Here is a 128,174-nt window from a genome sequence, read left to right as displayed (position 1 = left end):
ATGTGCATGTCTTAAATATCAAAATTTCAGCATAAATAAACTCTACTTGGATTAAGTGGAGTATAATAAATGGATAAAATTTTGCATGATAGTTTATAAGAATAAATGCATGCATTAAATGACAAAATTTCATTGCATGGATAGTTTCTAAGAATAAATGCATGCCTTAAATGTCAAAATTTCAGCATAAATAAGCTCTACTTGGATTAAGTGGAGTATAAATGGATAAAATTTTGCATGATAGTTTATAAGAATAAATGCATGCTTTAAATGACAAAATTTCATTGCATGGATAGTTTATAAGAATATGTGCATGTCTTAAATATCAAAATTTCAGCATAAATAAACTCTACTTGGATTAAGTGGAGTATAAATGGATAAAATTTTGCATGATAGTTTATAAGAATAAATGCATGCATTAAATGACAGAATTCCATTGCATGGATAGTTTATAAGAATATGTGCATGTCTTAAATATCAAAATTTCAGCATAAATAAACTCTACTTGGATTAAGTGGAGTATAATAAATGGATAAAATTTTGCATGATAGTTTATAAGAATAAATGCATGCATTAAATGACAAAATTTCATTGCATGGATAGTTTCTAAGAATAAATGCATGCCTTAAATGTCAAAATTTCAGCATAAATAAACTCTACTTGGATTAAGTGGAGTATAAATGGATAAAATTTTGCATGATAGTTTATAAGAATAAATGCATGCATTAAATGACAGAATTCCATTGCATGGATAGTTTATAAGAATATGTGCATGTCTTAAATATCAAAATTTCAGCATAAATAAACTCTACTTGGATTAAGTGGAGTATAATAAATGGATAAAATTTTGCATGATAGTTTATAAGAATAAATGCATGCATTAAATGACAAAATTTCATTGCATGGATAGTTTCTAAGAATAAATGCATGCCTTAAATGTCAAAATTTCAGCATAAATAAGCTCTACTTGGATTAAGTGGAGTATAAATGGATAAAATTTTGCATGATAGTTTATAAGAATAAATGCATGCTTTAAATGACAAAATTTCATTGCATGGATAGTTTATAAGAATATGCGCATGTCTTAAATATCAAAATTTCAGCATAAATAAACTCTACTTGGATTAAGTGGAGTATAAATGGATAAAATTTTGCATGATAGTTTATAAGAATAAATGCATGCATTAAGTGACAAAATTTCATTGCATGGATAGTTTCTAAGAATAAATGCATGCCTTAAATGTCAAAATTTCAGCATAAATAAACTCTACTTGGATTAAGTGGAGTATAAATGGATAAAATTTTGCATGATAGTTTATAAGAATAAATGCATGCTTTAAATGACAAAATTTCAGCATAAATAAGCTCTACTTGGATTAAGTGGAGTATAAATGGATAAAATTTTGCATGATAGTTTATAAGAATAAATGCTTGCTTTAAATGACAAAATTTCATTGCATGGATAGTTTATAAGAATAAATGCATGCCTTAAATGTCAAAATTTCAGCATAAATAAACTCTACTTGGATTAAGTGGAGTATAAATGGATAAAATTTTGCATGATAGTTTATAAGAATAAATGCATGCATTAAATGACAGAATTCCATTGCATGGATAGTTTAAAAGAATATGTGCATGTCTTAAATATCAAAATTTCAGCATAAATAAACTCCACTTGGATTAAGTGGAGTATAAATGGATAAAATTTTGCATGATAGTTTATAAGAATAAATGCATGCATTAAATGACAAAATTTCATTGCATGGATAGTTTCTAAGAATAAATGCATGCCTTAAATATCAAAATTTCAGCATAAATAAACTCTACTTGGATTAAGTGGAATATAAATGGATAAAATTTTGCATGATAGTTTATAAGAATAAATGCATGCTGTAAATGACAAAATTTCAGCATAAATAAGCTCTACTTGGATTAAGTGGAGTATAAATGGATAAAATTTTGCATGATAGTTTATAAGAATAAATGCATGCATTAAATGACAAAATTTCATTGCAAGGGTAGTTTCTAAGAATAAATGCATGCCTTAAATATCAAAATTTCAGCATAAATAAACTCTACTTGGATTAAGTGGAATATAAATGGATAAAATTTTGCATGATAGTTTATAAGAATAAATGCATGCTTTAAATGACAAAATTTCAGCATAAATAAGCTCTACTTGGATTAAGTGGAGTATAAATGGATAAAATTTTGCATGATAGTTTATAAGAATAAATGCATGCATCAAATGACAGAATTCCATTGCATGGATAGTTTATAAGAATATGTGCATGTCTTAAATATCAAAATTTCAGTATAAATAAACTCTACTTGGATTAAGTGGAGTATAATAAATGGATAAAATTTTGCATGATAGTTTATAAGAATAAATGCATGCATTAAATGACAGAATTCCATTGCATGGATAGTTTATAAGAATATGTGCATGTCTTAAATATCAAAATTTCAGCATAAATAAACTCTACTTGGATTAAGTGGAGTATAAATGGATAAAATTTTGCATGATAGTTTATAAGAATAAATGCATGCATTAAATGACAGAATTCCATTGCATGGATAGTTTATAAGAATATGTGCATGTCTTAAATATCAAAATTTCAGCATAAATAAACTCTACTTGGATTAAGTGGAGTATAATAAATGGATAAAATTTTGCATGATAGTTTATAAGAATAAATGCATGCATTAAATGACAAAATTTCATTGCATGGATAGTTTCTAAGAATAAATGCATGCCTTAAATGTCAAAATTTCAGCATAAATAAGCTCTACTTGGATTAAGTGGAGTATAAATGGATAAAATTTTGCATGATAGTTTATAAGAATAAATGCATGCTTTAAATGACAAAATTTCATTGCATGGATAGTTTATAAGAATATGTGCATGTCTTAAATATCAAAATTTCAGCATAAATAAACTCTACTTGGATTAAGTGGAGTATAAATGGATAAAATTTTGCATGATAGTTTATAAGAATAAATGCATGCATTAAGTGACAAAATTTCATTGCATGGATAGTTTCTAAGAATAAATGCATGCCTTAAATGTCAAAATTTCAGCATAAATAAACTCTACTTGGATTAAGTGGAGTATAAATGGATAAAATTTTGCATGATAGTTTATAAGAATAAATGCCATTAAATGACAAAATTTCATTGCATGGATAGTTTCTAAGAATAAATGCATGCCTTAAATGTCAAAATTTCAGCATAAATAAACTCTACTTAGATTAAGTGGAGTATAAATGGATAAAATTTTGCATGATAGTTTATAAGAATAAATGCTTGCTTTAAATGACAGAATTCCATTGCATGGATAGTTTATAAGAATATGTGCATGTCTTAAATATCAAAATTTCAGCATAAGTAAACTCTACTTGGATTAAGTGGAGTATAAATGGATAAAATTTTGTATGATAGTTTATAAGAATAAATGCATGCATTAAATGACAAAATTTCATTGCATGGATAGTTTATAAGAATAAATGCATGCCTTAAATGTCAAAATTTCAGCATAAATAAACTCCACTTGGATTAAGTGGAGTATAAATGGATAAAATTTTGCATGATAGTTTATAAGAATAAATGCATGCATTAAATGACAGAATTCCATTGCATGGATAGTTTATAAGAATATGTGCATGTCTTAAATATCAAAATTTCTGCATAAATAAACTCTACTTGGATTAAGTGGAGTATAAATGGATAAAATTTTGCATGATAGTTTATAAGAATAAATGCATGCATTAAATGACAAAATTTCATTGCATGGATAGTTTATAAGAATAAATGCATGCCTTAAATGTCAAAATTTCAGCATAAATAAACTCCACTTGGATTAAATGGAGTATAAATGGATAAAATTTTGCATGATAGTTTATAAGAATAAATGCATGCATTAAATGACAGAATTCCATTGCATGGATAGTTTATAAGAATATGTACATGTCTTAAATATCAAAATTTCAGCATAAATAAACTCCACTTGGATTAAGTGGAGTATAAATGGATAAAATTTTGCATGATAGTTTATAAGAATAAATGCATGCATTAAATGACAAAGTTCATTGCATGGATAGTTTCTAAGAATAAATGCATGCCTTAAATGTCAAAATTTCAGCATAAATAAGCTCTACTTGGATTAAGTGGAGTATAAATGGATAAAATTTTGCATGATAGTTTATAAGAATAAATGCATGCATTAAATGACAGAATTCCATTGCATGGATAGTTTATAAGAATATGTGCATGTCTTAGATATCAAAATTTTAGCATAAATAAACTCTACTTGGATTAAGTGGAGTATAAATGGATAAAATTTTGCATGATAGTTTATAAGAATAAATGCATGCATTAAATGACAGAATTCCATTGCATGGATAGTTTATAAGAATATGTGCATGTCTAAAATATCAAAATTTTATCATAAATAAACTCTACTTGGATTAAGTGGAGTATAAATGGATAAAATTTTGCATGATAGTTTATAAGAATAAATGCATGCTTTAAATGACAAAATTTCAGCATAAATAAGCTCTACTTGGATTAAGTGGAGTATAAATGGATAAAATTTTGCATGATAGTTTATAAGAATAAATGCATGCATTAAATGACAAAATTTCATTGCATGGATAGTTTATAAGAATAAATGCATGCCTTAAATGTCAAAATGTCAGCATAAATAAACTCTACTTGGATTAAGTGGAGTATAAATGGATAAAATTTTGCATGATAGTTTATAAGAATAAATGCATGCATTAAATGACAAAATTTCATTGCATGGATAGTTTATAAGAATAAATGCATGCCTTAAATGTCAAAATTTCAGCATAAATAAGCTCTACTTGGATTAAGTGGAGTATAAATGGATAAAATTTTGCATGATAATTTATAAGAATAAATGCATGCATTAAATGTCAAAATTTCAGCTTAAATAAACTTTGCAAGAATAAGAATAGCATCGACGTTTTAGTAAGAATAAACGCATGGTATCATATTTGCTTTATCATATTTGGGTTTTTAAATGGTTCTTTCTCTGGTTAAAACATTGAGAGAAGAATTGTCAAGACCTGCTCACATCTGGACCATGTTGACCCACCAACCATTGGAAAGTCGATAAGGCAACAGGGAAAGAGCGTTAAAGATAATAATTCATAATTTTAATTATCAATGAAATGATGATATCTTCTTGTATCATCGTGTTTTGATTAATATATAAATATTTTTTTGAAAAATATATCTTTTATGATTTTTAGGAATGGTTTATTTTTTTTAATTGTCAAATCTAATCACACTTTCTTTTCAGCCCAAATAAATTAATTATTCAGTTGTGTTGAATGTTTATTTGGTAAGATTTTGAGGAATATTGTATTCATTTATATGTCTTTCCAATAATACTAATAAGGTCTTCTATTTCAGCTTAAATAGATAAAAGAAAATTTAGTTTGTTTTATTTTCATCACATTTATTGAACAAAATCCCTGGCCTATAAATTCCCTTTTAGTTCGTCATATTATTGACCAACAAATTCCCATTTAGTTCGTCATATTTAGACCAACAAATTCCCTTTTAGTTCGTCAAATTATTAACCAACAAATTCCTTTTTTGTTCGTCATATTATTGACCAACAAATATCCTTTTGTTTGTCAAATTATTGACCAACAAATTTTCTTTTTGTTCGTCAAATTATTGACCAACAAATTCCCTTTTGTTCGTCAAATTATTGACCAACAAATTCTCTTTTTGTTTGTCATATTATTGACCAACAAATTCCCTTTTTTTCATCATATTATTTACCAGCAAATTCCCTTTTTGTTCGTCAGATTATTGACAAACAAATTCTCTTTTTGTTCGTCATATTATTGACCAACAAATTCCTTTTTTGTTCGTCATATTATTGACCAACAAATTCCTTTTTTGTTCGTCATATTATTGACCAACAAATTCCCTTTTTGTTCGTCATATTATTGACCAACAAATTTCCTTTTTGTTCGTCATATTATTGACCAACAAATTCCCTTTTTGTTCGTCATATTATTGACCAACAAAATCTCTTTTGTTCGTCAAATTATTGGCCAACAAATTTCCCTTTTGTTCATTTTTTAATTATTTTTTTATTTGCAGGAATTCATAATAATTAATAATTTTAATTCATTTACAGATAATGGAGTATTTAGATTTTAGTAAATTGTAACTTAGTGTAGGGCTGCATTTACTCAGCGAGGATTAGTATTTTTGAATTGAATAGTTTTCGCCGTAAATGCAGCGACAAGCTCACCTTCAAATTACTAACCCAAAATTGTAATTTTAAATTGTAAGGCTTGTCATAGGATTTTCAAAATTGTACTTCTACTGCAGAGATACAATTCTGAATTATGTCCTATCTGATGACGCACGAAATGCAGAAACAAGCGGGAATAGAATATATTTATTTTCTATTTCCCTTGATTTACCATAAAGCCGAATATAATTTTGGGTATTTTACAATATTATATATTTAAAACTTTATTTATATTTATTAATATTAATATTTTTAATTGTAAGAATTATTAATGACTAGTTACAAGTTTGCTTACCTTCCTCCTCAACTTATCAGACGCCTCGTTGAAGTTGATAAAAATATTAATTGTCACTGCGAATCTTATTCAAATGCTTTTCAGTCATCAAAGATCCCAAAAGTGCAAAATCCCAAAATCACATATTTTCCCCTTCTCCTGTCCAAAACTGCAATTATAAGAAGAGCAATTGTATGGCGACGACGACACAAAATTACATAGCCTACTTGACCGACACGATTTGGCCCCATATTCTTCATTGTCAAATTGTAGAATATTTAATTAAAAGTGGTAATTAGCATTTTGTTGAATACATTTGGATAATCTTTTAAATTAATAAGTAGTATTGTTTTGTAAAATATTAATTAATTATATTAATAATATAATGTTATATTTGTTTATATTTAATTTGAATTATATTAGTAAAAATTATAATTTAATATATAAACTTAAATTTAAGAGTCCTTAGACAACAATAATTTAAAATTTTTGTATAATTCATAAAATCAATTCATTGGTTTTGAAAATTACTCTACCTGTCTCGACTATTTTAATTAAGTAAATCATTTATATGGCTTATTTAATTTTGAGTTTGATCTGGTGGTACTATTGTGTTTTTTTACTTTTATTTAATATTATTAGTTTGTATAATTTCTCCTTTTTCTTAAATAACTTTAAACCTTTGTGATATATTATTTTTAATAACAAAAATATCAACGACTGTGAATTTTGCTATTTATGTATTTATATATTAATTTCAAATTATGTATCAACAACAATGTTGCAATTCAGAAACCGAACTGTGCCGAATTTCGGACTCCCAAGGTGTCGAAAATAACCAGTTCACAAATAGTCGGTTTGTTAAATGTCTACACTGGTGGTGGCGTTATGGATTATGTCAGTATAATTGTAATTTGGGTTGCCTACATTTATCATAGCCTTATCCTTAAGATAAACACATGTTTTGACATAACCTGTTTACACGAAGAACCTAACAATAACAATCATTCAAAATTGTTACAAATATGACTGCCACAGTTAAAGGAAACGTATTAATTTATAAAGGAAGTAATTTCTTTAAACAAAGACTTATACTGTCTGTACTTAGTGGGAAATCGGTTAAAATAACGGATATTAGAGCCTTAGATGATGAACCTGGTTTACAAGAATTTGAAGTTAGTTTGATAAGGCTTTTGGACAAAATAACCAATGGTACTGTGGTAGAATTAAACGAAACTGGCACATCAGTGTTTTTTCAACCTGGACTTTTGCATGGCGGTACTGTAGAACATGATTGTTCTGTACAACGAGGAATTGGTTTGTACACAGTAGTATTTAGTTTTAAAATAATTTTAATAACCTTATAATTTTAGGGTATTACTTAGAAGCACTTTATATTTTGGGGTTGTTTTGTAAACAACCCCTCAACATTACTTTGAGAGGTGTTACAAGCAATAATATTGATCCTTCTGTGGATGTTATGAGAACATCCATGATGCAAACACTCAAAAGATTTGTGTTAGACGACGACGATTTAGATTTAAAAATAAAGAAAAGAGGTAATTTAATATTTGAATTAAAGTTTTTGTAAATAATTCATTCATTATGTTCCTAGGGATGAGACCTTTAGGAGGTGGTGAAGTAGTATTTAGATGTCCTGTAAGAAAACAAGTCCGTCCTATACAACAATTAGATGGTGGTATGGTTAAACGTATTAGAGGGACAGCTTATGCTTTAAGAGTTTCACCTGCCATGGCCAACAGAATAGTTGAATCTTCTAAAGGCGTGCTGTTAAACTTTTTACCAGATGTTTTCATAACTACAGATCAACTGAAAGGAAAACAGTCTGGTAAAAGTCCTGGTTTTGGAATTCATCTGGCAGCAGAGACTACAAATGGAGTCATTTATTCATCAGAACAAGTATGTATAAACCATTAGTTTACCTATTAATAGAACAATGTTATATATATTATTTTAGGTTTCAAATATAGCATCAGAAGGGGAAACATCTGTACCTGAAGATATTGGTGTGGCTGCTGCACACAGACTATTATATGAAATATATTTAGGTGGAGTTACTGATTCAACATCTCAAGCTTTAGCTATAGTTAATATGGCTTTGGGCCCAAAGGATGTATCAAAAATAGTAACAGGACCACTAACTAATTATACAATAGGTTTACTTAGGCATTTAAAAGAATTTTTTGGAGTGACGTTTAAAATAGAACCCTTTGAAGATGAAGAACAGCAAACTGGATCTGGTTCTGAAAAAGTACTTTTAACTTGTGTTGGAATTGGCTATACCAATATTAGCAAAAGAACAATTTAATTGTAAAATTGTATTTTATGTAAAATATTTTATAATAAAATTTTGTCTAAATTTTTTTGTTAATTTATTATTAAAATATTATTATGTGAGATAAGAGTAGTGTTTAATCTGGACATGCCCAATTCAAGTCATAAGTGAAATGTACTACGTTATAGAACAATAATTTATTTTTCAGTTTTAAGAATGTTTATAAAAAATATTTATTTTTAATATTACCAGTTTGGAAAATTATGTATTCATAATAAAATATGATTTAATTCCAAAAATTTTATATATATGATTAAAACCTTAATTTATTTATATTTATTATAAATCACCTATTAGTTGAGGAATATTCTGGGTATCTTTCTTAAATGGTGATATATATGATACTAAGGCTTTTGAATATATTTACTTTAAAAATACTTAAATAAAAAAAAAAATTTAAAAAACAATTTTATTTAAAAAATACTATATTTACAAGTACATTCTTAAAATTATCCTAATAAATCACAACATGCTGGACATGGCGAATACATCATACATAAATGATTTTTTAGTTGACGTAAAAGCGTTGGTTAATGCACAATGTATTTTTTACTTTTATATACTAATAAAAATGTATTCGATACTGAAGTCAAAACATTTTTTTAGAATTTAATTTTACTATTGTTCGTGACATCCTAAGCCCGCTGACCAATTGCAAATACCACCAATTGGGTCAAAACTCAAATTCTTCGGGCACGTGTATTCCCAGCCTAACACCCTACCATTTTCCATCTTCGCACAAGAAATGAATTTTTTGCATGAGACAGGATGAGGGAAGTTCCCTTGGTCCAAACATTCTATTACTCCGTTACTATGCAGAAGTACTTTGCTGTGTTCCGGTATTGTCCCCAATATTCCTACGTCATCATCATAGTAGTCATATTCAGATAAAGGCTTGAATGTGTTTGTGTTCGATGGACTGATCTTGTCAAATGCCTGGGGGCGTCGTTTCTTCACAACGTACCTCGGTGTGGTGACGGTCGACGGTGCCACAGTTGTCGATATTCTTTCTCGATTTCTCAACACGACTGAAACTCAACACAATGAACTACACTGGAGGGCATGATATTGTAAAATTGTTTGTTAAAAATGACCCTGATGGAAGCAACTGTTACTTTATGCTTTATGTTAATAGAAAGTTTTATTAAAAATCTCATTACTTACTTGTGCTTCTCTGCAATGAAACCGGCGTACTTGTATATCTTACAGGAGCTTTCGGTCTCTTGGTTGTTGTTGTTGTTTTACTTGGTGCTGGCGCTTGTTGTACATTATGAAGGGCAATCGCAATGTCTCCCAGTTCTGTGGTCTCACCACTGTTCACGTGTTCCTCCAGTGATTGCTGGTTACTTGATTCTATAGTTTGATCGGTGCTTTCGCTGGATGTTTTGCTTTGGGTCGTAGGTCTAGTCCTTATGGGTTTTCTCGACACGAATCTGAAGCGACTATTTATCTTTGGTGGCGAGGTCGTGGAGTCTAAAAGAAAAAATTAAATAATATCTTACCTGGGGCTTTAAAATTTCTTTTGTAGTGGATAATTTGAATTTGTAATATTACAACAAATATATAGAAGTCTGCCCCATAGTGGGAGACTTACTGTCTCTATTGTACATGATGTCTCTTTCAGGATTCAGATAGATCAATTTCTTCGTACTGTATAGTGTGACTTAAATCACGACATATGGATACCCATAATAACTTATTTAATTAATACTATATTAATATAAATGTATGTATAATCACTAAAAGTATAATTTATCTTTTAACAAGTTTAAATGACTATTAATCATAATAGCCACATTATAATATTTTATGTAACAACACTTGAACTGTATTACCATGTATTTTATGATTTTAAAAAAATATAACAACAAAACCAAAAATAAATACCCAATTTTAACTCTTATACAGTAGGAAAGGTGTTTGACTCGTCTGAATTTAGAGAGAGAGACATCATGCATGACAGAGACAGTAGAAGTCTGCCCCATATTGCGATACTTCTTGTCTCTGTTGTACATGATGTCTTTTTCAGGATTCAGATGGATCAAACTCTTTTCGTATTGTATATAAAAAGTAAAGTGAATTTAAAATTCTGACCGTATCTAGGAAATTCAATTTATCTACTTCAAGAGACACGTAGTGCAATAAAATTCATCATGATGTAATTTTTATTCTGTACACGACGGTAACAGGTGGAACAATAATATCCAGCTAGAATATTTCTATACTTATTTTTACATTAGATATAATGTTAAATATATAAATTTGAGTTTTATTAATATATAAATTGAACGGCTTATAATTTAATTTTTTATAAAAAAAAGTATATATTAGTCTATGACACATTTTACCAAGAAGTTGGTGTGACGACGTTATTTTCAAGACCTTGTCCTTTAATCTTTAATGTAAAAAATTTAAATAACAGTACATAATTGTTCTTTAATATATGCAAAAATGTGATTGTTGTGAATCATCTTATTTTCTTGTAAATGTTGGATTTATTCTTCGTTATATCTTTGATTTCTTATTTTAACATTAAAATTAAACTTTAAAATCAAGAAAATATAATAATTAATTTTCAGACGTATTGTTAAAAATTTTGAAGATAACTACATTTTATAATTTATTCATGAACAATATGGAGATTTGTTTATTTGTACAAAAAATAATCTCTTCCAATTACTCAAATATAATTTTAAAATGGTTAATTGTGTAAATAATAGATGTCAATTTCTCTAATTACTTAATAAGTTAACGAACTGTTAATTACATACAATGTTTAAATTATGACTATCTTGGTAAGACCAACAGGGAAACACTATTACGTTATGGTTTATTTAAAACAATTAAAAACAAGTTTAAACAGAATTATGCTTTCTAGGATTAAAGACTTTTATGTCATGTTTAATTTAGTTTTAGACTGTAGATTACAAAAGGAAATGTTAATATGTCATTCCCTCCAACTTAAAGCCTATGATAATGAGTGAAAATAATAATTATTAATAACTGCCTACATTATACAACATTCCTAATTAGACTCGCCTTAAAAATTTGCATTTTGAATAATTTTCTTGCGTGTGGAAAGGCCTACATGGAATTTTAAATTACCACTTGCAACGTACTTTCAGATTCGTTTAAGTGAGTTGGCCTTTATAAAAAAAGGAGGAAGGCGTTACGAAATCAGAAGATGCACATATTTGTATAGTTAGTTGTGTAATAAAATTATCTATATAATTAATTTAAAGATAGTTAGTCAGTTGTTCGTTCTAAATTTGAAACTAGTTATTCTGTGAATGTGGGACGGGTGTGCATTTTAAGCTTACACTTAAGATGTGGGTCACTAATGTTTAGCTAAATAAAATCAATGATTAGTAGAGATAATTATTAAAGTTACTAAAATAAAAATTCTATATTTGATTGAAGATTGGTTTAAAATGTCAAAAAGAAGTCTATTTTCTGATTGTTATTAATCATGGTAATTAAGTTCCAAAGAGAAATAACATTTCTGAATATTGATTTAAACTAAACCACTAAACCATTAAAAATACGATTAACAGGTAATTAAGAGTCAATTAAATAATTATGAGATTTGCTTCCACGGTGAAATTTCAATTGTAGAATCCTTATGACATTTAACAGAACGTAAGGAAGTACAACAGCCAATAGATTAGATGATGATGATGAAAGAGATAAATCGTGATATATGATGTTCAGCGAACACTTTCGATTTTTCACTTCCACCGCAGGCCTGCCTCGAAGGGGGGCAAACGTTGCGGTGGGGGTCCGTTGAGATTAAGCATGTCGCATCTTTAGTTTTATTTGTCTTCTGCAGACTTACCTTGACTTTCTAACGCCTTAGTGGTTTGCGGCTGTAGGTATTTTCTGCTGGCAGGTTTAGTCGGTCGCAGTGTCGTTACCTGTGTGAATGTTGTGGTCGGCGGAGGCCTTGTGCGCCTGTGAATTCCAACGCGGAATGGGCTCCTGGTCGTGGGCCTTTTTGTCTGAAAATAAGTGTGTTTCGTTAAATGCTGGGTGAATTATGTTCATCTTTTATGGGACTTTTAATTAAATTAAATTCAACTAAATGGAATCCCACGTAAAAATGTACAGTTTAATTAAATATTTTTTATTAAATAATTTGACAATTAATGTTTAAATGTTGTAGAAACAGGTAGGTATAAACTTTAAAATATATTTGTAATATATTTTTTTAAATAAAGTTTGGAAATTTGTTTAGTTTTATTTACATTCCTTTTTTAATTATTTATGAATAATTATTAATAAGATATGTCGACATTAAAATGCTATTAATTATCATTACTAATACTATCATTATTAATTTAATTTTTGTATTTCCTTTAGTGGAAAATTACGTTTTTGTTGAATTTCAATAACAATAAAACATTAATTTAATTTAAATTATTTTCTGTACCCAAAAATTATTAATAAATTAATTATGTAAAATTGTGTTATAGAAAATACGATGCAAATAAAATTTCTTTTTAAAAAGCTGAGTAAAATGAGTCATCACACTGAATGATATTCATAATCATAATATTTATATGACAAACTTTCAATGTCGAGACATTAATTAATCATTCAAACCAGTTTGCCTTTTAAATTATTTTCACAAAACACAAAATATCCACAATAGGAAGTTTAATATCTAATTGATTGATATTAAAGTCATTTTGAAATTAGACACTGTATACCTTTAGGTGAAACTTTCATATGAAATTTTATTAACCATTTTTACAGGTGTTAAAACCTGTTTGGCATTGTATTATCTGGACCAGAAAATTGATATTAAGTTACATTATGAAACTGTATATCCGTTTTTAAATATTCATTTCATGGAACACCAATTTTATGGATCCTTTCTTTATAAAACAATATTTTTTAAATGCTCCTGATATTCAAATATTAACAAACATTAAATAAAAACTAAATGGGATGGATAATTTTATTTAATTTATTATTCAAAAACATGTTTATGTGATTGTGATACACTTTTGTATTTAACATTTCTAATGACCATTAGATAATAGCTCTAGTGCATGTTTTTATTTAGTTTAGCCATGTATAAAGAACTAGTGAAAGGAAAATAGGTAATTATGTGTTTCTATAAAACCAAAAAATGTAACAGTAGAAAGTAATTACACACTGGAATTTATTGTTTCTTTTCTGGAATGTTTAATATATTTTGTAGTAAGAAATGACATGTTTTTAATTGTTATAATTGGGTTAGTATTTCTGTAAGTGTATAATAAAATAACTTTTAGAATTAAACAAATCTTTTGAAAGTTATCTCAAATTTCCTAACTTACCTGTCATGCCTTACATACTTCTTTTTTCTCTTTCTTTCTTTTAATAAACAAGATTAAAAATCTCAGTAAGATTTAATGGAAGAATAACTGTAGCAATAGGACAAGTGTTTGACCCGTCTGAACTTAGAGAGAGACTTCATGCATGACAAAGACAGTATAAGTCTGCCCCATAGTGGGAGACTTACTGTCTCTGTTGTACGTTATGTCTCTTTTAGGATTCAGATGGATCAAACTCTTTTCGTACTGTATATGTTTTACATTTAAGAGATGAATGATTATTAAGTTGTTATGTACAAGTAGAAATAAAAAAATATATATAATAAATTATTTTATTTCATTTTTAGGCTATGTTAATCTCAGAGGTGACTTTAAATGTAGAACATTATCTTCGGTGATCGAAGAAAAATCCGAATCTGTAGAAAATATTGGTTTAATAATTTTTCCAATACAACGTTTGTCTAATATTAGGCTAAACCTTATTTTAAAAATATTTCCTTATTTAATAGTATATATTAGGTTTATATGTGTTTATATATATATATATATATATATATTATATTCACCTTAAAAAGATGCAACAAAGAAGAAGAAGGTATTAACAATGATATATTTAATTATGTAATATCAAACGTGCTAATTACATATAGTCCAGTCATTAAAGGGAGTTCTAATCATTATAGGGAGTCCTCTTCGGAACTGGAGATACCCAGCTTTATAAACTGGTGGTATAAACTTATATTTTGAGACATGTTTTGGGGTGTCAAAATATAAGTTTATACATGTTTATAGCTGAGTACCTCGATTTCCAAGATATTCAACTAATTTGGACTAAGATGGCTGGATTAATCCAGTCATTATAGACAGTTCTTTTCTTAAATCGAGATATCCAGCTATAAACTGGTATAAACTTATATTTTGAGACAAATTTTAGGGTGTCAAAATATAAGTTTATACGAGTTTATAGCTGAGTACCTCGATTTCCAACATATTCACCGAATTTAAACTAAGATGACTGGACTGATAGTCGTGTAACAGAGTACCCACACCTGACACAAACGTGTTAGATAGGAAAAGAAAATACTAACATATTCAATATAATATATTTAAATTTAAATCAATTACAATAGAAAGAAAACACACTGGCCATTTTTAACAAAACAGTATATTGAAAAAAACCATTTATATGGCACACACAGAAAATAAAAGGAGATAAGTAAAGACAGTGCAAGTATTTTACAAAAGTGCATATTATTTACAACAAAATTTCACTCACATTCATATTTTAAATAAATCAATAATAATAACAAAATATTTACATACATAACATAATAATACTACAGTATAAATTATATCTATGACCTAATATTAAAAATGACTAAGAGTTCATGGTGTTATTAATTTAATATTTACTTTGGGCACCCCGGATTCAACATTGGTTACGAACGGTACGTTAGTTTTTTGTACTTTGTCTTCGTTTGCTAATTTTCGGGACATTTCAACTTTTATCGGTACAATTTTGATCGTATCTTTATTATCCCGGGGAGAGACTTCAACCACGTGAGCTTTCATTGTGACTTCCTCCACGTCCTGCTTGAGGACACGTATGGGTAGCAAAGGAGAGTCGTCACGCAAGCCCTTATTGGTGCGTGCACCTCCCTGCTCCAAAATCCTTACGTTCACAAATCTGGAATTCTGTGTTTCTAATAGTTCCTCGTTGGTATTGACCTGAATCAGATTTCCGTGGATGTTGTCTATATTACGGGGTGTGTCAGTTAGGAATAGACGTTCCAGTGATATTGTGGAAGCTTCAGTACTTAAGATTGGCCTGGGTGTTATAATATTTACTTGGGAGTTGCCATCAATAATTTCAGCTAAGCCCGGTTTAATTATCTCATTGGGGAAAGAATTTTTTGACTTATAATCGTGTACTTTACTTTCACCGTATAATTCGTATTTCCTGTCTTGTCTGTGATTCGATGGAATGCTATCTGTTAATAAAGTATCATTTGCCGATATTTCTTTGACAATAGCCAATTCAGGTATGATGTAAGTACCGCGAATATTAATTGTCACAGGTTGTTTCGAATTGTCATTGTTTGCGACTGTGGTAACCTCTTCAACATTTGGTAATAGGCTATCCGTAGTGTTGGGCAATTTTGAGTTGATTTCATTGTCAAAAGAATTCTCTTCTATAGTCTGAGTGACATTGTTCCCATCCACAATCTTAATAACGGTGACTCTGTTAATGGCACCAATTTTATCGACAACCGGTACTTTTTCTACCTTTGTTTGTTCTTGTAATGTGTGGTTCTTCAGTTTCGCCTCTTTAGCATACACTTTAATAATTCGATTTACTTCTATGAGTTTTTCGACTTTGCTTGATTCAACTGATTTATTGGAGGATTCAGTTGTTGTTTGGTTAATATCGTCTTCAGCTTCCGCAAAAATGTGATGCAAAGTCGTTAATGGTTCAGTAGTTTCGGATACAGACGGCTTGGTAATTGGTTCAGTTATTTGAGGAGCCAAAGTTACGAATTCCTCAGTAGAATTCATTACTTCGCTAAGTGTAGGTGTGGAAGATGGACCAACAAAAGGCGTGTTCATTGTTCTCTTTTTGGAAAACAGGTTTTTGTTCCTATTTTTAATGGCCTCTGTATCAATATCAATTAAACTTTCAGTCACTGGGGCCGTTGTGGTTTTTTGGAACACAACTCGTGGCTTGTTAACAACTTTTGTGGTTTTATTTGAGGGTTTTCCAAATGGAACATTTTGCACTTTTTTGGCAGTCACAGGACTATTTATAATTTTCGGCGTGGTTGGTCTATTAAATGTAAATGGTTTTGGTGAACTTACTTTATTATTTTTTACTTCTACTTTCTCTTCATCTTCATCGTCTTCTTCTTCCTCATCATCATACTCCTCATCTTCATCCTCATCATCATCACCACCATCATCATCAGATACCTCTTCCTTATGTGTATATCTAGGTTTAGCAGTAGTACTGTACTTATAAATAAATTTATTTATAGGTATAGCTGTAGTCGAACTTGGTCTTGCTTTTATGGAAGGTACTTTATTTACAGTTAATGTGTCAGTCTCAGAAGACAATCTTGATTTATTTCTTAAACTAAATCTATTTTGTCGCTTTGTAGTTGTTTCTAGTGTAGATTTGTTAAGTGATGTTCTTTTTGGTACATTGAATTTAGGACGAGAGTTGATTGGTCTCAAAGTACTTTTAGGTATGTAAGGTGTAGTGGACTGAGTCGTAGTTTCACTTGTAGTATTTAAAGTAGACTCAGTATCCACTACTGACTCAGTTGTTATAATTGATTCAGTAGAATCTTCTGTAGTATCTTGGACTTCTACTTGGACCGTCGTTATTTCATGTAAAACATTAATTTCTTCTGTAGTAATGTTTTCTTCTAAATTAGTATTGGTACCATTTTCTAATAAGGACTGTAATTCAGTTTCTTTTGTTGTACTATCAGTAATCTCTGATATAGAGTCTATCGTAGTTGTAGTTGGATTGAGTGTAGTACCATCTGTAATATTTTCAGATATGATGCTACTACTTGTTGTTATATCATTTATATTTGTTTCAGTACTTATTTCAGTACTTTCAACAGTTGTAGTTGATTTTTCAGAGTCTTGTATATTTTCAGTAGTTGTGACATTATCTAAATCAGTGGTGTTGTTACTTTCTTGTAAGTTATCTGTATTTACAGTGGTGTTTTCTATGTTTTCCACATTCTGGTTTTCTTGTGTAGTAGTACTTTTTACAGTACTTTGTGTAGAAGGTTCAGTGGAAACGCTAGACAACGTGGTAGATCTTGTGTAAAACTTGTATTTAGCCTTTGTAAACAACGGTAGACTTTCAGTTGTAGATGTTGTTTCGGTTCTTTTAAATGAAGGCCTCGGTTTAGTTCTATAATCCCGAGTGCTTGGTTTCACAATCTCTTTATTTTTATCAGTTTTTGCATTTAAATTTAATTTATTGGCTACAAATGAAGGTCTTTCTCCTTGTCTATGAAGCAAGGTATTCCTTAAGGTAGATGTTTCCACTAATGGAGCTAAAGGAGTAGTTTTCTTCTCGTCACCGTTCTCTTTATCATCATCTTCATCATCATCATATTCTTCATCATCTTCGTATTCGTCATCATCTTCTTCATTTTCGCTACGTGATTTAGTGTCAACTAACGATGTACTTACTTCACTAGTAACTTCCTTCTCCGAAACTGAACTGGGAGTTTTTGATACTCCAGTTAGTAAAGCATTTAATTTAGTTTTGGAAAGTAAACTGTTAGGGGAAGGAACAGGTCTTATTGAGGATGTTCTTTCAGTTGTAACTGGGTGTGTTCCACTTCGATTATCAGTTCTTAACTCTTCTTCCTCCTCATCATCATCATCATCCTCATATTCATCATCGTCATCTTCGGGGGTAGATGTGGTTGAACGTAAAGATGGTATCAAACCGTCACCTTTCTCTTCAGTTAATTGAGTTACGTATTTGTAACTTGGTGTAGTAGATGTTACAGTTGGCAAATTGTTTCTGGTTTGGGCTGGCCTATTAAAGCGTGAATTTGGTTTAAATCGGATTAAAGTGTCCGTTTCTTTTTCAGCATTCAAATTCGTTGAAACCTCCACAACTGTAGGTTCTTCAGTGGTAGGTCTGCCTCTTAAGATAAATTTGCGTTTTTTGTTTTCACTGCCTGTAGTAATTGATGGTGTTGTAGTGGTTGTAGTTGGTCTAAGTCTTCGAATAATTTTTCTTTTTATATTGGTCGTTGTATTTGAAATGGGGGAACGTTCAGAGACATTAAAATGTTGGGTGGTTGTTTCCAACAATAATGTGGGTTGGGTTGGTCTTAATTTCCTGATAATTTTTCTAGTGCGTATTATAATGGGCGGTTCTGAAGGCTTCACTGTTGTGGTACTAGTACCTAGAGTAATATCACTTGAAGTATCTTCAGTTGTTGTTGTTGTTGTTGTTGTTGTTGTCGATACTATTTCATCTAGATTCGAGTCTACATTACTGGTCTTTTCAACTATGTCAGATTTACCTTGCACTTTACTTTTGTAAATGCCCAATTTCCTAAATTCTTTGGCAGATAGACTGTTTACGTCACTGTTTTCTCTTATATTGGATTCGGATAACTTAATGTTTTCTTCCTCTTCAGTGCTTATGTCATCTGAATCGTCATTATCATCCGCTGTATTTTTAATGGAAGGTAATCTAATGGGCCTCTTATTTAAGATATCCTTGATTGAATTTTTTGGGAATAGATCAGAAGCCTCGTTACGCTTAAATCCTACAAATGCAGATTTACTCGACGTTTCTAATGATGAGAACTCTTTAATTTTGAAATCATTCTCGTTGTCAACGTCCAAAGAATTCACCGTTGTGGATCTAAATCTTCTGATGACTTTCCTCGTTTTGATATTTGATGGTGTGGAAGGAGTGTTTTCAATACTCTGACTTACTCCTCGGAGACGAGGTCTGGTTGCGTTCAGTTTCACATTTGAATCAGCCTCATCATCATTGCCAGCTGCTTTTGTGGAAATAATTCTTTTACCCTTACCAAATGTTGTGTTTTGTATGAATTTTCTTGCCAGAGGTAATGTCCTGGAACTAGTTTTTAAAATTTCTTCCTCTTCCTTTTCCTTTTCAGGTGGCGTTGAAGTCTCTATTGTGGTTTGTACTCTACCCCTTCCACGTCCTCGTTTGAATCCATTCTGACTTTTAAATCCTTTAAGTACTGACAAGTCGATGGCGGTTAAAGAGGACAAGTCAGCCAGTTCAGCTGGTCTGTAAGTCCTTTGTTCGGCCAATTCCTCATTAATATTTTTCTCCGTGGTTGAAAATCTTTTTCGGGACCTTACTTGAGAATTAACATCAGGTTCTTCGAATTCATTGTCTTCATTCTCCTCAACATTAACGTTTGCCTTACCACTTTCAATGTTAAATCGCGAATAACCCCGTCTTTTAAATTTAGAACTATTTATTGAACTCTCAGTAGTCGTTAAGCTATTATCATTCCTGCCAATACCGTTTTGTGCGAAGGATGGTTTTGTCCTTAATCGTAGTTTGAAATTTGATTCACTCACCTTTGACGTTTCTGTTGATGACTCAGTTTTTGATTTACTTGTTGTCGAAGTAGATCCTCTAATAGAGAAAGGTCGAGGTTCTAAAAGAGTAGGTGGAGTTCGTCTTGGAATTGTAGACGAAGAAATCGTTTCCGTTGTGGTTTCTGTGGAGCTTAAAATAGTTTCTGTGGGTGTTTCAATTGCGATAAGTTTTGTCGTTAAAATTGGACCCGTTGTATTGTCTGTAATCCCTTCTAATACGGTGGTGGGTTCCTCTTCTAAATTGGTTGATGTGGTGTAGGTTAAATCGCTTGGTGATGCTGTGGATAGTTCAACCCTAAAAGTAAAGCCGTTAGAAAGTTCTTTGACAAATTAACAAACTACACATACCCATTTTGAGATTCTGGGCTGCTTGGCAAACTTGTTGAAGATACTTGTGGAAGTAATCTAGAATTACAAAATTAGTAAAATAATATTTGCCTGATAAAAAAGTGTTACCTTGTAGTTATTTCCGTAATATCATTATCATTGTCATTAGATGACACGGTAGTACTATCTACTCCGATTCTAGAAAGAAAAAAAATAAGTATTTTGGACCATTAATATTTTAGGTCTTACTTTAAATTGATTTCGTTCTCCCTGTCTGCAGATATGGTTGATTGTGTTGTGGTACCACGTCTTCTTTGCAAAATAGCATCGTCTTCCTTAGCTGAAAGAGTTGTTGATCCTCGTCTAACGAAGTTATATCTGAAATAAACCCATTGGAAACTATCAATATAATTATTTTAATATTCACTCACTTTGAAGATATTTCAGTTCCTTCAATGGTTGCTGGGGTAGTGGTGCCTCTTTGAACAAGTTTATATTTTGAAGAAGCTTCATTGTCTTCACTAGGAGTGGTTGATCCACGAATAAGTTTGTCTCTGTAAGGACATCAATAATAATTATATCATCATTTAAATAATAATTTAATTACTTTGGTTCATCACTGATTCCAGATGAAGTAGTTGTACCCCGTTGTAAAGTCTTATATCTGTAAAATTTTAATTATAATATTAAAAAAACTATATAAATTATTTATTAAAATTAGTACCTCAAGCTGGTTAAGTTATTTTCTTCGGTAAAAGCAGTACCAGGTGTGGTAGTTTTATATCTGAAAATAATTATTAGTTATACAATACAACAACATAAATTTGGTGCTCCTTTTTACGTACCTTGAGTTATTTTCTTCTTCAGCAACTTCTTTGACAGTTTGAGATGATCCCCGTCTAATAGATTTGTACCTAAAAATAAAATCAGTGAGATTAAAACGTGCACTATTTTTACTTATAGAAAAGCTTAACCTACTTTGAATTATTGTTATCCTCTTCAGTTTCTTTTACTGATTGGGAGGGTTCTCGCCTAATAGACTTATACTTTGATGTAGACTCATCAGTTTCATCCACCTGTTTATTTACTGAACCTCTTCTTATTTCTTTGTATCTAAAAATATTCAATATGAATAAAACAGATTTTTAAATAAATTATTATTTACTTTGAGGTAACTGACTCCTCAGTCGTCGAAGTGTGCTGCCTTCTAATATTTACGTACTGAGGGGTAGACTTTTTATTAGTGTCATAACCATCATTGTCGTCGTCATCATCATCATCAGGTTCATTTTCATCTTCCCCAAGTATTTTATTTCTGTAAAATTCAATTAAATTCTAGAATTTGCCTTCGAGGATTTTTAAAAGAAATAATACCTATCATTCTCTTCAGTTGTGGTGCTAACTTTGGCTCTCCTTATATTTACGTATTCAGGAGTACTGTTCTTCTTAAAGTTGCGTATGGATTTCACCGTATCATCTGGTTTATCCTTAACATTTTCATCATCTTCTGAGTCACCTTCTTCATTCTCCTTATTAACTGTTGTTCTGTAATTATGAATATTATGTGTATTAGCAACAATTTTATATTTAACAAGGAATATTTTTACCTAAATCTGGATATTGTTGTGTATTGGGGTCTACCACGTTCTGTTTTGGAACTGGTTGATTTGCTGTCACTTGTTTTGGAAAGTCCATCAGTTTGTGAGCCCCTACTGTTTTTATTGGTAAATGAAAACCTAGAAAACAAAATTCATAAGAATATATTATTAATTATAGTAGTTAAAACTTACGTATTAGCTTTTGTGATCTTGTTTCTGCCATTTTGTCCTAAAACTCTGGCTACTAGACTTTTACTAATTGCTGACTGAGTTGTTGACTCATTGGTTCCAGTACTGCTTTGGGTGTCTCCCCGGAGTCGCTTTTCTAATTCCTCGATTCCTCCTGAAATATTCACATTCACAAACACATATTATTGTTTTATTAAGGTTGGTAAAAATAAATTTCAATAAGTACCTGCTTTTTTAATTAAATCAATCAATTCCTTGATGACTTTCGGGTCTTCAGAATCAATTTTCCTATCCTCTTCATAGTCCTCGTCATCATCGTATTCTTCATATTCATCCTGAAATAAAATCGATTTAATAAATTAGCAAATATAGCTGGAAGATTCTTACTTCTTCAACGGAAGCTTCTGTAGTTTTGAACGTAAACGTTGTTCGACTTGTGGCAGCGGTTATTTTAGGAGGAGCTCTTGTTGTTGAGAATAAGCTAGTCAACGTTGATTTTGATGTTGTTGACGAATCGGTTGTTTTCGTTGGTTCTGCTGCTGTTGTGCGCGATAATTTTTTGTTACACAGGACATTTTGAGTGTAATCACATGAGTCTGCTGCTTTATTGAAATATAAACCTGAATGAAAAAGAACGTGTCATTTCATATAAACTCATAAAAGGGTTAGAAAGTAGTACCTGCTGGACATGTAAATTGATGAGCCACAATGCCCGAATCACCCGCACCACTCAGACACCAGAAATACTTTTTACAGTCTTTGGGATGTGGGAAGAAGCCTTCATCTTCGCATTTGAATGCTGCAATCATATGTCATGAATATTTTAATCAATTATTAATAAATAAATATGTTTTAAAATTAATGCCAATTAATGTACGTTTATATAACAATGGTACGTCATTGTATGTATAAAAAGTGTGTACAATTATCATTATATAAATTATTTATAAACGTACCACCGCCCTGGTCTGGAGTTGAAGGTGGAGCGGGTGTGGTATAACTGGGTGTCACCACTTTCAAGCTACTGTAAGTTGATGTTGTTTCTTCGGTATTTTTGTGTTGTTTCCTCCTTGACTTTTGTCTGCTTCTATTCGTTTCCCTTGGAGCCTCTGGTTCTTTTGGTTTCACTCTAAAAATTTATTTTAATTAATATATAATAAATATGTGTGGGTAATATATTGATTACATTTGAGTATCAAGTTATGATGGCTTTCCGAAGCAATAATTTACAAAAAGTGAAATCAACATTGTTTAACTGATTATTTAATATTTATCGATTACCTGTTTCTCCTGCGGCTACCACCCGAAGTTGATACTTGATTGTCACTTTCATCTTTACTTGACACCTTCGTCCTCGTTCTAGTTTTCTGTTTAATGGGTTTTGAAGTTGGTGCAATGAGATTGTCGTCGGTGATTCTGTGTGGAATGAATTTTTAGAAATTTGATTCGTTTTGAAGAATAAACTCTTACCCGTAGGCGTTGAGGAGGGCCTCTTTGGCTGCTTCGATTAAAGGATACGGCTTGCCGTGACAGTTGCCTCTGAAGTCGTCGTTATCAATTGCCCAGAACATGATTCCTCCCAAATTGTTCTTGGCAACGTACTCAGCTTTTTTGCGACTAATTTTTTCGTCATCGTAGCCGACCCACTGATTGCCTTTGAAGGCGTAGGGGCCCATGGCGTCTTCGTCGGGTTGTACCACTTCCCAGTCTTCAGATTTAATGTAGTTGCAAATCTGGCATAACGAGGAAAATTAATTAAATACGATTAAAAATTAAGGTCACACTTACTTCATAATAAGCCAAGTAGCCGTTTTCTCTGGTGGCTTCACCCATATCTCCGGGGCCATCGGCGGGAGCACCGAGTTCGTTGGCATCTGGATTGTACAAAGTATAAGATCTTCCATATGTGGGTATTCCCAATACGAGTTTGTTTGAGTCAGCTCCCAACTCCAAGTAGTGTTTTATGGTGTGATCCTTGCAAAAATTAAATCATATTGTTTTATTAGGAGAATATTAACTAAGTAATGAAAAAACACAGCTAATTATAATATTGAATTTGATTAAAAATAAAAATCTTCGTATTTTCCAAGGTTTCAAAACAAAAGGAAAGAAAATATCAATTCCATTAATTATCTGCTTATTTATATATGACATTTAAAGTACTATAATTTAGATTTCAATCATAAAATAGTGCTTAGTTCAATTACAGTAATTGTTACATCATAATCTCCTTAACAAAAACTTAATTAATTAAAAAAACTAATAAAACTACTTACAATGTTTAAATCTGCATCATAATTATACTCCGAATCTTCTTCCAGACCATATAAAGGTGCATGATGATTCACTGCTGGTTCGAATGCTGAATGATAGTCATAACTTAAAATGTTCATCCAATCTAAATACCTAAAAATTATACATTCATTTTATAAATATTGCAGTAAATATTTAAATGTAATTAACAATTTAAATTAAATAAGGGTTAGGCAGTTGTGACAGTCAATCATGATAAGAGAAGTACACCTTGTAACATTTTATGTACCAATGATCTAATTAATTTAGCCAGATTAATTGTTAATTCGAACTCACTTTGTTAACTTGGGAACGTCATAACCTTTGTTTATGTATTCAATACCAGCTGGAACAGCCATGGTCAAAAGCAGTCTGGTCCTTCCAGTTTTTTCTGACTCACGTTCAAATTCTTCTCGTAATTCCTGCAAAAAAATAAATGTTGATCGTCGTAGTCATCAAAGTCAACTCAAATTTATGTATGAATGTATGTTGAATGTTCAGGACAATTAGTTTAACTTATATTACTTTTAACAATGATTAAAGATTAAGTGGTGAACCTACTTTGACTAATTGGGCATAGTTTTCCCTGTCGCGAGATTTGCCCCCATCTCTAAACGTGGGGTACTCCCAATCGAGATCGAGACCATCGAAGTGGTTTTGTCGTAAAAATTTTACTGTATTTTTAACTAGTTCCTTCCTTCTTTCGGAACTTGCTACCATGGGTGAAAACCTTGAAGACCCCTCATTCCATCCACCAATGGCCAAGAGGGTTTTTAAATTTTTGTTGTAAGTTTTCAAACCTGTGAATTTTGCGTATCCACCTGTAAAAATATTTTTTAATTAAATATACATGTAATATTTAATAAATATATATGTTATATAGTATTGGTAGAAAGTAAAGGAACTTTAAAAATATATAAATTGCTGACACACTGTATACAAACATATCGGTGAATATTTCTTGTATTAAAAATAATTCTGTTAGCTACAAATAAAAAACTAAATATTTGGCTGGGGAAACTTTTTACTAAATGTCATAAATCTTTACCAAATCCAGAATAATTTTTAGTATCATAGTATACACCAAAATAAAGTAAGTTAATATAATACCTCGTGGAAAAAATTTACTTTTCAAATTAAAATTACAGATTGTATCGTTCTTTCAATCCAATGAGAAAAAAAAAATCAATATCGTTCGATTGTAATGCATGTTTTACAACAATTTTCAAGATTTGGTGATGTGGAAGAAACAAATAAAACTGGACGACCAAGAAAAACCAACAGGTTTCAGTATAAACAAACTTTATCCTACTCCAAAAAAGATCCTTTCCTGAGTTCTAGCAAAATAAAAGGTCTACTTGAGATACAACTGGAATTAATGTTTCTTCAAGAACTGTAAGAGATAGGTTACTACAAGGGGGTCTTCATGCGAGAAGGCCAGACTAAAAAACCACTACTATCAGAGAAGAACAATCGAGCCAGAGTTGAGTTTATCAGGTCCCTTTTACACTGGACTTTAAATGATTGGAAACGAGCGGCTCTGGATTGATGAAATCAAGTTTAATTTGGTTAGTAGTGATGGGATTTTATATGTAAGGCGACCTATTCATGAAAAGTTTAACCCAAAGTTTAGCACACTCAGTGTTAAACACGGTGACAGGTCAGTAATGGTATGGGGCTGCTTTTGGGGATTTGAAGTGGGTCCTTCTCTTTGAATAGATCATTTTATGTATGAAGAAATATTGAGGAAGAACTTGGTACCCGAAGCACACTTCGAAATATTTGAAACACTGGCTTTTAAGGGAAGAAAATAATGTTATGAACTGGCCATATCAATTTCCCTATTTAAACTCCATTGGAAACTTATGGGAGACAGAGAGCAACAAAATAAGGTACAAAGCGTATAGTAATCAACAGGATTTATTCATGGTTCTGCAAGAGTCCTGGCAAAATATGGATACAAATATTATTTACCATCTGTTGCCTTCCATTTTAAAAAGGTGTCTGGAACTTATTCATAATAATAAGAATTTTTTAATATATTAGTGTAGAATTAATTAAAATACTAATTACAAATTATTTATAGTAATAAAACTGTAAAATAGCATAAGTTACTCTACTTTTTTCCAGTCCAAAATAAATAATTATCAATGACGTTCGTAAATCGGTGAGAAAAAATAAAGAGATCCATTTTTTTCAAATCTTGAATCAATGACATTTGGAAGAAATAAAATGGTACATGATGAGTAGTACATTATTATAAATAATAGATTATTTATGTATCTCAAAATTTAAGACGTTTAGCACACATTTTTTCTTTACATGAATCCAAGTCTAAACTAATTAAAAACTTTTCAAATAATAATTCTATATGATGCAACACAAGTTAAGTACATATATAAATAAAATGTACATATATAAATACCTAAATAACGTAAACTAATTTCGTATAGTTGTAGTAATAGGTAAATAATTATACATGCTGAAATATTTAGTGCATAAAAATTGTACTATTGATTGCTGAATTGACAATTAATTAAATAAAAAAGGAAATACAATTTTCTTTTAAATTGAATATCTGAACATTTGGAACATTCATGTTTTTCTTGGTGTAGGATATTATTCAGAACACCTATATAGGGTGAATCAAAACTATGAGATTTGATCTAGACGTTAGTTATGTATTTGACTTTCTACCAATATTGTATATTTGGTTGAAAGAAATATATAAAATTAATTTTATGGTATTACATATCTGTAGCTGTAGTTTGAAACAATATATGGTAATTCATTATATTTGTAATAGCATGCCAAATTTGGAAGACAACATATTAAAACATAAAAGTTACTTATATTTATGTTTTCTTTAATACAATTTATTTATTTTCTTGTTGCATATTTTTGAGTATTTATATATGCAACGCAATAAATTCTTGAATGCAATGTACTAATATGAATAAATCGTTAGTTAATTCGTGCAGTTATTTAACGGTAGATGCCTGCATATATTTCGACACAATAATTTTTATTTAAACAAATTAATTATATAACTGTGCATATGTAAATATTTAACAGTGTATTGCTTGTAAAAATTAATATGTATGTAATTATGGACATGCACAAGTGGTACTAACAACGATAACAATTATTTCCACTAATATTATACTACATTAATAAATGATAAAAGAAAAAAATGTAAAATCATGATGGCATCGATCGAGTCAATTTAACATTCGTTTATTTATTTCACTAACAGATCTAAAATCGATTAAATATTGGAAATAAGAGTAGAAGTCAATTAGTTAATGACTGAAACTTTCGATTTATCTTTTCATATCGTTAGTATATACAAAAATTCTTACGATGAAAGTCAAAGCCTGTTTTCATAACCTTCTAGACGTTTAAAAAGGAAACCTTGCAACGTGCAGTAAATATCAAATTCCATTGCATTGTAATGGTCTTTGAATTGCACACTAATTATTTCTCTATAAATTCTAGGTAATTACCGCCTTTTTGTCACAATATCTGTTTTTTGTTCTTTTTTTTTAATTTTAAAATTAAATGAATCTAAACTAAATATTATTAGTAAGTAAGAAATAAATGATATAAAATATGTAAATTTTTTTCAATTACATACATTGTTTTATTTTAAATATAACACTCAAGTTAAAAAATAAAATTATCAAATTAAATTCGTAAAATTTAAAATATAAAACTTAAAAAATTGACAATAACTAACTAAATTAATAAAATAGTAAATTGTCAAAATTACTTAAAAAATTAAATATAAAATATAAAAATAAATAAATAAATAAATAAAATTTTAATTTAATTTAATTTTTATTAATTAAAAATTATAAAAATTAAATAATAACATTGAAAATAGGCAATTAAAAAAATAAATTGTCAATTTACACGTATAAAATTAAAAAATTGAAAATATCCAATTAAATTAAAAATAAAAGATTAAAAAACTAAAAATTAAAATTGTTAATTAAATATACAAAACTTAAATATTTAAAAAATATAAAATAATTAAAATTATAAAAATTAAATAATAAAATTGAAAATATATAATTAAAAAAAAATTAAATTGTCAATTTACATGTATAAAATTAAATTTTATATTTTAAATTTTTGTCACAATTTCTTAAAACTAAAAAAATTTAAATGGTTTTTGTAATTTTAAAGCAGTTAACAGCAGATATTTGCAACATTATTAGTTTTGGGAACTTTTTTGTACTAACTAATTTTCTGTTAACGACCATAACTTCTCAGGCATTAATATTTAATGGATGATCAAAATTTTAATTATATTTTAATGTTATTTATTCAATATATTAAATTTAAATTTCGTTTCATGGTCAAAAGCAACAATAATGTCTTGACGCATAAATTCCTCCCACCTACTCATTGCTGCAAGTCTTCCTCCTGGTTTGGTGGGTGTTAAAGAAAATATATTGCTATTTATTTAATTTTTATTTTGTTTATTTGTTATATATGAGTAATAACTTTAAATAGGAAAAAGAGTTTAATCTCATTAATGATTATTCTTATTTTAGAATGTATGTTATTAAATCAAGGTAAAATTAAATTCTTCACTTTATCACTTGCGCAAGATCTCAAAACGTTTATTTAATAATAGTTAAAAATAGCAACAATTCGATAAATAAAACATTTGTTGAACATTGTAGAACAACAATATTTAGTAAAACTGGATTTTTCGAATTGCTGTCTCGCTTTCATTGCAGATTGCTTCAATTTAAATCTCGGAAGAAAGTGGAGGAGTGTTAATCCTGCACCAACAACCATCTGGCAAACGTTTTAATGACTTCATTCCTATTTTCGCATTCAAAAGTTTTACTTTTCCAAGACATTTGTAAACCAAATATAAATTAATTAATATACAAGTTAAAAATGTACTTACCCTTTTCAATATCTTGATATTTATCAAACGGTTTAAGAGTGTTTTCCTTTGTGAAACCACCAAATGCGTATATCAAGTGGGTGCACAAATAGGGGTTGATATTTTGGGGTCCAAATTTCGCCGTTCCTGGCCTATACACTGACCAGTTTGTGTAGTAACAAACAACACGTATATCCTTTGTATCTGGAAATAATCAAATTATTATTCTTAATGGATGTTGAAATTAATTATCCTTATTAAACAAATACATCAGGTTCAGTTATTGAACGGTTATTTAAGCGTTATGACACGGACAATCGGGTTAATGTTTGCGGAACTTTGACTATCTTGCATAAATATTACAATTAATTTTTTGCTCACAATTTCATTTATTTCCAAATGACTATTAAATTGGGCCAATTTTAATTAAATTTCTTAAGGATTCAAATTCCAATTTGTAATAAATCTTTTAACTGGATTTATTTATTTCCTAATGACAATTAAATTATTCCAAAGAATTTAAGAATAGAATTTCTTAAAGAATCAAATTCCAATTTATAATAATTATTTTAACTGGATTTATTTATTTTCTAATGACAATTAAATTGTTCCAATTTTAATAGAATTTCTTAAAGATTCAAATTCCAATTTATAATAAATCTTTTAACTGGATTTATTTATTTTCTAATGACAATTAAATTGTTACAATTTTAATAGAATTTCTTAAAGATTCAAATTCCAATTTAAAATAAATCTTTTAACTGGATTTTTTTATTAGGTTTATCTACTATATACAAAAATAAATTTTTGATTAAGAATAGACCATCGTAAATGACGTAAATGAAACTTAATTTTGTTACAAAGACTAAGAAATAATTGAAACTCAGATATCCATGAGAATTTTTAAACCATACTAGCAAGAATTAAATTCTGTCAAGGTTAACTTAAAAAGGTCACTTCTACGAATAACATTGTGTGCATTAACTTTTCATACAATTGAGATTCATAATTCAAATATCTAATTTTTTCCCACAGGATATGTGGTTGTAATAAAACTCATTGTAAAAACTACAAATAATTACAATTTAGTGTGTGGTAATTTTTTTTAACCGTCACTACATCATTTGGTAATATATTCGTTTGTTACAATTGTAAAATAAAATTAACACATGCTTAATTGTTATGTTATAAATTACATTATATTATTATGTACTGTATAATTAAAATTATTTTAATTATACTGTGGGCTCTTTAAATTGGATCAAAAATTTATTCGTTCACTAATTTTGAGTATACAGAGAGGGTGGAAGCTATTTTTAAGGCATGTGAGGCTGACTAAGTACAAATTGGAACAAAATGTAACTGTTTTTTTGTTTTAATTAATTTTCTTTCATTAATTTCCCAAAGAATTTGCTGATATTAGTTTTATTAATTGTTAAAAAGTCCTGTTTTTGAAGCAGATTTATTATTTGAACTTCAAATGGTTTTAATTACACTGTGAGTCCTTTAAATTGGATCAAAAATTTATTCGTTCACTAATTTTGAGTATGCAGAGAGGGTGGAAGCTATTTTTAAAGCATACCAATACTTACTTGTGAATGTAATCCATGTTGATAACGAAATTAATAGAAACAACCATCGACAAATGTCGGTCTGAAACAAAATATATTAATTAATTACACAAATACACACAAAATGTCATGAGCAAATAAAATATTAATAATAATTTTTATATTATCTATTAAAAAATTTGAAAATATATGAAATATTTGATTGAAAGAATAATTTTGAAACAATTAGGAATTAGGAACAATGTGAGGAAGTAAACAGTTAAAATACCAATCTAATATTAAAGGTCTGTGCAATGACTTAAATTACATAAGTGCAAAAAATTATAAGCGCCTGGAATTGCACAATTCAAACAATAACAATACACTTAAGAAAGTTCATTGTTTTGGAAGTTCACGAAATGCAAAACATTTTTCTGTTGCAAAACAAAATTTAAATTCAAACCTTGTATATCTTGTTTACCATTATGTCCAATGATCTGATAAATGAACACTCTTTTCTCATTCGACGAAGGAATATCAAAATAATAATGTCAATGCACTTACTTCAGATTTAGGTTTAGAATAGTCGTTAACTTTTACACCTCGGCAATTGTATTTGGCTGTTTTTGGAGAAACACAAGGTATTCAATTTATTTTATGAAAGTACGACGAAGATATTTTGAAAATATACTTTTCCAACTCATGTGAATCAAATTTAATAACAATTATTAGTTCTACTTTTTGCAATATAATCATGTGAACCTCGAGATAAACTTGTCCTGAGACAATGTTAATTCCTATTATTTTAATTCGAATATAATGGAGGCTAAACATTATTGTAAAATTAATAGTCTTATTTTTTGCTGAGAGAAAGTTTTAAATATTTATAAATCAAAGTGGAATATTCGAATTTCTCAAAAATTTTAATATTAAGTCGACTGGAGTATATCCATTTATTTATCAGTATAATTATTAAATATAAGTATATATTTTGTATTTATTTTATTAACCTTTATGAACGAAGTGTATACTCGAAAAATTTCATTCTACTGTTCATTTGTGTTCTATTTCGTTCACTTTCACTTTCGATGTTCATTATGAGATTAAAAATAAAATAATTATCATCAATAACTCACAGTATTGATTATATTCTTGTTTTTTTTTTAAGCAATTGAATCTGAGTAATAAGTAGGTTATAAGATCAATAGTTAAGTTTGCACAATGCTTTCAGGATGTTAATCATCTGCACAAGGTTGTTTTTCTGTTGAAATTTGACTTGCCGACTAATTGCTGCAGAATATCACATCCCGGCATTTATCGAAAACTAATTTTTATCATTAATTAATCGTTAATTTCACTTCGTTTTTTATTCATCCATTCATTCATCTCAATAACTAGAGGAGGAAGGAAAAAAATACGTTTGTGGGAAATGAAAGGTATCAATTTATTTCGTATTGCTAATCGTCAATAGTTTTTCGAGTTACTTTCTATTCCACTGACATAAGTCAGTTTAATAAATTATTTGATAATTTCCTCGTTTTAACATTAAAAACAAAAAGAAACCAGAAAATAATAACGTAAGTAAACCATTCTTTTAAATTGAATGAGGTTATTTTTTTAAGTTTATATTTTTATTGTTTAACAATTACTTAGTCAAACAATAAAAAAAATAAAGAGTAGAGCAACAAGTTTTATTACTACAAATAATTTGTAATTAGTATGATAATTAATTCTACACTAATATATTGTAAAATTCACATTATTATGAATAACTTCAAAAATGATACATCAGAAAAATGTATCTTGAGCTGTATACCAAATTTCATTAAAATATAGCATAATAGATCTTCTAAGAAAACGTTACCACTCTGTATTAAGCAATTTAAGACGTTTAGGACATACAGTATTGGCAGAAAGTAGGGCAACTTTTTTAAACTTCAAATATTTTTTGTCCCGGTTATTATGCTTAAAATGTATATTGAAAATTAACTTCCCTTTATAAATACAACAATTACATAGTTAAACAGTAAAAAAAATGAACTGTTTAATTTTACTGATGATTATTTGTTTTGAGCTGGCAAAAAGTGGAGCAACTTATGTCATTTAAAGTTTTATTACTACAAATAATGTGTATTTAGAATTTTAATTAACTCTATACTAATATATTCTAAAATTACCATTATTATGAATAACTTCCAAACACTTTTTTTAAATGGAAAGCAACAGACGGTCAATAATATTTGGATCCATATTTTGGCAGGACTCTTGCAGAACCATGAACAAATCTTGCTGATTAATATACTCTTTATGTCTTTTTTTGTTGTTCACTATCCACCATAAGTTTTCAATGAAGTTTAAATCAGGAAATTGAGATGGCCAGTTCATAACATTAATTTTTTCCCTTAAAAGCAACTGCTTCAAATATTTTGAAGTGTGCTTCAGGTCATTATCTTGTTAAAAATAAAGTTTTAGTGGTATATTTTTGTCTAAATACGGTACCATGTTGTTCCTCAATATTTCTTTATATATATAAAACAATCCATGATACCCTCTATTCAAAGGGGAGGACCCATTCCAAATCCTGAAAAGCAGTCCCATACCATTACCGACCTGTCGCCGTGTTTAACAGTGAGTATGGTCTGTAACTTTGGGTTAAACTTTTCATGAATAGGTCACCTTACATATAAGATCCCATCACTACTAACCAGATTAAACTTAATTTCATCACTCCAGATCGCTCGTTTCCAATCACTTAAAATCCAGTGTAAAATGGACCTGGTAAATTCAACTCTGGCTCATCTGTTCTTCTCTGATAGTAGTGGTTTTTTAGTCTGGCCTTCTCGCATGAAGACCCTCTTGTAGTAATCTATCTCTTACAGTTCTTGAAGAAACAGTGATTTCAAGTTGTGTCTCAAGTAGTCCTTTTATTTTGCTGGAACTCAGGAAAGGATCTTTTTTGGAGTAGAATAAAATTGGTTTATCCTGAAATTTATTGGTTTTTCTTGGTGGTTCAGTTTTATTTTTTCCTTCTGCATTACCAAATCTTGAATATTGTTGTAAAACACGTGTTACAATCGAGGGATATTGACTTTTCTCTCATCGAATTCAAAGAATGATAGAATCAGTGATTTTAATTTTTACTGTATTAACTTTATTTTATTTGGTGTATACTGTTAATCTAAAAATTATTATATTTGTAGAGATGAGTGACATTAAGTAAAAAGTTTCTCTACTTTTTGCCAGCCTAATATTTAGTTTTTTGATTTGTTGCTAACAGAAATATTTTTAATACAAGAAATATTCACCGATATGTTTGTATACAGTGTATTCATAATTAGTATAAATTATATTAGATTTGCATATACAGAGAAGTTCCTCTACTTTCTGCCAATACTGTACATGCACATAAATATACAGGTAATAGAGTATGATATGAAAATGAACGTATGTTTAAGAAACACATAAATATTTCCTTAATTTTATTTTATACAAAGAATCTTTAATTATTTGAGAGAAACATATATAAAATAATTGGTAATTAGTTTGATTCTCTTTTATAATTGTAATATCACATAAAACTGAAAATACGTATTTGAAAAACACATAAAATTAACAAAATCATCAATATTAAATTTATTGGAATTATTCTTTTGTACCGTTTGTGTTTGAATGTGTCTTATGAAAGAAATACATTTTTTTAATATTAGTACGCATCTCTTGTCTATTTATTTTTTTAAGGAAGAAAGCATTCTCACATATTCTAAACTGTAGCCTAAGGCCACTAAATTATTTGTATGCTTCCGATTAAAAGAAAGTGGATGAATAATACCTTCATGAAAGCGACATTACCGCAAATAGCTACACCTATATGACATTGCGTAAACTTATAGACATAGACAGCAACGGCCTTAACAAACGTATATTTTTTTACAAATTATGTAAAATTTTTATTGCACAAATTACCTAACAAATAAGTATAAATATTGTTATTATTACTAAATTTTTAGCCAAATATTTTTGGTCTTCAACATAAATATTTTCTATGTATTAATTATGTATATGTAATATACACAGATGATGATAAATAAAAGTGACATTGCACTTCACTTTCCATGAACTTTCTTCGCAACAGTTTTATTGTTTTCCATAATACCCTCGCATATTAATTCGTTTGCATAAATTACGAGCCCATTGTGAGCTCAAGTATTGGCATTAATTAGCACCAAGTCTGTGCACAATAATTTTGCTGGGAGTGACTCAAGGAATATAGAAAATTGATTATAATATTTGCAAATTACCGACCGGAATACAATCATGGGTAATATGAAAGTGCACGACGCACTGGCTGGCATTGGTTTTCTAGATGAAGCAATCGAATCGAAAGAAATATGTAATTGACAAACGGAATGATTATCGTCAAGTTTATGTTACATGTACGTAAGTGCGTTTTGATATCATATCCTGCAAATATTTCCTAATCGAATACGAGGAGTGATCGAAAAATTTACAGCACCATAAATAAAAAATTCTAAATAAAAATCAATTGTGATAATCAGCCAACAAATTTGAACAAAGTCTCACTTGTTAGTGTGGGAAGAATGAGAATGTGTTTATCGTGTTAGTTCCACGTCATGGATTTTATAATACTACTCGTAAACTGTGAGTTTCAAATAAGGTGGCGACCTGGAGACAATTTACAATTGCATGAGTGATTCAAAAATTGAGAAGCGTAGTCCAGGAGGATTCTGAACATGTGTTAAAATCAAAATTCTCACCTTTGTGAGGTGCCGCATGAAAGAAGAGATCTGAAAGTGGGTCAGTGACTTCATCATGATAAGATCTCATCTCAAATCATTCAGTAAACACTTATATTTAGCATAAAATACAATATTTGTAGACATGTTGTAAGCAATTTTAAATGGTGATCACTTCCAAATACAATATTTGTAGACATGTTGTAAGCAATTTTAAATGGTGATCACTTCCAAATTTGTTGTCAATTTAATTACCCCTTAGGAATGTTTAAAAATACCTTGTATATGTTATTAAATATACATGTGAAGCGCAAACTTTTAATTTTGTCTGCCTATTCAATAGCAAAATTGGGCATGGTCAGTAACAAGAGAAAGCGTTTGTATGAAACAAATTGTTCATGTATTCGATAGCATTCAATAGAATGTAATCTTCACAACCTAAATTCTTCTCGTTAATTAAATGAAAAGGATTTAACATTTAAGAAGATTTCAACTAATTACAAACTTAATTCTAGGATTCCATTTAAACATATTGTTGTTTCAATCTGCAGAAATTAGGCATTAATAATATTAAAGATATATTTATAATCAAGCTTATCCATAACGACAGCTTCCTTCATATCCTTCCTAATTTTTGGAAGAATCGTCGAATATTTTTTCAACTCGTGGAGCAAAAGAAGAAATTTTAAGATGAGTGGATTATAAGTGTATATATATTTATATATATTCAAAATGTTCATCCCTTAAATTCATTTGATAATATATATATATAAACAAATTTTATGCTACCCCAAAAAAGATCCAGCAAAACAAAAAGTCTTCTTGAGACACAACTTGGAATTAATGTTTCTTCAAGAACTGTAAGAGACAGATTACTACAAGGGGGTCTTCATGCGAGAAGGCCAGACTAAAAAACCACCACCATCAGAGAAGAACAGACGAGCCAGAGTTGAGTTTACCAGGTCCCTTTTACACTGTACTTTAAATGATTGGAAACGAGTGATCTGGAGTGATGAAATCAAGTTTAATCTAGTTAGTAGTGATGGGATTTTATATGTAAGGTGAACTATTCATGAAAAGTTTAACCCAAAGTTTACCAAACTCACTGTTAAACACGGCGACAGGTCAGTAATGATATGAGGCTGCTTTTCGGGATTTGGAATGGGTCCTCTCCTTAGAATAGAAGGTATCTTGGATCGTTTTATGTATAAAGAAATATTGAGGAACAACATGGTACCGTATTCAAATAAAAATATGCCACTAAAACTTTATTTTCAACTTGATAATGACCTGAAGCACACTTCAAAATATTTGAAGCAGTGACTCTTAAGGTAAAAATTAATGTTATGAACTGGCCATCTCGATTTCCCCATCTCAACTCGATTGAAAACTTATGGGAGATAGTGAACAACAAAATAAGACACAAAGAGTATTGTAATCAGTGAGATTTATGCACGGTTCTACAAAAGTCCTGGCAAAATATGAATCCAAATATTATTGACCATCTGTTGCTTTCCATTTAAAAAATGTGTTTGGAAGTTATTCATAATATTGAAAATTTTACAATATATTAGTGTAGAATTAATTAAAATACTTTTGCCAGCCCAAAACAAATAATCATCAATAAAATTAAACTTTTTATTTTTTTATTGTTTAACTATGTAATTGTTAAATTTATAAAGGGAAGTTAATTTTCAATATACATTTTTTTGAACATAATAACCATGTCAAAAATTATTTGAATTTTAAAAAAGTTACTCTACTTTCTGGCAATACTTTACCTAAAGACATTAACCTCTGGTTTCCTGTAAATAAAGTTTAAGGAATCTCCATCTGTGATTGATTAGTTGATCAATGCCAAGAAATCCTAGTAAATTAGGGATAATTCATATTAAATTTTTACGTTATCCTGTTCTAATTTTATATCCATATCATATATATGGAAGGATGTTTTTAACATCTTTTTTAACTTTGTTTTTTGATTTTTGTTACAAGGTTTTTTCGTTTATTTGTATTTAATAAATAAATTATAAATAATAAGTAAATAAATCTTTCATAAAAGAATAATCTAATAACCTCTCATATACACATATTTTACAACTTTTTTAAGAGTACTTTTTCAATAAATATTGATGAGTTTCAAACTAGATTAATATTAATTCTGATATAAATGTAAAGATTTCTATCTAATTTATAACCTTAGTCAACATAAGCTTAATAATCAACAAATTATAATATATTAATCGATTATAAACTTATAATCAATGTACTAAATTTACTTGGCAAACTAACTAAATTTTTTTCAATTATTAAAATACCTTCTTATTAATCTCTAACACCTAAACTATCTAAAAAATTCCAGGAATTACACAGGAGCAGTTTAAAAGGCACCATTAGATGGTGTTTAAACTAAAACAAAAAACTGTAAGGTTACGTAATTAGTCCTAGTTACGTTACGATGTACGTCCCAGACAAGTAAGGAATGCCGGGTTTCGTAACAATTAACCTGCTAGAGAAAGCGTTTCTAGAGGCAGGTGAACCATTATATTATATTTTATGTGTAGAACAGTTTATAAAATATGGATAATTAGATGACAAATTGTAAAATGTGCGGTAGGTTTAACAAATGTCAACAGTAATAGTATTATATTAAATTAATTATTCGCAATTAGACTGTGATATTTTAGATTTATTACTTAATGTTTGCGAAGAATTGTTTTATTTATTTTGGGAGTGGTTTGTTTAAATTTGGTTTTCCTTTTAAAAAATCAATATTTGAAAAGGTGCAGCCTAGAAAGTGAAGGTTATTTTAATTAATTATTGTATATTTTAATTTATTCTGAAGATTTCAAGTGTAATTATTAAAATGACCCACATATAAATCTAAATATCCAATCGTAAATAAAATGTTAGTTAGTGGTACATGATATCATTAACATTGGTTAGTTGGGTCGACAACGTTAATTAACATTATGCAAGATCCGATTATATTTTCTTATACATGTTCTAATTACTCTCATGAATGTTAATTTAACTGTGTTGACCAAAACGCGAAGGAAATACCACAGTTTCAGATTTAATTGAATTAAGTTATTCTATGTAACATACCAAAATTGATGATGATCAGAAAATAAGACATGATCATGATTAAAAGGTTTTTTACTGCTCATTATTTTGGTGAAACATCTAATTTTATAAGCAATATAAAAAAATACCAACTCATAGTAAAAATTAAGTGTTATTAATTGAATCATTTTAATCGGTTTTGCCATTGTTCTATGTTATCTTAAACAAACATACGTGGTATTTGTTTTAAATATTTAAATAGAGAAAGCGGAGAAAATAACTTTCACTGGCACACGTCTGAGATTCATCACCTACGTCTGCTAAAAGGGCGAACAAAGAAAAAACTGTTTGAATTTTTTTCTTCAATTTTAGACGTACATTTTGGCCTAAGTGAATGTGATCAGGAAGTCACACGTTCCCCGTACTTACGTCCACATTTCATCTCGTGTAATAACAAAATTGAATTCAATGATTAGTTACAATGGATGTGTGTGTGATGAATTGAAACTGAAAGTGGTCCTGTTCACAAGTTTACCTTCATCGTAAACTACAATATATTGTTGCATGGGGTTTCTCACATGCATAAGCACGCTTATGCGTGTCGTGTATGCTGACAAATAACACGTTTACATGCCGTAGGTTTGTCGTGTTATGTCACAGAGTAATACATATTAATATCATAATGCAGTAATGTAATAAAAATTATAAGATTCGTTTAAAAAACGATGCTTCTGTCAAGTTGGAATGTGACTTAGGTATTTATATTTTTGCTGACCTTTGCTGGTTTCACATCCTTGAATACTATTTGGAGTATTGGCAAAGGTCAAGTATACAATTGGCATTTGCAATAAACATTATTCAGTAAATTGTTATATTTTTCTTCTAGTTCATTATCTTTGAAGTAAAATCATACTGTAGGGTCTATAGGGGGCACATTTTTTATAAAAATTACAACAAAAGTATAAAGCAATATTTAGTAGATAAGAAAATAAATATATTAAATCATTATTCTGTCTATGGTGAATCAGAACTATGAGATCAAAGAATCAAAGAATTTTGTAAAGAATATTTCACAAATTTAAAAAATTTTAAATTTTATTAATTTTTATAAGGATCCTATGGCCCTTTAGGTCAGTTCAAAAGGTTTATTATGAACAAATAAATAAATAAATAAATTAAATAAAAACGACGCTTTAATATATTTTCTCACAAAACCAAATTCTTGATGCAAATCTCATAAATTTGATTTACCCTATATAACATAGTTGTTCTGAATAATGAATGTCTTACCAAGAAAAAACATGGATGTTTCAAATGTCCAAAAAAATGTATTATTTTTTTTAATTAATTGTGAATTCAGCAATCAATAGTACACTTTTCATGCACTAAATATTTCAGTATGTATAATTATTTACCTATTACTACAACTAGCTGACTTTATACGAAATTAGTTTACATTATTTAGGTATTTATATATGTACTTAACTTTGTGTTGCATCATATACAATTTTTATTTGAAAAGTTTTTAATTAGTTTAGTCTTGGGTTCATTTAAAGAAAAAATTTCATATGAACATATGTGTTAAATGTTTTGAATTTTGAGATACACAAATTATCTGTTATTTATAAAAAACATAGACCACTCATTTTCTGTTGTACAATAAACTTTTATTTCTTCCAGGTGTTATTGATTCAGGATTTGAAAAAAATGGGTCTCTTTATTTTTTCCCATCAATATACAAAAGTCATTGGAAAAGAAAATTAAAAAAACTGGTACATCAAAAAAATATATCTTGAGACCAAATTTCATTAAAATATCTTCAGCAGCATAATAGATCTTCTAAGAAAACATTGTCACTCTGTATTACAGAATTTAAGACGTTTAGGACATACAATGTTGGCAAAAAGTAGAGCAACTTTTTGAAAATTCAAATAATTTTTGTCCTGGTCATTACGTTTAAAAAATGTATATTGAAAATTAACTCCCTTTTATAAATTTAACAATTACATAGTTAAACAATAAAAAAATAAAGAGTTTAATTTTACTGATGATTATTTGTTTTGAGCTGGCAAAAAGTAGAGTAATTTATGCTATTTAAAGTTTTATTACTACAAATAATTTGTAATTAGTATTTTAATTAATTCTACACTAATATATTGTAAAATTCACATTATTATGAATAACTTCCAAACACCTTTTTTAAATGGAAAGCAACAAAAGGTCAATAATATTCGGATTCATATTTTGGCAGATCTCTTGCAGAATCGTGAATAAATCTTGCTGATTACTATACTCTTTGTGTCTTATTTTGTTGTTCACTATCTCCCATAAGTTTTCAATGGAGTTTAGATCGACAAATTGAGATGGCCAGTTCGTAACATTAAATTTTTCCCTTAAAAGCCACTGCTTCAAATATTTTGAAGTGTGCTTCGGGTCATTATCTTGTTGAAAATAAAGTTTTAGTGGCATATTTTTATCTGAATACGGTACCATGTTGTTTCTAAATATTTCTTTATACATAAAACGATCCAAGATACCCTCTATTCAAAGGAGAGGACCCATTCCAAATCCCGAAAAGCAGCCCCATACCATTACCGACCTGTCGCCGTGTTTAACAGTGAGTATGGTAAACTTTGGGTTAAACTTTTCATGAATAGGTCACCTTACATATAAAATCCCATCACTACTAACCAAATTAAACTTGATTTCATCACTTCAGATGGCTCGTTTCCAATCATTTAAAGTCCAGTATAAAAGGGACCTGGTAAACTCAACTCTGGCTCGACTATTCTTCTCTGATAATAGTGTTTTTTTAGTCTGGTCTTCTCTCATGGAGACCCCCTTGTAGTAATCTATCTCTTACAGTTCTTGAAGAAACATTAATTCCAAGTTGTGTCTCAAGTAGACCTTTTATTTTGCTAGAACTCAGGAAATGATCTTTTTTGGAGTAGGATAAAGTTTGTTTATATTGAAACCTGTTGGTTTTTCTTGGTCATCCAGTTTTATTTGTTCCTTCCACATCTCCAAGTCTTGAAAATTGTTGTAAAACATGCATTACAATCAAACGAAATTGATTTTTTTCTCATCGGATTGAAAGAACGATACAATCTGTAATTTTAATTTGAAAAGTAATTTCTTTCCACTAGGTATTATATTAACTTACTTTATTTTGGTGTATACTATGACACTAAAAATTATTGTCGATTTGGTAGAGATTTATGACATTTAATAAAAAATTTCCCCACTTTTTACCAGGCAAATATTTAGTTCTTTGATTTGTAGGTAACAGAATTATTTTTAATACAAGAAATATTCACCGATATGTTTGCATACAGTGTGTAAATTATATTAGTTATGCATATACAGGGCAGCAACAATTTATATATTTTTAAAGTGCTTATAATTCTTTTCTTTAAATGAACCCAACAATCTCTCTTAAATATTTTATCACACACCTTTTGGATTCGAAAATTTTTATATTTGCATATTGTAACACAGTTAAATACGTAAACCGTTGTGTGCAATGTATATTCATAAAAATTTCACTTTATGTCGGATGATCAAATTAAACCGACTGTTAGATAACAAGATAAACAGCAATTAAAAGCATCACATCCACCAACTTTAAATAAAACACAACGCAATATGTAAGTTCTTAATTACCACTTGGAACTTTCTTTCGTATTCTGCATTAATTATTTCGTCAAATTCTCGGTTTGGAACAACCACATTCCACGATGATGTTATGTAAGTCATTTATACATACAGAATTTTAATTGCTGCAATGGTACCGGTATGACTATTTCGGTTCGACAAATTTGCGACTCATTTATACTTTTCACTAAGATATGAATTAAAATTAGTGTTTTTTATATCGTTTTTTAAAATATTCCAACACACAGACATATTAATATAATTTATTAAACTCACGGTCTGAGATTTCACCTGTTGATGCCTTCAAATGTCCATTAAAAATGGGAATAACCTCAGTGTTTTCATGTGAATCACAATTTCACCGATTTTTTTACTGTGCTGACATTTAGAATTAAACGGAATTCGATCCGACTTTAAACGGAATATACAATATTCAAATGGTGAACTTGATGACGTTATCTCTTCTATAAATTGAACGCCAATACTAACCCAGTTATGAGCACAATACCGAAATGTGTATCCCATATAAGGAACATTTATGGTAAATATGAATAGTACCGTACAGACATTAGTCATTAAACGTTAACATCCTCTTTATTATCATAAAGACGTCCTTGATGGCAAGTGACTCTCGTAAAATAACGGACTAATCGTAGTATTCGCATACATGCATAATTTTTTGAACATGCCTTCAAGCCAATTTTTGCTTTCTTCCTGTGACACAGATTTGGTCACAACGTTATTAATACAGCTAGTTTATGTTCGTGCATTTAAACGGATCCTTACACATCCAAATTTCACGAAAAGAGAAAATTATCGACGACCTAACCATTTGCATATATTACAAAACTTTATGACAAACAGTAAATTACAATAATCGAAAGTATATGGGATGATATAATAAAAAAGGGAATGATAAGAAGCTTAAATTTATTTAAGGAACTATTCTGTAACAGAAAGAAGTGTGAGTAAAAATTGACAAATCCATCCAGTAAATTAATTGAACAAGTGATCGTATGGTTATTAAAGACACAAAGAATTAACATTTTATTATAACATTACTGTGCTTAAAATATATATAATAATATAACGTTTCCTGAAGATGCAAGTGGCTAATTAGTGAGAAAGTGGAAATAAATTTCGTTTCATGGAACAAATTAATTAAATTGTTATTAAAAGAGCAGTTTCATAAACACCTTATTATTATGTAAGGCACATTTCACAAATTTAAAAAATTTTGAATTTTTTATTTATTAATTTAATTTTAAATTTTAATAAATTTAATTAATCTTAAATTTTAAAATTTTAAATTAATAAATACAAAAATAAAAATATTAAGACATATTTCATAAATTTTTAAAATTTGAAATTTTGTAAGAAATATTTCACAAATTTAAAAAATTTTAAATTAATTTTTAATTAATTTTAATTGTTAATTAATTTTAAATTAATAAAAAAAATAAAAATATTAAGGCATATTTCACAAATTTTAAAAATTTAAAATTTTTTAAATTATAAATTTAAATTTATTCATTATAAATTTTGAATTTTTGTAAGGCATATTTCACAAATTTTAAATTCTATATATATTTTTTTATTTTTAAAATTTTAAATTTTAAAATTCAAATTTTTTAATTTTAAATTTTAAAATTTTAAATTTTCTAAGGCATATTTCAGAAATTTTAAATTATAAAATTTATTAATTATAAATTTTAAATTTTTGTAAGGCATATTTCACAAATTTTAAATTTTGTAAGGCATATTTCCCAAATTTTAAAAATTATAAAAATTAAAATTTTATTTTTCTTATTTTTAAAATTTTAAATTTTAAAATTCAAATTCATTATTACTATATTATTAAATTTTAATTTTAAATTTTAAATTTCGTAAGGCATATTTCACAAATTTTAAAATTTTTTAATTTTTTTATATTTATTTATTAAATTTAAAACTTTAAGTAAATGTCAAAAATTAGAAGAAAAAACCTTCAATGTCAAAGATGTAAAAAATCAAGAAGGAACTAACGATCAGAAGATGTAACACGGAATATTAACACTAAATTATAATATCAAGGTCGAAAGAAATTCTTTAAGCATGAAAACAAACGTAACCATGATCTTTAAAATATTTTAAAATACTATACTATAAATAAATATAATTTAAATAACGCATTCCCACTATTCTTCCTCAGTAATTTATAACTCATTGTTAAATACACAATTAATTAATACAGAGGCACAAATTCCACCATTGTTGGCCTTTCAAAAAAAGCCACTTCTTCTTTAAACCCAAAACAGTGATGAGTCTCAAAAGAATCATATTTTACATATTCCTACTAGACGAAATTGAGTGGCTGTCCTTGGTAAATCCGAGGCTTTTACTTTTTAGAGATTAAAGAATGCCGATTCTATAGAATGTTTATTTAATAAGGTCGCGGTTGACCAGTTTACATCTCGGTTTGCACTGAATGCAGTCAGGTAACAACGTACCTTCTTAAAATATTTTCAACGATATTAACCTCCCAGTTACGTAATTCTGCTTGGCTTTCTCGGTAGGCATTACTGCTGTGCACCGATCACTGCTTCCCTACGATGTGAAAAAGTAGATGGCGAGAGCCAATCCTTTCCAATTTTGTAACTATTCCCATTTTATCTTAAATTGGAAGAATATTTTATTTGCTAATTATCGGCACAGGTTGGTTTCTTTGGATTTGCAGATTTAAGCCATATAAGAAAGAAGTTTGTTTGACATTTAGAATAGAATGTAATCCTGACTCACGTGTACCATCATTTGGGTGCGTCTATAATGATAAATGGCTGTATAATTTATTATTATTTACTATTTAAAAGAAAAGTTTTAGATTATATTACTGTATATTATAATATAATAAAATATTCCTTTAATTTGAGGATAATAGAAATTCATTTAATAAAATTAGTGAATGTCTTCAGCCAAATACTGACTATTTCCTCTGTATAATTATAAAATAATTAAATGATTTTATATTTATCATTGGTGATTATAAAAAGCTACTTTCAATTACAAACAATGGACTTGTTAGTAAACAGTTTGGAATGTTGTCTGTATGTGGAATTAAGTAGGAGGTGGGCAAATTTTATGAAGTTTCAATGACCGCAAATGAGTGGGTGTTAAAAACGTTATCAAAAGTCTCTAAATCTTACAATCAAAAATAATTGGCATCATCTCTTTTCATATTCTTTACTCAGACTGTCTGTCAAACAATTGTCAACCTACATCACAATTATTTAATGAAATAATGCATGTTCTAAGGCTGTTCAGGATTAATTGTTCCTATAAGTCGTGTTTTACTCGTTGGATGAGTACTCCCAAAAATGTCGCCATCGAGAGCTTGCCCACAATGCAACAGCTCAAAGACAAACTGAGAAAAAGTATGGGAATGTCAATAGGGTACAAAACAACCCAGGAAGATAGGGCACACCTAAGTAAATACTTGCCAAAAGCCCAAGAAGATTTACCCTCCAGGGTCATGGACGACAGCTTCATAGCTGCCAAAATCCCACTAGCAAGTGATCCCGTTCTAAGCGAAAAATACATGGCGTTCGATGGATCAGTACGAATCGGACGCCTTTTGGAAGACATGGACATATTTGCCGTGATGATTGCCCATAAACACCTGTACGACCCCAAGTTGCCTCAGGACGTTCATTTCCCCCAGGTGCTCGTAACCGTGCTGGTGGACAAAATCGAAATTACCGACTACGTGACCAATCACCAGCACGACATAAAAATTTCTGGACACGTAAGTTGGGCCGGTAAGACTTCTCTGGAAATCGTCGTGTGGCTGGAGCAGGAAAACAATAATAAACTGGAACGCATAACCAAGGCTTTGTTTGTAATTGCCGCCAGGGACCCCACAAACACTAAGTCCACCTGGGTTAATAAATTGTTGGCGGGCAACGAGTATGAAAAGCAAATTTTGTCGGGCGGTGAGGACAGGAAAAACAAAAGGAAGCTATTACTGGACACCAGCGTGTCGAAAATGATCCCCACGCCTGAAGAACAAGAAATCATACATGACATACACAAGAAAAAATTAACCTTTGTGCCTGGCTCCCCGATGAAACGAAGGGACATGGATAAAACTACGTGGATGAGCGACAGTGTGATCTCCACACACATTTATTCCTTTCCGGAAGACAGGAACTTACACAACACAGTCTTTGGGGGCTTCTTAATGAGGCATGCCAGCGAAATAACGTCAGTTTTGTCTTACAAATATACTGGCCAGTATCCATCGTTGAGGATGATCAGTGACATTCGTTTTATTAAGCCCCTAACCATCGACACTTTGCCAGCCATACATGCTTTTGTAGTCTATACTCAGGAGAATTTTTTACATTTAATGGTTTACATACAGAAATACACTCCGGAAACTAAAACTTCCGACATTACGAACCGTTTTAATTTTACCTACACGGTCAAGTCGCCTGTAAGTCAAGTCATTCCCCTTACATATAACGAAGCTATGATGTATATCGATGGTAGAAGACATTTATTGGTAGATATATCACATTTAAAGCACACATAAATAATTCAGAGACCACCAATATTTGAATATTTCACATTTTTATTGGGCAATAACTTACTTGCATATTAATAATATATATAATTGTTAGTTAATAAAATTATTAAGAAAGTTAAAATGTACCTTTGACAAAACTCCTCTTAATATCGTTTGAACCAGACTCAATTAAGTTAAGTAGTTACTTTTCTAATTCATGAATCTTGTGTGTTAAGGTGTTTTAAAAACTATTTTATATAAAAGAATTAAAAGATATATTCAATAAGAGTATGTGTTTTAGTTATTTTGTCGAATCTGAAGGTTTTCATAATGTTTTGATAGAAACAATAATGTAATAATATTAATAAAATCAACTTTTAATATATTTAAAATTTTCTACAGGTTGCTGAACATTGTTTATTTATTTTGATGTAAATTTATGATTAAATGATTAACCAAGTCACTTATAAAATTAACAGAAAAAGTTATTAATAATAATACCTGAAATTTAACTAAACAAGAGGGGATTTTTATTGAAAGAACTTACCGGCATTTTTATTCTATCCTATCATTAAAATCACCACAACTCAAAAATAAGAACTGCACATATCACGTTGAAATCAACCAGAGTTAAACTTTCTATCAGCAACCACCGGCTGGAAGCCCCACCTCGCGTTAAGGTATTCTTCGTACGACAAAATAGGATGGCTGTCCGGAATATTAATTCCTGGCCGTCAAAACAGTGCCAGTCGAAAAGAAAAAAAAAATGAGTGTACGAGTCTCACAATTAGAATACGACTGACAAGCTCTTCGGCATTAAGAATGCTGAAACAGATGGGTTGGGTACGAAAGAAGGTGAAAGGTAAACCATTAGAGGGGATACCTGACTGGTATCCATGCTCGTTTAGCTTTGGCTCTTAGAAATTGTTAAAAATTGACATATCACGCTTTTGTTTTAAAGGTTTTAAAAATGGATTATAATAGTTGTGGAAACTGGAAAAAAATGTATCGGAAATTGCGTTGTTCTAGTTCAGGTTTCTAATCTGATTTCCACGCTGGGGAATAATTGAACACATATCAGGACAGGTGAATAAAATGGTTTCAGCTTAAATCTACTTGATGTACAATGTTTACATATTATATTATTTTTATGTTAGTTTTATTACTAATAACATAAATAACATCTTGTTTTCCAATTTGAACAATTTTTTTTATCAAAACTAATAATCATAATGTCATCGAGTTTATTTACTATAATATATTTATAATATACATTTAATTAAGAAGCAAAAATGTCTTACCATTAACTTTCAAAGCCTGAATTTCCTTCAGGCCATATTGGGGACGTTTAAATAGTAATATATTTGTTACAAGTGTGTAGCAAATAGTAGATACATTATTTATATTATTTTTTTAATTTAAAATCGTCATATCGAGAATAAAGAATAATTATATGATAACTTACAGTATTGACAGAAAGCAGAGCAACTTCAAATCATTTTTCTTCTGGTTATTCTGTTCAAAAAAATGTATATTGAATATTAACTTTCCTTTGTAAATTTAATAATTACATAGTTAAACAATAAAAAAAATAAAGAGTTTAGTTTTACTGATGATTACTTGTTTTAGACTGGTAAAAAGTGGAGCAACTTATGCTAATTAAAGATTTATTACTACAAATAATTTGTAATTAGTATTTTAATTAATTTTACACTAATATATTGTAAAATTCACATTATTATGAATAAATTCCCGACACCTTTTTTAAATGGAAAGAAACAGATGGTCTCTTGAAGAACCATGAATAAATCTTGCTGATTACTATACTCTTTGTGTCTTTTTTTTGTGGTTCACTATCTCCCATAAGTTTTCAATGGAGTTTAGATCCGGAAATTGACCTGGTAAGTTCATAACATTATTTTTTTCCCTTAAAAACCACCGTTTCAAATATTTTGAAGTGTGCTCGGGTCATTATCATGTTGAAAATAAAGTTTTAGTGGCATATTTTTATCTGAATACGGTACCATGTTGTTCCTCAATATTTCTTTACACATAAAACGATCCATGATACCCTCTATTCAAAGGAGAGGACCCATTCCAAATCCTGAAAAGCAGCCCCATATCATTACCGACCTGTTGCCGTGTTTAACAGTGAGTATGGTGAACTTTGGGTTAAACTTTTCATGAATAGGTCGCCTTACATATAAAATCCCATCACTACTAACCAGATTAAACTTAATTTCATCACTCCAGATTGCTCGTTTCCAGTCATTTAAAGTCCAGTGTAAAAGGGACCTGGTAACCTCAACTCTGACTCGTCTGTTCTTCTCTGATAGTAATGGTTTTTAAGTCTCGCCTTCTTGCATGAAGACCCCTTGTAGTAATCTATCTCTTACAGTTCTTGAAGAAACATTAATTCCAAGTTGAATCTCAAGTAGACCTTTTATTTTGCTAGAAATCAGGAAAGGATCTTTTTTGCAGTAGGATTAAATTTGTTTATTGATTTTTATTGGTCGAAAAGATTTCGACACAGTCGTACTGTGTAAGTTTTCTGTCGTCTTTAGTAAACAACACTTTACTTCTGTTATTGTAAATGAATAAGTATGAGCAAGTTGCATTAAATGTCATGGTCGACACACATAAATTTAATCGTGATAAACTGGCATACTTGCTGTGCATACCTTAAATTTTTCGCTCCAATGGCATTAATTTAAAAATTCTGTTTGTCATTTTAATAACATTTGTGATTTAGGTGAGAATTTTGGTTAAAGTATTTAAATTAAATTTATTATTAAATTGTATATAAAATTTCTAAATAATAGCTAAATAACTTAAGGCTACTAATGTAACATAAATGCTTTGTAATTGCTATAAACAGACTTGGTGTCTGTACTACAAGTGAAAGGGTTGTAAAATAATTACTTAATAACGACCGGTAACGTCTACATAAAAAGTTCATCTCATTTATATATTTAATACCACATTATGGCTTAAATTTCTCTTATAATTAGATAATAATTGAGACTTATATTACTCATACAAAAGTTCCTTTTTCCAACACAGCAGTTTATTAACTAAAATAATAAATATTAAGATAATAAAATAATGAATTAAGACTTACTCAACGAATAATGTCTACGGTCCTGTTTATTAAATGTTTAATATAATATGAAACAATTAGTTTCCGAGCATATTTATTTGAATATTAAAACATAATTTCTCTCTCTGACACATATCATTACTGTTCGTTTATTTCTAGGCAACCAACATTACGAACCTAACCTAACTTAATTTGAAAGAAAAAATCAAAAAACATATATGTGATGAACTTAAGGTAATGTTAAAGTAATAATTATGTTCATATGTAATGAATGAATTGAAGAAAATTTAATATTTTCTTTGGAATTACTGTAGTAGTACATGTTTTTTAATAAAGAACATACAAAAAGGAAAATTTAAAAGGTCAGTCAATCTTAATCATAAGTTTTTTTATAAAATTATAGAAAAATTAATTAAATAAACCAAAATTCAATCCATAATACGTAATTGAACGAAAATGTCTTTAGGAAATTTGTTGAAAGTAATTGAAATATTAATATAAATTGGAAACACTACTAATTATTAATAATTACTATTAACCTTAAATTAAATTGCTCCTATTCGCAGAATACAATGAATACTACGAAGTTTTTTGATATTTAATGGACAATTCGATTATTATTAAAAAGTCTTTTGAGCTTTTGATAATCATATATATAAAATTCACTATAAAAAATATATAAAGTTACAGCCTCAATTCAATTACTCATAAAAACTTACTAACATTCTGCCTGAAATCCTGTTTGTGATGCACCAAACTAAAATTGCAAGATTTATGAAGAGCTTTGTCTATTGAATAGATTCCAAAAGATAATGAGGTTTATTAGACATTAATTTTAACATTTAAGAAAGGAACTTTATGTTGATTGAAAGGAAGGAAATTCAATTTGTTGTCACTTCCTCTGCAGCAATTCAACCATTAATTATTTTGATGATCATCAGATGGTGGTTTAACATAGTAATTTAGTAATAATTTATTTTCATATGGGACTACTAAGCAAAAATTCAGAAAATAACACAAATAGTAGAAAATGATTTTTTCTACCCAAAATATAATCTACAATATTTAATTATTTTTTATGTAACAAATTAATAAATACATGCAGATATATTTCACAATTTTTACTGAATTTTATTTTATTATAAATTATAATAATAAAAAAATATTCGTTATGAAATGAATAAAAAAATTGTATTTATTAATTAATCGACAATTTTTGAACAGAAATTTAAAAATATATTATCTATAAATATTCGTATAATTAAATTAAGATGAACAAATCTTCCCAGCTATTTTATTGCATTGTTGTAGGGAACCAAAATTATTATTTGTACCGAAACAACCTCCATAAACAGCAGGTACACATTTCTGCAGTTTATTGTCCCATTTAAATACTTGTATGTAAGCTAGACAGGATATACCATTAGGCGATTCTTGTACATCCTTGATACAATCTGAAATAAAATGAATATTATAGTTAACGACAAACATTGTGTAGTCGTATTATTAATATATTAGTAGTAGAAAATGAAACATTCTATTTAATAATCACCTTCATTATTAATGTTACTGAGCCAATATTGACTTACCTCCTTTATTAAATTCACTTAAGCCACAAGCAAATAGACTACAAACAAATGCGAAGCTCAAAACAATTTTAACTGACAACATGATCACAATAAATCTTTACACTCAATTGAAAATTATACACACATGTATATACATATATATAAACCAATGAACGTGGACACGTTCCAAGGAAGTACCTAGAACTAAACTAAATTATCCTTGAATGCATCAATATAAAGAAAACTCGGGGATAACCCATCGAATTATAAATGTAAATCAATGGTCTTAATTAGATTTACCACATCAAAACTCATTCCATTGTTTCACTTCATCAAATACTACTGTTATACTATAATTGTGAGTCATGTATGTAATTTTATGTACTAAGGGAATGTAAAAAAAACATGTAATTCAGATTTTAACATTTTTAAATTATTATTTTAGTCATAACAATTAAGTTCTATTGTACACCTGACCAATTAAAATGAAGATTACTTAAATGTGTGTAGCCAAGGCTTTTTAACCCGGAAGCAAAGGACAAAACTTTTTATAAATGACTCGAATAAATGTTTGACTGTCCTGTATCTAGAGCTTATTGATGAATTATTTAAATGTCCAATGTTTTAAGAAAATAATAAGATGACACTCAATCATGGTGAATTGGAATCATTTACAATCTCATTGATCATCAAACAGTACAGAATATTCTGAACGTGATTCGTGAATGCAAGTTGACATTTTAGTACCCTTGGACGTTCCTAATTCTTGACAATTTTTCTCAAAATAGTCACGGTACTCATTTATCACAGTAGAACACTTTGTATTGTTTAAATTTCGTTTAAATAGCTATATTTGAAATAATCTGTTTTTAACATGTCAGATAACTTTTCACCAATCATAACACACACTGCATTTGGATGACCAGACGTTACAGTAGGAAAAACACTTGCATCAGCAATTCTTAAGTTTCTAATGCCAAATACTTTTAATTCATCATCAACAACGGCCCCCATTGGACAAGTACCTACAGGGTGAAATCCACTAATTGAATAATATCGGATAAGACAAGCTGTGTATTCCTCAGAACTATTTTTATATGCTTGGCATGGTTTTATGGGAGTATCAATTATACTGGCATTAATCTTTTTAAATGCTGGTGTTTGACTGTCCTGTATCTAGAGCTTATTGATGAATTATTTAAATGTCCAATGTTTTAAGAAAATAATAAGATGACACTCAATCATGGTGAATTGGAATCATTTACAATCTCATTGATCATCAAACAGTACAGAATATTCTGAACGTGATTCGTGAATGCAAGTTGACATTTTAGTACCCTTGGACGTTCCTAATTCTTGACAATTTTTCTCAAAATAGTCACGGTACTCATTTATCACAGTAGAACACTTTGTATTGTTTAAATTTCGTTTAAATAGGTATATCTGATATAAGTATTATTTACGATTCACGTTATGACTAATTATTAAAATTAATATTTACTAACATTAACTATTTATATCCTCTTGTTTATTTGTAGTTGTAAGGAACTAGTATTGTCACGGTGGATATTCATTTAACTTGACCATTCTGGTGAGGTAAATTCCCCACGTATGATTCAGTAAAAATCCAATTTTTTTTGTTAATTCTTGTATTTATATTACTACGCTAGCTATATTTGAAATAATCTGTTTTTAACATGTCAGATAACTTTTCACCAATCATAACACACACTGCATTTGGATGACCAGACGTTACAGTAGGAAAAACACTTGCATCAGCAATTCTTAAGTTTCTAATGCCAAATACTTTTAATTCATCATCAACAACGGCCCCCATTGGACAAGTACCTACAGGGTGAAATCCACTAATTGAATAATATCGGATAAGACAAGCTGTGTATTCCTCAGAACTATTTTTATATGCTTGGCATGGTTTTATGGGAGTATCAATTATACTGGCATTAATCTTTTTAAATGCTGGTGTATCCAATAATTTTTTAACAAACTGAACCCCTTCCACAAGCGTTTTAAGATCATTTTGGTCACTTAAGAGGTTGAAATCTATCATTGGGTAGTCATAAGGACTATTGCTTTTCAATTTAACCACTCCAGTAGATTTTGTATGCAAAGCCACTAAAGCTATGGTGAAGGACTGCAGATTCGAACTTGTTGAAGCAGTCAACAAGTCTTCTTTGTAGTCAAATTCTTCCAGTGGTACACCAGGAGTGGAGTTACCGGTATTGGGAGACAGTATTATTTCCAAATTAGGATACATGGGTACGCTTTCTGTTGAAGTTTGTACGTAAGCCACACATTCAGTCGGACCCCCCAAAGCTAAGTACCCATACCCTTTGAAATATTCCTTGATGAAGCTCGACATTGGAAGATATTCAGCTGATGCATTGTATGATATTGTCATGCTATATGATGCGTGTTCTCGCAAAGTTTCACCTACTGGCAAGTCGTTCACTAGAGGTACTTTAAGTTTATTTAGGTGTTCCGATGGACCAACGCCGGAATTCATCAAGATGTGCGGCGTTAAGATTGAACCAGCTGATATGATGGTTTCATATTTAGCATAGACTTTATAAATTTGACCGTAATGGACAAATTGTACTCCAACAGCTGTTTTAGACTCATTGGAGATCAAAATGTTGGTGACATAACTGTTGGTGGCTACAAACAAATTGGATCTATTTCTGGCGGGTTCTATAAAGGCATGGTAACCATCTTCACGTCGTCCACGTTTTGTGTTGGTCTGAGCTGGTGAGACACCATTGTTTTTACGACCATTGTAGTCAACTAGATCGTATCCCAAAGTACTGAAGGCTTTTAAAAAAGCCTTTCCTTCAGTACTACTGGGGTAGTGATATTCCACGTTTAAATTATTATTTTGTCCGTGATAATCTTGGTCGAATGGTGCCGAAGAGCTGGGATGAAAAGCTTCGGACTTTTTGAAATAAGGCAAAACTTCTTTGTACGACCACCCATTGTTGCCCAGTTGTGCCCATTTATCAAAATCTAATTTGGAACCACGGGAATAGACCAAACCATTTATTAATGTTGTGCCTCCAACACCTCGTCCTCTAGGACATGGACATGTTTCGTTTTTCATGGCTGTAACAATTTTTTTTAATTAGTATTGAGCATTGAGTTTGACAATGCTAATTATTATACTGATAATACTGCTAATTAAATTTTATGTTGGGTTTGTCCTTGGCTAATACAATATAATAATTATTTACTAATACATAATATTTTAAATAATTTAGGCAACCCATATTGATTTAAAATTTAGGACAAATTATTTTTTATGTTTCCAAAAATAATTAACTAATTAATCATATTATGTTCCATCTTAAATAATTACAGTAAGGATTTTTTGTTAATGTACTAACCTAAGCAAGCATTTTTTTGAGGGGTGCTCTTAAAACCCCAATTATATTTACTTTGATGTGTCACAAATTGCATTGCTGGTATATCTATAAATTGATTACCATAGGTTCCAGCTTCTAGTATTAATATATTCCAGTTTTTAATTTCACTCAGTCTGTTAGCTATAACTGTTCCACTACTTCCAGCTCCTACTATTATAAAATCGTATTTACCAATACCTAAAAAATAATCATTAATAATTTATAAAAATTATTTGATATTGACGTAAAACTCCACAGTTTAAACAATTGATTAATTATTAATTTTTACCTATAGAGTATTCTTATCTAATGATATAATATTATAAATTTTCATTTATTTTGACTAATATAAATATCATTAAATATTTAAATAATGTGTAGGGTTGTTGGGTGTTAAATAAAAATATATTGTAATACAATAAATTTTATTAATACCATATTTAATATATGTTAATAATATTCTAATATTAAATTCAATTGTATTTGTAATATTTGGAATCATTATGATGGTGATAAATATAAATTTTAGTAAAATGGTAATTATATGAACTGGATCAAATAATACTTACTTTTAATTGACGAATTGGTTGGTTTATATTGAGCAGCATTTTCAGGCAACTTATATGTGCTTGCACTTTGAACATTTTCTTTGATCAAGTTTTCGTAGTAATTTACTTTGGACTCTTTGGAAATTGCGTATGATCTTGTAACAACAAAAAAGATTATATAAAAAATAGCGGTGATCATGTTTTCCACTGACCACGTAAACCGACTAACTAGTACAGAAATCAAACCAGGAGTGGATAGATTTAAGGTCATTATTGTATTCTTATCTTAAAAACACCATTGTGTTATTGTTTTAGTGCTGTTTTAATGACTTTTTTTTAATTATTGTAGATATACAAAATGTGTGTGCCAAATAAATGGTATTTTTTCTTATAATAAGTGGATAATTTTAATTATTTTTTTTTACTTAGTTGTATTAGCAGTGTTATTAATTGGGTAGTATTCAAAAAAAGGAACATAAAAGCATGTATACTAATTTAAGTAGGAAATGTTCTACTATATTTTAAAAATAATTTTTATCTTACATTTTATCGAGTAAAGTAGTGCATTAAGAGGTCACGTGTCGCTAGATTTAGTGGGTAAATCCCCTATCTTAGAGGAAGAGGTATGTGAATTGTTCTTTTGATAATAACAATTACCTAATTGAGGATTTTACTAAAAAATACTAATTCTCTACATTTTAGCTTAGAAAAAAAAACGTGTAAAAACAAATAAAATAAACTATTTGTAAATGACAAGATATAGAAAAAACACATTTTCTATATTTTTCACACAAGAAGATGGACTAGCACCAAAAAAGGTTCATTTTAAAGAATGAGCTAGAAAGAAGTCAGAAATACAAAAATATTTAAAATCGAATGAATTAAGTAATAAAAAATATATATAAATAAGAATAAAAAACTTCAAACTCAAAAAAGTTTATAAAACACCCACACAATTTAAATGAATAATCTATTTAATTTTAATTATTAAACTAGACAATTGACGTCGATAATTATGGCATTGCCATTCTACAGCACCTCAATACTCTCAAATTATTATCTACTCGTATTTTGCAAGCAATCCCGGAACTACTTATCTTGTGTAAAATATTTTATTTTTTTTTTTTTCATTGCTCATTAATGAATAACGTAACCATATTAGTAAAATATCAGTGATATTAAATTTTATATTGTCTTTTTCCTTGACAAATACGTACTACAATCTTGAGTTTTTGTGATAAGCAGTCGTATAATGTTTATTAAAAAGTATTTTTACGCATCGTTTTAGCTAATTATTTTATTTATTTATGGTTGAAATATAGACAAGAATTATTTTTAAATTTAAATTATTGAGTTTACAATTAGCAAACCTTATTATAAATTATAATTTCAACTAACCATATATTAATATATTATTATAATTATTAAAAAATAAATTATTAAATATATAATATAGCATTTTATTTTTCAAAATATTTTGTAAATTTTCAATTATATTTTTACATCTTTTATTATTTATTTTTATAAAAAGTTAAAAAAATAGTAATTATTAAATAAACATATATATCTTTAATATTTAAATATTAATTTTTTTTTATTTGTTTTTCAAAAGATTTAGTAAATATTTGTTTTACATTCTCAAATTTTTAATATTTTATGTTTATAAAAAATTTAAATTTAATTTTTTTTAAATATTGAAATTTTTTATTTTTTTTTTTTTTTGTATATATTTTTGTTTTCAAATTTCACATTGTATATATTTTTTATTTCATTTTATTAAATTTTATTTAACTTTTTATGATATTTAAAAAAAATTAATAATTATAATTTTTTTTGAGAAGTTATTCTATTATTTAATTAAATTTTACTTAATATCTATAATATTTATAAAAAATTAAAAGAAATATTTTCAATTTTATATTTTTTATTAATCAGTTAATTAAATTTTACGATATTTATAAATATACTATATATTTAATTTTTAAGTAGTATTTTTTTTTTTAATTTTTCAAAAAATTTAATAAATATTTGTGTTACATTTTCAAATTTTTCATTATATATTTTTTTATTATTTAATTAAATTTAACTTAATATCAATCACTAAACACTAAACTAAAAATGATCTTAAAACTTAAGTACCATATGACCATTTGATCATTTGTCGATTTCAGAATGCCCTTTTTATTAAAATGTCTCTATGATAATAATCTATATGTCTTCATACAAATCAATAATATATAAAGTATAAATGGATTATTTTTATTTCAACATGTCACATATTTACAAATCTATATCTACATAGGGTACGTAAAAAATGCAAATACAGTTACTAAAGTGAACATCGTTTCCTGAAAAAAGTTTGAACTACAGTATACTCGTTATTGGACCATTCTGTACATAAAATCTATGGAATTAACACTTACGTTGATAAATATGTAGCTAGAATAGGAGTCATACTGCAAATCCCAACTGCACTTTGCCTCTGTGACTACTTCCCCCCAGTTTTGTGCAATTATTACTTGCACTGCATAACGGAAGCTTGTCAAATTCAAACCTATATCACACCATAAGTGAAAACAGATTAATATAACACAGTTATAGGAACATAAATATAGTACTTTTTAGTCTTTCATTGACGCCATTGGATATTGCTATGCACCAATCCCTAACTTTGTTGTTATCATAGACTTCTCCCACAAGTTGAGGAACCACCACGTCTTGAAGGATTGTCTTTACTTCACTTTGTTTAAATCTAAAATCGTATTAATAATTAAAACGGTTAGTCTCACTACAGTATTTTAACATACTTCCCACTTTCATCAGTCCATCTCTTTTTCGGAAATAACTGATTACTATTACAAATTTTTGACAATCGATGCATGTTCGATGTTCTTCACTTTTGACATTCAAATTTATTAAAATGACGTTCACAATTCAAGCTTACTTGATGCAAAATGTAATGAACTAGTATTGGCATTAGTTTTTAGCCCAATATGTCCAAATACATCGAGTAAATCCATTAAAATCCTCCCCCAGACATTATCTCAGCAGTGAATGAATAATATTTCATTACAGTTGTATTCTGTATAGACATTTTATGAGTACAAATCACTGAAAATAGTTTGATGTTTGTTTTAATATATCTTTACGGTTTTTATGGTATTTTTTGACCAATTAATGGCTTGTTAAATAGTAAAAGTATTCTTATTTAAACTCCGATAAAACTAATTACCATTATATTGTTACACTGACTTACATTTCATGGATATACTTATCACTTAGGTCGTTAACGAAAGTGGTGTCTATCCATTACTTAAATACTTTTAAGTCTTGTCGTGTAATCTGAAATATGTACTGTCCAATATGAAAATATATTTTATAAATAAAATTACTAATAAATTAAAGAAACAAAATATATAATTTATGTAACATAAATTTAAATATCTTAAATTCTAAAAAATATATTATGCTAAACTCGGCAAAATTCTTTTATTTTATCAAAATTCCTAAAGAAAGAAGTAAATTAGTGTCCATTAATTAGTAGAAATAAACAATATGCTTTTAGTTGCAATTATCGGTATCTATATAAGTGTGATTATAAAAATGTCTACTTTTAGTTCTTATTTAACATAATAACAAGTATATATACTATAATATTATTATAATATTTTAGAGTGATAAATGATAATGAGTGTGTCAAAAGTACTTACTGCTGCTCTATGTTTGATATTCAATCTAAATCAAGGTAAATTTAATTTAAAAATATGTTATAAAAATATAAACAATAAATTAAAATTGTAGGGCCCCCATTTTTTACATTCCAGAGAAACTTTTTTAGTTTATTTAGTAGTGATGGGGGGTTGTGTCCCCCAACTAGACAAAATGAAGTAAACTTTTATTTATATACAAGGTAGGTGGTAATGAATTAGAACAAGCAAAATATGTTAATTAATGAAGAATCATTTGATTAATAATTTTAGGTTTATAATTTTACATCTCATTGTATAAATTTTGTTTTTTATAATATATATTCTGTATGATCATCCTTCTAATATCCTTTCAATGGAACAAATCTATTGGTCTCAATAAAAAAACTATGTAATAAAATATCATATTGCCCATATAGTACCATACTAATGGCAAAATTTATTTTTATTGGCAGCGGCATGGTTTTTATTCCATGTCGATATCTTCAAGTATATTGAAAAATTTAGGAAGAGGGACTTGGAATATGAAATTATTTTTTCAGAAAAAATACATCAACACCCGAAGAGCTATTTCTTAATGAGACATCAGTTTTAAGCAAGTCACACTTTGATAATTCGAAACCAACAATTTTTTTCATCCATGGTTTCCTTGAGAGTTACACATCTCACGACTCTGTTGCCATGAAACGTAGTATGTCTATTTTTTACTATAAAGTAAATGATTAAACTTAAATTTATTAATATTTTAATATTTGTTACACAGTGATCAGGTATTTGCTCAAATATTAGTAGGTTACTTTAGTTGAAGAAAGTTGACCAGTGGGTAACAGCAACATTAAGATAATATAAATAAGTTTATGGTAAGAGTTCACCACGTAGTATATTAATTTTGCTAATTTAAGCACAACTTGAAAGGGCGGATTGCAATATGATCCTTATCAATGCACAAATATTATATGTTGGTAACATAGAAGCTGTTGGCAAATACATTGCGGAGTTCATCGACTTTTTAGTGTCTCAAGGAATGAAGCTTTCGAATGTGGAAGTGACCGGTATGAGCATAGGAGGCCAAACCTGTGGAATAGTCGGTAAAAATGTTAAAAGCGGCAAACTATCTAAAATCGTGGGTAAGATTGTGACTATACATAAGTATAAAATATAAAAATATACTTTTTACAGCTTTTGACCCTGCCGGAGCTTTATTTGACTTCTATACAGAAAGCAGAAGACTTGTTAAAAGTGATGCTGAATTAGTGATTGTGATTCACAGTGACCCATGGCTTAATGGTTACTACAAATCGTGTGGTCACGTGGACTTTTGGATAAATGGGAAACCTTTAATTCAACCCGGTTGTGATCCTGTTAACACTACGTCGAGGAAACCGGGAGATGTTCTTGAACTAGGTGTGCTATCCTTTATGAAATATCACTTTAATTATTTAACACTTTTTTGTTTCTGGACAGTCTTTTGCAATCACTTTTTGAGCTACAGAGTGGGAGCGTACTCAATCTTAAATCCGGAGGCTTTTTCTAGTAGAAAATGTGATTCATATGCGAATTACAAGTTAGGAAAATGTGATAATAATGATCTTCAATATGTTGGAGATCATGTTACTTCTTCGTAAGTATTAATTATATATAATATAATAATTTATATTAAACCATTTTCAACATTATTAAGTTAAAACTTGTCATATTGCTATCAACATAATTCAAAATTCAAGTAGAAACTTGATTGTTTTCACAAATATAATATGCTGGATGTTCCCAATTGGTCAATAGAAAAAGCTGGAAAAATTATTAATTACTTTCCATATTTTATAAGTAAGGTGTGGGAGATGTTATACCCAAAAATATACAGGGTACACGAAACGTGAAGTGAGATTTTGTTCAAAATTAATTAGAAAAGTAATTCAAGTCAAGTTATAATTATTACCAAAATTTCAAAACCTCTTCCTGTTCTCCATAAGCTTCAAATGGATAAATTAGGTCTTTCACCCTATGGTATATCATACAGCAAAAATATTTAATTTACTATGTTGATATGACACTTATAAGTTTTATATTGGGATTACAATAAGAATTATTTAAGGTAATTTTTGCAGAGCATCTGGTGATTATTATATATCAATTGGAAACGATATATATTCTAAATTGGCAGCAACTGGAATCCAATGATATATTAAGTAATTAAATAAAAATATGTCGTTTTATTAATAATATTATAAAAATGTGTTCCATATGTTATTTGAGACCAATGACATACACTGAGCCAACTTAGGATGGAAAAATCTTTCAATTAGTAAAAAATGATGGAAAACTATGTTCAAATACATTGGGAAATTAAAATTACTTAAAAATATATTAATAATTATACAACATGGAAAAGAACTTTTCTAAATTGTGTTTCTTAGTTTGTAACTATTCGACTGGGGTTGTATCAAAAATTAAAAATATATGTTCTCCTGTAAACGTTTATAATTAATCTTTGATTGCATCTCAGTTATTTTTAATATATTTATTAATAAATGTGTGACTGAATGAACACAGATAAGTCTTGTTGTTTGTAAGCTGCTTCCACGAACATCCTCTTATCTAATTCTATGCTTTCGTTACATAGTCTTTGGACTATCCTAAGACTCTATGGTCAACCATGTTTTCTCCAATAAGTGTATGTTGTAGGTGCATGACCTGTTGATATATGGATAAGAGGCTGTATAGTTTTTTATATGTGAATGGCATTTAATTTATGCAGTCGTTTAAATTGTTTGGCTAGCAGGATTAGCAGGATACTACTGGTTTCCCCAAATAAATACTGTTCTCAGGTTGTTATGCTTTACTTTTTTAATTAGGCATTTAAAACTAATTGGACAGAATGAACATGACTATTTTTCATTCATTTTTTCGGTAAATTGTTTTTACTGACCATTATTGTATTGGTCAGAGACCAACGTGAGATGCATGAACATAACAAATATATTTCAAGTTATCATATTTACCACATATATGTTATAAAAAAATACATAAAAAATCTAAAATCATTGTTTTGCTGATAGCAAATTATAAAATGTACTTTACTTAGGTAGAGAGATCAAAGATTAAATTTGATAACCTTGGTTGTGATACAGTCCCCCACAATAGTACTATATACTCTGCTCTGGCAAAAAGTTATTTGTGGTTTAGTATTCGTCTAGTTGATACTCTCACAATGTGGCCCCGATCCAGATTCCTGCTGTATAGAGAACGAATGTTATTTAACTTTTTTATTGCTAAGGTAATTATCGTTTTAATTTAGCAGAATGATTTTAGTCTGTTCACGATTGGTCCAATTTTGATCACTTTTATAGAAAATTTGCAGTTTTTTCAGACATCAAATTATTCGGCAAATGAGAGAGAAAAAAGGAACAAAAAATTGTTTTCCAATTATGGATTCTTAAATGAAACAAAATACTGCTTTACAATCTTTTTTTTGTCTATTCATAATTGGTCCAATTTTGGATCACTTTAATAAAAAATTTATAGTTTGTTTATACATCAAATATTTATTGATATTTGATGAATGAGAGGAAAAACTTGTTTTCCAATTATGGATTCTTAAATGAAACAAAATACTGCAATAGAACCTCTTTTTGTGAAAAATTTTCATAACATAAAATGATATATATGGATCAATAATAAATGAACAATAGTATCTAGTCTTTGGCATCGGGATTTTTCTTCAAAAATCCCTCCCGAATTGATTATCACCTGATAAAACGAATGATACACATAAAGTCACAATTGTAAACAAGTAAGATTTACATTAAATACCGTATTTTTTGTTGACTCATTTTCAACCAAAAAAAATCTTTCTTTGAAAAGATATGTAAACTGAACTGATCTTAAGGTTCCGGAGTAATTAGTTTTGAGTTACTCAAGACCAACTTTTTTATGGCTCCCTAACTAAAAAAATGAACTTAGTATTCATCATGATGATAAATCGTTTGCAATTTGTAAATGATTACATACATCTTTCTCAAAGATAAATATCATTACAACTACAATACATTAATTTCAGATATAGTTAATTGTTACGCAGTGATGGTAATTTTGAACACTTGATAATATTTTTTAGAATTCCTAATTGATTTTATTTCATTATTTTATCATATTAGAAGTCACGATATAAAAAATTATATTATATAAGTTATTATCATTAATTATTTTATACTTATAATAATTTTGAAATATTATAAATGTATATATATATATATATATATATATATATATATATATACAAAAAAAATAAACAACTTTTAATCTCTTAAAACAATTATTAAATGAGAATACAATTACATACAAATTATTTGTAAACTTACCAACTGTTTTATACAACATAATTGTATGTTAACATGCAAAAGTAAAATAAGTAAACAATATTAATGTATAAACCGTTGCGCAATATAACCACGTGAATAGATGCGTGGATAAAAATAAGCAGTTATATTTCCTATTCCGAATAATATATATAAAATAAAAAAGGAAGTAAGTAAGTACGAAAGCTCCACTATTTTTCAAGAAAATTAATATTGAATAATAATTCTGCAAGGTCATATTATAACAAAATATATAGTAGGAAAATCGTTTGTCCAGTCTGAATCTGGAGAGAGACATCAACAAGACAGCATGAGTCACCCTCGTAGTGGGAGACTTGCTATCTCTATCGTACGTGATGTCTCTCTCAAGATTCAGAATAGTTCTGTTGACCTGTCTTATCCATATACTATATATACCAATAATTTTAATATTTTTTAATACTATGAAGAAAGAAAATGAAGCCTGATATCACTGAATTGTATTTTAAATATTTTTTAGCTTTTGGCCTATTTTAACATTTGGAAAACTTCATATGTTCATACCACAAAACTAGGAAAAGTCAAGGGCACTGTAGAATATGCCGAAAATGGATCGAAATACTACAGTTTTCAAGGCATACCCTATGGAAAACCCATGCTTGGTGAAAATCGATTCAAGGTAACTAACTACCCCATCACATCAAGTTATAATTACAACTTCTTTGGTCTAGACATCTGAAGCAGCAGGACCATGGACGGGGACACTGGACGCCACAAAAACAGGAAAAAAAAGCATTCAAAGCCACATGGTGTCCAAAAAATTAGATGGTGACGAGGATTGTCTCAACTTAAACATATACACCCCGGAGGTAAAAATATTAAAAAAGTTATTATGAATATTTTGCAAGTAATTTTAGGTTCCACCGGACAGTAAAAATCTTAGGCCGGTTATGGTGTACATTCATGGCGGCGCTTTCCTTAACGGTTCCAATGACAAAATGATGTACGGTCCGGATCATCTTATAAACGAAGATGTCGTTTTGGTGGCGATCAACTACCGTTTGGGTTTGTTGGGATTTTTGGCTTTTGAAGATCCGTCTTTGGGAGTGACGGGCAATATGGGGTTTAAGGATATGGTGCTGGCTTTAAAGTGGGTTCGAGTTAACATTAAGGATTATAATGGTGATCCCGACAACGTTACGATTTTTGGCGAAAGCGCCGGATCTGTAGCCGTGCATTTGTTGATGTTATCACCTTTATCGAAAGGTTTGTTTCACAAAGTTATTGCACAGAGTGGAAGTGTTTTGAATGGGTGGAGCCGATGTGAAACAGATGTTGCACAACAAGCTGCATCAGCAATTGGCTTTCAATCTACCAGTAATAAGGAAATACTTGATTATTTTAGGACAATTCCTGTAGACAAGCTTTGGGCAGCTCAACGAGCACTTGAAAAAGTAAGGAATTGAAACGTAACTTATACATATACAGCTATAAGTAATATTTATTTACAGTGTGATAAATTTTCATGTGTGGACCGTTTTTGTGGATGGACAATTGAACCACCATCTAACACAGCATTCCTAACAAAATCACCAATTGATCTCATTACATCTGGCGAATACAATCGAGTTCCTATAATGATGGGCTTTACGAATTGTGAAGGTATGTTATATGAAGGAGTTGTGTCTGAAAAGAATAAACCAGTCTATTGGGAAAAACCTGAAGTTAATGTGCCCACTCAATTAGAATTGGACAATGATTCGGCTGTAAAAAAGACTGTAGGTGAAAAAATCGTTAAATTTTATTTAGGAGAGGGTCCCTATAATAAAGAGAATAGTACCAATTCCTTATATGACGTAAGTTATGACTGCATATGGATATTTTACTTGAAAGTATGTCTTAAAAATATTTACAATTGTTAATTGCAGTTACTGACTGACAATTGTTTCTCCTGGGGGATTTACCAGGCAGTGAGACATCATGCCAATCAATTGCCAAACTCTGTTTATCTGTACAGATTTTCTTTAGACACCAAATTAAACTTCTACAAGCACTTAACGAAAATTACAAGTCCAGGTATATCTATAGTTAAAATACCTATAAAGTTAAAAACTACATCTTTTAATTTAGGTACTTCCCATGCTGATGATTTGGCTTATTTATTTAACATGTCTTTATCATTGGGTGTATCCAGACATTCCCTAGAAGACATAGCAAGAAAAAGAACTTGTCGATTATGGGCGAACTTTGCTAAATTCGGTAATCCTACCCCTAAGAATGACGATCTGTTAGACAAATTGTGGTTGCCGGTCACCAAAGACATTGTTAATTTTTACGAGATTTCCGAAGATCCTCATGGTGATGAAAACCCTTGGCCTGAAAGGATGAACTTTTGGAATGGAATATACAGTATGAATGAAAACACAGCCAAATTGTTAAAATAATTATTTAAAAACAAACAAATTTGTTGAAAACTAGGTCTTCATGCAGTATTAAAAACTTGTTGTGTTATATAATTTAGTTTTATCAATAACCTAGCTCAGACTCTATTAATTATCGAATTTACTATGTCTATATTCCTCCAAATTTATTGAGGCTAGTTAAGATTTAAAAGTTTCCCCTTGTGCCATCTGCAGACAGAAGAAAGATGAGCCATCAAATCGAATCAAATAAAATTTTGATTATGGAAATATCCTTCGTAGAGTGCTTACTACACGAAATATTTAATTTTGTTTAAAAAAACTCCCTGTATTAATAACGTTTCAGTCGAAAATTTAATTAAAAACTTTAAAAATAAATTAATTAGTAGTTAAATACTTTGACTTTGACTTTTTTGAGTAGAACCGTCACTGTTTCAATGTTTAGAAAACGAATTTTACTTTTAAGTTTGATGGTCTAAATAATGCTTTACAGATAATTATTGTTTATGCAATTCTTATTAATATATGATTATTATTATAATGAAAAGAAATTAACAAATGTATACGACCTTAGGCAACATATATCAATACATATGTAGGTACGTCTTTTGATGAATAGCATTTTCATTATCAATGCTCTTAACGATAAAATTCAAAATTAAGTAGATATTTATATTTTTTGAGGAATATTTGAAATTGATAAGAAAGATAAGGGCATTTCCATACGAAAGTAAATAGAAATATTCAGAAAAAGTGAAAGGATTAGCTTAGCTAATATTTTAGTAATTATGTCTGTGCATATTTTAAGAAGGTAAACAAACTTAAATCACGTCACATAGATACTCATAATTAACCTATTTATTATATTAATATATATGTATGTATATTCACTAAAAGTATAATTTATCTTTAAAAAAAGTTTAAATGACTATTAATCATAATAGCCACATTATAATATTACCTGTATTAACATGTATTTTATGGATAGAAAAAAATAGAACAACAAAACCAAAAATAAATACCCAGTTTTAACTCTTATACAGTAGGAAAAGCGTTTGAGCCGTCTGAATTTAGAGAGAGACATCATGCATGACTGAGACAGTTAAAGTCTGTCCAATAGTGGGAGTACGTACTGTCTCTATTGTACATTTCTTTCAGTATTCAGATGGATCAAACTCTTTTCGTACTGTGTAGTGGGACTGCGATAACCCATTAACTGCGTACAATACAAATGCATAAAAATGGTTAAAATGTATGAATGAAAAAATCGATTCCAAATGGAAATATGTTCGAATAATGCATAGATTAAAAAAATCGATTATATTTTTTATTCTAACTAAAAATTAACCATAAAACAACAACTTTTTTGTATACATTACCTTATCATTTGTTTAATTACTGTTTTTTTTTTAAATTTAAATTTTTAAAAATACCTGAATGACGACAATCAGTTTGTAATGTTTTATAAGTACATTATTTACAATACTCAGTAAATAAAAATGCCTTACCATTTCATAATTGATTGATGGGTAAATAACTACATAATTTTTAATTCTATAACAATAACAAAATACCTGAATATTAATTATTTTTAACAAGTTTGCGTTGTTAACTCGGTTTATAATTTATACACACTGGTTTTGCAATTTTGTTGCACATGTTTAAACTTTCAAAATTGTTTCTTGATGGTTCACATCCACTATAAAAGTCTTCACGACACTTTCCTTGTTTAACGTCCCATCTGTAAACAATTTTAATTTGTGCACAACGCCATAAACTTGTTGCAGTTGACTTTAGGCAATCTAAAATTTATTTTGATACCATTAAAAACATGAATACTAATAAAGGCATGATAAATACACCAGTTTTCAAATTATCTAAAAAACTAAATCATTTATTGATTAATTTTGTTATATAAAAACTGTTTTCAAATTTACCTAAAGCTCAAATCAAAGAAACTGTAGTTACAGGACTATGATCAAAATTTAATTATATCGTTCCAAACTAGTGTCACTGTTACATAATAATAAATAAAGTACTAACCTTCAATTAAAAATTTATTCTGTCGTTGAACGATATCACAATGCACATCAAAAAATAAAAAATATAATATTAAAAATAACTTTTTACTCATTTTGTTAGTTTGCTTAGTTGTAGTTTCATACGTAAACACACTTTTAATGAAGAATGTTTTGGCATTAAGCAGATAAAATTTATATATAAATATAAATATTATACAGATATGTTTCAAGGAGAATATTAAATAATTTCTAGTAACAAATACTAATGATATATATGTTATACTATTGATTAACTTGTTTTTCCCAATTTAATGAAACATTGATTGAAAATTAATAATTATACAAGAATAGAACAATAAGACTCATTACATTTGTTAGAAATTAATTTAAGTAAACTTAATAACATTATAAGGGTACTGTTTTTCTTTTAAGTTTATATTAATGACATTTTTGTATTATGTGTAGAACCCATCCAGATACAAAAGATATAAAAGATGTGGACCACCTATTCAGCAACATTCGAAGGTTTATATAAAATGATTCAATAATTTATTTTTTGTGGTAAAGACAATGTTGTTTAGTTCAATTTAGTAGTGCAAAAATGACTGATAAAATGAAATATCCACAATCCAAAAGGACATAAAGAACGATTAGATTTGAACCAGGAAATACAAGTGATTGTTGCTGATGATACTGGCATGGAAATATTAAGCAATCCAAGCCTAATTTCTATAGCAGAAATAGTGGGAGCCACTACAAATATAACTTGTCTATTAGGACGTTAAACTTTTTAATAAATTAACTTAAGAGGACCCACTTAATTACAAGAGTATTTGCATAGTGATGGTCTGAATGGTTTTAGTTGAATTGAGTTAGGTGAGTTAGATACTAAATTGTAAATTGTACTAAAACTTTAATTATTTAATTTTAATTGAAATCAAGTTTTAGTTTAGTCACAAATACCTTTAATATGTAGGTAATAAAGAGACTAGAAACGTAAGAACATTTAGATATTAATTAACAAATGCACAGATACGATATCTATGTTAATTTTATATGTATGTATATAAAGCATGTAAATAATTGTTAAACAGTATACTTATTAACTTTTTAATAGCTGGTTTCAGTTTATCACCTATAATACCCCATAATGCACACACCAGTACTGTACTTGATAATACTTTTCATAGCAACAGGTCACTGTATAGATCCTAAATTAATTAAGTATTACGAAGATCTTATAAACAACGAAACCGAAAAGGCAAAGAACTATAAATTAGATGTAGATGCAAGGAGATATCAATGTTACAATAATTTGAAGACAGAACGTAAGTAGATATTGTTCTTGAGTTTTGTGTGTCATAAAAATAATTTATTATAGTTTTTGGTACTTATGACTTCATTGTCATTGGGGCTGGATCTTCTGGTAGTGTTGTTGCAAACCGTCTGTCGGAAATTGGTGATTGGAAGGTTTTACTGCTGGAGGCAGGAGGATACCAGAATAATTTCACGGACATTCCGGTTATGACCACCATTTCCACGTTCAGCGACTATAACTGGGGCTTTGGGAGTGTTCCTCAAAAGAATGTTTGCCAAGGTAGGTATTTTTTTCTTAACCAGCAAACAAAATAATTGGTTTATATTGTTTAAGGAATGGTTAACAATGTTTGTCCCTATCCCAGAGGCAGAGCTTTAGGGGGATCGACAGTAATAAACGGGTTGGCATACTCACGAGGTATAGCGAAGGGCTTTGACGCCCTAGCTTTGTTGGGAAATCCGGGTTGGGCTTATAATGATGTGATTCCTCATTTTCTTAAATCAGAAAACATAGAACTTCGTGACCCAAAGGCTGTACTTAATTATGATTACCACAGTGTTGGTGGCCCACTTAATGTTGAATATCACATACCAGGAAGTAGAGAATTAGATGATTTTTTAAAAGCAAATGTTGAACTGGGATACAATGTTACTGATATTAACAGTCCTATAGATGCAGGTGTCTCGAGGGCTCCGGTGAATACACTACGTGGGAAGAGGTTTAGTGGCTATAATGCTTATATTGAGCCTGTTGAGACTCGGAGAAATTTGAAAATATCACCACACAGTTACGTGACCAAAATAATTATTGATGATACGAAAAAAGTGGTTGGGGTTCAGTTCACCAACAAGGGTATTACATATATAGCGAATGTAACTAAGGAAGTCATCGTGTCAGCAGGAACCATTGGTTCCCCACATATTTTAATGTTGAGTGGTATTGGCCCCAAAGAACATCTACAGAGCAAAGGGATTAAAGTGATTCAAGACTTACCAGTGGGTAAGGGATTAAAAGACCACGTAGGAATTGGTATATTTTTCTCCACAAGTTACCCCATTGAAACCAAATCTCTTAAAGAATACATAAATGAATATTTGGTGGGCATAGGAGGTTTAGCTGCTCCGGGTCCCAACAACGCCTTTGGATTCTATCAAACTCCTGTTGAAAAAACTCCAAATTATCCAGACCTTGAAATTATTTTAGTCCCAAATTATGGTAATGTTACAGCTGACTTTTCTAAGAGAAGCTTAAATTTGAAAGACGATACGTTAAACGCCTACATACCAAAGGCTGGCAAAAGGATAATAAGGATAGACGTATTTGGATTACATACACGGTCCACCGGAAACATCTCATTAAATACCAGTAACCCATTTGATTATCCTTTGATCGATCCTCAGTGCCTCACTGACAAGGAGAACATTGACTTAGATACAATGTACGAAGGCATCAAAATGGTGTTAAAATTAATGGAAACGGAAGCAATGAAAAGAATTAACACACAACTTCAGTTACCTTCATTGCCTGCGTGTAATAAATACACCCCTTTGTCAAAGGATTTCTGGATTTGTGTTATCAAACAAATTGGTCACCCCGTGAATCATCCCATTGGAAGTTGTCAGATGGGTCGACGTAATGAAACAAGCTCAGTTGTAGATGGTAATTTAAGGGTTCATGGTATTCAAAATTTAAGGGTGGCTGACGCAAGTATTTTTCCTATTGCACTTACTGGACACCCAAACGGACCATGTGTAATGGTGGGAGAAAAGGCTTCTGATATAATAAAACGTTACCACGGAAAATTATGAATTGTGATAAAAATAAATGAATTAGCGTATTACATGCACGTGTTTACTCCAACTTTTAAAAAAATATAAAGTTAATGCCTAATATTGACAATCTATTGTCATTTTCTAGCTGATCATCATCATCATCATCACCAATCATCATCATCTTCATTAAAACAGACAAGGGAGGTGTGAACAATGAAGGGCAACAGTTTGATATTAATAGTTATTGAAAAGAGTTGGACAACTCAAACCACAAGAAGGGACACTAGGTTGAAAATTATAAATCATTTATTATAAAAAAATTACGGGGACTATTTAAAATTTTAAAAGATCATAACACAAGATCTGTACTATCAGAGATGAAAAATGAGCTAGGTATAAACTAAGATAACAATTTATGTATGCATAGGCTAAATTAAATGATAAAATAAACCGTAGTGAGATGTATGACGTATACCACTAAGTACCAATTTGAAAATCTATTTTGACTAAAGTATAACATAATTTATAAATCCCAAAATGGCTATTACCTAATGTTACTTATTCTTAAATAATATCAAATGCATAATACATGAACATTAAACAAATTAATGTACTGAAAGAATGATTCAACAGGAATCAAATCAGAATATAATTATTCACATAAATATTAAAACTTTTGTGACGAAACTATTACGCATTTCGCAATTTTGATTTCACTTACATCATAATAAATGATGAATAAAATCACATTTCCTTACGTACTTACTTGTACAAAGGTTTTCAAATTTTTATTTTTATATTATAAATACTGATGAAAGATTTTATATAAAAATTTATTGTTATAAAATTATGTTAATAATAATAACGCAGAATAAATAAATTTACTGTGAAAATAACGACCAAAAAACTAATTGTAGTAAGCATAAAAGAATAATTTAATATGAACATACATACAATCTAGTAGGTAATCATTACATCTCAGTTTTACTGTTAAAATAATACTCTCAATAAATTTTAATTATTTTTACTTATCAAACATATATAGTACTAATTATATAAAAATACTGATAATTCGTGATCAAATTTTAATTACAAAACATATATAATTGTATGAAGTTAAGTCATAGTAAATATATTTAACTAAAATTTTCTAAATTAAATCTATTAATATGAGAGTTTTACATTGAAAAATAACAAAACCGAGTATAAACAAATTTAATTACAGTCGTTTTATCTTTCTGTTGTTGCTGATGTTTTAACAAAATAATGCATTTAATTAATTGTATGTTTTTTATTATAAAATTAAACCCCTATTAGTTACAAAGTGAAATATAGTTTTTAATGTTTAAAAGAGTTTAAGTGTCATATTATAACTTTAATTATCTATTTAAAATAATTATAGATTAACTTCCTACAATTATATTATTGAAGGGCCATTCTGTAAAAAGTTTTTGAAGACATTAGAATATCTAATATTATATAAATCATTATATGTTTGCTCCAATCACTCCAATTATGTTCAATGAAAATGATACTAGATTATATTTTATATTCAAATAATTATAAACTTCATTTTAAATTCACAAAATCAGTCAATGTCACTAGTGTATTATCTTCATAATAGACAATACAGCTATGGTATGGACAGTACCTTAATAACCAACAGTAGTCGTTGTTATCCTAAAATAAAGGGTCATAAAAATAAATACAATTCCAACAAAAATTCATTATTAAGACAAATATGCCCTTATTTGAAGAATATGTTATTATTAAGTTAATATTTACAACCACATTAATTTAAAATAATTGGAAATTACCAAAGGTCACATATACTGAATGAATATATTATAATTACATTTATTTAATACATGATAAAAAATTAATAAAAACCAAATTAAATCATTGTAAAAATATTGTATAGTTATTTTAATACAACAAATAATTTTACATGTATAATACTAATTTGGTTGGATTCTAAACTAAATATTTAGTATCAGGAATTAGCACTATATATCTTGACTATAAGAATCAAGGGTATGACAAATTCTAATATAGAATTAGCATATTTTAAAGTGACCACAATAAATACAGTACTTACATTATAAAATTTAATTATCATAATCTTCATCAATGCACAAGTTGCCACTGGCACTTGCATTATAAAAATTATGAGCAATTGGAATAAGTGGAGGTACACCATCACTAGGAACCTTGGCAGGGATTGTATTACTAATTGGAAGTTGTAGATGATTTTCAGGCTGTACAGGTACCTTCTCTGATTCAATTTCTATATGTAAGTTTGGTTCAGGTTTGTCAGGTTTTAAGAGACTTGTTACTGAAAAACTAACTTTTGCAGAACCAGTCGATGTTACATTTGGTGCATATTGTATTACTGGCGTCCGTGATGACGATCCTTTATCTTCACTATCACTTGTTTGTGGATTTGATTCTACTCTATCTTCATTCCCATCCATATTTTGATCTTCCATATCGTTTTCTTCTTCTAACTTAACAGATGCTTCAAACAGTGCATTATTTGCATTGTCTTCTTGAACACTAGCATCTGGTATGTTTTTAACCAAGTCCTTTAAGAAGTCAAATCTACTTTCAGAAAGAATACACTGTTTCATGTGTGATGGCGTCAGAGTTTTCGCACTCCTGGCTTGTGTGATTTCCATGGACTTTTTCAGGAGGGACTCCACAAATAATTCCAGTGTTCTAGGTATGTCTTATTAAGAAAAATACTTGTCATTAATGTAGAAATAAATTAATTTAGAATTTGGAAAAAAATTAATATTACAAAATTTTCTTTTAAACTATAAATTATATAAATAAGTTATAAATTAGTTATAGAAAATCCATGCTATTAGTTGCATATTGATAATAAAGAATAACACCAATGGGACATCATGCAATTATCATTCCCCCATTGAATTATGTGAAATAAATATAAATTGCCACTACACAGAATACTTATATATTAAATATTCAGTGAAAAAGGATATAGATTATTACTGGAACTGCTTGTGCCACTTTTCCCACTTCTTCATCTGTTTGCATAATTTTCTTAATACGACCCTAAAACACAACATTTAAACAATATATAATTCAAATACCAAACAATTATGGTCATACTGCGGGAAATCTGGCGTTGTACTTTTTCTTTTTTGAGGGCATTTTGAAAATACGTTAAATTAAGAGTTTTGACAACAACGAATCTATATTCAAAAGTGAGGTTATAATAATTTAGGGTTTTTCTTTGACGTTCAACTTAACGATTCCAAAATCCCCAGATAAATTTAACCTAAAAATTCTTGAAACATTTAAAGTGACATTTGGTCAAATTTTCTTAAATTATTGTTAGTGTAGTATTCCAAATACGGGGCACAGTCCTAGATTCTTACAACAGACACTAAGTACATATTCGGTAAAGTAAATATTTCAATTCCATGTTTGAATAATCAATTTATAATTTAAGGACCGACATTTCAAACAACTAAGTTAGTATTAATAAATTATTTATTCAACTTCTGTTTATAATAGTTTATAAAAAACGCAATTTTGGAAATACACATTTCAAAATAATTTTAAATAATTATTTGTATATTTGAACTTATCCCAGTCACTAGCCCATAGTCGAAGCTTGTAGAACATGTTCAAGTTATTGCAACTCATTATAAAAATATATATATAAGGACAAAACAATAATTAAAATTTGTGAACTAGCATTATTTATTGCTGTAGCTACTTTCAAGTTACATACACACAGTCTGTTAAAACATTCCTTAAGTTTACCATGGTCTCTTCTTTTAAATTAATTTACATGATTAATAAATCAAACATATTTACAAAAGTGGCTCATACATTTATTCAATGTAATAACAAATACAGAAAAAATAAACATTGTAAGCTAATTAAATAAACAAAAGAAGCAAACAGGCTTATAGTCTGAAAAGTAGTACAATTTAATTTATTCAATATTAGAACTATAAATGATAAGAAATTATATACAAATTTATTAGGTTACTTAACTAAACCTAATTTTTTCGCTTCCACTTCATAGATAAGTAACCTCCACATTTTCACAACGAATACTTCTGCTTCTTCATCTAATACCATTTGGACATCTTCCAAAATTATTTGAGGTTGAGATCCTGCTAGCACTTTTGAACATATAAAATCGACTAAAGTTGGCTCGGGTTCACCTATATATTCTATAATTTTTTTGTTAATCCATGGACGAATTTTCTTTTCCATTAAATTATTATCTATAGCACTCCAGTCTAAGTGATACGCAAACAATGCATCCTTTTCCGTAGGAATCTTTTCAATCAACGATTTGATATTCTTTCGTTTCTCTTCTTGAGACTTCAACGATTCGTCTGTTTTCTTTTCCCCATTTTCTTTTTTATGTTTCTTATCGTCATTATAATCTATAAAGAAGACGTGTAATTATTTTTAAATGAATTTAAATTGAATGAAATTCTTACCTAGAGGAACTAATTTTCGTTTTTTAACTTGAGTATTGCTGTCATCTTCATCAGGGTTAAAAACTTCTCGCAAATCCGCTTTTTTCCTCTTGGGATCACGGGATTGCGGGCTATTTAAGGAAATTGGTTTGGCTAGTGTTATTTTCATACCTGTACCAGTTGCTAAAGGCTGATCTTCATGATTTGATATAAATGAATGTCTGGAATCTTCATCTCCTGCTTGTATCTGAGTCCACTGTAAAATTTCTTTGTAAAATAGTGACAGAACGTATAATAATTTAGACTAACCTGGGCAGAATCTGAATTGTTGGAATTAGATTCAGGTTCTGGAGGGGGAGGACTGTAATGACCATCTTCCATATCACTATCACTGTCAATAGGCTCTGCCTCAACAGCAGCTAATTCTTGGGCAGCTTGTTGAACGACGTATCTATAATAAAAACAAATTTTATGATTAATAGAATAAAATTGAAGTGGTTTAAAATTAAAATTGGCTAATATTAAAATAAAAATGTTCCCTTACTTCTCTCTCTCTTCTCGTTGTCGCTGCCGGTCTCGTTCCCTTTCTATTTCCCGATGTCGTTCTCGTTCTCTAGCTCTTTGACGTTCCTGTTCTCTTTCCTTCTCTCGTTCTTTCTGCTTCCAATGTTCAAGGTTCACGTCTATCAGTAATTTTGGCTTATACAGCTCTTCACGTTCTCGTTTAGCTTTCTCAAATTCAGCATTTGGATCTTCGTGTTCTCCTGAGAATATCCTATTTTTGAGTTCTTCTATTTCTTCTTTTTCTTTCTGTCGGTCTCTGGTGTCCAATTCGACTTCTTTAAGGCGTTCAGCTATACGCTTTTGTAATTCCCTACCTCTGTAATTAAATAGAGTATAGTTAATAAAGAAATAATTTAATATTAGTTGAGATATTAATTACTTGTAATATTTAACGTCGTCACGTTCATCATCATAATCCTCCAAAAACTCTTTCAAGCGTTTGGCATCATCTTCTCTCTCCTCTTCCTTAATTCTTTCTTTTTCGTGTTCCTTCTCGTATTCTTTAGCCTTTCGTCTTTCTCTAGTTTCCCAGGCCCTGCATGAAAACTTAATTAGCGCATCTCTCATAAAGAATTAACGTTAATCAAACCTCAAACGCTCCTGATAAGCAGCTTCCTTCTCCCTGGCTCTCCGTTCAGCCTTTTTCTTCTCTTTAGCCTCGTCCTCCATCTCCTTCTCTCGGAGCAGGTCCCTCGAATTTTTCTTCTCATCCCGCTCTCTCTCGCGTTCCCTGTCTCGTTCCCTCTCCCGTTCCCTCTCGCGTTCACGCTCACGTTCTCTGTCCCTTTCCCTTTCTCGTTCCCGTTCCTTTTCCCTTTCGCGTTCACGTTCACGTTCCCTGTCGCGTTCGCGTTCCCTCTCACGACTCCGGTCACGCGTCCTAAAAATAATAAACAATTACATTAACCATTAATTACTCGGTGACAATCAGTAGTACCTGGATCGCGATCGTCTCCGCCGCTTTTCTTCCTTATCTCTCCTCCTGGGACTCGGCGAGTGGGAGTGGGACTTGTCGCGATCCTGCGTCTTCTTCTCCTCCTTCTTCTTCCTCACCTCCTTCTCCTCCTCTTGTTTCTAAAAAGAAACACGTGCAAGAATGAACTGTGTAAAATATTGTTCAAGGCGAGTGAATATTAATAAAAAATATCATACCATTGTTGGGCACGTAAACTATCAATATTAGATTAATTCTATTAAAGAATTAAAGTAATCGCTGGAATAATTTAAAACGACGGTACAAAGTTAGTTATTTTTTCAAGTACAATGGTTTCAAAACTTGCGTAGTTTATATGGTAAGCATATCATTCGAAAATATTCCAAAATTATTTTCATGAGTTTATTTTTCCTTATATAAATACTAACACAAGTTAAATTATTACTAGAATTGAATACAGAAAAGATCAGAAGTACAAAATAGCTAATTTTCCTAATTATAAATTTCCTATTTGGGTAAAATTAAATTAACTAGGGACCAATTGGTGATGAGAAATATTACTTGTAAGAATTATCTTTAGTAAGGAGTAAAAATTGAATATTTTTTTGAATATTTTCGAATGAAATATAATAATATGAAAATAGACAATTTCTACATGAACATTAGCAACTTACTCTCTGGGTGGATGGAGGGTTCCCTAGCGAAGACTGATTCCCAAACTTGCGAACTTCACAATATTGATGATAATTATATTAACCACGGACCGTAACTTACAAATACTGTCCGCAGCAATTATAGGAACTATCTAATATACCAAATATTTGACTAAGAATAAGACAAGTAACAAGAACAGCTTATTAGAGATTTAAATCGTCACTGAATATGCACGTAAATCCCGAAATAATATTGCCAGTGTCCCAGCCGAATATGCATATTTAGTAACAACTTAATATTTGAAACTGAATAAGTTAAAAATTCGCCATACATACAATTTTTTTTAGGCGGCAACAAATAAGAAAATAATAAAACTAGATTTATTGATGACCTTGTCAAAAATATTACTCAAAAAGATGTTTAAAGCACACATAAGCACAGTCTTAACGAAATTTCCTATCAATAAAATGGGTAAATGAATTCTTAATTTATAATTCGATTGTTTAATACTATCATTACTAACATTTTCACAGAACCAGCTTTTCTATAATATTTCATATACGTAAACTATGATTATTTTTGCAAAGTCCCCAATAATAGTGTATGATAAATATGAAATAGAATGCAAATCTGACTTTATTCAAAGAATCGATTTCCCTATTAAATTAATCAATCATTTATACAAGTATCTACTAAATAATTCGAATAAATTATAGCTAAATGACGAATGATTTTATATATTTGGTGTAAAATTGAATTCAAGGAATAAATCAGAAGCACTCAGACAACAAGGAGAACAATAAACATGTATGTATGACGAGAGGATGTGTATTCAAATGTTTATCTGTTGTCACGTTACTCACCAGCGGCGCCACGGGCCGAACCGAGGTGGGACTGCGCCGCATCCATTTTCCTGTTCGGTTTCAAGAACCACATGAGCGCAACCTTACTTTCAATACCCCCATAATAATAATTTGCTTTTTACATACACCCTCCCAAACCCTAAGCAATACAAATATTTTGCCAAAAAAGTGTTTTGCCTTTGTAGACACAGTAAATTCCCTCCCACATTCCTACACTCAGATATTGTCACAGTAAGATTGAAAGTAAAATGAAACAAGTATTTAAGCCAACATATCAAGAAATAATACAATAAATAACATGATGCCCTATTGTTTTTATCTACATTTTTCTCTTAGTGGATTATGACAAAGAAAATATTGATAATAATAACTGTAGTCATATAGATATTAAAATTAATGTCCCCTTTTTTTTTAATTTGAAGCTTTTTTACTTGTTCATACATAAGTTTTACATGTTCATAATTACTGAGAGTAGGAATGCTAAAATACTGATCATATAAAATGTTCTAGCAAATATTATATCTTATATTAAACTTACCTTCATAATTTCACGGAACTTTCCTATTTCTCTAGTAATCAAATCTCTCTTTTCTTCCTCAACTTCAGCTTCTTCAAGGACTTTGTTCCATTTCTCTATTACCTCCTCTGTAAAAATGGCATAAAACATGTCACTTTTGAACTTGGATCATATAATAAAATTATCTTACCCTCCTTTTTTAGTTCAAAATTGTTCATTTCATCTTGAAATTCTACAATTATTTGTTTTATTCTGTCCATTGCGACAGCATCAAGAGCTACAGTTTCTTCATCAAGGACTTCCTCTTCTGGTTCATCTTGAAGGGGGGATGAACCTTTTTCTTTTTTCCGCCTTTCAGCTAAAATTCAATATAAGTAAAATCTTAATTTATTAAGTATAATCAATCAACTACCTTTGTACTCATCCAACACTGTTTTAGTTTTTGCATCAACTTTAGCAACAAGTCTCTTATCTCCCACCATTAAGTCATGCAAAAGTCTAACAGCTCGTAACCCAGCATCAGGACCAGCAAGTTCACAAAATCCAAATGCCTTGACTTTCTTCCAGCTTATAACGTGTCCACAAGCAGACAGTATTTGACGAATCATTGTGTCTGGGGCCCTCTCAGTAATGTTACCTTAAAAACACTCAGTTTAATACAAGTACATTTGCAATTGACAACTATACACATACCCACAAACACAGTTACAGCAGGTCCCTGAATTTGCTTAACTTGATCTCGATTAGCATTCAGTTTGGGAAAGGCCCTTATCTGAGGCGCACTAGTTACCTGAATCGGTACCATCTGTCAAAAAATGTTAAGTATTCCAAATGGAAACTCGCTAAATTGTAATCTACTTACATGTTGAATAGGCATAACAGCTGGCATTAGAGGGGGTGCCGGCCCCGTCATTGGCATGTACGCCATCGGTAGACCTTGCATTATAGGTCGCCCGGGTCCCGGGTAAGACATTCTTTAAATATATATATTTACAACTTCTTAATATCAATTAAAGCCTGATCCCTGCCGTTGACGTTCGATGCCATTAGTCAATAGACATCTAAGTTGCGCGGTAAACAATTCGAACGGATACTGGTGCACTACTATAACTGAATTTTATTTAAATTATATAAATATTTTCGGAATATAGTTAAAAAAACCAAGAAATCACAATCGTCGAAAACGCTTTCGTTAGACCTGTCAATTTTCTCACTAAACACGGCAGGACGGCACGTTTATAAAAATTAAATTACCGGAGGCGGGAAATTTAAAATTAACCACAAAATTATATTGTTTGTTATCCTGGAATGTACTACTACTATTACTAATTTTAAGTAATTTGTTTTAAAGTAAAACTGTATATGGTTTTTATGCAGACAATAGTATTTTTTATATGTATGATGCAAGTAAATAAGGCGGGAACTATAAATTTGTTCATTCGAACAATTGAGAATTGTACGCCTGTATATATGCAAACATTATCAAGTATATAACTAACAGAAAAATCCCGACGTTCGAATTTAAGAAACCATTGTATTAATTACATGCAGGTGTAAATTAAAAGATAAAATTTGATTAATGCTAACCTTACTTTGTGAATACTATTAAAAGGTAAATTAATGTTCATGAATAATTAACACTTGAACACGGAGTTTATATTATACAAATGGCTTCAAGTGAATTTTAGTTTTACTACATTGTGTATGTGATTGTCATGGATATTTTCGTAGGTAAGTACTTACATATGTGTATTCAAAATAAACTAATATAATTGATATAAATAAATTAATTATTTGTCAGATAAACTATATTTATAAGTTATTACTTTAAAAAGCTGTATGAAAAATCATACTAGTAAAGAACTATCAGAATTATTATTAACTATTTGATTTGTTTCAAGTTTATCACAGGTATTAACTGCTTGCTAACTGTTTTTAACATTTCTGTTAAATAAATGCAACAAGTGAATGCAGTTTTATCTAAATTACAAATAAGTAATCATCTGAGTATCTTAGAACTTCTATAGAACAGGAACAGTCATTGGATTTGTAATTATCCTTTATAGAAAAAGAATATATATATATACATATATATATATATATATATATATATATATATATATATATATATATATATAATATGTTCTAACCAGAATTTGGTAGATTTTTTATTTATAATTTTCGTATGTAGATTCCTAAAATTGTTGAACTAAATTAATTAAAAACTGTAATTTTCAAGTATAAATTTATTGGCATAAAATTAAAATAAATATTTTCATTGTAATATTACAATTATTTGCAAAATTCACCTAATAGATTTTATAAATTATATAATTTATTGATCTAGTCTAAAAATTGATACAATTAATATAAATATTGCACTATTTCACTACTAATGTCATATAAGACGATTATAACTAATATTTCATAATAAATATCTGTTGACAAATTTTTAAAATCCACACATATGTGAGTTGAAGTTTGTGGGAATCCAAGTCATATATTAATAGTAATAAGATACGTCCTTATCCCTGATGACAGGCTGCAAGTCGCCCCAGGCTTGTGATTCTTGAGGTAACTCGTTACCAGTAACATCTGTTGATGAGTCGGGTCTTTGGAAGCTAAAGGGCCATGTCTGAAATTAATAAAGTACTATATTATTGATCTTGTTGACAGGTACTTATTTTTATTAATAGTGGACAAATAAATAAGGATTTTGGGTGTCATCTACAAGATATATAGTATAATGATGATTTTAAGTTACAAAAGAACATTTATTATAGGTTTTCATTCTTTTTTAGTAGAGTTAAAATAAAATAAACGTGTAAAATATTTATATTTATCAATTAATTTATACATAACTTGGCCATAATTCATTAAAATTCGATGGTTTTTGGTGTTTTACTCAAGAACATGTGGTTCGATTGTTTTCAATTGAATTTAAAACTGGCTGGTCAATCGAGAAACTCAACATGATTATTTTTTAATCAACTTTAAACAATTTTCAACGTATGCTTTAGTTTTTTCATTATATTTTCTATTGAATCTTATTGAAAAATTAATTTTGTTTATACATAAAGTAAAGACACAAAGGAAAGCTTGAATCAGATAATTTGACGATGTTTAAATAATTTTGTAGCTCCTCTTAGTCTGTATAAAACTAACGAATATCCCAGTATCAACAAAACTGATACTTAATGGTAATAAAGCTACTTTTTACGTGTATATTTTTAATATTTATTGGTAAAAAAGTACTAAAAACCATTTGTTTCCGGTTAATTATAGTATTTAAGGATGGTACCGCAAATCTCTAAAACGACAGCACTTCGGTTGAACAAACATATTGGGTGTCAGGCCGGAACGAAGAATAATAATTAGACGCCGCTACAGCAAAATGTTCCCAGCTGTTAAGCTTTCAACACTAAAATAAAATAAACACATAAATATTCCTCGATTTTCATTGTAGGTCCAAACAAATTCCTGTGTAAAACAATGGAAGATAATAATAGAACGATTTTCGATTTTGTTTTTGAGTATTTTTCTCTTTGATCATTTTGTGAGAATTTTGAAGTTTGATTGAAGTTTTAAAAATAACTTATTAATGACAAATATTTCAATTAAAATATTAACCATGGCTAAACTATCGACTTTCTTTAATTTTATATTGATGAAAGTGTGTTGAATATAACTTTATAGTCTTTTTATTACTTATTATTAAAAAATTGTTATATTACAAATATTTCTACAATATGTTTGGAACAATTAAAAGAAGATTATAATTTTTCTCTCTTTTGAGTGTATACTTATTTAGGTTTTAATAATATGAAGCCTCATAAAATTTATAGTAACATATATAAGTAATAAAATGTGTGTACTTTTTTAAAATACATGTTTCAATAAATATTTGAAGGTAAACCTTAAACGTATTGTATTGGCAGAAAGTGGAGCAACTTTTTTAATAGTCAAATAATTTTTGTCCTGGTTATTATGTTAAAAAAATGTATAGTGAAAATTAACTCCCCTTTATAAATTTAACAATTACATAGTTAAACAATAAAAAAATAGAGTTTAATTTTACTGATGATTATTTGTTTTGGGCTGTCAGAAAGTGGAGTAACTTATGCTATTTAAAGTTTTATTACTACAAATAATTTGTAATTAGTATTTTAATTAATTCTACACTAATGTGTTGTAAAATTCACATTATTATGAATAACTTCCAAACATCTTTTTTAAATGGAAAGCAACAGATGATCAATAATATTTGGATCCATATTTTGCCAGGACTTTTGCAGAACCGTGAATAAATCTTGTTAATTACTATACTCTTTATGTCTTTTTTTGTTGTTGACTATCTCTCATAAGTTTTTATTGTAGTTTAGATCGGGAAATTGAGATGGGCAGTTCATAACATTAATTTTTTCCCTTAAAAGTCAGTGCTTCAAATATTTTGAAGTGTATTTCGGATCATTATCTTGTTGAAAATAATGTTTTAGTGACATATTTTTATCTGAATATGGTACCATATTGTTCCTCAATATGTATTTATATATAAACGATCTATAATACTCTCTATTCAAAGGAGAGGACCCATTCCAAATCCTGAAAAGAAGCCCCACACCATTACCGACCTGTTGCCGTGTTTAACAGTGAGTATGGTAAACTTTGGGTTAAACTTTTCATGAATAGGTCGCCTTACATATAAAATGCCATCACTACTAACCAGATTAAACTTGATTTCATCACTCCAGATCACTGGTTTCCAATCATTTAAAGTCCAGTGTAAAAGGAACCTGGTAAACTCAACTCTGGCTCGTTTGTTCTTCTCTGATAGCAGTGGTTTTTTAGTCTGGCCTTCTCGCATGAAGACCCCCTTGTATGTAGTAATCTACCACAGTTCTTGAAGAAACATTAATTCCAAGTTGTATCTCAAGTAGACCTTTTATTTTGCTGGAACCCAGGAAAATATCTTTTTTAGAGCAGGATAAAATTTGTTTATCCTGAAATCTATTGGTTTTTCTTAGTCGTCCAGTTTTATTTTTTCCTTCCGCATCACCAAATCTTGAAAATTGTTGTAAAACACGCGTTACAATCCAACGATATTGATTTTTCTCTCATCGGATTGAAAGAACGATACTATCCGTGATTTTAATTTGGAAAATAATTTCTTTCCACGACGTTTAATATTTTACACTCAGTTTATTTTGGTGTATACTATAAAACTAAAAATTATTGTGGATTTTGTAGAGGTTACTGACATTTAGTAAAAGGTTATTGCCAGTTGAATATTTAGTTTTTTGATTTGTAACCAACAGAATTATTTTTAATACAAGAAATATTCACCAATATATTTGTATATACTATATTCATAATTGGTATAAATTATATTAGATTTGCATATTCAGAGCGATAGCAATTTATGTATTTATTAGTTTAGTTATTTTAAAATTTTATTTAATTTCTAATTCAAACTTACCAAAGTGAGTGGATGTTTATGGAAAGTGTCAAGAGGTATTGGCTGATCCATCAAAATAGCTCTGAGGTGAGCAATATAACTAGTTGCTAAGCGTAACGTGTCCAATTTAGACAATTTGGTATCTGCTGGTACCCAAGGAAGGGTTGTTTTCAAACGGCAAAAAGCTTTGCTTAATACCCTCATTCGAGCTCGTTCTCTTGCGTTTGCTGCATTCCGTTGTGGATGTCTGATATCGTCGAATTCATCTTCAGAATCATCCAGTTCTGAAGATCTTCTTTTCCTTGGCATGTTGCATCTACGAATTTTAGTTTTAGATAGTCAGTTTTGTTTTGGAACCACCTAAATTTTTATACAATTAACAATAATTATTATTTATGATATAAAAAATAACAATTCAACAAATTTTATCTGATTTTTGTAGTGAAAAATATTCTATTTTGATAATTATTCATAACAAGAGAAACAATAACAAAGTTACAACTATAATAAACTTTTTTCAGCATTTTGAAATTCCTAATTACAATTAAGATGTACTTTTTGAGTACTAATTGGCCTGAAACTAATTTGGAGTTTATGACATAAACCAAACAACAGTCAAATTATAATTCGAGGTTATTTTTCTAACTACTAATTATAATTATAACTATAAATTGTGAACTACCAAGTTCAGTTTAGATACTCCCAAATGGGAATTTCAGGGTATTGCCAAATAAAATAGAAAAAATTTAAGACTTCTTTTTCTCTTGTGAAAATGTCCAAAATAGCCAAATACAACTAATTTCAGACATAAAATATTAACTGTATATTGTGTAATTTCAATTATGTATTTATGGAAAATAATTGTTTCATTATTAGAGAAATTTAATGGTCAGTAAAATTTCTGGTGTAGAGAAATTGATGTTTTGAATTACACAGGGACATTCAGAGTTTTAGGAAAATTGTTAACAATTTTCTAACAATATGAAATGTTGAGGTTTCTTTTAAAATTTGTAATTTTATAATTTATCAAGTGTATTTTATAAAAATTATTAATTATTGTTTAATTGTAATAGGAATGAATTCAAAATATTTCTATGTAGATAATTGATTATAGTTTTATTAACAATTATAATTATAAAAATAAATTTTGAAATACCAAGTTCAGTTTAGGTACTTCCAAATTAGAATTTCAGGGTATTGTCAGATAAAATAAAAAAAAAATCTAAGAGACTTTTTTAAGTTAGTTAATTATTAATTGTTATTTAATTGTGATAGAAATGAAATCAAAATGTTGAATACGTAGAAGACTTTTAAATCAAAATAGAAATCATAAAAATGAAATAAATCATTAGTGGGAAAAATGTTAATTACCCGTGGCAATATGGAAGTTGTCACTTAAATTTCACTATGTCACCAATTCACTTTAGATCCACTAATTCACTAATTGAGCGAGAAATCCCAAAATTGCTCGTCAAGGCGTGTTCAGTATTTTCAGCTCCACCTACAGCATCACCGAACAAATTGGACCAACCACAGTTAACGGGTCAGATAAAATCTCGATCTTCTTTCTCTTTTGGTTTTGGATACACATCTTAACATATCTCTCTCTCTCTCTCTCTCTATGTATATATATACATATATATAAAAAATGAAATTGTGACGTACATTGATATAATTTAGTAATAAATATTTCAAAATTTATTTACTTAAAAATATATTAATGCTTTAAATTTCAAATAATCAGTTATTAAAATAACTTGATTATTTCCAATTCTAAATATTTTAATTTTTAATATTTATGACATTAATAACGATTTAAATAAATATTTAAATTATATAATTTTTCAATTTTAATTATTTCAGATTATTTAACCTGTTCAAAGTTATTAAATTTTCAAAATTATATATAATTATTTAGAAAATATAAAAACTTTTTAAATTTTGGATTTTTGTTGTTAATAATTTATTTAATTATAAATCTTATAAGAACTATGTATGATTTAATTTTTTAGAACGTATAATGATATTTTCTAAATTATCATATTACAATAAATATAATTATTGTATATTTATATTTAATAAATTATATTTAAAAAAATTCTATATTTTTCTAATGAAATTTTATATTTTAAAGTTTACGTTGACATATCCTCTTAAGAATATTAATGTTTTCTAATTTTTTATTTTTTATACACTCCTGGACAAATGTTTGGAAACCCTAAAATTGAATTCTTTATTATTCGAATAATTAATAAACAAGAAATTAAAAAAATGCTTTTAGAATTTTTTTGATTAAAATATAGAGTAAAATAGATACAAAAATTAAACTTTTTTATTATTATTATTTGGACATAAGTTTGGAAATTTTATTAAATGAATATATTTTTTTTTTAATTTATTTAAATATTTAAAAATTTATTTATTTTAAATTATATTAATACTCTTTAAATTTCAAATAATCAGTTATTAAAATAAATACATGATTTCCAACTTTAAGTATTTTAAATTTTTAATACTTATAACATTAATAACAATTTAAGTAAGTATTTAAATTATAAAATTTCTCAATTTTAATTATTTCAGATTATTTAACCTGTTTAAAGTTATTAAATTTTCAAAATTGTTTAAATTCTTATTACAATTAATAATTCAATATTTATTATAATATTAAATTATTTAGAAAATATAAAAACCTTTTAAATTATCGATTTTTTAAATGTTAATAATTTATTTAATTATAAATCTTATAAGAACTTTGATTGATTTAATTTTTTAAAACTTTTAATGATATTTTATAAATTATCATATTACAATAAATATAATTATTGTATATTTATATTAAAAAAAAACTGTTTTTCTATTTAAATTTTATATTTTAAAATTTATGTTGACGTATCTTCTTAAGAATTTTAATGTTTGTACCTATTTTTATAAATAATTACACACCTTTTGTATTTATAATAATATAATACTCAAGAAACAAAAGTTTACTTACTGAAATAGTCTGAAAAAAACTTCATACATTTCTAGTATGTGTTCTATTTACCTTTTCTCGACAAGATGAATTCCCTAAGCGGAAGCTGTCATCAGCTACTTTTCTAAATAGGTAGAATTGTGAAATCTCCCATATGCTCGACAAGAATTATGTGTCCTAAAATATTTAGCGGATTTACAAGTGATTTATTTTTAAATCGGCGGACACACTTCAAACTTAAATAGCGAATAATAATTATAATAATTAAAAAGTGTATTTCAAATATTTATTATTGTGCCTGTACTGTACGCTTTAGACAATGATCCGTTTGTTTTGATAGGACATTGTTTTTATTTTGGCAAATGTATATTTCTCTGGATGTCAGATTTATTTGTCTTACAGAAAGAGATCTCCTTCAAAATTTAGAAGGGATGAAACCACAACCATTACGCATACTTAGGAGGTTGTAAACTTATTATGTGTGTGTTGTTTTAGACAATTTTGTATAACCAATGAAACAATTATTTGGTTAAGACATATTCGTTTATTGTCTGGGATCGTTTAAATGGTTAAGAGTTTGTTTATTTAGGTGGGACAATTATTTACATGATGGTACACACACACAGAATTAAATATTATGAAATTGTATTAAAATGAGAATTAGTTGTCTGCAGACCAATTTTTTGAGTACCAAGTTACCGACGGTAAAGCACTCGTGCTTAGCCCCTAAACAAATTTTAGAAGATGTCGTTTGATGTTAAATGTTTTTTCTTGTTATTTGAGATAATCGAGTGTTAATTTATATTATTTACTGTTAATTTAACACGTATACACAGATAATATTATTTTATTTTATAAACTATTGAACCTGATGCTGTGCATAGATCTAACATGCCGTAAAGGCTGATGTCTGACTCTTGATATGATGATCTCCATACTTTTACACCGTCTTATTTTTTTGTTTTCACTGGCATTTCCTCTAAAGGGCCTTTCGAGATAGTGTCCGGATATACCAATTTCACTACGTAACCAACGATCTTCTCCCAACCTATAATAGAATGATATTTGATATTTTATTGAATAAATAATTCTCTCGTAGTCGTAGCATCAAATTTTACGGTTTATTTTTATTGTATTTAGATATTATACATACAGAAAAATGTGTTAAAAGTCTCTTTCACACATTTCTCTAAGGCTATTAAAAAACATTTTAAAATTTATGTGTTCAATAGAAGAGAATATATTGCTCAATATCATTTACTTACCATATAAGAAAATCATGTATGTCTCGTCTATACAATTCTTGCATAAATAACATTAACATTGGAATAATTGCTACACTTAACACAATTACAAATATACACATTCTTGACAGAAGACGACTTACATATACATAGTCTTTGGGTGAATATGACTGAAAAATAGATAAATGTTATGAATAATTTTCAAAGTGTTTTTGAATCAAATTTACAATTAAGAGAACATCCATTTTCATTGTGAGCCATCTAGAAAACTTAATGAAAAGAAACCACAGTCTTGCCACATAAAAAAATATCCAGTGGAAGGTTATTTGCTGGAATATGTTATTATTACATATCAAAATAACTATGCAAGGAAATTTCGACATAAGGTAGTTAATTCAATTCTGAAATATCCTTCTAAGATTGCCTTTTTTCGAGTGAATACATACTTGATAGAATAAGGTCTTCAAGTTTCTGAATGAAATAGCAACAGTGTGCACATTCAGAAAAAGAATGATGAAGGTCCAACATAAAAATATTATTGTGGGTACAACTGAATAATTATTATTGTTGAGCAGAGAGTAATGAAATGTTCTTTCCAAAAATTCACTATTTAGTTCCTTAATTTGGTCAAACATTTTTGTATTAGGAGGTCGATTAAGATACATATTCAATTTTGACATTTCAACATCAAAATCAAAATTTATACAGGATGTTTATACATCAATTATACTGACTTAATGTTACTATTATTATTTATATCATTTGCCACTAGTCCTGCGAATTTGCCATGGTATTAGATGGTTGGGAGTCTGGTGAAGAATATTAAAATTAACAAGTACAAAAATAAATAAATTTATTGAAATATAAAATAACAACAGATAGATTTAAACATAATAAAACAACAATGTCCTGTTGAAATCTTATGGCTGCAAGATTCAACAAGACTATAAGTATGTGTACAAGTGAGATTATCTACAATTTTTGGTCAAATAAAAGATTCCCAATTCCAAAAGTGCTCAATCGTTGTTGATGTAAACATAATATAAAACACAAACAATTATTTTCATATGATAAATGAAATATGGCTGTATTTCACTTATCCACCTTAAAAACTAGACAAAACATTTAAATATGGTCAGGTTTTTCAACTAAAATCTAAATCTAACAATAAGTCAACACATTATTGCCAAATATACAATTCGTATAAGAATGGTTTAGGCTACTAATAAAGTTAAACCACCATTGAAAAACCGACCAACGACATAGATTTAATAGTTTTAAATTAGTAAAACCTAATTTCTTTGAACCATCTTATTTCGACTAGTATTTAAAAATAGTTCATATCAAAACTTCATATTGTATTGTACTTAATAACTTTATCTTAACTTAATCTATGACATACACTAAGAATGATCAAAATGCCATCAATTGTAGGCCTACCATGAGCATTTTGATTACAATAGAAAATGATTTCAACCAGTTTATGATATTACGCTTATGCCTTAAATTCCACAATTATAAGCAACTTATACGTTATAAGAAATTCAATGCAACAATTATAAATTAATACATATTGGTTATAATAGAAGAGTGACTTCGTTGTGAGACAATATTTGATGGTTTTATTTGAACAAACCTAAACCAGAATTGTGCAGTTCCGATTTATAAGCGAAAATCAGTCCGATTGTTATATAGAAATTATTGTCATACAACATTTACGTTAATTCTAAATAATACTTACATAGTTAATGCCTTGTTACCGTTATTGAGTACACGTATACTTGTATGTACAAATATGCTACTTGGACAGGTGGTTTCAATTTAAACCTAAACTTTCAAAAATAATAATAATAACTAGAAAAGAAATAGACAAAAATGCTTTAGAAACAAGGATTATTCACAACAATGAAGTTAATGATTTTTTTAACAATGAAAAATAATAAAACAATTATTGTCCATAAAAATTTTGGAATTTGATTGATAATTTTTCGATGCTTAGGACATCTCAAATTTGTTGTTTTTTAGTTTTCCTATTGGATTAAACATTCGAATTTTGCATTCATTCATGCTAACGAGAGAGAAGGAAATATACAACTGATGAGAGTTAAAGAAAGATAAAAGAAGAGGTGGCGTTTTGTATCAGTCAAGTAGGCTGTGCAATATTGTGTGGCCGCATTCAATTGTTATTTTTGGAAACAAATTTATGCAGTTTTGATGATTTTTGATCGTAATAAGACGTATTCTCTGCTCTTACACAATTTTTCGACGATTTTTACGAATTTTATTATTGTGATAACTTTATAAATGTGTTCTCAGCCGTTCCACGTTCTCTCTGACGTGATTTGTGTAATTTTAACACAAAATTTTATAAGATTTTGGGTAAGTTTTATTGGGACTCTATTTAGAAATTAATTTCATTTTGAAATACATCTTTTAAACTGATTATTTAATTATAATTTCAATAAATATATTAAAAATTGCTAATTTGACACAAAATATTTTTATAGTTGGCTAAAAATCGGTTGAAGCGGCAGTTACATATTCTATTCGTTTGAAAATTGGAATTTTGCATTCGTCTGTGCTATGGAGAGAGAAAGAAATATATATTGATAAGAGTTAGAAAAGGATAAAAGAAAAAGTGGCGTTTTGTATCTATCAAGTAAGCTGTGCAATTTTGTACGGTCACCTTCATTCAATTATTATTCTCAGTTTTGGAGAGAAGAAGGGGAAATTTTACGATTTTGGATGTTTACGAAATATTTCAATGAGATTTCATTGACAATTAAAATTTTAATTTTTTAGAATCACGTTATATTTAAGTTTCACATAATTTATGATATTTATTAGTTTAATTATTTAAAATTATCAATAATTTCAGTGTAACATTTTTATTTTTTATGATAAAATGACATTTTATAAATAATAATTAATAAAATTGTTAAAATTAATAAATTATAAAATAAATAAATATATATTAACTTTTTTTGAATAACAGGACGATACAGTATATATTTAAATATAATTTATACGAATTAATGTTCAATTTACAAATTTTTAAAAATGATATCTATTTTCATGATGCTAAATATTGTTATATTGTAATTATGCACAACATTAATGATTAAAACTTTACTAAAGTTTTATTATAGTTTCAATATTTTGATAAATTTACCAATTTTATTAAAATATTTATTTAAACTGGAGCATTCTCTAAAAATATAACAAAAATAAACTTTGTAAAATTTGTTAAACTTAATGCTAAAGAAAAAATAATATTGTTGTTTAAATTTTCTATTTAATTAATATTCTTGTTTGTTTTAACAATTTTTAGAGATTAATTTCAATTTGAAATACATCTTTTAAATTGATTATTTAATTTTAATTTCAATAAATACAAACAAAGTGCTGATTTGAAACAAAATACTTTTTGTATAAATGACAAAGAATCAGTTCTAGAGGCAATTGAATTTCTATTCATTTAAAAATTAAAATTTTGCATTCGTTCGCTAGCGAGAGAGAAAGAAATATATATTATTGAGAGTTAGAGAAGGATAAAAGAAAAAGTGGCGTTTTGTATCAGTTAAGTGAGCTGTGCATTTTTGTGTAGCCGCGATCATTCATTTGTTATTCTGGGAATCGCACTTTTAGAGAGAAGAAGGGGAAAATTTGCTACTTTTGATATTTACGAAATATTTCACAATAAGATTGCACAGACCATTAATATGTTTTTACTCAAATTATGTAACATTTATGCTTTATATATAATAAAATATCATTTTACAATATGAATTTTTTAATCGTTTAAAGTATTAAAAGTGAAAAAATTAATTTATAATATTATTTAATATTTCATTAGTTTGAAAATTCGAATTCATTATAATTTTCAATATTTTTACTAATTTTATTAAAATTGTTCAATTGTTCAATTGTTATTCTTGAAAACAAATTTCTACATTTTTGACGATTTTTGATCGTAATAAGACGTATTCTCTGCTCTCACAATAAATCGCCAGTGTAATGTCTTCTCTATGACCGGCAGAGCCGTAGAAATGGCATTATATATAAGCTACTGCTTGCTGGAGTATATTCCATAATCTATGACATATTATTATTATTATATTACGTTGTTCCTTAAAATTGTGGTATATTGTCAGGAAGAGTTAAGTCGACCGAGTAACCAGTTTATGTGGCTTCGTATACTTCAGCACACTTGTTTTGTTTTATACATTTAACTGAATTATTTCTGGTTTTATAATTATTCGCATTTGCCTTTCTCTAGAATATATCATTTAGAGATGCAGGTTTTTATTGCTTTCTCAGACTTTGTTTTACTTTACTACTCAACCTAATATAGAAAACAAAAAACAATTGATAAACATCTTCTCTTAATACCTATTTGGAAGGAGAAAATAATTCAAAGGTCCTAAGTTTGCCCAACGAAACATTTTATTTTGTAAAAATGGCTGTTTACCACGCGCATTCAGTTCTGCACATATATATAGTATATGTATATATGGTTAATGCACATCTACTTTGCGCAACCCCGCGCATATAAATACCGTGCACTCATCATGGACAGTCTCTCTCAAACCTTTCTTTCATGCGAAGAAAGTCTCCCAAAGCACCAAACTTCGCGTCTTCAACGCGGTGGTGCACAGCATATTTACATATGCTTTGCCGATCTGGGGCACGATTAAGCCGTGCCATGTTCGTTCCTTGCAAGGAACTTACATGCGCTTGGTGAGATCTGCCCTGGGCATTCCTTACTATATTCGAAACGCACAAGTCCGCCTCGAATATAATATTCCAACCTTTACGGAAATCAGACATAGATACGCCGTAAATCTCCGGAATTCGCTTCCCGAACACCCCAACCCGGAGATCTCCAGTCTGCGCGACATACTCCCCCGAGGAACCGATAGGTACAAAAGGCCATGCCTTTTGGCTATCGATCCCGATTTCTAAGCGTCCATTGCGACATCTTCCCCAAATTAGCGGTCAGTCCGCTAACAGTACCGAAGTATACCCCCCTTTGTTCACCGCGACTTCGGTTCGCTCATTCCGCATGGTTATGATCTTCGGATCGGTGCCCGGAGAGTGGTTTTTAGTCCGTGTGAATCGGACACTTGCCTCCGCCGACCCAGTTTCAGGAGGCGTCTAGCAAGATTTTCCATTCTCTCGTCCCAAAACAAAAAAAAAAAAAAAAAAAATGGACAGTCTCTCTCAAACCTTTCTTTCATGCGAAGAAAGTCTCCCAAAGCACCAAACTTCGCGTCTTCAACGCGGTGGTGCACAGCATATTTACATATGCTTTGCCGATCTGGGGCACGATTAAGCCGTGCCATGTTCGTTCCTTGCAAGGAACTTACATGCGCTTGGTGAGATCTGCCCTGGGCATTCCTTACTATATTCGAAACGCACAAGTCCGCCTCGAATATAATATTCCAACCTTTACGGAAATCAGACATAGATACGCCGTAAATCTCCGGAATTCGCTTCCCGAACACCCCAACCCGGAGATCTCCAGTCTGCGCGACATACTCCCCCGAGGAACCGATAGGTACAAAAGGCCATGCCTTTTGGCTATCGATCCCGATTTCTAAGCGTCCATTGCGACATCTTCCCCAAATTAGCGGTCAGTCCGCTAACAGTACCGAAGTATACCCCCCTTTGTTCACCGCGACTTCGGTTCGCTCATTCCGCATGGTTATGATCTTCGGATCGGTGCCCGGAGAGTGGTTTTTAGTCCGTGTGAATCGGACACTTGCCTCCGCCGACCCAGTTTCAGGAGGCGTCTAGCAAGATTTTCCATTCTCTCGTCCCAAAACAAAAAAAAAAAAATGGACAGTCCATATCATCTCTCGGGCAGTCCCGCTCCACAAGCCAGTGGTGGCGGGAGGCCGACGGATCAACTGCAAGCCCAATCCTCACCCAGGGAGGTTCTAGGACCTTCCTCAGATTGGGCTTGTTCTTCCGGGAACCAGTTGACAGGGGGCTGGCATCTTTGTCAGTCCCGTCTTCTGGTTCAACTTCACCCGTGTATGTATATACACGCCCTTTCCCCCATATGTGCTTGCACATATGGTTTCCAATTGGTTATGATCTCCGGATCGGTGCCCGGAGGGGGGTTTACACTTTCCCCTCTCTGTCCCCAGAAAAAAAAAAAAAAAAAAAAAAAAAAAATGGACAGTCACCCCAGGACGGATCCACCTTGTCGTGGTCTTGGAACTCAGTACCGCTCCACAAGTCAGTGGTAGTGGGGAGCTAACGGATTCAACACCTGCAAGTCCAATCCATCCCCAGGAAGATCACCGATCTTCCTCAGATTGGACTTGTTCTTCTCGAACCAGTTGACAGTGGGCTGGCGTCTACGTCAGCTTTAGTCTTCTGGTTCAGCTCACCCGCATACGTTTACACGTATGCGTTATCCATCTGGGTTGAGATCTTTTGGATCGGTACCCGGGGAGGTTTTCTGTCTTCTGACTTTCCCCTTTATAAAAAAAAATAATAAAAAAAAATGGACAGTCAGTTCCCCTTTAGAAGTTTTTGAGCGAATATGTGATTCCATTGGACCTTGGTCCTGGTCATCTCACTCCTCAGAGGTAGGTCATACCCCTATTTAGAGGCTCCCCTGGGGGACCCTCTAAAGAAGGTTCCCCTATGGAGATGTCGTCCATGACCCAGGTCCTGGGGGACCCTATGGAGATGGCGTCCATACCCCAGGTCCTGCGGGACCCTCCGAAGAAGATTCCCCTATGGAGATGGTGTCCATGCCCCAGGTCCTGGGGGACCCTCTGAAGAAGCTTATCCTATGGAGAAGGTGTCCATGCTCCAGGTCTTGGGGGACCCTCTGAAGAAGGTTACCCTATGGAGAAGGTGTCCATGCCCCAGGTCCTGGGGGACCCTCTGAAGAAGGTTAGGTTCCAAAATTCGAATTCATTATAATTATAATTGAAAATTTTCAATATTTTTACTAATTTTATTGAAATTCTTATTTAAACTGGCGCATCCGCCAAAAATATAACAAAAATAAACTAAAAATTTGTTATATTTTAAATATTTATATATTATAGTTAAATATTTAATCCTTTGAAAATTGGAATTTTGCATTCATTCGCTAGCGAGAAAGAAAGAAATAGATATTGATAAGAGTTAGAAAAAGATAAAAAAAAGTAGCGTTTTGCAAGTAGTCAAGTAGGCTGTGCAATTTTGTGTGACTGCATTCAATTGTTATTATTGGAAACAAATTTGAGCAGTGTCAACGATTTTTGATCGGAATAAGATCTCCTTTTTTACACAATTTTTCGATAATATCTATGAATTTTATTATGTGGTCACTTTATAAATGTGTTCTCAGCCGTTCTGTATTCTTTGTGTCATTTTAATGCAAAATTTTATAAAAATTTTAGGTAAGTTTTATTGAGACTCTTTTTAGAATTAATTTCATTTTGAGATACACTTTTTAAACCGATTATTTAATTATAATTTCAGTAAATACATTAAAAATTGCTAATTTGATACAAAATATTTTTATAGTTAGCTAAAAATCAGTTGTGGCGGCAGTTGGATATTCTATTCGTTTGAAAATTCGAATTTTGCATTCGTTCGCTAGCGAGGAATATATAATTGATGCGAGTTAGAGAAGGATAAAAGAAGCGGTGGCGTTTTATATTCGTCAAGTGAGCTGTGCAATTTTGTGTGGCCGCCTCATTCAATTGTTATTTTTAGAATTGGTGTTTTGAAGGGAAGAAGGGGAAATTTTGAGATTTTTGATGTTTACGAAATATTTCAATGAGATTTCACTGACAATTAATTTAATTATTTAAAATTATCAATAATTTCAGTGTAACATTTTTATTTTTTTATAATACACTGAATATTTAGATATTATAGAAATTATTATTAGAAATTATATATAGAAATTTTGCGATTTTTGATCTTTACGAAATATTTCATTAAAGTTGCACCGTCAATTAATATTTCAGAATCACGTTATATTCAAGTATTTAGATAATTTATGATATTTATTAATTAAATTATTTAAAATTATCAATAATTTCTCTGTAATATTATTACAAATTAAAAATCATCTGATCTAAGTCGTTTAAATTCAAACCACCATGTTTAATATGAAAAATTATAATTAGGTACATTTAGTTTTAATTTATTTAATTATATAGTAATAATTTACTCCTGCTATTATTTATTTACAGTTAAAATGGTCTAATTATTAACAAAAATGATTAATTATTGGAATGGTAGATTTTTGTTTTAATCCCAAATATGAAGAAAACAGTTTTTTTACAGTTAGTTGTCTGTGAAAACATGTACTTCAGAATATTTGGATTATTTAAATTTAATACTACAATTACCTACATATTAATTATGTTACTTATTATGTAGAATACTGATAAGTATATACACCACACACTCAGATATCTAACAGATTCTGAAACAGACTCGGAGTGTAATTTTGATCAAATCCCGAACTGATTTGTACAATTTACGTATGATTCACGTAGACATAAAATTTATTTCAAATATTGTAACATCGATATATGTTAATATAAGAACATTTTGCACAACGACATCTAAAACAACGCAAAGTCGAAATGAAAATTTAAAAACCGGACAAAGTATGGCTGAAACTTTGCCGGTTTAAAATTACATTCTTAAGTCTAAACTAACCATTCAATGGTGTACGACCTGGGCATGTTCTCAGGTCAGACTTCGGTGCCTCCGCAGTATGTCAGGGCGCTGTTATCGGACGAGTGCTCAGCTTTCCATATCATTTTCCATCTCTAAAATTATATTTTACACGTACAAATCAAATTATCTGTTGGAAATAATAAAAATTAAGTGGAGACTTACCAGTAATAAGCTTCCCGGGGTCACAGCAAACTTGTATATTATATAAAGTGGAATACATATGATTGATGAGGCTGTAAGAGCATAACCGACGTGCATACTCCAATCGGGGTACTTATACTCCGTTCCCAACATCTGTTCGTGACTCAACAGTGAAAACACAAAGATAACCTGGAAATACGTCGAATTGTTCAAACGTTTTACATTTTTCTTGTCGTCAATTAATTGGTACTCACTAGAAGGAACATGGGACTGATGTATTTCCAGCAGAGTCTCCAAAACAATCCCGGTCGACGTCCGATCATTTTCTCAATGTCTCGTGCGAAGTTGTCGGTGCCATAGATCCAACATACACCTGCTGCTTCAACGAAAACCACGAATAATATGGCGAGGCCTGGTCCGTACACGTTCAGCATATTCACCAAATGCACACCCCCCTTAAACAATAAAAAAATGGTAATAATTTTTATCAATCACAAATGTAGAAGATGCTTACGTAGGTTGTAGTTGGCAAGGCACAAATGTAAATGCAAAACAGAAGTACTGCGACGAATATTTCTCGGTGACGACCCAGAACTTTCGGATACTCGTCACACAAAGCCGTTATCATTGCCTCCAACCCTCCAAAAGTACTGTCAAGGCCGAGAGTTATCAACATCAGGAAGAATATTATGGACCAGAACACGGACCCACTCATTGTGGCTATTGCTTCCGGATATACAATGAACACCAACCCTGGCCCTAAAATTTACTTGCTCAATGAACGAAAACATTATTTTATGATTTTACCTTCCAGTCCAACTTCTTCGATACTCTTATTTTGTACGTGTGCCATGTACCCCAATACTGAAAATATTACGAAGCCTGCCAGGAAGCTCGTGAGACAATTAATACTGCTCGTTAACACCGCATCCCTAAAAATGCAAATAAATTTATTAATAAACTTGGTTATTTTCAATGACACACCCTGTATATTTTCGAATTTAAAAATTTTACAATCCCAATAGTTTTTGAGTTATTAATTTTAATACTGTCATAATTGCCACAAAAATTTTGAATCAATACCTTTTCTGACATCCCTAAACTACTAACGAATAATTTAAGTGAATCACCCTGTATGATGATTTATTAAAATTATTGAAAACATTAAAAATAAACAAATAATATTAAACAATACATTATTAGAAAGATTTTGAATATACAGTGTTGGCAGAAAGTAGGGCTTTAAAAATACATAAATTACTACCGCCCTATATATGCAAATCTGATATAATTTATACCAATTATGGACACACTATATACAAACATATCGGTGAATATTAAAAAAAATTAACTCTTTATTGTAATTGTTAAACGATAAAAAATGTGTCTGATTTTGTCCTCGAAATCAATTTGTTTTTGAATCATTTAAGAAAGACTATTTTTATAACTTTTTAGGTATATTACTATCTGTTGTTTTAAAATATTTTTGACATATTACATTTAATTTTTTACTTGATCTTATTATTCATTCACAGTTCAATTTCTATATAAGATAAAGAAATCAAAATCTAGTACATATTTACAATTTAAAATATATTTTCATTGGATATAACTTCAAATTAGTTTTTGATTTTGTTCTTGAAATATGAAAAAAAAAAAACATTAACTAATAAAATGGGGTTTAAAAATCTAATTTTTTAAATATATTTTCAGTGGATGAAACAAATTGATTTCTGATTTTGTGCACAAAATAAATTAGTTTTAGAAACATTTTATGAGAACGTTATTTTTATAATTTAAGTTATTTTAAGTCTTTAAGGCACTCGATATTTTAATTCCTTTTTTTATTAAAAAGAGTAAATACATATCAAATAAATAAAGTGTAATTATTTTTAAGACATTATATATCTTAAAGAGAAGTTAATTTTCAATATACATTTTTTGAATATAATAACCAGGACAAAAATTATTTGAATTTTAAAAAAGCTCTACTTTCTGCCAATACTGTTCATACAATTTTATTTTAAGATTAATATATTAACTTAAACCTGATCGTTTTTAATTTGTCAATATTATAATATTTAATAGTAATAAAGATAATAATAATAATGATAATGATAATAATAATAATGATAATGATAATAATGATAATAATGATAATAATGATAATAATGATAATAATGAAAATAATGATAATAATGATAATAATGATAATAATGATAATAATGATAATAATGATAATAATGATAATAATGATAATAATGATAATAATGATAATAATGATAATAATGATAATAATGATAATAATGATAATAATGATAATAATGATAATAATGATAATAATGATAATAATGATAATAATGATAATAGTGATAATAATGATTATGATGATAATTATGATAATGATGGTAATGATGATAACGATGGTAATGATGATAATAATGATTATGATGATAGATAGAAATAATAATAAAAATAATAATAATGTATGTATCATATTTTTGTTACTACATACATTTTACTTGAGGGTATGTCATTGTGTCACAAGATTTTAAACTTAATATATTCTTTATTTCGTTCGAAAGCTCACACATTGTGTTTATATGTCATACACCTTTCCATCTAAATAACGTCTGAACTTATCTTTAAATTCTTACATACTACGTTTAGTTTCGCAAATATATTATACTTTTATACAACACAGCCGTTAACATCGAATACATAACATACTTAATGAAAAAACTTTTTTATTAAAGTACCTGTAGCAATTGTTGTTGAATTTGTTGTAACTGGACAAGGCGAGGAGCGTGCCGAATCCGGGCCCCAGTGAAAAGAATATTTGGGATGCGGCGTCTATCCACACGCGGGAGTTGTAGAGTTTATGCCATTCGGGAGTTAGATAGTATCGGATACCTTCCGCGGCACCGGGCAACGAGACGCCCCGTGCCAGGAGGATGATGAGGACCACGTAGGGAGCGATTGCTGTTATCCACACAGCCTGCAATTAAATGTTACACTTTAAAACTATTCGAAAATTATATATATCTTCTACTATCTCTGTCGTACTTGATGTCTCTCTCATGATTCAGACTGATGAAACACTTTATGTACTGTATAATAAATATTATTTTCATTTTATCCTGTATTTTTTTCAAATTTTGTGTTTAAATTGACGTTACATATAAATTTAATTGTATAAGTTGATATTCTGGGTCACATAATTAATTATATAATACTAAAATAGAGCTACCTATATATATATATATATATATGTACCAGACGGATATATTTTATAAGTCGTCCTTAAACTTCTCAAAAGCTCATCATTCGAATAAGAATGCAAAAAATATATATTAATTATTAATGGCCCTTGATTTTTTATCTATCTTTTAAATTACTGTGATGGCACATACTTACCCATTATACTATTAATACCAGAGATTTAAACAAAAACTGATTTAATTAGTATTTTTAACCCTCCAACCTTTTCACCCACGCTAATATAAAGTTAAAAATATTAATTCTTAATGACCAGTTATGTTGTGAGAACTTCGTGCCACATACGTCTTACTGTGACACAAGAGCATCTTATGTTTTCAACAGCTACTTTCATAATTAAAGTCACACTTGTTTTATAAGAAAGAAGGAAAATGCAAAATTTCAAGAAAAATAAACAGTCTAAATTTGATGACATTATCTAAAGATTATAAAAAAATAACCACACTAAATACGAGAATTTTAAAACATTTATTACAATGTCCATCATTTCAATTTTTATCCATATTTGAACCTACATCTGTGTGAAACACAGTTCTACTTAAAAATCAAGGAAAGTTGCACGTATACGATATTTCTTCTCGTATTATCATAACGAGCAAATAATATGCCGAAATAAAACCACTAACAATTTATGAGTCGCTTAGGGGAAATTTATTTTTCATATATTTGAGGGGGATGTCATTAGTTCTTACCTTTCCAGTACTTCGTACTCCTTTCCAAAGGGAGAAATAAACTAATATAAAAACTGCAAAAACACATAATGCAAGAGCAGGTTTTATAGGTCCCATTCTGTTAAGGCCGTCTGATTTTTGTTGTTCTAGCACCTCTCGTCTGAAAAACAAATTTATTTGTATTTAGTATATTACAAATCTACGTCAGTTCTTATTTTATTTTTAAATGCAGGGGTAGTTCCAAATGATAAAAAAAAATACTTTAATCTCATGCTTTATTTATATTAGATTTTCTATAAAAAATTGTTAATTTAATTTATCCAATTTTCATCTCTAAAAAATGTCTATGTATATTATAGTTTTCTACCAAAAAATGTGTCATTTTGTCTGTAATGCTTAACAATAGAAAAAAATGTCAATATAAATCATTAAAACATAATAATTTTTATTATTTAACATAAATAGTAAAATTTTATATAATCTCATTACAGCTGATAAAAATTGATTCAATAAATTAAAATTGTTAAATTTATTTTAAATAGTAAATAGTAAGAGTAAATAGCAAATAGGAAATAGTAAATAGTAAGTAAACAGTAAACAAACAGTAAAGAGTAAATAAATAGCAAATAGTATATAAACAGTAAACAGAAAATAGTAAATGATATATTAATAATAATAGTAATTATTTAATAATAATAATAGTAATAAATCTTACTCAAAAAATTCTCTGGCGGGACTGGAAGAGGTCATATTGGAAAGTGCATCGGTGACGGGACGACAGAACGGCGTGTTCCAGCTGTTATGGCATTTTGTCCACGGCAATTCAGCCTGGAAGGAAGCGATGAGGTAATACAAAGCCCAACCGATGATAGTGTTGTAGTACATCCCCATATAGATGTCAATCAGGCAGATCGCGTAACCCACACCTGAAAATATGTGTGTGAAGTAAAAAATTTTTCACGTCGTTCAAATTTTATTTTAATTTTCCACAGCATCATTTACACTCGACCTTTTTAACATAAATGTATTTTAATTTATTTACATATTGCATTATTTACTTACATATGTTTTAATATCTGTACGAGTAAATAAATGTTTTTTATTTTATTTTGTAGGTGGTTAAAACAAGGGGGCAATTAATCCGGTTATAAAATTAAAATGAAAACAGTATAATATAATACAGGTATATTGTGGGCAGATTCCATGAAAGATCTTTTGTTTATATATTTAATTAATTAAGCCATTGTGTCTATTGTGGAATCCGTCTGTTGTTTTTAATGATTAGTTTGTTTATTTTCGTGCTCAAACGTCGACGTCACACAATTTATAATGAAAGGTTATTCAAATGTTGGAAAAATACTCTGGAGAATTAATTACCATTTTAATAGACCTAAACTTGACAATTTTATTGTAAATGAATAATTAAATCCAGCCCCTAATACCTTTATTCCATGAAAGTATGAAGTGCATTCGCCATTTTTTGAACACACGTTATTTTGGTAAAATTTACAAAGTGGAAGAAGTGATTGGTGAGGTCTACTGAGTTTCTATAAAAGTGAATGCTATTTAGCTTAGCCTGCAACAAAGGTTTCACATACACACGTGTGAGTTTTCTTCTTGCAACGATAAAAAACGTGGTTTAAATGGAAAGCTGTGGAGAAAAGATTCGTCAAACAAAGAGCTTAGAGGTGACTGTTGTGCCTGTTGACCGATAAGATAGAAGATGGGTGCACTACAAAGCAAAATAGAACGATTCCAGTTGAATCTGTCTGTAAAATTACGTTTGATTCTTTAACTACGTTTTAAACCATTGATTTTGGATTGGACTGTTTGCACTGATGAAAAATGAAATTTTTAAATTAACGAAAATATGATTATGTGACGGGGCGATTGCATTAAAGTTTATTGTGAAAGACTGTGTACTTTATTGGGGGACAATCGAGTCGGGCAATTATAAAGAGTGGTTATGCAAACAATGGGCAGACGAGTGGGAATTGTGTTCAATCTAGCGAACACGACTCTCTTTTGTACGACGCCGGGCACCAACACGATGTTTACGTCGCAATCAAAGAAACAATATCAATTGTTAATACCTTCTAACAATGTTAAATCGTACTAAATATTTCAAAAAATAAAGGAAAATATATTTTATGTCTATAAAAACAGTTTTCAAAAAATTTCAAAATTTCAAATTTGGTTATAAATTTATATATTTATATAGAAAAAGCAATAAAAAATTTTAAACTTTATTATTATAATTTAATAAACCAATATTAATTGTCTGAATTTACTTATTTCTATTGCTGGACTAGATAAAACTGTTGTATTAAATTATCCACAGATATGTCTAGAGTAAGTCAGCATTTATTTGTTCTTGTTCTCTTTTAGATAACACTTTCTATACATTTTTAAATATGAAATGTTTTGATTAAATTAGTCATTCCACATACCTAAAATTCAGAATTTCAAAACAGTTCTCTTAAATCTTCTAATGAACACTTTGTTTAGAACCAATATAGAATTAGTATGTAACGCTTCAAATTGTAATTGTGGAAATAAATTTAAATCTCTCCTCAATATCAAATTATTAATTCTACATCCAATTTACTTAGACTGAACATTTATTTTAATATCCAGATAAGTCAGCATTTATTTGATCCATTTTTAAATATGAAATATTTTGATTAAATTAGTCATTCCACATACCTAAAATTCAGAATTTCAAAACAGTTCTCTTAAATCTTCCAATGAACACTTTGTATAAAACCAATATAGAATTAGTATGTAACACTTCAAATTGTAATTGTGGAAATAAATTGAAATCCCTCCTCAATATCAAAATATTAATTCTACATCCAATTTACTTAGACTGAACATTTATTTTAATATCCAGATAAGTCAGCATTTATTTGGTCTTGTTTTCTTTTGGATATCACATTCTATACATTTTTAAATATAAAATATTTTGATTAAATTAGTCATTCCGCATACCTAAAATTCAGAATTTCAAAACAGTTCTCTTAAATCTCCCAATGAACACTTTGTGTAGAAGCAGTATAGAATTAGTATGTAATGCTTCAAACTGTAATTGTTGAAATAAATTTAAATCCCTCCTCAAAATCCAAATATCAATTCTACATTCAATTTACTTAGACTGAACATTTATTTTAATATCCAGATAAGTCAGCATTTATTTGGTCTTGTTTTCTTTTGGATATATCATTCTATACATTTTTAAATATGAAATATTTTGATTGAATTAGTCATACCATATACTTAAAATTCAGAATTTCAAAGTAGTTCTCTTAAATCTACCAATGAACATTTTTTGTAAAACTAATATAGAATTAATATGTAACACTTCAAACTGTAATTGTGGAAATAATTTTAAATCCCTCCTCAATATCAAAATATTAATTCTACATCCAAATTATTTAGACTGAGCATTTATCTGAATATCCAGATAAGTCAGAATTTTTTTTGTCATGATTTCTTTTAGAAAACACTTTCTATACATTTTTAAATATGAAATATTTTGATTAAATTAGTCATTCCACATACCTAAAATTCAGAATTTCAAAACAGTTCTCTTAAATCTCCCAATGAACACTTTGTGTAGAAGCAGTATAGAATTAGTATGTAATGCTTCAAACTGTAATTGTTGAAATAAATTTAAATCCCTCCTCAAAATCCAAATATCAATTCTACATTCAATGTACTTAGACTGAACATTTATTTTAATATCTAGATAAATCAACATTTATTTGGTCTTGTTTTCTTTTAGATAATACTTTCTATACATTTTTAAATATGAAATGTTTCCATTAATTTACTCATTCCACATACCTAAGTTCATAATTTCATCATTTCATTAAAATATCATCATCATTCATCATTTGTTTAAAATATCCTAATGAACACTTTGTGTGGAACCAATATAGAATTAATATGTAAAGCTTCAAACTGTAATTGTGGAAGTAAATTTAAATTCCTCCTCAAAATCCAAATATTAATTCCACATCCAATTTACTTAGCCTGAACATTCATTTAAATATCCTGATAAACAAAATACTAAACAGCTATGTACTTTAGAACCTAAAGCACAAATACAAACGGAACTAATATCCAAATCATCATATTTCGTGCATAAAACAGTGAGGGTGTGATTATTCATTAAGACACTCCAGACCAAATTCCTTCAGTTATTACATAGGTAGGCATGTTTGTATATGGTGGAGATTAATTTGCCTTTGACTGTGCATACTTTGGCCAACTTCGAAAAACATTCAAACTCTAATTAAATATTTCTTTGCGCGTCGGAGATGAGTTCAGAGAAATTAAATTCGTTATTTAGTTAACCCAAAATGAAACATCGTATTAGAAATTTAAGCCACATACACTTTATGGCAAATTATTAGAACAATTTATTTTTAAAAGTATCACACTGTTTTATGTTAAAACTTTTGCTTAAGTTTAATATTAAAAGAACAAATTTCCTAAGTTGGAATGAAAATAAAAGATTTCCAACTATTTCCAACTATTATGTACAACGCAGCATAACTTAAATTTGCTTTAAAAAATTAATACTTTATTGAATGGCACTGACAATAAGTATTCAAAGAGCCAAATCCATTATTGGCATCGGTGGCAACATAAAAAATATCTTATCCAAAAGTGTAAACGGCGAAACGATTCTGAATTACAAATGATCGGTCGCTTTATATGCAGCCTCAGCGGTGATTAAATCAGTGGCGTGAAGTTAAAAATTCGGTCAGTTCATGGTGAACTGATAACCCAGAGATGCAGCCCAAACAACAGAAACCTTTTAGTTGGAAGTGGATCCGTAATTTTGCTCATGTTCAATTCATTAGTTAGTTTATCTTTGACACTCCCCCGGTATAAATGACTGCGGATTGTATTCACTCTAACTACATATTTATACGGAAAACAATTTCCATTTCAAATCGGGTCCATACGATTGATTAAGTCAATTGTTTGCTTTGGTAATGGAATACAAAAATTTATTGTTGCCCATGAATAGAGCAAGTTTGTTCGTGTACCGTTTACCCGATAAATCAGTACTACAACGTGAACGGTTTTAACTTGGTTGAAGCTCAAAATTAATTTATGCACCAAATCGTTATCAATATCAGCAATCCCGACTGGCACAGTTCCTCAATATTTATTATATTACAATTCCGCACGTTGCGTCACCGTTTCCTATTCTATTTTCTGGGCAAACACACTGTTATTGCCTACAGCTTTCCTTCCGGAGTATTAGAATCTATTTTTAAAAGAGGGGCTTATGTTAACTGAACGATCTCAGATGATTTACTGTGGAATAGTTAAATCATTGAACTTACCCTTTAATGCGGGACATATTCTTTTCCATATAGTTAAGCAACCACTTCTATGGAACTGTCCTAAAGCCAGTTCCATATAAAACAGAGGAAGGCCTCCAAACACCAACATTATTGTGTATGGAATTAGAAAGGCACCTGTAACAAAACAACATAAAATTGTTTTACATTAATATTATATCTTCAGTTAGATTTTAAAAAATTACAAATAGGAAGGGCTAAAGATATTTAACTCTTTACCAGCTAGAGGATATTTATCCACTAATGATTAATTAATTTTTCCGACAATTTCTTTAGAAATTAATCATATTTAAAAAAATAAAAGACCTTAACAAGATTGAATTATTAATAGTATCGATGGCTTTATATATTTGAGTTTAATGTTTAAAATTTTTTTTATAATTGTCATATACAAAAAAAATTTTTAATAATTTATATCAAAATAACTTTTTTTCCAATTTGTTTTTGATAGCACTGAATTTAAACATATGTTATTATTATATCATATCTTAAATAAATAATATATGCAGTGTTTGTCAATAAATCTACAGAAATTTTTGATTGTACTGAATTTTAATATATGTTATTATCATATTTTAAATAAATATGTATACAGTGTTTCTCAATAAATCTATAGAAATATATTGAAACAACTCGATTTAATTCAGTTTATTTTAATATTGTTGACAGCTTTTATTTATTATGATTCAGTATTTTGAATATTTTAATAATTTTATATGACATATACAAAAATTTAAGTATAATAATTTCAAAATAATGATTTTCCTTCAATATAATTTTTGATAGTACTGAATTTAAATATATGATATTATTATATCTTAAATAAATAATGTATACAGTGTTTGTCAATAAATCTACAGAAATATATTGAAACAACTCGATTTAATTCAGTTTATTTTAATATTGTTGACAGCTTTTATTTATTATGATTCAGTATTTTGAATATTTTAATAATTTTATATGACATATACAAAAATTTAAGCATAATAATTTCAAAATAATCATTTTTCTTCAATGTAATTTTTGCTAGTACTGAATTTAAATATATGTTATTTAAATATATGTTATTATCATATGTTAAATAAATAATGTATACAGTGTTTGTCAATAAATCTACAAAAATATATTGAAACAATTGGATTTATTTCAGATTATTTTAATACTGTCGACAGTTTTTATTTATTGTGATTCAGTATTTTAAATATTTTAATAATTTTATATGACATATACAAAAATTTAGGTATAATATTTTCAAAATAATGACTTTTCTTCAAATAGTATTGAATTTAAATATAATTAAATCTACAATTTTAATAAAAAAAGAAATAATTCTGAAAATATCTCCAAAGATAAGAGTATTTAATTCAATTTATTTTAATAAGTATAGTTTGCCAAAATAAATAAATAAAAAAATTTCAGATTTATTTCAGTATCAAATATTTTGAAAACAAATCAGATTATTCAATGTTAGTTGAAAATTAAGTTTGTCGTGTACATAATTATATTTTCATCAATAGAAACTTCCCCATTTTAGTTTTGATGCCCCATCCCCTAAATTACTTTTTTGTCTGTAAAACGAATAATAATAAGTGAGTCAGCGTGGAAATTGAAGATCAACAGAATAAACAAATCCGATTTGTATCAAGCGCGATATCGCAAATATTATTTGCGTGAAAACTCAAGCAAGCATCAAGTTATCTTGCTCGCCAATTTAATTACTCATTAGTTTACATTCACATCGCTTACAAATTGGTGGATTGGATTTGATTTGATTTAATCCGATTGAATGACTACATTAATATGTGCACAACACAAACGCAGCTCAATACCAAACTGAACTTTATTTATAAAGCCGTTCATGTTTCCGTTTATTTTTGTTTGAACCAGTTCATCAGGAATATGGATTAGTGCCCGATTCCCTCTGGGGAACTTCCCTCAAGATCGTTTTGCAATTTGAATTGATTAAACGACTTAAGAAAACATTTTTAACAACAGTTTTTTGATGACCGTACACGTAAAAGGTTGAAATTCAACGTATTACCATACATGAAACACAATAGTCATGCAATGACATCATTAAAGTTGATCCATAAATAAACCCGCATGAATATAAAAATAAGTTTCCCGTTTTAGCAATCGCAGTCGCATTATGAATTCAATTAAGTGTTGAATACGTACCTCCTCCATTTTGGTAGCAAATATAAGGAAACCTCCAGACGTTTCCCAAGTCGACGGCGAAGCCCACGACGGCCAGCAGGAACTCCACCTTCTTGTTCCATGTCTCCCTCCGTCTGTCCGGTGTTAAGGCAACAACGACCACACGTGTGACGTTCTCTTTGTTCTGCTTTGCCGTTTTTGTGTCCTTCGATTTGCACGGTGACTTTTTACATTGGCCATCGTTCTCCGCCGGCGACTTCGCTTTCTGACTGTCGTTTTCCGTGCAGTTCGGGCCTTCTGGTTCGGATGGTGCCATCTCTTAGTTGTCTGTTTTTGTTAGTTTCGATACCCCATGCATGCCTAGAACATGCCTGAAACAATAAAGGTGTGAACATTATTTTATTTTATTAAATAACAAGCTTTGTGCAGATGATATGTATGTATTGTGTTTATTATAATTCATCGTAATGGAACCATCAGGAACTAAAAATCTGAAAAAAACAGTAAATGACTCCCTTTCTTTTCTTCTAGGCAAATAAAAATGATATATCTCATTAATTGCTATCAAAAAACAATATTTGAACAAGACTAAAAATTTACACGAAAAAGGGTACTTTGAAGTAATGAATCCATGTTTAATAGAATAAGATCCGATAGGATCCCAGACACACTACTAAAACTTTGACAAGTTTTAATTTTTTTGCCTTTCCTTGGCATGGTATAAGGCCATTACAAAAAAATATTAGTAAAATAGACGGTTTCTTATATAGAGACAGCAAAAGAGATATAATGGAACCATTTGTCAACGATAATTTACTAATTATATGGATAATAATAATACGAAGTATGCATCAAATTTTATTCAAAGTTGGTTCAAAGATATTTCATTGATTATTAACAAATATATATTTTTCAAATGTGTGACCAACTACATTTATATATATATATATATATATATATATATATATATATATATATATATATATATATTATATAGAATGATATTTGTTAAACGTGTATACCAAAAATAAACTTTCAAGCTTCAAAATTAGTGGTTTTACAAATATTTTAGTTAAACCATTAATCTGATAAAATTTTTGGAAAAAAAGGAACTCAAAAACTAATGAATTTATGTATTTTACTAGTAATTAGATGTATAATATAAAAAACCAACAATTATCAGAGTATTTCATTAAAAATATCAAAATTCACTTCTAGCAAAATCGTAAATAACAATTTATTCAACATAAATTAGAAAATCAGTAAATAAAATCAAGTTCTAGCTACTAAAACTTAAATTAAGTGAATGACCCCGTATATTAACAAACAAGTTATTTCTTCTTAAAATAAATTATAGACTCCACATTGCATTATTTTCTATTGAAATAAAATTCTAAATAAACTTCAAAAAATTCAATCTTTTTAATTTATACATTATTTATTAAATTTTTATAACAATTCCTAAATATACAAACAAAAATATTAATATCCTATTATATATATATTTCATATAAAAAATTTAAACATTTCACATTTATTTTGATTAGGTTTAATTTAAATAGAAAATATTGTAATTCAAATATAAAATAAATAAGGACTACCAATGGAATGGTGTAATTATTTTAAATAAAATATAAAATATTTTGATTGCATTTAGTTAGAAGTATGTCTTTCTTACACTGAAAATATCAAATCATCATCAAATATTGATGTATTAAGATATATTCTAATAATGTCTTTATATAAAAAGATATTTTTTAAACGTGTATACAAAAAATCAACTTTCAAGCTTCAAAATTGATGGCTTTACAAATATTTTAGTTAAAACATTAATCTGATAAAATTTTTGAAAAGAAAGTAATTCAAAAACTAATGAATTTATGTATTTTACTAGAAATTAAATTTATAATTTGAAAATCCAACAATTATCAGAGTGTTTCATTAAAAATATCATAGTTGACTTCTAGCAAAATTGTAAATAACAATTTGTTCAATATAAATGCCTTTCCCACACTAAAAATATAAAATCATCATCAAATATGTATGTATTAGGACATATACTAATAATGCCTTTATATAGAATGGTATTTGTTAAACGTATGTGCCAAAAATAAATTTTCAAGTTTCAAAATTGATGGTTTTGCAAACATTTTATTTAGACCATCAAATTTTTGAAAAAAAGGAACTCAAAAACTAATGGATTTTGATATTTTTTTATTTAATCCAACAATTATCACAGTGTTTCATTAAAAATAACAAAGTTGACTTCTTGCAAAATCATAAATAGCAATTTGTTCAATATAAATTAGAAAATCAATCAATCAATCAAGTTATAGCAACTAAAACGTTAAATAAGTTAACTGAATGACCCTGTATATTGACATACAAGTTATTTCTTCTTAAATTAAATTATAGATTTCACGTTGCTTTATTTTCTATTGAAATAAAATTCTCAATAAACTTCTTACCGTTTTAATTTATCTATTATTTGTTAAACAATTCTCAAATACATATACTAAATTATTAATAACCTATTGTATATTTTTAATGTGTTTCTTTTTCATAAAAAAATATTTTCTCACATTTGTGAAATTTTTAACAACGATTATGAACACACAAAATGAGTGCATTACTATTTATAAACAGGATATGTAATATAAATGACAAATTATAGTTTTAACATAAATTATAAAACAAATGACTCACAAAATTTTGCATTACACTACAGCTACAAGAGTACAAGGAAATGCTTACATAAATTTACTATATTTACATAAATGCTAAGAAATTTTTGTCATTAATCTTTTTAGTGGCACAAGAGCTATTTAAAAAATATATTCTCTAAATTCTTTTCCTCCCACATTTTTGTCATAAGTTTACTAAGCTTTGTACGGAATTCCTTTTCTATTAAAGGACTATGTTCTTTTCGTTAGTTTAATTTATTATAAAAATAATAATTATTAAAAAATCAATGGTTAAAAATATACGGAATATAAGATACGAAAATCACGTTCCCTAAAGTCTTATTTATCACTGTTAAAAATAAATGCAATATAAAATTGTCTTAGACATTGCATTTTTTTGATGACGGCAATATGACACGTACAGCACCCACCCGAGTTCTCCTCTCGGTAAGGAAGTCTTCTGTTTCTTACAGATTTGTCTAATTATAACCGTTGGTGTGAGAAAAATTCTTGAAAGATCTGCAGAGTAACTTTAAAAATACAATTTTGTATATTTAGAAGAAGATATTCTCTTGTTCCTTAAACAATAAAATTATTTTTTCCCCTCCCATCATTACCACATTTTGCTTTAAATTAATTAACTAATTGCGTCAGAATGTTCTTTAGAAGTCGGGGATTTCAATCAGAATAGAATATTTTACAAATATTTATATATTTTTACTGAGACAAATTTTTATATGGTTTTTATTCAATGCGCATCCACCATTTATTTAAATAAGGAATCAAACTTTATACATTACTTTACTAATATTACTATTTATACATTTTTATAGAAACAACGTCTTATTGTTATTATTATGTTATACCTATTTATGCCCCCAAAAAAATAAATGTTAAAAATTGTCTCTTCCTCTTTCTGTTCTTCTTGAAGAAAAACTTTTGAAAATAATTTTATCTAGATTTGCTTCATTATTGGACGTGTTTTATCTATTAGCAAATTTTGATCACCTATTTACATTACTTATTTGTATATTTATATGTTGATTCTTTCTTATTTTTGTGATTTTATATAATAATATGGAAATATGAATTATTTAATGATATGCACAATTTCCATAGTTGAAATTAATTAAGTAATTGCTTTAGAATACTCTTCAGGAATCGGATATTTCAATCAAAACAAAAACTTTTACAAATATTTATATATTTGTACTGATATAACTTTTTATATTGTTTTTATTCAGGGCGCATCCACCATTTATAGAAACAACGTCTTATTGTTATTATTAAACCTATTTATGCCCCAAAAATTTAAATTTTAAAAATTGTCTTTTCCTCATTTTGTTCTTCTTTAAGAAATCTTTTGAAAATTTTGTCTAGATTTTCTTCTTTATTGATCGTGTTTTATCTATTAACAAATTTTGATCACCTAATTATATTACTTATTTTTATATTTATATGTAGATTCTTTATTATGTTTGTGAATTTTATATAATAATATGGAAATATCAAGTATTTAATGCTATGCAAGATTTCCATAATTGACATTAATTAACTAATTACTTTAGAATAACATTCATAAATCCGATATTATAATTTTATAAATTTTGTTTTACAATTTGTAGTTTTTTATTTGCTTATTAACCAATTGTTTGTTCTGTAAAAGTATTTTTTTGTCGTACTACAAATTATATATAATACAAATACTTGTACAAGTACATAACTCGTCTGATACATAACTTCTATGTTACACCTTAATCAACGTCTCCCCTAAAAGGATGATGACTGTTGTAAACCATAACTGAGAGAATGACATTCCGATGGTTATCGAAAAACCTTCATAAAAACTTAGGTAACAATTTAATATTTTTCCACCACCTATTCTTATATCGATTATTATATAAAAACTTTCGACATACTATCGTGAGTTTTATCTTACTCCTAAAATTAGTTAGTAATAACGTTATTAATAAAACAAAGCTTTTTATTTTCACTTAAATCTTTGAAAAGTTAATTAAACCGTTGTTTGAGTGTAAAATTCTTTGATAATTCACTGATTATTCGAAAAGAACACTTTGGAGGATCAACAGTTTAAATTTAAATTAAATTTTTGAGGTTGAAAGTAAAATTTCAAATTTAATGTTTTAATCGAACTAATAAGGAACTAAGAGACGAAGCAAAATTGAAATTAGTTTCTGATATAATTTCATTTAATCTTTTTAGAACTCACGACCCCTGTTTGATTTAATACTCTTGCTCTTAGTAAAACTTAACTGCTATTAAATTTTAATTCGCCATCTTATGACGGCCCAATATTTAAAAAACAATTATCTCTGAAGCTGTTTTAAAAATAGAACCGATATTTTCAGAACAATTTTTCTTTATAAAATATAAATTATGTTATTAAACTATAAATTTTGTTTTGTTCATCTCACACATTTATTAAAAATAACGTCTTTTGTGTAGATTTTAATAAATGTGGTTGGGTAACATAACATACAATGTGTAACTAACTATGAATTGATTAATCTAAGTTAATCGACCTCCGCAATAAATATAAAAGAAAATTTTAGTTCGCAGTATAATCAATAGTGATTATTAAAATTATATTAATAGCAAAATTTCAACGAAATTGCATGTCCCTCTAAAAACGTGTTGTTATTTTCGTGGAACGTGGATGTAAACGTTCAATTATGGTCATTAAATCCAGATTTATGTTTTCAAAGGAAATGTCTTTATTATTAGTTAGAATTATTATTATTATTTTGCTCTAAATGCGTTTCATGTCGAAATTAATTTATTGGAAAATTAAATGCAAATATCATGTACATACATGTATCTAATTGATGAAGATAGCAATTACTTCCTATTTAATGATTACGGTGGTGAAATATTACATGTTTAAAAACGTAATCTATTATTCGATTCCAAACGACTAATTTAATGTATGTACAAATATGTTATTTATAAACGTTGGAATATAAAATAAATAAATAAAATAAAAAAATAAAATAATTATTATTAAAGTTATCTATTTAGTTAATTAATTAATATTTTATCTGAAATTAATAAACAAACCATAAATAAAATATTTTATCAGTGGTAATAAAGAATTGATTGATAAATAATTAAATAAATAATTACCTTTAAATAAGCGTACGTGACATCAAATCAGGTGGCATGTTAGGATAAAATATACGTCGGGGTTGGTGGTTGAAATTGAAATAGAACGCACAAACTCTGCTGACGCTGCTCACGCTTTCGCGTCCACTGGGGCACTGTGAAGCTTCTTCGTATTACCAAACGTTTTACAGGCTACTCCTGAAGAACATTTTCCTCACGGCATATGCGCAATTCTTCTGGCCAAAATTTAGATAGGAATTGTATATCATAATTTAAAGATATTTTAATTATTGGAAAAATGATTTAAATACAAAAAAAATAATAAAAAAATTTGTATATTTATACTGATACAACTTTTTAGACGGGTTTTATTCGGGGCGCATCCACCATTTCTTTAAATAAGAAATCAAAGCTTATACAGTACTTTACTAATATTACAATTTATACATTTTTATAGAAACAACGTCTTATTATTATTATTAAAACTATTTATGCCCCCAAAAATTTAAATTTTAAAAATTGTCCTTTCCTCATTTTGTACTTCTTCAAGAAAAACTTTTGAAAATAATTTTATCTAGATTGCCTCATTATTGGACGTGTTTTATCTATTAGCAAATTTTGATCACCTATTTATATTACTTATTTTTATATTTATGTATAGATTCTTTAGTATTTTTATGATTTTTATATAATAATATGGAAATATTAAATATTTTATGATATGCAAAATTTCCGTAATTGAAATTAATTAATTAATTTCTTTAGAATACCCTTCAGAAATCGAAAATTTTAATCAGAGTACAAACTTTTACAAATATTTATATATTTGAACTGATACAACTCTTTATATAATTTTTATTATGCGCATCCACCATTTATTTAAATAAGAAATCAAAGTTTATACAGTACTTTACTAATATTACTATTTATACATTTTTATAAAAACAACGTCTAATTGTTATTTTTAAACCTATTTATGCGCTCAAAAATTTAAATTTTAAAAATTGTCTTCTTCATTTTGTACTTCTTCAAGAAAAACTTTTGAAAATAATTTTATCTAGATTTTCTTCATTATTGGACGTGTTCTATCTATTAACAAATTTTGATCACCTATTTATATTACTTATTTTTGTATTTATATATAGATTCTTTATTATTTTTTAGATTTTTATATAATAATATGGAAATATGAAATATTTTATGATATGCAAAATTTCCATAATTGAAATTAATTAATTAATTGCTTTAGAATACCCTTCAGAAATCAGGAATTTTAATCAGAATAGAAACTTTTACAAATATTTATATATTTAAACTGATACAACTCTTCATATAGTTTTCATTAGGCGCATCCACCATTTATTTAAATAAGAAATCAAAATTTATACAGTACTTTACTAACACTACAATTTATACATTTTTATAGAAACAACGTCTTATTCTTATTATTAAACCTATTTATGCTCCCATTTTTTACTTCAAGAAAAATTTTTGAAAATTATTTTGTCTAGATTTTCATTATTGGACGTGTTTTATCTATTAGCAAATTTTGATCATATATTTATATTACTTTTTTATATTTATAATCAGATTGTACATTATTTTTATGATTTTTATATAATAATATGAAAATATTGCCACACCTGTGACTTATTGGGGGTTGGGAAGTAACTCAGAAAAACACAGAATCCAAATATATATCAAATACTTTATTAACAAATACTGACAATAGGAAACAAACAATATATTTATTCTAACTTACGCTAAGGGTCATCTTTAAGGATAGGGATGATACTAACCCCTACATGATTGTACTCCTTCTTCTATCTCACTATCCTTATGTCTCCTCTCAACTAGTCAACTGTTCTACATTTATATTTGAATTAATTAAACAATACATTAATGTTTACTAACACATGACCCCAATGATTCCCCTATTCAGCACGTATATGTAGATTCTTTATTATTTTTATGATTTCTATATAATAATATGGAAATATAAAATATTTAATTTCCCACTTTCAATAAAATCAATACTTAAAACACATATTTAACTAAAATTATAAAAAACGTAACTTACAAATCCATCAACATTATACAGAAAGTTCTGTATAATTAATATGTTATTTAAGAATATACAAAGTTTCCATAGTTGAAATTAATTAACTAATTGCTTTAGACTACCCTTCAGAAATCGGGGATTTCAATCGGAACAGAAACTTGTTTCTGCATCGTCGAACGCACCACCTGACGTAGTTGAAAGGTAATCGTCACAATCATATCACCGACTACCGATTATTCACATCTCACCGGCCCCATAAAGCCACCAAAATTGTTTCATTGACATCCACAAGCAGTTTATTTTATCTACAGTCTTCAACACCCAAAAATAGTCTGTGTGTGATGGATTTAGAAAAGCCACTGACTAGGTTAAATTGGAACTGACCTATAAATTTATGTTCCCAATTTAGAATTAATATATTTATGTTAAGTATTTATACAGTTAATTTATTTTTGTGTACAAGCAAATACATTAATTCCTAAACGTCTTTTTTGTCATTGATTCCTATATTTCAGCACCAGTTAATAAAGTAGCAGTGGCACCAGCAACAGAGGAAAAAATCCAAGGATTCCACGAGGTCTTCGATACAGACTTCCCCTGCGTCGCCGGCGTATTCGTACCAGGAGTTGTCGAGGCTCATCAGGCGTCGTTCGAGTAGCTCAATTTCCAGCGTTGAGGATCTTGAAGATGAAAAATTGGATGACGCAAAGTCCCAGAAGAAGTTAAATACTGAAGGTGAAAATCCTAAAATTAAAAAATTAAGAAGTCACCTAAGGAGCCAGATACCACTGTTCAGCAAAGTGAGGTCTCCAAGTCGGAGGTGGTGGAAGAAGTTATTGAGAAGACTGGCTCATACAAATCATTTACCATTAAGAAGACTGGTAAATTGATTTCAATGGACTTACATTATATCAACGAGTATTCATATTGCACTATACAGGTAATACCAAAGACACATGTGTATATATTTTTTATTAATTAATTGTTTTAGGTTTTGAAAGAATTAATTCAAGCCTTCAAACAATTTTCAAAGGATAAAGATTGTAATGTGGTGTCAATCACGTCAAGCAGTAAATCTTTTTGCTTGGGCTTGGACTATAAAAGCCTAGTAGCAGATTCCCCAGATTTAAGGAAAAAGAAAGCTGTTGAGTTGTCTGGGTACCTTAAGTAAGTTCTTTGATTAATTAAAAGTTTTCAGTCCTGATTGCAATATTCAATAATAGTTTCAGAGATTTTTTAAAGTGCCTTTTAAATTTTCCCAAAGTTTTGGTGGCTGAGACTGTGTAGGTTTAGGAGTTAGCTATCTAAGGGTTTATTGTTCAGTTGTACAATTTCCTCGGAAATGTCCAAAAATGTTATTATTATTTCTATCTACATGGTGAATTTAATTGTTTAAGTCGGTATATTGGTATTTTCTTCGAAATTTGATTGTAAAACTGAAAATTATTTATTAACAACGTTAATATTAAAGAATACATTCTTTATGTTTTTATTCTTCAAAATAAAATATAACATAATATTTAAACAAATACAGAAATGTTATTTTTGATGTTATTGTAAACCCGACAATTAAACAAATATTTTCAAAAAATATTTTTAGCGCATCTTTAAAGGCTGTTGCTTCAGTGGCAGGGGAGCTGAATCGTGCCTCTTTAGTTACATAAACTAGCTGTTTAGGTGTGGAAAGGTTTGTAATAATATCACTTATTTATTACTTGATAATCGGTGTCCCCGAGGTGGATTTTTTATTAAATAAATGTGTATTTCCAATTTAAATTACTATGACAAAATGTAATGGGAAGTGCAATAACGAATAAATTATTTTACTAGCCATGTCATATTTAAAGGGCTAATTAATGTATATATTATTAAAATAAGAAATAATAGAAATGTAAATCAATAATGCTTATATGTTCATTATTTAAAGATTGTACTAAAATATTAACAAAAAATTAAAAATTTAAGTAATAAAATAATATATAAATATTTAAATAGTATTTAAATAAATATTGAAACAATTAAAAAAGATGATTTATTATCGAATCTTAATGCCTTATGTAATAGAAACAAATACATATTTATAAATATTTAGAAAGAATATATTGTGAATATGTCATATACTACATGATATTTTAACATAACAAATAAATCATCTATTATGAATATTTTGGTTTTGTACAACAAATCTAATGAAAACATATAACACTAAAAGAAATGACTAATCAAAATACTTTTGTAATTACCAATTTATTAATGAGTGAGACAAAGGTGATAAATAAACGTATTCAAAAAACTTTTTATTTTTATAAACAATATATTGTCACATAATAAAAGAAATTCAAACACATCATAATTTCAAATTGCGTCATTTCTCTCGTTTACATTCCAAACATTCACTAAAATACTATACTTATAAAGAACCTGCCTTTCCTTAGAGCAAACACAAACTTAAAAGTAAAATCAAAAATTAAATTTACTGTTTGACAAAAAAAACAGATTTTATATAAAGTACTCTATCAGAAACTGAAACATTACTATCACTACAGGTATATCTAAAATTCAACCTTGTAACCATTCAAGAGTAATTCACGGAATCATCCTCTTTAGGTGAATGTCGGTGCATGGACTAAAAAGTTAACAATAATTTGAAAAATCAACAATTATAATTTACATATTACATACTAGTGTATATGTTAAGTCACTAAAATGTTCTACATGTAGTGTCGCAATTTAATTAACTGTTATAAAATATCGGGAAGCACTTTTTCGATTGACTGATTGGTTGATTCAATTAAGAAACGATAGAAGATATCACAACAAATCTATTTATAGAAAATCAAATTTAATTATGGTACACATCAATATTAAAAATTCCAACAAAACAGACAATAAAAAGTTAGTTTTGGTTTTGATTTGTTCAAAATCAAAAACGTTGGTTGTTTCCAAAATGTGTTTTAATTATTGTGAAATGCAACATACACATAGAGCCACTAAAATGATTACAAATTATTTTAAACTTGGTTTATATAGATAGAGCTTTTCAGAAATCATGTATTTGATAATTTTATCTTACTACAAGATAATTATTGTAAAGAATATAACAATAATATACATATATTAAAAGATAACATACTCTAGTCAAGTTTTTAAATTGCACCAATCTTTGGATTTTCAAAATATATTTTTTTACTTAGGGTTGTACAACCCTCTACAAAATTCTATATTATAAGTTTAGGATCCTAACAATAGGATATTCTTAGTCTAAGTTTAAGAAAATATAAAAAAATATTTTAATTTATACCAATCATATGGAACATTTTGATGTTCATATATACAGGTCAATAAATTTTTCACTTATTACTGTAATAAAATATTAATTTGTACCATAGGTAATATAATTTTACATGACACAATTTAAGACAGTTCAGCAAAGTTCTTTTGACACTCATCACTAGTCCATTGTTCAATTAAAATGCTCGATTCAGAGTTTATCGCCGCCTCTGTTGTCTTCAGAGAAAATAAGTTCAGCTGTTTCTTTGTGGCTTGTAGGCTCTGAAAATATATGTTGTAATTAGTTCAGTGATCACACAATTGAAATGTGTTTTGCTTACCTGTCTAGATCCTTTTGATATTGTGCTTAACATCGCTTTGAACTCATCGTGATATTTTTCAGGCCAACAAAGGCGGGTGACAAGGCCTCTCCTAACCGCATCGTCCGCCGGAATTTTATTTGTTGTGTAAAGCAGTTCGCTAGCCTAAAAATTATATTATTTAATATTTTATAATTAAGGTTGAGGGGTGAGACTTACCAAACCACGATTGGGAAGATGCGGGAAGGTTAATAAATATGCCGCCTCGACGGTGCATCCTAAACTCGAATTGCAGGTGCTAAACGTAGCTGTGTCACTAGCAATAACCATATCAAATAAGGGCAACATTGTAACTCCTAAACCTACACAGTCTCCTTGGATCCCAGCTACCAAAACTTTGGGAAAATTTAAAAGGCACTTTAAAAAATCTCTGAAACAATCATTGAATATTATAATCAGGACTGAAAACTTTTATTTAATCATAGAACTTACTTAAGGTACCCAGACAACTCAACAGCTTTCTTTTTCCTTAAATCTGGGGAATCTGCTACTAGGCTTTTATAGTCCAAGCCCAAGCAAAAAGATTTACTGCTTGACGTGATTGACACCACATTACAATCTTTATCCTTTGAAAATTGTTTGAAGGCTTGAATTAATTCTTTCAAAACCTAAAACAATTAATTAATAAAAAATATATACACATGTGTCTTTGGTATTACCTGTATAGTGCAATATGAATACTCGTTGATATAATGTAAGTCCATTGAAATCAATTTACCAGTCTTCTTAATGGTAAATGATTTGTATGAGCCAGTCTTCTCAATAACTTCTTCCACCACCTCCGGCTTGGAGACCTCACTTTGCTGAACAGTGGTATCTGGCTCTTTAGGCGACTTCTTAATTTTTTTAATTTTAGGATTTTCACCTTCAGTATTTAACTTCTTCTGGGACTTTGCGTCATCCAATTCTTCATCTTCAAGATCCTCAACGCTGGAAATTGAGCTACTCGAACGACGCCTGATGAGCCTCGACGACTCCTGGTACGAATACGCCGGCGACGCAGGGGGAGTCTGTATCGAAGATCTCGTGGAATCCTTGGATTTTTTCCTCTGCTGGGCATCTGGTGTAACTGCCACTCTATTAACCGGTGCTGCAATCGCTGGTGCTTCTTTTTTACGTAAGGATTTTGGCGTCTCAGATTCGGTGTTGCTTTGAAGATCATTCTTAATCTCGTTCGCACGCTTGATCATTTCTTTGTTCGCTTTGTCCAAGTTTATCGTCTTTTTGTTCTTTCGAGTCTCGCCGCCCTCTTCGTTCTTCACGTCATACAACATGTTAACAGCACCTTCATCCATCAGTAGTTTATCGATTTCACTCAGACGTTTCTTCTGGCTTGGGCTTTTCTTTGGTGTGGTCACAATCTTATGGTCAGCATTTGGTTGGGTCTTTTCCTTTACTTTTTTAACCACCTTGTCTGGCACCTTAGATTCTGGTACTTTTTCAAGCTTCTTTTCAGTTTTTTTCAAGGGACTTCTGGAGTCAGTTTTCTTATCAGCAACTGTGGGTCCTTCCGACGACTCATCGCCGACAACTTTTTCGTTTTTAACAGAAACAGGCTCAGTTTTTACTTTGACCAGAGTTCTGGCAGGTGCTCCATCTGGGTCCCAAATAACTTTCTTCTTAATAACACGCGAACTTTTTGTAATATATACGTTAGTGGGTGTGTCCTTTTCCAATTTTATCTGTTTATTTTCCCTTTTCTTTTCTGCAGGGGGGTTACTTTCGTCGTCGAAAGATGCCATTTTTACCGCGGAAGATTCGTACGTACTGTCAGTCTCCATGGATTTTCGTTTCCTAGAATAAGTCTTCAAAACCATATTTACCTTTACTTGAGGCTCAACCTCCATTGTGTCTTCAACTAAAGTATCACTTTTTGAAAAAATATTTGGGGTCTGATCAATTACATACGAATCTTGTTCTTGAACAGGATTCTCAGAAAGGGGAACATCATTTATCTCAACTTGTTCTCTAATTACCTCAATTTGAGGGTTTGGAACTCTCTGGTTGATGCCACCTTTTGAAATAAATCTGACTGTAGGAGCCAGGTTTGGCAATTCCTGCAGTTGTTGCAAGGCAATCTCCCTTTCCAACATCTTTAAGTTTTCATCAACAACTTCTTCGGACTCAGTTTGATTATTTTGCTTGACCTGTTTACCTTCCACTTCAGTTTTGACGTGAGTTTCTTGTGATACATCATCTCCTTCCAATATAGCAAGTAAGTCTGAGTTATCATTTATCTTGTTCTGACTTGTTTGGCTGTTCTTCTTAGCTTTGGGAGTTGCAGCTGGTGAAATTAATTTCTTGGCTAACCTAGACGTCAAACGTCTAGCAAACATCAAATCACTTTTCTGTTCCTGCTTCACTTTTGATCTAGCCATAATTTCTTTCTGCAACTCTTCCTTGGAAACAATTTGACTTTGCAAATTTTTGCACGGAATTTTCACTCCAAGTCTTGGTTTGTTACCATTTACAGGATCTACAGGAGACTTAATGTCCACACCCAACACATGAGATGGCACAGAAATGGCGTTGACACCAGTCTTAACTCTCCTCTGAATACTTTTCCTTGGTTTAGGTTTAGGTTTCTCAGGTTCCTGGGTTTCCGGCTCTTCATATGTTTGGATCAATAAAATTTCTTCTTGTGCATCATTGGATATTTCAATGGTGTGTTGGCCATCAAACTGTGCATTATGGGATATCTCACCTGACACAGTTGTAACTTCTATCTCTCCAGGGATGTTGTAACCTTCCAAAGTAATTCTTTCTGAGTCGCTTGGAAACTGAATAATTTTTATATCGGTTTCCTGTGGTTGTATTTCATGCGAAACATAACTTGTACCAGAAGACATGTCTGTGTCATTTGTTGTTTCAGATTCGACAGATGTTGAATATTCAACAGATTCACAATATGAATCAACAGATTCACATATGATATCATTTTGATCGGTTGTATCCATTTTCATCTGCTCTGACTCTTCATAAACAATTTTCTGCTAAAAAAAATAAGTTTAAATAAATATATATAAATATATATATATATATATATATATATATATATATATATATATAGAAAATAATTTACCTGAGTGTTGTCAATGTCTTCATCAACGTCAGAAACCATTAATACTTCAGTACCATTTTTCACATCAGCCTGCTCAGCATTCTGAAGAAAGTTTTTGTGATCATTTTCTCCTTCCACACTTTGATTATTTTCAACTACAGCTTCTTGAAAAACGTCCGCATCTTCAACTGTAGTTCCTGTATTACTTCCATTTGAGCAAGAAACTTCACTTGTTTCCGCCGAAGTTTGAGAATTGCCGTCAATAACTAATTCATTTCGACTACCAGAGGATTGCAGTGAATTCTCTTCTGAAACAGTGTTCTCACACTGTTCCCTTGTTTGTGGATTTGGAGCGTCCATTTGAACGGATGTTTCATCTGCTACTTGGGTAACTATGTCGTCTATTTCTTTTGTATCGGAAATATTCGTTTCTGACTCAACTTGATTTTCTTCTTGACTTTTAGATTTGACTGCTACTGCATCAGGGATTTGAATATCTGAGCTTTCTTCTTGGCCAACTACATTAGTTGATAACAAATAGTTATCAGTAGGAGTAGTGTCTTGATACTGACTGCCTGCTTGAGCTTCTTGAATGTATTGAGACACAAAAGTTTCCTGATCAGCATCAGTACTTGATAAATATTCTGTATTAGTTTGTAATTGGTCACTTACAAAGCTTGTTTGGGTAGTATCAACAACTTGAGCAGGTTCATAAGTAATGCTTGGGTCACTGGATTGAACAGTAATATTAGTAGTATTAGTAATACTATCATTTGTTGTAACCAAACAATACTCTGTAGTTGTTTGAACTATATAATTTCCCTCTGTTACTATAGCAGCATCAGGTTGTATATAAGTTACATTATCTTCAGACAGTGTGTTATCATAATTTATATTGATATTGTCTATTATGGTTTCAGACCCATAAGGATTAGATTCTTTTTCGGATGCATATTCAACATTAGCATTGGAGGCAATGCTATCTTGTTTAAGGCTTACATCTGATGCATAAGACACCTGAGGACTTAAACTACTGGAGGTTGGATCGATTAAATTGTTCTCCATTTTAACTAAAAAACACCCAGTTTATCTAAATTGTTAAATTAGTTTGTGTATCACCTAACCAAAGGATATCAATAATAACGCACAACTGGGTTATGGTATTTAATCTCGTCTCCACCTTAGTTATTGAACTGATTTTTGAAAATAAACGTATCACTATTGATGTAATTGTCCACCTCAATCACAAAACGTAAGTTTCCACTCCATTTTTATCGTATTTGTTTTCAACAATCGTAACGAAGCGGTCACTGAAAATATTTTGTACGCCATTCACGTACGTCATCTCCCAGGGTTACCAACGCGCAATAACAAACTAACCCTACGCAAGGCGCGAAATATGGAAACGTGGTTGCATATTATTGTGTATTAATATTTTTAGTTTTATTAGGATTTTTCACTTACTGATTTTCATAGAATAATTTTTTAACTGCGAGAGGTGACTGAAATAGCCAAAAAGGCATTTTCGGATTTAGATGCGTTTTGAATTTTTAATCTCATTAAATGTGACGACTGTTCTGCGTAAAAAAAATTACGATAATTGTTGCGTCTCTTAGACTTTATTTCCTCTATAAGTTTTAGGAAGATAATATGTCCAATACCTAGAAAATTGGTAAGTAATACAGTAGTACAGTAGAAAATATCCTATATTTTGTAAAAAATGGATTATAAAAGTAGTAGGACGAATAAAAACTGTATAATTATTGACATTTTGGAATAAAAATATTAGACTGTATTTCCTCTATAGCTTTTAGGATATAATATGTTGTATACCTAAAAAATGGTAAGCAACTCAATAAATAGTACAGTAGAAAATAACTTATATTTTGTAAAAAAAAAGGACTCTAAAACTAGTGTAAAGAATAAAAACTGTATAATAGTTAATAATTAATAATTAATATAGTGAAAGTAATAGCTGGAGTATAAGTTTAAATAAATTAGCATCATAAATATGGAAAACACGAGGTAAATTCTAAATAATTTTATAATATACACTTATTATATAACCATAAAAGAAATTATTTCACAAACATAAACACGTGCAAATTATAATTATGAGAAGAAGCTTCATATTCCTGTTAATCTTAAGGACTAAGTAATGTAGTTTATAATAAAATTAGGTTACTAGGTGAATTTTGAATAATAATCGACATAACTAATGGCAGAAGTAGGTCTCTGAAATTATATGCTCTGCAATGTAGGTTGTTCCATTTACACCTCCATATATAAATAAGAGGGTTCCTGATGCACAAACACTTATATTTCACATGCATTAGTGCATACAGCACAATGAATTGGTATTTAATAATTTGCATTATGTTTACTTTATTTTTAAATATGTTCAGTGTATTGCCTTGTGTACCTGTTGGAAAGCCCGAGACTGTAAGTAATAATAATTGTTTCCTGAACCTTAATATTTAAATTTTTATTCGTGTTTTATTTGATTAAAAATATTTCTTTATGTATTTTATATTATTATTGTTGTTATTACAGTAAATAGAGTCAGTGATAGCTTTTTATTCAACGTAAAACTTGAATTTACTCAGTAAACTGTGTTTAAAAACATTACTCCAAATATATTCTTTTAGTATGATTAAATCTTCTATAAGCAACCAAACTTTGTAAATATAAAATAATATTTTAATCAATTAATAATTATCGAATACAATTTATTCGGGGCTTTAACATCGTAAAATTTACTATAAAATTGTACTAATGTCATTGACCACGGGTGGCTTCAGATAACAACCAATTTGAGAAATATTGCCTTAATGAATTATACTGCATGGCTTCCTGTCTTAAATGGTATATGGTTATTTTACGAACAAGCTGTAGTAGTATACAGTACGACCCATCTGAATCCTGAAAGAGACATCATGTACAATAGAGACAATAAGTCTCTCACTATGAGACAGACTTCTACTGTCTCTGTAATGCATGATGTCTCTCTCTAAATTTAGACGGGTAAAACACTTTTCCTACTGTATATATTATATTATATATACACAAATTAATTTTTCAGGCATTGGAAGTGATGTCTCAAATTCCCCAATGGCACTGCATGAGGTACAGAAAATTTGAATTAGTCCGAAGATGTAGAAGTTACAAAAATAGCATACGTCGTTTATAAAAGTAGACTCTACCTTCAACGATCTCATATGTAGGAATATCAGTATTTATTTTTTTATGGAATTTATTGTATTAGATATATTTTAATGATTAATTATAGTATAATGAAATTGAATTCAATTACTTACCTCCTGTTTCCGGACGTCAAATTGTTACCCAATACATCTTGCAAATATTTTATTATTAAATAAAATAATATTCTAAACAAATTAGGTTTAAAACGTCTATATTTATAAATTTCAATCAACAGTAACAGAAATAAATATGTATAAAAATAAAATTAAATCATATTTACGTCAATTAAAATAACAAAAATTTTGTATCAAACAATTTCAATAACAACCAAAATAAAAACACAAAGTATAATAATTAAGTGTTTGTATGCCACTAGCACGTTTGATTTTTACAAATACAATTATATAACTGCTAGTTGAATATGTATGGTATATAAAATTCAGACCTATTAATTTAAATATAAATAAATATGTACCTGGAAGTCCCCTATTAATTTGTTCAACGCTTATAAAATAGAAGTCAAGATTGAATCCAACAGGAAGTTAAACATTATAAAATTGGCAGTCAATTAAAATTTTGCAGACTCAATTTGATTAATAAGATTAATTTATTCTTCAAGTATACAGTACGAGAAGAGTTTGATCCTACTGAATCCTGAAAGAGACATCATTTACAATAGAGAGAGTAAGTCTCCACTGTGGGGCAGACTTCTACTCTCTCTGTCATGCATGATGTCTTACCTCTAAATTCAGACGGGTCAAACACTTTTCCTACTGTATGTATGTGAACCTGACGTCGAGAAATTCACACATAAAATTGCATTGGAAAATTATTTTCACTTTCTGACGAAAAAGAATTTTAAATATCGTTGAAATGAGAAGAGGCAACATACTTAATTTACGTACAAGAAGTTG

At 29.1% G+C, this 128,174-nt stretch overlaps 15 protein-coding genes and 2 long non-coding RNA genes across 26 annotated transcripts; 6 read left to right on the top strand and 11 right to left on the bottom strand.

The window, feature by feature from the left end:
- The first annotated feature begins 7,527 nt into the window (after window positions 1-7,527).
- On the top strand, window positions 7,528-8,959 carry LOC109602258 (probable RNA 3'-terminal phosphate cyclase-like protein). The gene is made up of 4 exons (XM_020018585.2): window positions 7,528-7,892; window positions 7,949-8,134; window positions 8,191-8,495; window positions 8,554-8,959. Exons 1-4 carry the CDS (start codon window positions 7,601-7,603, stop codon window positions 8,902-8,904), a joined length of 1,134 nt encoding a protein of 377 aa, XP_019874144.2. The 5' UTR covers window positions 7,528-7,600; the 3' UTR covers window positions 8,905-8,959.
- Window positions 8,960-9,498: 539 nt separating this feature from the next.
- On the bottom strand, window positions 9,499-12,965 carry LOC126264143 (mucin-2-like; the record flags this gene model as incomplete). The annotated part of the gene is made up of 3 exons (XM_049962662.1): window positions 9,499-9,959; window positions 10,096-10,404; window positions 12,767-12,965. Coding segments are annotated over 3 exons (918 nt in total), but the record flags the coding sequence as incomplete, so codon positions are not given.
- A 2,376-nt stretch (window positions 12,966-15,341) lies between these two features.
- On the bottom strand, window positions 15,342-48,031 carry LOC109602250 (serine-rich adhesin for platelets). The gene is made up of 26 exons (XM_049962392.1): window positions 47,808-48,031; window positions 31,286-31,346; window positions 29,715-29,897; window positions 25,349-25,608; window positions 25,085-25,209; window positions 24,772-24,901; window positions 24,284-24,469; window positions 23,966-24,228; window positions 23,777-23,911; window positions 23,452-23,624; window positions 23,175-23,294; window positions 22,883-23,115; window positions 22,722-22,830; window positions 22,499-22,649; window positions 22,316-22,444; window positions 22,083-22,253; window positions 21,874-22,023; window positions 21,687-21,821; window positions 21,554-21,622; window positions 21,433-21,492; window positions 21,316-21,372; window positions 21,140-21,262; window positions 20,958-21,086; window positions 20,838-20,906; window positions 20,730-20,786; window positions 15,342-20,676 (listed from the first exon to the last, which is right to left on the bottom strand). The coding sequence occupies exons 1-26, from the start codon at window positions 47,811-47,813 to the stop codon at window positions 15,639-15,641; spliced, it is 8,322 nt and encodes a 2,773-aa protein (XP_049818349.1). The 5' UTR covers window positions 47,814-48,031; the 3' UTR covers window positions 15,342-15,638.
- Window positions 45,928-47,434, top strand: LOC126264437 (acyl-coenzyme A thioesterase 9, mitochondrial-like). Its single transcript, XM_049962396.1, has one exon. The coding sequence runs from the start codon at window positions 45,995-45,997 to the stop codon at window positions 47,285-47,287; it is 1,293 nt and encodes a 430-aa protein (XP_049818353.1). The 5' UTR covers window positions 45,928-45,994; the 3' UTR covers window positions 47,288-47,434.
- A 5,443-nt stretch (window positions 48,032-53,474) lies between the features above and the next one.
- On the bottom strand, window positions 53,475-56,178 carry LOC109602251 (glucose dehydrogenase [FAD, quinone]-like). Its single transcript, XM_020018578.2, has 3 exons — window positions 55,914-56,178; window positions 55,327-55,542; window positions 53,475-55,045 (listed from the first exon to the last, which is right to left on the bottom strand). The coding sequence occupies exons 1-3, from the start codon at window positions 56,161-56,163 to the stop codon at window positions 53,595-53,597; spliced, it is 1,917 nt and encodes a 638-aa protein (XP_019874137.2). The 5' UTR covers window positions 56,164-56,178; the 3' UTR covers window positions 53,475-53,594.
- Window positions 56,179-58,129: 1,951 nt separating this feature from the next.
- LOC109602257 (dynein light chain Tctex-type protein 2B) lies at window positions 58,130-58,959 on the bottom strand. The gene is made up of 4 exons (XM_020018584.2): window positions 58,700-58,959; window positions 58,511-58,644; window positions 58,316-58,446; window positions 58,130-58,240 (listed from the first exon to the last, which is right to left on the bottom strand). Exons 1-4 carry the CDS (start codon window positions 58,771-58,773, stop codon window positions 58,187-58,189), a joined length of 393 nt encoding a protein of 130 aa, XP_019874143.1. The 5' UTR covers window positions 58,774-58,959; the 3' UTR covers window positions 58,130-58,186.
- A 589-nt stretch (window positions 58,960-59,548) lies between these two features.
- Window positions 59,549-62,427, top strand: LOC109602265 (lipase member H). Of its 6 annotated transcripts, none has more exons than XM_049962397.1 (7): window positions 59,549-59,637; window positions 59,694-60,290; window positions 60,502-60,726; window positions 60,779-61,003; window positions 61,064-61,220; window positions 61,705-61,785; window positions 62,282-62,427. In XM_049962397.1, exons 2-6 carry the CDS (start codon window positions 60,281-60,283, stop codon window positions 61,775-61,777), a joined length of 690 nt encoding a protein of 229 aa, XP_049818354.1. In that variant the 5' UTR covers window positions 59,549-59,637; window positions 59,694-60,280; the 3' UTR covers window positions 61,778-61,785; window positions 62,282-62,427. The 6 variants fall into 6 exon arrangements, with proteins under 6 accessions (XP_049818354.1, XP_019874154.2, XP_019874156.2 ...); XM_020018595.2 differs by lacking the exon at window positions 62,282-62,427 and having other exon boundaries at window positions 59,694-59,802; window positions 59,873-60,290; window positions 61,705-62,059; XM_049962398.1 differs by lacking the exon at window positions 62,282-62,427 and adding an exon at window positions 60,363-60,459 and having other exon boundaries at window positions 59,551-59,637; window positions 60,613-60,726; window positions 61,705-62,059.
- Window positions 62,428-62,631: 204 nt separating this feature from the next.
- LOC109602264 (esterase E4) lies at window positions 62,632-66,449 on the top strand. Its single transcript, XM_020018592.2, has 7 exons — window positions 62,632-62,873; window positions 64,454-64,612; window positions 64,665-64,802; window positions 64,851-65,387; window positions 65,445-65,789; window positions 65,862-66,009; window positions 66,064-66,449. The coding sequence occupies exons 1-7, from the start codon at window positions 62,808-62,810 to the stop codon at window positions 66,375-66,377; spliced, it is 1,707 nt and encodes a 568-aa protein (XP_019874151.2). The 5' UTR covers window positions 62,632-62,807; the 3' UTR covers window positions 66,378-66,449.
- A 1,342-nt stretch (window positions 66,450-67,791) lies between these two features.
- On the bottom strand, window positions 67,792-68,550 carry LOC126264439 (uncharacterized). The gene is made up of 2 exons (XR_007547152.1): window positions 68,397-68,550; window positions 67,792-68,155 (listed from the first exon to the last, which is right to left on the bottom strand). It is a non-coding gene; the product is annotated as an uncharacterized LOC126264439 (long non-coding RNA).
- Window positions 68,551-68,868: 318 nt separating this feature from the next.
- Window positions 68,869-71,532, top strand: LOC109602253 (glucose dehydrogenase [FAD, quinone]). Its single transcript, XM_049962395.1, has 4 exons — window positions 68,869-69,250; window positions 69,317-69,702; window positions 69,756-69,971; window positions 70,026-71,532. The coding sequence occupies exons 2-4, from the start codon at window positions 69,525-69,527 to the stop codon at window positions 71,498-71,500; spliced, it is 1,869 nt and encodes a 622-aa protein (XP_049818352.1). The 5' UTR covers window positions 68,869-69,250; window positions 69,317-69,524; the 3' UTR covers window positions 71,501-71,532.
- A 943-nt stretch (window positions 71,533-72,475) lies between these two features.
- Window positions 72,476-74,722, bottom strand: LOC109602260 (dr1-associated corepressor). Of its 2 annotated transcripts, XM_020018589.2 has the most exons (4): window positions 74,600-74,722; window positions 74,470-74,542; window positions 73,563-74,186; window positions 72,476-73,144 (listed from the first exon to the last, which is right to left on the bottom strand). In XM_020018589.2, the coding sequence occupies exons 1-3, from the start codon at window positions 74,639-74,641 to the stop codon at window positions 73,573-73,575; spliced, it is 729 nt and encodes a 242-aa protein (XP_019874148.1). In that variant the 5' UTR covers window positions 74,642-74,722; the 3' UTR covers window positions 72,476-73,144; window positions 73,563-73,572. The 2 variants fall into 2 exon arrangements, with proteins under 2 accessions (XP_019874148.1, XP_019874147.1); XM_020018588.2 differs by having other exon boundaries at window positions 72,476-74,186.
- A 586-nt stretch (window positions 74,723-75,308) lies between these two features.
- Window positions 75,309-80,666, bottom strand: LOC109602266 (RNA-binding protein 25). Of its 2 annotated transcripts, none has more exons than XM_020018599.2 (12): window positions 80,328-80,666; window positions 80,159-80,270; window positions 79,878-80,102; window positions 79,656-79,823; window positions 79,487-79,593; window positions 77,435-77,571; window positions 77,087-77,377; window positions 76,877-77,032; window positions 76,478-76,813; window positions 76,243-76,384; window positions 75,955-76,189; window positions 75,309-75,897 (listed from the first exon to the last, which is right to left on the bottom strand). In XM_020018599.2, exons 1-12 carry the CDS (start codon window positions 80,436-80,438, stop codon window positions 75,488-75,490), a joined length of 2,430 nt encoding a protein of 809 aa, XP_019874158.1. In that variant the 5' UTR covers window positions 80,439-80,666; the 3' UTR covers window positions 75,309-75,487. The 2 variants fall into 2 exon arrangements, with proteins under 2 accessions (XP_019874158.1, XP_049818351.1); XM_049962394.1 differs by having other exon boundaries at window positions 80,159-80,255.
- Window positions 80,667-81,733: 1,067 nt separating this feature from the next.
- On the bottom strand, window positions 81,734-86,398 carry LOC109602261 (musculin-like). The gene is made up of 3 exons (XM_020018590.2): window positions 86,292-86,398; window positions 84,942-85,236; window positions 81,734-82,100 (listed from the first exon to the last, which is right to left on the bottom strand). The coding sequence occupies exons 2-3, from the start codon at window positions 85,227-85,229 to the stop codon at window positions 81,969-81,971; spliced, it is 420 nt and encodes a 139-aa protein (XP_019874149.1). The 5' UTR covers window positions 85,230-85,236; window positions 86,292-86,398; the 3' UTR covers window positions 81,734-81,968.
- Window positions 86,399-88,678: 2,280 nt separating this feature from the next.
- On the bottom strand, window positions 88,679-89,792 carry LOC109602263 (uncharacterized). The gene is made up of 4 exons (XM_020018591.2): window positions 89,585-89,792; window positions 89,366-89,467; window positions 89,160-89,308; window positions 88,679-88,942 (listed from the first exon to the last, which is right to left on the bottom strand). Exons 1-4 carry the CDS (start codon window positions 89,771-89,773, stop codon window positions 88,747-88,749), a joined length of 636 nt encoding a protein of 211 aa, XP_019874150.1. The 5' UTR covers window positions 89,774-89,792; the 3' UTR covers window positions 88,679-88,746.
- A 7,835-nt stretch (window positions 89,793-97,627) lies between these two features.
- LOC109602254 (sodium-dependent serotonin transporter) lies at window positions 97,628-115,383 on the bottom strand. Its single transcript, XM_020018580.2, has 11 exons — window positions 115,305-115,383; window positions 109,498-109,847; window positions 107,302-107,436; window positions 102,654-102,864; window positions 101,960-102,098; window positions 100,748-100,986; window positions 98,796-98,920; window positions 98,503-98,747; window positions 98,243-98,443; window positions 98,010-98,177; window positions 97,628-97,939 (listed from the first exon to the last, which is right to left on the bottom strand). The coding sequence occupies exons 2-11, from the start codon at window positions 109,790-109,792 to the stop codon at window positions 97,862-97,864; spliced, it is 1,836 nt and encodes a 611-aa protein (XP_019874139.2). The 5' UTR covers window positions 109,793-109,847; window positions 115,305-115,383; the 3' UTR covers window positions 97,628-97,861.
- Window positions 115,384-117,981: 2,598 nt separating this feature from the next.
- On the top strand, window positions 117,982-118,615 carry LOC126264438 (uncharacterized). The gene is made up of 3 exons (XR_007547151.1): window positions 117,982-118,285; window positions 118,337-118,512; window positions 118,575-118,615. It is a non-coding gene; the product is annotated as an uncharacterized LOC126264438 (long non-coding RNA).
- Window positions 118,616-119,422: 807 nt separating this feature from the next.
- LOC109602267 (titin) lies at window positions 119,423-125,319 on the bottom strand. 3 transcript variants are annotated; one of them, XM_020018600.2, is made up of 7 exons: window positions 125,181-125,319; window positions 124,078-125,126; window positions 121,655-123,988; window positions 121,428-121,603; window positions 121,155-121,365; window positions 120,957-121,100; window positions 119,423-120,897 (listed from the first exon to the last, which is right to left on the bottom strand). In XM_020018600.2, exons 2-7 carry the CDS (start codon window positions 125,119-125,121, stop codon window positions 120,760-120,762), a joined length of 4,047 nt encoding a protein of 1,348 aa, XP_019874159.2. In that variant the 5' UTR covers window positions 125,122-125,126; window positions 125,181-125,319; the 3' UTR covers window positions 119,423-120,759. The 3 variants fall into 3 exon arrangements, with proteins under 3 accessions (XP_019874159.2, XP_019874161.2, XP_049818350.1); XM_020018602.2 differs by having other exon boundaries at window positions 121,655-123,985; XM_049962393.1 differs by lacking the exon at window positions 125,181-125,319 and having other exon boundaries at window positions 124,078-125,165.
- Between the last annotated feature and the right edge of the window lie 2,855 nt (window positions 125,320-128,174).

This window comes from Aethina tumida, chromosome 2 (genome assembly GCF_024364675.1).
Source record: "Aethina tumida isolate Nest 87 chromosome 2, icAetTumi1.1, whole genome shotgun sequence".
Classification (NCBI taxonomy): Eukaryota; Metazoa; Arthropoda; class Insecta; order Coleoptera; family Nitidulidae; genus Aethina; species Aethina tumida.
Note: the sequence above shows the minus strand (reverse complement) of the source record. Positions and strands in the feature narration are given on the sequence as shown.

What these genes read in the sequence shown, in the direction of transcription:
- LOC109602258 (XM_020018585.2), top strand. Translation starts at nt 7,601, where the DNA reads ATGACTGCCACAGTTAAAGGAAACGTATTAATTTATAAAGGAAGTAAT. An exon ending in TTTAAAAATAAAGAAAAGAG is followed by an intron (nt 8,135 to 8,190) that starts GTAATTTAATAT and finishes TTATGTTCCTAG; the next exon opens with GGATGAGACCTTTAGGAGGT. An exon ending in TCATTTATTCATCAGAACAA is followed by an intron (nt 8,496 to 8,553) that starts GTATGTATAAAC and finishes ATATTATTTTAG; the next exon opens with GTTTCAAATATAGCATCAGA.
- LOC126264437 (XM_049962396.1), top strand. Translation starts at nt 45,995, where the DNA reads ATGCATGTTCTAAGGCTGTTCAGGATTAATTGTTCCTATAAGTCGTGT.
- LOC109602250 (XM_049962392.1), bottom strand. An exon ending in GCTACTTGGCTTATTATGAA is followed by an intron (nt 24,229 to 24,283) that starts GTAAGTGTGACC and finishes TCGTTATGCCAG; the next exon opens with ATTTGCAACTACATTAAATC. An exon ending in GAGGAGTCAGTTACCTCAAA is followed by an intron (nt 21,822 to 21,873) that starts GTAAATAATAAT and finishes GAATATTTTTAG; the next exon opens with ATACAAAGAAATAAGAAGAG.
- LOC109602251 (XM_020018578.2), bottom strand. Translation starts at nt 56,163, where the DNA reads ATGACCTTAAATCTATCCACTCCTGGTTTGATTTCTGTACTAGTTAGT. An exon ending in AACCAATTCGTCAATTAAAA is followed by an intron (nt 55,543 to 55,913) that starts GTAAGTATTATT and finishes ATTATTTTTTAG; the next exon opens with GTATTGGTAAATACGATTTT. An exon ending in TCAAAAAAATGCTTGCTTAG is followed by an intron (nt 55,046 to 55,326) that starts GTTAGTACATTA and finishes AAATTGTTACAG; the next exon opens with CCATGAAAAACGAAACATGT.
- LOC109602257 (XM_020018584.2), bottom strand. Translation starts at nt 58,773, where the DNA reads ATGCATCGATTGTCAAAAATTTGTAATAGTAATCAGTTATTTCCGAAA. An exon ending in TGGACTGATGAAAGTGGGAA is followed by an intron (nt 58,645 to 58,699) that starts GTATGTTAAAAT and finishes ATACGATTTTAG; the next exon opens with ATTTAAACAAAGTGAAGTAA. An exon ending in CGTCAATGAAAGACTAAAAA is followed by an intron (nt 58,447 to 58,510) that starts GTACTATATTTA and finishes GGTGTGATATAG; the next exon opens with GTTTGAATTTGACAAGCTTC.
- LOC109602265 (XM_049962397.1), top strand. An exon ending in CAAACTATCTAAAATCGTGG is followed by an intron (nt 60,727 to 60,778) that starts GTAAGATTGTGA and finishes TACTTTTTACAG; the next exon opens with CTTTTGACCCTGCCGGAGCT. An exon ending in GGGAGATGTTCTTGAACTAG is followed by an intron (nt 61,004 to 61,063) that starts GTGTGCTATCCT and finishes GTTTCTGGACAG; the next exon opens with TCTTTTGCAATCACTTTTTG.
- LOC109602264 (XM_020018592.2), top strand. Translation starts at nt 62,808, where the DNA reads ATGTGGCCCCGATCCAGATTCCTGCTGTATAGAGAACGAATGTTATTT. An exon ending in TTGGTGAAAATCGATTCAAG is followed by an intron (nt 64,613 to 64,664) that starts GTAACTAACTAC and finishes TCTTTGGTCTAG; the next exon opens with ACATCTGAAGCAGCAGGACC. An exon ending in TAAACATATACACCCCGGAG is followed by an intron (nt 64,803 to 64,850) that starts GTAAAAATATTA and finishes AAGTAATTTTAG; the next exon opens with GTTCCACCGGACAGTAAAAA.
- LOC109602253 (XM_049962395.1), top strand. Translation starts at nt 69,525, where the DNA reads ATGCACACACCAGTACTGTACTTGATAATACTTTTCATAGCAACAGGT. An exon ending in CAATAATTTGAAGACAGAAC is followed by an intron (nt 69,703 to 69,755) that starts GTAAGTAGATAT and finishes AATTTATTATAG; the next exon opens with TTTTTGGTACTTATGACTTC. An exon ending in TCAAAAGAATGTTTGCCAAG is followed by an intron (nt 69,972 to 70,025) that starts GTAGGTATTTTT and finishes ATATTGTTTAAG; the next exon opens with GAATGGTTAACAATGTTTGT.
- LOC109602260 (XM_020018588.2), bottom strand. Translation starts at nt 74,641, where the DNA reads ATGCCCTCAAAAAAGAAAAAGTACAACGCCAGATTTCCCGCA. An exon ending in ACAACGCCAGATTTCCCGCA is followed by an intron (nt 74,543 to 74,599) that starts GTATGACCATAA and finishes GTTGTGTTTTAG; the next exon opens with GGTCGTATTAAGAAAATTAT. An exon ending in AGCAGTTCCAGTAATAATCT is followed by an intron (nt 74,187 to 74,469) that starts ATATCCTTTTTC and finishes AATAAGACATAC; the next exon opens with CTAGAACACTGGAATTATTT.
- LOC109602266 (XM_020018599.2), bottom strand. Translation starts at nt 80,438, where the DNA reads ATGTCTTACCCGGGACCCGGGCGACCTATAATGCAAGGTCTACCGATG. An exon ending in TGCTGTAACTGTGTTTGTGG is followed by an intron (nt 80,103 to 80,158) that starts GTATGTGTATAG and finishes AGTGTTTTTAAG; the next exon opens with GTAACATTACTGAGAGGGCC. An exon ending in CAACGAGAAGAGAGAGAGAA is followed by an intron (nt 76,385 to 76,477) that starts GTAAGGGAACAT and finishes TTTTTATTATAG; the next exon opens with ATACGTCGTTCAACAAGCTG.
- LOC109602261 (XM_020018590.2), bottom strand. Translation starts at nt 85,229, where the DNA reads ATGCCAAGGAAAAGAAGATCTTCAGAACTGGATGATTCTGAAGATGAA. An exon ending in ATAAACATCCACTCACTTTG is followed by an intron (nt 82,101 to 84,941) that starts GTAAGTTTGAAT and finishes TATTAATTTCAG; the next exon opens with ACATGGCCCTTTAGCTTCCA.
- LOC109602263 (XM_020018591.2), bottom strand. Translation starts at nt 89,773, where the DNA reads ATGTTTGACCAAATTAAGGAACTAAATAGTGAATTTTTGGAAAGAACA. An exon ending in TGAAGACCTTATTCTATCAA is followed by an intron (nt 89,468 to 89,584) that starts GTATGTATTCAC and finishes AACATATTCCAG; the next exon opens with CAAATAACCTTCCACTGGAT. An exon ending in AAATGGATGTTCTCTTAATT is followed by an intron (nt 89,309 to 89,365) that starts GTAAATTTGATT and finishes TCTATTTTTCAG; the next exon opens with TCATATTCACCCAAAGACTA.
- LOC109602254 (XM_020018580.2), bottom strand. Translation starts at nt 109,792, where the DNA reads ATGGCACCATCCGAACCAGAAGGCCCGAACTGCACGGAAAACGACAGT. An exon ending in CCCGCCAGAGAATTTTTTGA is followed by an intron (nt 102,099 to 102,653) that starts GTAAGATTTATT and finishes TTTGTTTTTCAG; the next exon opens with ACGAGAGGTGCTAGAACAAC. An exon ending in CCTTGCCAACTACAACCTAC is followed by an intron (nt 98,444 to 98,502) that starts GTAAGCATCTTC and finishes TTATTGTTTAAG; the next exon opens with GGGGGTGTGCATTTGGTGAA.
- LOC109602267 (XM_020018600.2), bottom strand. Translation starts at nt 125,121, where the DNA reads ATGGAGAACAATTTAATCGATCCAACCTCCAGTAGTTTAAGTCCTCAG. An exon ending in GAGTTGTCTGGGTACCTTAA is followed by an intron (nt 121,366 to 121,427) that starts GTAAGTTCTATG and finishes TGATTGTTTCAG; the next exon opens with AGATTTTTTAAAGTGCCTTT. An exon ending in TATCAAAAGGATCTAGACAG is followed by an intron (nt 120,898 to 120,956) that starts GTAAGCAAAACA and finishes ATATATTTTCAG; the next exon opens with AGCCTACAAGCCACAAAGAA.